Raw genomic sequence first — 126,950 nt, 5'->3', positions numbered from 1 at the left:
TGTGTTCCTTGGAAGTATCTTGTAAGCTCAGAGGCATGTCGTGTGTGTGTGTGTGTATGTGTGTGCATGTGTGTGTGTGTGCTGGTGTAAGAAAAGAAAGGACCTACAAGAAAAACAACATGTACGAGAGACAGTATTGTATAGTGGAGTCAGACCTGGGTTCTAGCTTTCTGTAGGATAACCTTTAAACCACTTAGAGGCTACTGTCTTTTTCTGCATCAGATCTAAGATTGTTGTGTTGCATTCTAGACACCACATTTTAGGAAGATGAACTGGAGAACATTCAGAAGAAGAAGTGGAGGGGAGAAGGGAATAAATATTTAAAAAATACCTACTATGTGGCAGGTGCTATGCTAAATGCTTTCCAAATATTATCTTTTATTTGATCCTCACAACTATCCCAGGAGATGGTGCTGTTATGATCCCCATTTTACAGTTGAGGCAGATAGAAGTTAAGTGACTTGCCCAGTGTCACACATACTATCTTAGGCCAGATTCAAACTCATGGCTTCCTGACTCCAGGCACAGCTACCTAGCTGCCTCCAGAATAGGATGATCAGGATGATGAGACAGAGATCATACCATGTTAGAATCATAGCTGTAGTGTTGGAAGACGCCTCAGAAGGCATCCAATTCAACCCTCTCTTTTCCAGATGAGGAAACAGGCCCAGGATGGTTAATACTTTACCCAGGGTCACATAGGTAGAAGCTGGAATCAAACCTAAGCCTCATAACTCTTTCAGAACCTTCTTCAGAGCTCTTTCCAGTGTACCCTCAGGATGACTTTCAAAGCTCAACTGCAGGAAAGTTGCAAACCTTGAAAGTCTGTGCTTCTCTGTGCCCCAGTTGGCAGTACAAGGTTGAAGTTGTAAAGGAGAAAGTTTAAACTTAGCGTAAAAAAAATTTCCTAACAATGATAAGAATTCTGAAGTGGGATAGGCCACCCCAAAGTGGGAGATAGTGGAGTCCCCCTGGAGGTCTTTAAGCAGAAGCTGGAGGACCATGGGCCAGTGGTGTTGTAGAGGGTAGTTTCTGTTCAGGGCTGGGCTCAGGTAGTAGATAGAGAGCTAGGTTCTCAGTCCGGGAGATCTGGGTTTCAGTTCCCTTTCTGATGTAGACTGCCTTCTTGCTCCTGGGCAAATCTCTAAGACCAAAAATTGTATAAAAGCTGTGGATTTGCACTAGTAGAGAGAGTTTCTGTTCTGGGAGTTTCCTATATCAGTGACCTCCATTCCCACCTCTGAGCCCTAAAAAGGTTTAGGATCAACTGCGTGGCCACTGAGGTCTCTTTCAATTTGTAGCTTCTGTGATAGGATAAATTTATCAGTGAGAACACTCCCTTCGTTGGCTCAGATCACCACCCTTAACTGGTCAGCAGAACCTGTTAGCTCCTTGAAAACAGAGACTAGTCTATTAAAAAAAAAAAAGCAAAAAAGCACAAGCCTTTCTGTCTTTAGTGTCTATCACTGCGATTTGTTATAATCATAACAGCCATATTTCTGTAGTGCTTTAAGATTTGCAAAGTGCTTTGCATATATTATCTCATTGGATCTTCACAACAACTCTGTTGGATAAGTTCTATGTTATCCTCATTTTGCAGGTGAGGAAACTGAGCCTGAGAGATATTAGGTGACTCAGTCAGAGTCACATAACTAGTGAGTATCTGAGGCTACATTTGAACTCAGATCTTCTAGACTGATTTGAGTACTCTACCAGATAACAGTTTCTTGTGTATAGCTGGTGCTTAATAAATGCTTTTTCAATTGAATTGAATGGTGTCTGAAAGTTATGGTGGTCAAAAATACATCAACTTGAGGTCAACCTAGTGATGATCATAGGATCATGGATATAGACACAGGGGTCAGCTAGTTCAACCTACTCATTTTAGAGCTGAAACTGAAGCCGCCTTCTGGTTATCCATCCATCCATCCCTCTGTCCATCTGTCTGTCTGTCCATCCATTCATCCATCCATTCGACCATCTGTCTGTCTGTCTGTCTATCTATCTATCTATCTATCTATCTATCTATCTATCTATCTATCTATCTATCTGTCTGTCTGTCTGTCTGTCTGTCTGTCTGTCTGTCTGTCTGTCTGTCTTCCCATTCATCTATATACCCATCCATCTATGTATCCACATATCCATCTATCCATTCAACAAGCAGATAAGCCACAAGCTTTATGAGAGGTTTGTGGCTCCATTACTCCCACTCCCTCTGCTTTTTCATTCCCAGTTTCCATTTTAAAATCTTCTCTAGTGTTTTCCCCTCAGGGCCTTGCCACACTTCCCTAGGGAGCTGATTGCAGTTGGCAAATACTCTCCCTCCTCCCAAACATTTAGCCTTTTATCCTAGACTCCCTCCTACCTAGTTATCATGGGAAATGTGCAAATTATCTCAAATAACATTCCACCATGCAATGGATGTTTCAGACTGTCATAAATTAACTCCAAATTCAATCTAGACACCATGACCATCCATCAGCATGATATAATCAAGCTCATGAGGAATCAGATTACAGTGACCCAAATGGGAATAACTAATGTCCTTTCCTCATAGCATCTGCCCTCTAGACAATCTCCCTTCTCCATTGTTTGTTTACAATCTGCCCTTCCCCCACTGTCCTTTTTCCAAATTCCAGCTAGGTTAGGGTTAGGGTCTAATGCGGTCTTCTATGGGATTCAAACCCCAGGGTCATTTCTTGGAAGACAGGAGAGCTAAACTGCCCCCCTCCCCCCACCCTGCGGCCCGAAGCTCTCCCCTTGACTATCCTATGTGACCCTGAACAAGTCCCTTCTCTTCCCAGGGTCTAATGAGATGACAGATTTAGATAGGGAAGGCACCCTCTATTCCAGGGAGTTTGAACCAAGGGATCTGTGAATTTGGATAGGAAAAAATTACATCTTTATTTTCACAAAACTTTAACTGAAATCTAGCATTTCCTTCAATTATGAATTTGTTTTTAAAAATATGCTTCTGAGAAGGAGTCCATGGACTTCAGCAGACACTGCCAAAGGGCTCTAAGATACTAATAAAGGTTAAGAATCTTAGATGTAGTCCAACACTCAAAATTTAGATATGGGAAACCAAGACTCAGGATAATCAAAAAAGGGTCTATCTATCTGTACTGAATCATAGTTCTAGAAATAGAAGGGGGCTCAGAGGTCATCTAGCACCCCACTCCCATTTGTCAGCTAAAGAAACTGAGGCTCAGAGAGATAAATTGATTGGCTGCAGGTCACACAAGCTGGGGTTTAAACCCAGATCTTCTGACTGTACCACACTGCCCCTGGGCCTGAAGAACAACCTAATGTGGCAGAATAAAGTCAAATAGTGTGAACACCTCAAGCTGAAACAACATCCCCCCCTTGGATTTGGCTTCTTCCTTTGTAAAAAGAGGAGATTGAACTAGTAAATGGAGTCTGACTTTTGTCTTTTCCAATATGGTGGGAGATTGATTCACATAAATACCCGGAAGGCAAAGTTCATATGCCAGATGGTTGAGGTTGGGGGAGGGAGGCAGTTCTAACTGTATGTAGATTACAGAATGAGGAGAAGAAAAGAAAATGAGGCAGAGAGAAGAGAAAGAGGAGTTAGGAGCCCTTTGGAAACTGTTTCCTGAGAATTATGGTAGTTGACTCAAAAGGGCTCCCAAGCTAAGAATCCTGAGCCCAGTAATTCAGGGACTGAGTGGGTTGAAGAGAGATAAAGGAAGACTTCCCCTTGAAGTCTACAGTCACAAAAGTGACAGTAATCTTCAAGAGGAGCAAATGGCTTAGTTTCTCCATATTTATCTGGTTTAACCAAAAGACTGATCTTTTGAGGATATGTGGTATAATTTTAAGGGATCCCAGAAAAGGTCTACCTAATTCTAAACTATATAAGGGAATGGAAAGAGCTCTAGATTTGGAGTCAGAAGACTTAGATTCGAGTTCCCTTTCATCTCTGAGCCTCAGTTTCCTTCTCTGTAAAATAAAGTGTCTGACTAGGTGATCTCAAAGGTTTCTTCTAGTTCTTGTCCCTATGTAGTCCAGCCCCCTCAGTTTTACAGAGAAAGGAAACCAAGGCTTAAGCAACTTGCTTGGGGTGGGGGTCACAGAGGTAGTAGTCAAGATTTGAATCCAGCTCTTTTAACTTCAGAGACACCACTCATTTCACTATCCTACTCTGAAGTTGCCTTCTCCCCTTAACCCCAGAATCCTTTTCTTCCAGTGGGTCAGTGTAAAAGCAAATACTTTTGGGAGGGGTCACAGTCAGTCAATCAATCTGCACTTACTAAGTGCCAGGCACTAGTGATGTAAAACATGGAATGGAAAAATCCCTACTCCAATGGAGTTATATTCACTGTCACAAATTAAAGTGCTAATGAACTCTGAACTGCTGCCTTCCATAAATGTGAATACCCTTTGGCTAAAGGCTAAAGATAGGTTTCTGGTAAGGATCAGGAAATATTCTAGGTTGGACTCCCTGAATTAGCAATTTGATCTCTAACCTATCTATGTGACCTGCGGAAAATAATCTGATCTCTGTAAAATGAACGGGTTGGTCAAAGATCAATCAATTAATAAGTATTTATTAAGCATCTATTATGTGCCAGACTTGTGTGTGTTAGGAGCTGGGAACACACATATAAAAAAATAAAACAATCCCTATTCACAATGAGTGTACATTAATAGATGTAAAACATTTTGCAAACCTTAAAAAACACTACATGAATGCTAGTTATTATTTTTTTAAAAAGTAAAATTTTATTTATATCTTTTGTTTTTACATCCACCAAATTTCCTCTTGCATCTCTCTAGCTCCCCCTCCCCGAGACCTATCCTTTAAAACAAAGAATTGAGCTTACATTTTAATAAAGGAGACAATGAACACGTACAAAAATATAGACACCATAAATAGGAAGTTAATAAATAAAAATATAACAATAATGATAGCTAACATTTAAGGCGTGCAAAGTTTATTTACATAATTTTCATTTGATCGTCACAACAACCCTGTGAGCTAGGTGCTATCGATAGGCACATTTTACAGATAAGGAAACTGAGGTTAAACGACTCGCCCAGTGACCATCTTAGCACATTCCTAAATATATAAGAGATCGCTAACTAGTAAAGTCGTTTGGGAGGGAAGAAGTTGGGGGAATGAAGAAAGGAAGGCTTCATGCACAAGATAATATTAGTAATAATAACTGGCATTATGTAGCGCTTACTCTCTATATGCCAGGCACAAGTAAACTCTCACCTAATGATCTCTAGGGCTTTGAAAAGTTACGGCTTTAGGTTCCTAGGGGACAGGGCTTCTAAAGCATCCCGACTTAGCGGTTCCTTCCCACCTGTCCAGATGTTGCCTGTATCTTCGCCACTGGGGGCTCCCCGGAGAGCGAAGGGGAGGGGCGGAGAGCGGCGTCGTCGCGGGCCTGCGATAGGGGTGGAGCCGGGAGCCTGGCGGGCGCTAGGACCCGGCGGGAGGCGGTGGGACGTCACCCTGCCGCGCGCCTGGGAGACCTGGGTTCCGCGCTGGGGCCGCGGGGAGAGAAGGAGTCGGAACCGGAACCGTAGCTTTTGGGTTCGGCCGCCCCGCGCTGAGCGCCGGCAACCGGTAACTGGTCCCCTGGGGTGGAGGGGAGGAGAGGGGGCCGGGCAGGTGGGCGTTGTGGAGCGGGGAGGGGTGCAGGGCGCTGCCCAGCTGCTGCTGCTGCCAGCTGTGCCCTGGACCCTGGACCCGCGGCCGGAGCCAGATGTGAACCATCCTGCGCGCGGGAGGGAGGCCTTCCCAGGATTCCTCCCCCCCCCCCCCCCAGGGCAGCTGCATGTTCTGCGGGTCCCCCTTTTCAGGCGATCATTCTAGGGGCTCCCCTTCCTGCCTCCCGCCTCCCCCGACCCCTCCCAATGCTGAACATCCCAGGAAGGGGGACGTGAAGACTGAACTTTCCTGGGTCCTCGCCTGCGAGCAGTCAGGCATGGGAGGGCATTAGGTTCAGATGGCCGGCCCAGGCTTGGCAAACGGGAGCCCCTTGCAGCACCCCGGTTCCCTAGAGGATGGGGGGGTTGCTCATTTTACTGTGGGACCCCCTCTCCCTCCCCCAATACCTGATTCCCCAGCCCGGCTACCCTGCGGTGTGTTTGGTCCAGCGACCCTGGTCAATTTCTCTTAAAATTCCTGGAGGCTGGAGATGGTTTCCTTCCGTTTTTTGTCTTCTCTCCATCCTTCACTTACACAGAAATTGGCTTCTGAGGCCTCAAGAGTGGGCGAACCTGGCGGGTGATATCTGGTCTGTTTACTCATTTATTCAATAAATATTTATTAAATGCTAACTATGTGTACTAGGTACTGGGGATACAAGGAGAAAGGCAAAATGGAGGGGGAAAAACTAACAAACCTGAAATGGCCCCTTCCCTCAAGGATGTTATGAGTCAAATGAAATAGTATAGGTGAAGTTCTTTGTGACCATTGCTATATAAATGTCAGCTACAGTGTCGTGGTTATTGTATAGGAACATCATCCCTGCCCCAGGTTGTCCTAATGGTGACTCCAGCTTTTAGGATTTGGGGAAGAGAGATTGTGCTCAGCGGCCCTCTAGGAGTAGTGTTTGGGATACTTTCCGGTTGGGAAAGGCCCAACAGCATCCGGAACCTGGACCTACCAGTCTGGGTGGCAGATGAAGGCTCCCTTGATGTGTAAGGGCTTCTTGAGTTCTTAATTCAACTTTAATTATGTTTGATAGTTTAATAATAATTTTATTTATATGAATTTAAATCTACTTAATAATAACAATCTAAGGTTACCCATGTGGATCTGAGTGCCCCTTTGGGCTTGGTGGGACAGTGGGTACAATTAGACTGAGTGGTTGCTTAGGAAAGGGACTAGGTCTTCTTTCTTCTCTCCCAGGTGGCCAGAAGAATGACCACTCTCACTCGGCAGGACCTTAACTTTGGACAAGGTAAGAGCCCTCAGTTTTTCAGGTTGGTTCTGGTGTTGGTGTCACTAGGTGTGAAACCTGCCCTGTTCACCCAGCAGCCCCTCAGATTGTGTTTCTCTGTCTCCAGTTGTGGCTGATGTTCTCTGTGAATTCTTGGAAGTGGCTGTGCATCTCATCCTCTATGTGCGAGAGGTGTACCCTATTGGAATCTTCCAGAAGAGAAAGAAATACAATGTGCCTGTCCAGGTAGGGAATGGAACTGTGAGAATATTATGGAGTATTATATTTAGTTCTTGGTCACCATTTTATGATGAATGTTATTCATAAACTCACTTGGGTCCGGGGGGACAAGGGGACAGGAAAGTATTTCATATTTGAATCATTTGAAAAACCCCAGGCTATTTGCCCTGGAAAACAGATTTGATAACTACTTTCATAGATCAAAGGGTGGTCATGTGGAAGCAGGTTTCTGACTTCTTCTCTTGGCCCCAAAAGATAGAACCAGGAGCAGATGGCAGTTGCAGAGAGGCAGATCTTGTTTGGATATAAGGAAAATTTCCTAACATTAGTTAAAAAGTAGGGTGGACTTCCTTACGGGACAGTGGGTGCTTTGTGACTAGGAAATCTCCAAGTAGAATCTGGATGCCCACTTTCTGGGAATCATAGCAGGAGAGTTGGAAGGGACCTCAGAGAGTCTCTGGTTCAACCCTCTTCTCTTAGAGAAGAAACTGAGGCCAACAGAGGTAGCATGGCTCCCCTCTTTTGTATTCCCAGTATTTAATACAGTGCCTGGCATAGGGTAGGTGCACAATAAATGTTTATTGAATTGTCTAAGGTTGGGTAGGTAGTCAATAAGCATTTGTTAAGCACTTAACTCTGTGCTAAGGCACTATACCAAGGGCTGAGGGTACAAATTAGAAAAAGAATTAAAGTCCCTGCCCTGAAGGAGCTCACAAATCACAAGGAGGGAAAGTTCTGAGTCCTCTATAAAGGAAGGCTTTGTGAGGGGTTTTTTGCCCTTCCCTCCAATCTGTAGGGAGGGGCTGCTGAGGTGATGGATATCAAGGGTGGATTGATTTCCAGGATGATGAGATTTCTGGTGATGAGCTTATCCTGAGCAATAACCAGCCAGGCAACTGATGGAAAAGGGAGAGCAGAGTCACTGACTGAATTTCTAAAGTAATTTCTGCTGCTCCCTGATTTGATGTTTCTTGGGGAAAACGATAGAATAAATTCAGGGTAATGTTTCAGGGGAAAGTACCTAGCAGCCAAGGGATTCAGGAAAGGCCTCATGTCAAGCTTTCACACTTGGAGCTGAGCCTTGAAAGTGTTTGTAGAACTAGATCACCTCTGAGGTCCTTCCAAGTCAGTGCTTCAGAAGGACTCTCCAAACTATGGCACTATGCTGTGGGCTAGAAGCAGTTTAAAAAGTACAAATGAGCATTTATGTAGTGCCTACTGTGTTCCAGGCACTGTGCTAAGGGCTTTCCAAATATTATCAAATGTGATCCTCAAAATAATCCCGGAGATGGGGGCTATTATCTTCATTTTACAATTGATGAAACTGAGGCAAATATAGGCTGAGACCCAGGGTCACCCAGCTAGTAAGTATCTGAGGATTTGAACTTGGAGTTCTTGACTCCAGGCCCACTGAGATACCTAGCTGTCTTGATCCTGGCTCCAGAAATCTTCAGTGGATCTTTTGAGGGGGAGGTAGGGCACGGCAGGGTAGACTTGTGTTTTGGGTTTTTTTTTTATTCCTGCTTGGCACAGGTTTGACTAGTTGCCCTCTGGAGTCTCTTCCATCTCTGAGATTCTTCTCATCTGTGGAAGTTTATAGAATGCTGTTCTGAGAAAAGGAAGCTCTCAGGTGGGAAGGGAAGACCAGTGGAAGCTGAGCTATATACCCTTTTATTCCTGAGTGCCTGGTTGGGCTTTAGCCAAGCCTAGATCTCCCTTAATGTCTCCTAACCAGATTTGGGATGGGAAAGAGATGGGAAGCCTCCACCCCCTCCAGTGCTGGAGCCATAACCAATCAATTGCTGTTGTGGAAAGAAAACCTCAATCAGCCTTCGTTGGCTCCGCCACATCTTTCCTAACCAAAATGGCCCTCCCTGGCTACCCCTCCCTCCTATGTGCTCTCTTCCCCATATTTAATAGAAGGAAACACAACAGTTATATTTCTTTGTCCTTCCTCTATCCCCTAACCCCATCCAACTTGGAAAAAAAGTAATCTTGAAAAGGGGATGGTGCGAGATCAATCCACAGTTTTTATCATCATTGTCATCATCATCATCATCATTATTGTTGAGGCATCTACTGTGCTCCAGGTGCTGGGGTTACAGAGGCAAGTAAAACAATCTTGCTCTCAAAGGGTTTATATTCTTTTGGGGGAAACAACATGTATGTATGTACATACAAAATAGATACAGGATAATATTGCAGGACAATCTGGGCAGCTATTGGGAGATAGATAGTGCCTGGCCTGGAGTCAGGAAGATCTGAGTTCAAATCCAGCATCAGACACTACTATGAGCCTGGGCAAGTCACTTCACCCTGTTTGCCTCAGTTTCCTCATCTGTAAAAAAAATGAGCTGGAGAAGGAAATGGCAAACCACTCCAGGATCTTTGCCAAGAAAACCCCAAATGGGATCATGAAGACTCAGACATTACTGAAATGACTGGACAGTATTACAAGAGAATATACTGGGAAGTGAGGTATTCAGGAAAGGCCTCCAGATTCCCAGACATGGCTTTTCAGCCCTATTCTGAATTTTTAGAATCAGAGGAAGCTTGAAGTGTGTAGAGAAACAGTTGGAGTGAATAGAGACCTGACCCTCTGACACCTACTGACTGTGTGACCTTGGATAAGTCAAGATTATAACTGTCAGAGAAGGCAGAGGTGCTGACTTGCTTTGGTAGAGGGAGTTTCCTCACCTGGGAGTTCCTCTAGGCCAAATAAAACCTCAGGTCTAGAACTTTTTCCCTTCTGAAGGATGTAAGTCAAGTTTTAAGAAGAACAAAAGGTCTTCCCATGTTGCACAGTAGGGAGACAGAATGGGATCTCCCCTCCTTGATGGCAATGTGGCAGCTTATTCCCTGACATGTAATAGGTACAGACATCAAGTCTTGAGTTCAGATCTGGCCTCAGATATTTGCTGGCTGTGACCCTGGGCAGGCCACTCACCCTCTTGTCTGCCTCAGTTGCCTCAACTGTAAAATAGAAATAATAATAGCACCTCCCTCCCAAGGTTCTTGTGAGGATAAAAGGAGATCATATTTGTAAAGCACCATGCAAATGCGTACTGTTAATAAAGAAACGCTAGGATAGAGACTGACTGTTTTGTAGTTATATTTTTTTTTTTAGTTAAATTGAATTAAATTGGAGCTCAGATAGTATGAAAAGCTGTGTTAAGGAACGAGGACATAAAGGAATTCAACACTGTGTTAAGGAATGAGGGTATAAATACAAAATCAAAGAAGCTTAGATTCTAACGGGGGAGACAATACGTGGAAGAGTTTTCTTCTTGTTCAGTCGTTTCAGTTGGATCTGCCTCTTTGTGACCCCACTTGGGGTTTTCTTGGCAGAGATACTGGAGTGGTTGGCCATTTCTATCTCCAGCTCATTTTATAGATGAGGAAACTGAAATAGGATTAAGTGATTTACCCAGGGTCACATAGCTTGTAAGTGTCTAAGACTGGATTTGAACTCATGTCTTCCTAACTCCAAGCCTGGTTCTCTATGCACTGTTTCACCTAGCTACCCTTGGAAGGGTTAACATTAAGAGCAAATTGGACTTATTGGGAGGGTGGTAGTATCACCAGTGATGAATGATGACTAGGCCTTCTTCCAAACGATCTCCTATGTCCCCTCATCAAAGACAGAACCTTGAACTGCTGTAGGGTGATGGTCTTCAAATCTTTTTTTTATTTTTGGCTCCTGCCACAGTATTCTTTGCCTTCAGGGCATACTGAAGATTTTTTTTTCTAAAAATATTTTTTAAAAAATTTTATTAAATTTCCTAATTACATGTAAAAATATTGTTAACAATATTTTTCAAAATTTTATGATCCAAATTCCGTCGCCCTCCTGTTCCTCTCCCCTTCTTAAGAAGGCAAGCGATTTGATATCAGTTATGCAAGTGTAGTCATACAAAACATATTTCCATACTAACTGTGTTGTAAAATAAAACACAGACAACAAAATAAAACAAGAAAAATAAAGAGTAAAAAGTATGCCTCAGTCTGCATTCAGGGTTCATCAGTTCTTTCTCTGAAAGTAGATGACATTTTCCTCATGGATCCTTTGGAATTATTTTGGATCATTATCTTGATCAAAATTTCCAAGTCACAGTTGATGATTTACACTGTTGCTTTTACTTTGCACAATGTACTGCTGGTTCTGCTTCACTTTACTCTGCATCAATTCATGCAAGTCTTCCCAAGTTTTTCTGAAGCTATCCCTCTCATCATTTCTTCTAGCACAATAGTATTCAATCATGTTCATATACCAGAACTTGTTCATCTATTCCCCAACTGATGGACATCTCCTCAATTGCCACCAGGAAAAGTACTTTTTTTTTTTTAACAGTAACAATCTATTTTTTATTTTTTCCCACTTAATAGTATTTTATTTTTTCTAATTATATGTAAAGATAGTTTTCAACATTTATTTTTATAAGATTTTGAGTTCTAATTTTTTTTCCCTCCTTTCTCCCCTCTCGAAGATGTCAAGCAGTTGGGTATAGGTTATACATGTACCATCGTGTTAAACGTATTTCTACACTAGTCATGTTGTGAAAAAAGCAAAACAAAAAGGAAAAACCAAAAGAAAAGAAAAGGAGAAAATAGTATGCACTGATCTGCGTTCAGACTCCACAGTTCTTTCTCTGGATGTGGATAGCATTTTCCATCATGTGTCTATTAAAAGAACTTATATAAAACTTTTGTATGAATAGATTCTTTTCCATTTTCTTTGATCTCTTTGGAATAGTAGTGGTATTGCTGGGTCAGAGGGTATGTGGTTTTATAGCCCTTTGGACATAATTCCAAATTGCTCTCCATGCTGAAGATTTAACTTGTCAGTTGGGAGGCATGTGATATATATACATCGCCTCAGTATGAGCCACCATATTTGTTCCTTGTGAGTTCAACATTCTATGTTTTCTGAGGTGTCTTGAGCCTATGGGTAACAGGCAAATTCTTTTTTTTTTTTGGTGAATCCTTGACTCACTATGGTTCATGTACTGGTGAAGTCAAATTTATATAAAAATTATTTACAAATGGTGTTTTATCTACAATTACATGCAAAATTTTGTGGCACACCCAATGATATGGCATGCCCATTGATAACCGCTGACCCAGGGGAAATGAGGGTGGGAATAGCAGTTCTTGGGGAGCCCTCCATCCCACCCATTCCCTCCCTCTTCTTCTTTGTTTAATAAGGCTTTGTTGCAGTTGGACTGCTTGTGGCTTTAGGGCAGGGTATAGTTTTACTCCTTTTTGGTCTCTATATCCTCAGCATCTGCTCTGTGTACATAGTAGGGGCTTAATAAATGTTGATTGATTATCCCAAGGACTTCATTCTTGTCTCCTGTGAACAGATGTCCTGTCATCCGGAGCTGAATCAGTACATTCAAGATACCCTCCACTGTGTTAAACCACTGCTAGAGAAGGTGAGAAGTAATGCTGCTGCCCTTGCCCTCCAAATCCTCCCAATCAGTCCCTTTAGTTCTCTCTAACTGCCTCACTTGTGTTTCTCTGGAGGTTGTGGATTCTGGCTGGGCTTTGAGAGAGGTCATCAGATTAGATCTAAGGCTAGAAGGGTCCTTAAAGCTCATCTAGTCCAGCCTCTTCATTTTACAGATATAGAAACTGAGGCCCAGATGGGAAATGGCTTACCCAAATTCACAGAGGCAGTAAGTAGTTGAATGGGGATTTGAATCTGGGTCCTGTTTCCTCTTCTCTAAAATGAGAGAGTTAATAGTCTGTAATGCCCCTTGGTCTCTAAATCGGTGATCCTCTGAATCCAGATGGCAGCCCAGCTCTTTCTCTCCTCTTGTATTGGTTACATAATATACAGAGATGCAGGATGGCTTAGTGGGTAGAGAGCTGGCCTGACACATACTGGCTGCATGAGCCTTGGGCAAACCAGAATTGGTACCTTTTGGTGCCCCAGGCAACTGTCTTTGGCAAGGTAAAAAAAAGTTGATATCTGCATAGGTGAAGGGAGCTTCCTTATCAGGTGGTATCTAATGAAGTCACATACACAGAGTCAGAATTCAATGCCCAGTTTACTCTACCATGTGCCTATCCCCTTCCATCCTTCTCTTTCTTTTACTATATCCGGACATGGTTGTTTCATGTTGTCTCTCCCGTGAGAAAGCAAAGTCCTGGAGGGCGGGGCTGGTTTTACTTTTCTTTTTATCTTCAGCTCTTAGCATATAGTAGGCACTTAATAAATGCTCATTGACTTGATTGTTGACTGACTTCAGGAGTAGAAGGCAGCAAAAGCAGTGGCCTCTGGGCACCAACTGACTTTCATAGCTCTGACCTATGGAGGGACTTTAGGGGTTTGTGCTCTGGGTCTCCCCATCCTGGGGTGTGGGCGCTAGGATGCTGGTTTCTCCATCGCTGTGGTTGCTAATGATGACATTGACATTGTTTTGGATGGGATGGGGATGACCTGTATTTGCAGAATGATGTGGAGAAGGTCGTGGTGGTGATTTTGGACAAAGAGCACCACCCAGTGGAGAGATTCGTCTTTGAAATCACACAGCCTCCCCTGCTTTCCATCAGGTAAGCCCAGAACTCTGGTCTCCCTTCTTTAAAAAGAGTCACAGAGTGGTAGGATTGCTGGAAGAAATGCTTAGAAGAGAGAGCACCAGAGTTCGCAGGATCTTAGAACATTGTGAGAATATTAGAGCTGGGCAGGACCCTTAGGACTTGGAGAGACCCTAGCTCAGAAAATGTCAGTGCTGCGAGGAACCTTAGAATAGACAATGTCAAAACATGGGATTTCTAGAGCCAGAAAAGACCTTGTCACAGAGAACGTTGGCACTGAGAACACTGGGGTTCTCAACTTGGCCCCATGTGCTTGTTTCCTTAACATTTTGATAAGCATATTTCAATAGAAGTGACTTCCTTTGTAGTCCTGTGCTTTATCTTTAGGCATTTAAAAACATGATTCTGGAAAGGAGTCCATCCACAGAGTTCCCAGACTGCCCAAGGGTCTGGAGGGAGAGGAGACTGAGGGAAGAGGAGGTCAAGGCTACTCCTATTGTTACACCAAAGTCCAGGGACCCAGGGGCCCAGGGCAGGCCTTTAGAGTCAGGACTAAGTAGAGAAAATGAGGATCTTGTACCAGACGATCTCTAATGTCTCATATTCTGTGTTCTAAGTAAGACTGACATTTCTTGTTCTAAAGTCCTTTTCGGCTCTGACCTCCTCTAAGTAAAGTCTACCCTCTCCCTCTTCTGACTTTCTAGGCCAGGGGTGGGGAACCTGCTGCTTTGAGGCCACACGTGGCCCTCTGACTGAATCCCAACTTTACTGAATAAATCCCCTTCATAAAAAGATTTGTTCTGTAAAAGCTGGACTCAGTCAAAAGGCTGTACCCAAGGACCTAGAAGGCCATATGTGGCCTAGAGGCCTCAGGTTCCTCACCTCCAGATTTTAGGAATGAGGAATTAAGACTGAGTAAGACCAAAAAAGGGCAAACCTATGTGTAACTTGGTGTTTCTCACAGGATCATAGGTCTGTAGCTAGAAGGGAGCTCAGACGTATCTCATACTTCCTCCCACCCCTCAGTTTTAAAGGGGAAAAATAAACCCAAAGTGACATGATTTATCCAAGGTCACACAGCAGAGGGAGGATTTGAACCTATATGTTCAGTTTCTCTTCTTGTTCTTTGCCCCATCTAGCAATATCATGTTAAAGCCCCGAGGAGACCCAAAGAATGGGGCAGACTGATGGAGGGGACCCAGAACCCTTTGCTAGACTCCAAGAACACCTCATCTGGGAGTCAGGGACCTTGAGTTCCAGTTTCAGCTTCCTCTCTCTAGGCCCTAGTTTCTCCATCTGTAAAATGAGAATTAATGGAGATGATCTTCCAAGTCTCCAGCCCACTCTTGACAGCCTGACTCTCACTGGGTGGGTGAAGCCCATTTTCTGCAGTACACACAGGGTAGGTCACCAGCTTCTCTCATTTCCAGCTCTGACTCCCTGCTGTCCCATGTGGAGCAACTCCTTCGTGCCTTCATCCTGAAGATCAGCGTCTGTGATGCCGTCCTGGACCACAACCCCCCAGGTAGGGCCTGCTCACCTGTCCTGAATGTCTTCCTGACTCCTGGGCTTTGGGTGTTTGCTTGTTTTTTCCTGTCCAACCCACTGGACATCTGTGCTTGGGGATGGGCTTGCAGGGAAGTCTCCTGTAGGGCATTCCTGGGGCTGAGTGGAATTCCCCTGGGCATTTGTGGGGATGCACAAGCCTTGGTTCAGTGCCACACATGCTTCATGGGGCGTGCTCCAACCTAGACAGCCTATTGCTCTGTCTGTACTCCTCTCACCTCCTGGAAGCCTTCCATGATGGATTTACTCCTTCTGGGTCCAATCACACCATCTGCTTTGCTAAGTGCAGCAGCAGACTCTTTTTATTCCACTATGACCATTTCTATTTATATATGTCCTTGCAGGGCTCTTTCCAAAAAAAGAGGCAATCCTTAAGTCTTTCCACATCTATATTTAATCTTCATTAGACCAGGGAGTTCCCAAAGGACAGAAGCTTTGAGTGGGTGGAAGTGGGAATGGCCTTGAAGGAAATACGTACTGGATGATGGGTTCAGCTGTGTAGACCCCAGGACGTTTTACCCTGAATATTCAGGGGCCAGAGCGCTGTGCTAGAACTAGGGCAGCTAGGGAGGGCAGACAGAAAGGAGCCCGGGGGAAGTGATCAGACTTCTGTTGATGGGTACCATCCTTCCCCTCCCGTTCTGATGTCGCTTCCTTCCTGATCCAGGCTGTACCTTCACTGTCCTGGTCCACACGCGGGAGGCAGCCACACGAAACATGGAGAAGATTCAGGTGATCAAGGTGAGTTCTGGTCCCTGACTGTGTCAAACGATAAAATCATGAAGACCTCTGGTCTCCAGCTTTGCTTCTGACAAGGACTTACTGTCTGACCCTGGAGCGGTCTCTTTCCTTCTCTCCACCTAATTCCTCATCTGTGAACCTCTGAAATCAGTATGAAAGAGGGAATGAAAATGCATTCACAAAAAGCCTGCTGTGTGTCAAGTACAGTGCTGTGTATGCACTGGGGATAAAAATACCAGAGGAAGATAACCTTTAGCCTCTGGGGGAGATAACACATCTGGGGATGGAGGCCTGGAAAGAATGGATATTGTGGTCTGAGAATGATAGAGGTTCAGAATGTCAAGATTGTCATGCCCATTCCACATCCACACCCATGTAGATGTGATTAATGTATTCCAGGCCAGTTAGGGAGGGAAGGCAGGAAAGATGGTGAGACACGTGGGGTGATTGGACAGAATGAGAAACCCAGTTCAGAGCTGCCTGGATATATGGTGGATTAGCTGAGTTTGTCCTGCATTGTGTACTCTGGATAGTCCAGCCTCGTACCAGAAAGTCCAAAGCTGAGTGGATGAACTCTCAGGAAGAAGGGGCAGCTTAGTGGGTGATTCTCTGCCCAAAACAATTCTTCCCTTCTGTGACCAGCTGAGTAATGAACCTCTGACCCTGGGCCCATATGGGAATGCGAGGTGCTGTCAGAACCAGCCATTTCTTATGCCAGGGGGAGACACCCATAAAATGGGGAAGAGAAAAACATCCTGCTGGTGTCACTGGGCTGATGAGAGAAAGGGGATATGGGTGTGCTTGGGAAAAGAAACTTGCGGATCTGGTGGCTGTTATTTGAGCCTAGCCCTTGTCTGAGGTCCAAGCCCCTTCAACCCCCAGCACATGCCAGGCACAGTGCTTAATAAGTGTTTATCAGATTACATTTTTAAAAATTATTAATCACCCACAGTGTGTAAAAGGTGAGTAGTAGTATGTCTAGGGGAGGACACTTTAAAGGATGAAGAGCTTATAGACACTGTTGACATATGGCTGGGGGAAACTGAGGCCCTGCTTAGAGAAACTGTGAGCTCCATGAGGACCAGACCCATGACTTAAAGAGAAGAAACAAACATACAATTAATGCACAAGCTTTTATTAATCACCTACTGTGTATAGATACTGTGATAGACACAAGGAAAACCAAGCAACTTACATTCTATTGGGAAATAACCATGATACAGAAAATCTATGATAAGTGCACTAGAGAGATGCCGCACATCTGTGAAGTTTGGACCTCAGTTCCTCCCTGTGTAAAATTGGGAGGGGGTTAAATGAGATGGTCTGTGAGGTCTTTTCCAGCTCTAAATATGTAATCCACAAGTGAAACAAAAGGAGTGTGTGTGTGTTAGTCAATTAGTCAGTAAGCATTTATTAAGCACCTACTGTATGCCAGGTACTGAGCTAAATACTGGGGATACAAAAAGAAGGCAAAAGATAGGACAAAGGATGGGTGAGAATTTAACAGGGGAAGGGAAGGTGGGAAGGAGAAACATTCTAAATATGTACACCCAGATTACCCATGGCTGGGAGGTAGGGAGGAGCCTCCCAGTGGAATCTGGTTTGGTTGGAACATCAAGAAAAGCAGGGACTAATATGAGAGTTGGTGAAAAGCTAGATTGTAGGGCAGCCCTTGGCTTCCATAGGAATCTCCCTTTAGGTTCTGGGGCTCAATGTGGGAAGGGACTCCCTTTGCAAAGCCAGGAATTCTTTTTTTTTCTTTAATAAATTTTTATTTCATTAAGTACTTCCCAATTACATATAAAATTTTTTAACAGTCTTTTTTTAAAAATTTGAGTTCCAAATTTTCCCCTTCCCTCCTTCCTCTCCTCCCTCTTTGAGAAGGCAAAGCAATTTGATTTGATTATATATATATATATATGTGAATTCATGCAAAACACATTTCCGTATTAGCCACGTTGCAAAAGGAACACAGACAAAAAAATAAAACAAGAAAAGTAAAGTTTTAAAAAATATACTTCAATCTGCATTCAGAGTTTATTAGTTTTGATGGATAGCATTTTACATCAGTGGCTTTTATTCGCATTAGTGACTTTTGGTGGAGTTGTGAACTGATCCCACCATTCTGGAGAGCAGTTTGGAACTGTGCCCAAAGGGCAAACTCTGTATACCCTCTGATACAGCAATACCACTTCTAGTTTTGTATCCCAAAGAGATTTTTAAAAGGGGAGAGAGGAAGGACCTACTTGTACAAAAATATTTATAGCAGCTCTTTTTGTGGTGGCAAAGAATTGAAAATTGAGGGGATGCCCATTAATCATAGCTGAACAAGTTCTGGTATGATTGTGAGGGAATATTATTGTGCTATAAGAAATGACAAGCAGGATGATTTCAGAAAACCCTGGAAAGACACATGAACTGATGCAGAGTGAAGTGTGCAGGACCAGGAGAACACTGTACACAGTAACAGCAACATTGTATCATGCATGATCAGCTGTGAATGACTTAGCTATTCTCAGCAATACACTGATCCAAGACAATTCCAGAGGACTCATGATGAAAAATGCTATTCACATCCAGAGAAAGAACTGATGGAGTCTGAATGCAGATTGAAGCATTTTTTACTCTTTTTTCATGTTGTTATTCTTTTGGTCTCTTTCTCTTACAGCATGACTAATATGGAAATATGCTATACATGATCATACATGATTACATATGAAATTGCTTCCCAACTTAGGAAGAGAGGGAGGGAGAAAATTTGGAACTCAAAGTTAAAAAAGAAAAGAATGTTAAAATTTGCCTTTTTATGTAATTGGAAAAAAACAAAATACTATTAAATGTCCCCATTTTTCCATATTGCCTCTAGCTTTTGTCATTTTCCTTTTCTATCATGTTAACCTGAAGAGTGTGGGTTGGTACCTCAGAGTTGTTTTAATTTGCATTTCTCTAATCAGCAGTAGTTAGAGCATTTTTTCGCGTGACTATTGATAGCACCCATCTGTTCTTTTGCTTCATTTGAAGGATTTTTTTTTTTTTGATTGAGGGTAGGAAGATGCAGGAGCAGAGAGAGAGAGAGAGCAGTCATGTATACACTAAAGTTAACATAAGTGTTTTTCTGGAATGGGGATTTCTTCCAGAATTCTTTAGTTAAGGTCAAATTTGTGAATTTATACAAAGTGAGAACTGTCTGCATATTGACTCAGCTTACCCATGAACGATTGTTATTTCTCTAATTGCTTAGATGTCTTTGTGTGTGAAAAGTGTTATGTAATTGTGTTCATATAATCTCTAGGCTTGTCTTGGCAGGTAGATTACTAAGTATTTTATATTATCTGCAGTTATTTTAAGTGGAATTTCTTTTTCTGTCTCTTGCTGCTGGGTTTTGTTGGTAGCATATAGAAATACTGATGAATTTTGTGAGTTTATTTGATATCTTGAAACTTTGCTAAAGTTCTTTTAGTTGATTCTCTAGGGTTCTCTAAGCATACCATCATGTCATCTGCAGACTGATAGTTTTGTTTTCTCATTGCCTATTTTAATCTCTTCAATTTTTTATCATGATTTATTGCTATTGCTAGCATTTCTAGTACAATAGTGAGTAATGGTGGTGATAATGAACATTTTTGCTTCACTCCTGATCTTACTGGGAAAGCTTCAAGTTTATCCCTTTTCTTGGTATTAGATACTACTTATCATTTTAAGAATGTCACCCAGGGATTCTTAACTGAGGGTTTTCCCTCTTCAACTTATGTCTCATGGAATTCTTCCCTCTTTTGCTCCTAGGACTTCCCCTGGATCTTGGCAGACGAGCAAGATGTGCACATGCATGACCCCCGACTAATCCCACTGAAGACCATGACCTCAGACATTTTAAAGGTGAACCTGGGTGGGAAGGATGTCATGGGACCAAGGCATCCCAGTGACTGCTGGGAGACACTTTTCACAATGCTTAGAGAGGGTTTGTTAGGGACCGAGGGGCTGTTGTCAGTATAGCCCCAGGAGACTTCCTAAGCTGTCTTTGGTTGAAGGCTTTTAGAAAGAACCATCCTATTATTTTAAACTCTCCAGGAAGGAATTGGTCTCTCCCATGCCTTATGGCTATAACCCTGTTAGCCGTACCTGGGGAAACTCCCTCTCACCTAGACTGACTTGGGCAGAAAATGGGCAAGCTACAGACAGCCCATGACTGTGCTTGTCTGTCCCTTTGCTCCTGCAGCTTCCCACCGTGCACACCCTCAATCAAAAAAAAAACACCTCCAAAGGAAGCAAAAGAACAGATGGGTGCTATCAATAGTCACATGAAAAAAATGCTCTAATCACTGCTGATTAGTGAGGCATTTGTCTTGGAGTCAAGAAAGAGTCCCCATTCTGATCTTTTTGCAGAATCATAGAGGCCAGCTGGTCCAACCCTTTCCCTCCAAAGCATCCCTTCTATGACATCTTGGGCAAGTTGTCTTGCCTGAAGTGTGCTTAGGGAAGCTGAAGACTGCTAAGGCAGCCTATGCCACTTTTGGATGGCCCCCATTAGGAGACAGTGGTTAGGATGTTTGTTCCTGATGCCAAGGCCAAATTTGCTTCTCTGTCACTTCTAACCACTGCTCTCTGGAACCAAATAGAACAAGTCTGATCCCTCCTTCTACTTAGTATTTTTGTGTAACCCAAGGCAAGTCGCTTCTCCTCAGTGTTCCCATCTGTGAAATGGGGGTGGGAGGGATAATACCTCTCTGTAAGCCTTACAGGGCTACAGAAATATGACTTTTAACCTTCATCTCCACTGGCATGATTTCCTTCTAATAGATGCAGTTGTATGTGGAAGAGAGGGCTCACAAGAGCAGCTGAAGCAGGCCTCCCCAGCTAATGCAGGACTGGACTTTGGCAGCTATCATGGGCCCCTCCTGGCCTGGAACTGCATCCCGGGCATCAAGTGTGCTTACCCCATTGTCTGACAGACCAGGCAAGTCCAGCATCGTCCTGAGACCAGCTCCCTCTGCCAGCTCTGGTGAAATGCTGACCAGGCTTTGATCATTAGGAAGAAAGTGAGAGGGTGGAGACAACCTAGGACAGTTCTCTGCTGTCCTTGGGGTGCCTCTGAATGCAAGTGGCCATTGTATATCAGACTGTGGCTTTTGTTTCAATAAAAGATCCGAGGGCAGCGTCCTGTGGATTGTTGCTCCAGGTTAGGGAAGCCCCAGTTGACCTGGGGATTGAGGGGGCTTCTGGAAGAGCCTGGACCATTCACCCCTTGACCCCACACTTTCCTCCTTCCTCAAACCAACTCCAGGCTGTCTATATGGAAAGTGTTTATTGAAACTCAAAGCTGTGAAAGTAGGAAGATGCTGTCCTCATCAATTCCATTTGGATCTGGATCTAGTTGCTACTTCTGGCTGCCTCTTCTGTAGCACTGAGTTTCCTGGTGACCTCAGGGCCAATGGTGATGCTGCTGTTGGTGACTCGGGAGCCGTACCACCCAGCCCAGTACTGAGTGTCCTTTCCCCCATGCTGGAAGCGGATATGACGGACTCCTGGGGGGTAGTTGGAGAATGTGTGGGAGACCTGGGGGAGGACACAGAGTTAGTCACCTGGTGGAGGTAGTCCTATGGTTCTTAACCTTGGGTTGGCAGGACTGGAGGGAGAGGGAAAGTAGGGGCTGGAGATAGTGTGGAGTAGAAAGGTCTGGGCTATATAGGGCAGGGGTTCTTAACCTTTTTTGTGTCCTAGACCCCTCTTGTGAAGCCTGTGGACCCCTTCTCAGTGATGTTTTTAAGTGTACAAAATAAAATACATAGGACTACAAAATAAACTATATAGTTATTGACACATTTATAAAATATACATATTTCTATTTATAAGATGTTTTATAAATATAAATAGGTATTTATATATACATGTGTATATATATGTACACACACATGCACACACACATGCACACGCACACACACACACACACACACACACACTCATAAAGTTCATGTACCCCAGATGAAGAACACTTTCTGTGATGTATTCTCTGACCAAGCTCTCTCAGAGAAGAGGTGGAATGGGGACAAAGAATTGAAATGGGAAAGCTGCCTAGGGTTCCCCTGTTGTCCTTTCTCCCAGAACCTCACTGACCTCTCTCCATTCAATATCGCTCCATTGCTCTATCTCTATCGCTGGGGGCTCAAATGTATCCAGGACAAGGTAGTCTGCTGATAGCAACTGCACACAGATCTGGTAGCGGCAGCCACAGTCATATCTGGCAGCAAACCTGAGGGAAGGAAGAAGGGCTGGTCACGCGTGGCCAGAGAATTCTAAAGTCTCAGAATTGGAGGAGATGTCAGAAGTCAATGGAGTCCATTCTGCACCTGAACTGAGAGGCCTCTTTATAATACCCGCAACAACTGGCCATCTGGCTTTCGATCTAGGACATTCAATGGGATGGCAGTGACTACAGAGGAAAGAGCACTGACCTTGGTACTAGTGGACCTGGGTTCAAATTCTGGCACTGACATTTACAACCTGCATGCCTCCGAGGATCAATCATTTCACTTCTCTATAGGCCTCAGTTTCCTCATCTGTAATCTAGACTCCATGTGGGGTCGAGTGTAAAAAGTGCTGAAGGGGTTGTGAGTGGAAAATGTTTAAGAAGCCCTGAACTAGAAGACTTCTGAGGTCCTTTCTGTCTCTAAATCTGTGATTCCATGACCTGATGTTACTTATGGAGAAAAAGTGTTTCTTTATGTTTAACTTTGCTAGCATAGCCTAGTGAGAAGTCCTGTTTGGCTTTTTAGGATCATTGGTTTAGAGGGGGAAGGGACCATGTAGCTCACACAGTCTAACACTCTCATTTATTTAATGAGGAAACTGAGGTTCTCAGGGAGTGACTTGTCCAAGTCATTGCAGCTAGTAAGTATCTGAGGTGGATTTGTACATAGGTCTTCCTGACTCTAAATACAGTTGGGATTGGATTAAGTGCATGTTATGGGCTTTCTGCTGGGATAATAAATGTATCAACAAGCATTTATTAAGCACCTACTAGATACCAGGTATTATTTTAAGTGATGAAGTTACAAAGACAATCACTACCCTCAGAGAACTTACATTCTAACAAAGGAAATGATGTGTTTTTATATGTGTATACAAATAAATATCAGAAGCATTGGCAGCTAAGAGTGTCAAGAACAGCCTCATGGAGAAGGTGGTGCTGGTGGTGAGCTTCGAAGGAAGGAGTCAAGTGTTTCCAGAGGCAGAAGTGAGGGGAGGAGGGAAGGTCCCACATGTGAGATGCCCTACACCAGGTGTGGGGAACCTGCTCCTTGAGCTTTGAGGCTACTCCTTGGTTCTCTAGGTGCTCAAGTGTGGCCCTTTGACTGAATCCAACTTCACAGAACAAATCCCTGTAATAAAAGGATTTGGGCTGTAAAACTTGGACTCAATCAGAAGGCCACACCCAAGGACCTAGAAGGCCTCAAGAATGCAGGTTCCCTACCCTTGCTTACAAAGACAGAGGGATGGGACATGGCATGTTACATATAGAACAGTGAGATAACCCAGTTTGGACCACAGAGCTCTTGGAGGGGAGCAGTGTATAATAAATCTGGAAGGGTGGGTTGGAGCCGGGTTGTGAAAGGCTTCACCAACAGAAGGGTTTATATCTGATTGAGAGTCAATAGGAGTAGCCAGGGCCACCCTGTGCTTTGCCAAGATCAATTTGGAAGCCACAGAGAGGGTCAATTGGAGAGGAAGAAGAGACTGGCAGCAACAAGATGAAGGAGGAGGCTAGGGCAATGGTCTAGGGTGACTCAGCTGGTTGTGATGTGAGCAGAAGGGACAGGACAGACCCCAATGATGTTGGGGAGGAAGAATCTGTCACATTTGGCAACCATTTGGATATGTGGGTGAGGGGAGAAGGAGGAGTCAGGGATGGCAGTGAGTCCATGAACCTGTATGACTGAGGATGGTGGTAGGAAGAAATAACAATAAGTGATGTGAGGCATGAGCTAAGTTGCTGGCCTAGGTCTCAGCTCACCCTGCCCTCCTTTGCCTTGTTCATAGGGTCATGGTGAAGATGACGGAACTCCTGGATGGGAGAATGTCCTGCCCCCTCCCACCAGGTCCCAGCCCCACTCACCAGTCCTTGATCACGATGTCCGGCCTCACTGTGTCCATCAGTTCTTTCCAATACCCCTCAGCTTGCAGGTTCACCATTTGAGACTTAAGGCAGGTTCTGGGGAGACATGAGAAGGTGGTTGGGGCTGGGTCAGCTTGGTAGAGAACTGGGCTTCTTCCTCATCACCCCAGCATCCTCAGATATGAGATGTGCAGATGGGAGTTCTTCCTATACCCAGTCTGCCATACCAGTCAGGGGCAACAGGCTCAGAGCAACCCATAAGATGTGACCTCCCAGGGCCATCTTGTGACACCTCCCTCAGCCCCTGGGGTTCTGTCTCTAACAGGAGGATGGATGGGTGATGCAGGGGTCTTCAAAGTTAACTCTCATTAAATCATCTCTGGAAATTAAGGACTCTCCTTGAATATTAGTAATCAATAATTTAGGGCAGCTAAGTGGTATCATAGTGCAAAGAGGGCCAGATCTGGAGTCTTGAAGGCTCATCTTCCTGACCTCAAACATGGCCTCAGACACTAGCTGGGTGACCCTTGACAAATCAGTACACCTTATTTGCCTCAGTTTCCTCATCTGTAAAATGAGTGGGAGAAGGAAATGGCAAACCACTCCAGGATCTTTGCTAAAAAAAAAACACAACCAAATAGGGTCATAAAGTGTCAGACATGACTGAAAACAACTGAATGAGAGTAATTTGTCATCCAGTAACTTCAGTAACTCATTTTCAACCCCTCAACAATCACCTTTCTTCAGAAGGAGGAAATGTGAAAGGCAAGCAGAAGACTTGGGTTTGATTCCCTACCCCCCTGCTTATGACTTGGGTCACCTTGGACAAGCCATTGCCTCTCCAAGCTTGTTCATCTGCAGAATGAGGACATGGTACTGATTGGATGGTCTCACCGATTTGGCTCCTGATCCTGGGCCCCATGAGCTCTTTGAGGACAGGGAATGACTTTTACTTTTCTTTGCATTCCCATGAGCACAGTGCCTGGCACATTTATGGTTCAATGGTTTGTCATGTCCAATCCCATGCAAAGATACTCAAGTGGTTTACCATTTCCTTCTCCAGCCTATTTTATAGAGGAGGAAACTGAGGCAAACAAGACTAAGTGACTTGCCCAGGATCAAGCAGCTAGTAAGTGTTCTGAACCCAGATTTGAACTCAGGTCTTCCTGACTCTAGACCTGGGGCACTATTTCCCTGCACCACTCACCTGTCCACCTGGCTCATAGTGGGTACTTTAAAAATGCTTGTTAGTTGACTTTAGTATTTAGTCAGTCACTTTATGAGGCATTTACTTGGTGTTATGCACAGTGGTAAAACCTGGGGATGCTTCCACATTCCAACAGGGATAGCATGAGGATGACCAGGTACAGTCAAAACACAGATACAGACTTGATGGAGAGCCATTTCAGAAGGGAATGCCCTAGAAACTGAAGAGACTGGGAAAGGACTCTTGCAGATGGTGGGGCTTGAGCTGAATGTGAAGGACACTAGGAACACTAAGACTGAAGTAAGGATGGAGAGCATTGTATTCCATTTGGGGGTAGAGTCAAGATGGCAGAGTAGAAATACAGCCCTGTAGAAGCTCCCCCACATAGCCCATAAAATACCTGTAAAAAATGATTCTAAACAAATTCTACACAGTAGAAGTCACAAAATGACAGAGTGAAAGAGATATCCAGCCCAAAACAGTCTGGAAGGCCGACAGGAAAGGTCTATCACACCTGATGTAAAGCAGAGCGCAGCCCAGCGTGGGACGTGCGGTGTGCAGGGACAGGACCTAGAACAGGCTTCAGGGAGCCAGTGGCAGCAGCAGTTCCCAGACTGCTCAACCCACAAATGCCAAAGACAACTTCAAAGGTCAGTGAGAAAGCTCCTTCACCCAGGAGAAGGAAATGCAGTCTAGACCACTGGCAGCAGCCACTGCAGTGGCAGCATCCATTTTTAGAGCCCTCCTCCTAAAGCCCCTGGGGAATTGAGCAGCTGATTGGAATCTCAGCCCTGAGCTCAACCCTGGGGTGAGGAGGAGGAGCACTGGTGTGATGGAGCTAAAGGTGGTTGTGGAGAGGGAATTCTACTCACAGATTCTGGGCAGAAAAGTTTTTGGTTGCTCCCAGACCAGTGCGCAGACCAGGAGAGGAGTAAAATCCTCTCCCTTGATTGTGCCACGTTGGAGGAACTGAGAACTTACAGGTTCCCCAGAGTATACCCTCCTCTCAACAAAGGACTCAAAATGCCCAAAAAAGGGGAAAAAATAAGACTATAGAAGATTACTTTCTTGGTGAACAGGTATTTTCTTCCATCCTTTCAGATGAGGAAGAACAATGCATTACCATCAGAGGAAGACCTAAAAGTCAAGGCTTCTACAACCAAAACCTCCAAAATAAATATGCAATGGTCTCAGCTCAGGGAAGATTTCAAAAAGGATTTTGAAAATGAAATAAGAGAGGTGGAGGAAAAATTGGGATGAGAAATGAGAACAATGCAAGAAAATCATGAACAGTGAGTCAACAGCTTGCGAAAGGAGACCCAAAAAAATGCTGAAGAAAATAACACCTTTAAAAATAGGCTAACTCAATTGGCAAAAGAAGTCCAAAAAGCCAATGAAGAGAAGAATGCTTTAAAAAACAGAATTAGCCAAATGGAAAAGGAGGTTCAAAAGCTCACTGAAGAAAATAGTTCTTTAAAAATTAGAATGGAACAGATGGAAGCTAATGACTTTATGAGAAACTAAGAAATCACAAAACAAAACCAAAAGAATGAAAAATTAGAAGATAATGTGAAATATATCTTTGGAAAAACAACTGACCTAGAAAATAGATCCAGGAGAGACAATTTTAAAATTATGGGACTACTTGAAAGCCATGATCAAGAAAAGACATCGTCTTTCATGAAATTATCAAGGAAAACTGCACTGATATTCTAGAACCAGGGGGCAAAAAAAATATTGAAAGAATCCATCAATCACCTCCTGAAAGAGACCCCAAAAAAGAAACTCCTAGGAATATTGTAGCCAAATTCCAGGGTTCCCAGATCAAGGAGAAAATATTGCAAGCAGCTAGAAAGAAACAATTCAAGTATTGTGGAAATACAATCAGGATAACAGAAGATCTAGCAGCTTCTACATTAAGGGATCAAAGGGCTTGGAATATGATATTCCAGAAATCAAAGAAAGTAGGATTAAAACCAAGAATCACCTACCCAGCAAAACTGAGTATAATACTTCAGGGGAAAAAATGATCATTCAATGAAATAAGGGACTTTCAAGCATTCTTGATGAAAAGATCAGAACTGAATAGAAAATTTGACTTTGAAACACACAAGAATGAAGAGAAGCATGAAAAGGTAAACAGGAAAGAAAAATCATAAGGCACTTTCTAAAGTTGAACTGTTTACATTCCTAAATGGAAAGAAAATATTTGTAACTCTTGAGACTTTTCTCAGTATTTGGGTAGTTGGAGGGATTACACATACACACACACACACATACACACACACACACACACACACACACACACATAGACAAAGAGCACAGGTTGAGTTGAATAAGAAGAGATGATATCTAAAAAAATAAAATTAAGGGGTGAGAGAGGAATATATTGGAAGAGAAAGGGAGAAATGGAATGGGGAAAAATTATCTCTCATAAAAGAGGCAAGTAAAAGCTTTTTCAATAGAGAAGAAAAGTGAGGAGGTGAGAGGGAAAAAGTGAAGCTTACTCTCTTCACATTTGGTTTAAGGAGGGAATAACATGCTCACTCAATTTGGTATGAAAATCTATCTTACGCTACAGGAAAGTAGGAGAGAAGGGGACAAGTGGGGTGGAGAGGATGATAGAAGGGAGGGCAAATGGGAGGAGGGGGTAATTAGAAGTAAACACTTTTGGGGAGGGACAAGGTCAAAAGAGAGAAGAGAATCAATAAGGGGCAGGATAGGATGGAGGAAAATATAGTTAGTCTTACACAACATGACTATTATGGAAGTCTTTTGCATAACTACACATGTATAGCCTATATTGAATTGCTTGCCTTCTCAGTGGCGATGGGTGGGGAGGGAGGGAGGAAGAGAAGTTGGAACTCAAAGTTTTAGGAATGAATGTTGAGAATTGTTTTTGTATACAACTGGGAAATAAGAAATACAGGTAATGGGGTATAGAAATCTATCTTGCCCTACAAGAAAAGAGAGAAGATGGGGATAAGCGAAGGGAGGGGTGTGATAGAAGGGAGGGTATATGGAGGGAAAGGGGTAATCAGAATGCAAGGTGTTATGGGGTGGGGGAGGGGAGAGATGGGGAGAAAATTTGGAACTCAAAATTTTTTGGAAATGAATGTTGAAAACTAAAAATAAATAGACAAACATTAAAAAAAAAAAGATGGAGAGCATTCCAGGGACAGCTAGTGCAAAATTCACAGAGACAGGAGGTAACAGCTAGCTGGCCCAGTGCATAGAGTGCTGGACCTGGAGTCAGGAAGACGTGTTCAAATCCAGCCTCAGCTACTTCCTAGGGATTTACTTAACCAGAGTCTACCTCAGTTTCCTCTACTGTAAAATGGGGATAATAGATCTAATTCTTGTAAATTACTTAGCTCAGTGCCTACACATAGCAGGTGCTATATAAACATTAGCTATTATAATTATTATTTCTCAGCTGCCCATTGTACCTCCTGGCCCTACTCTCCCTGATCCCTCCCCTTTCCCCAGAGCCCACTCAAGTCAGGATTCCTCTTACTGATAGGAGGTGACAAAGTATTTCTTGACTCTGGGGTCTGGAAACTCTTTCCCATGGGCTCCAGGTGTGTTTTCCACTTTCCAATTATCTCCTCCATTCTTGTCTATTGTCCAATATTTCAACCCCTCTAGAAAAAAATAAGTATAATCTTGAGTTCCTTGGGGGATGTGGGAGTGGGGCTGGGGCAGGATGTGAATCAGTTGGAGGAAAGTGTTTAGAGAAGAGAATGCTTAGGTGGGGTTTTGATATAGCTGTCCTCAAAGTGGTTCACCACTCAGACATTACTAACTGTGTAACCTTGGGCAAGTCACTTAACCTCTGTTTCCCTTAATCCACTGGAGAAGGAAATGGTAAAGCACTCTATTACCTTTGCCAAGAAAACTCCATAGACAGTATGGTTCATGGGTCACAGAAGAAGCTGACAGGCCTGAATAATAACACAGCACTCTGCTGTGAAGTCAACATCCTTTGAGGTTTCTGTGTGTGTGTAAGAGGCAAGTGCTGTTTATTTTCCAAACCCTATACTTGTCTTATGCCTGCTGAGTGTGTGATTTCTTTGGTATAGGTAACTCTCAAATGAGTAACTCCACTTATGGAAGCAGGCACTTTCTCTGCAATTTTCGGCTTTCATTTGCCAGGAGCGCTGAGAGGGTGGGATTTGTCCAGGATCAAACAGCCAGTGTGCATGCTGCCTCTACAGGAATGTGAGTCAGGAGGGAAGACAATGTCTAGGACCTGGACTCTGGGTCTTGAGTAGAAAGAAGCCACCCAGGATTCAACAGCCCCACCAGGTTGAGCAAGGACACTTTCTTGCTGAGTTGTGGTAGGACAGCACAGGACCCTGTCCCTGCTCCACCCCCACCCCCACTCCAACTACCATCAACCCCCAGTATGAGAGTAGGGAATGTTACACTTTTGTTTTTGTATTCTCACCACCTGGCACACAGTAGGTGCTTAATAAATCCTTGTTGATTGATAGGTTCTTAATAAATTTTTTTAAATTGTATTGGAACTTAGCACATGGGGGCTTGGATCCTTGCTCACCATCAATCACTTAATCTGACCCCTTCATTTTACAGATGAGGAAACTGAGGCCCAGAAAATTCAAGTGACTTAAGATCATAGGATCCTGGATTTAAGATGGAAAGAGAAATTTGAGGTCATCTGATCCAACCCTTTTCATGTTATAGATGAGGTAACTAAAGTCCAGAGAAGACCTCAAACAGCAACTGAGGGGCTATTTACTATTACCTTGACCTGCCTGAGATCCCTCATGTAGTAAGAGAAAGAATTCCAACTTAAGCGCTCTGACTCCAAATTCAGTGTCATTACCACTGTGCCACCCTACCTCCAAGGCAAGTGACTTGCTTAAGATCACATGGGTGGAAACTGTCAGAGCTGGGATTTAAAGTGGCTCTTCTAACTCCAGATGCATTGGGACACCCAGCTCACATGTACATATAGCCTACATGTCTATAGTATGAGACAGCTTTGATGAGGTGACAGTGGGAACCTACCTTGGGCGCAGGGATTTCGGATCAGGTTCCTCTGGAGGCTGCAGAGGAAGTAGAAAACCTTCCAGTCGACTACTGGTTGATCCCAGTTCTCAGATATGAAACCTTCTCTCTGGCACTTGCGTTTCCACAGGGACACCAGGTCGATGAGGTCCCTCCACAGGCTGCAGACTGGCCGGCAGTGCCTCAGCAGCACCCGGGCTGGCACCAGGGAGAACAGCTCCAGGAGAACGTTCTCAGGCAACTCATTAATGGAAGCCATGACCCTGGTGCCAGGGGTGGGGATGGACAATCATTCACAGGTGGCACAAGCCTGGGAGGAGGCAGTGTCTAAACAGGGAAGGGAAAAGGGCAGTTAGGAGGGTGTCTGACAATATGGTGAGGGACAAGGAGAGTGTGGGGTCTTTGAGGCTTTAAAGACACGTGCTAGAGCATTTGATTTTTCTGAACAACTTAACTAAGCTGAGGAAAAGCAGTAAAGTCCCTGGATAGGGAAAGCCTTACATTTCTGCAAGGTCTGAGCACATCACTCCTCTCCTGGATAAACTCCCATAGCTCCCTATTGCCTCCAGGATCATGCCTCTGGCATTCATAGCTTTTCATATGTTTATATGTAAACATATGTAAAAATAAAATACTATTTAAAAGGAAAAAATCCCCCAACAACAAAGCCTTTCATAATGTGGCTCTTTTCCAGTCTTCTTATACTTTATTCCCCTCCAGGATCCCTTACTTGTTGGTCCTCACAAACAACGCTCCATTTCCAGACTTGGTGCCTTTGCACTGGTGGTCCCTCATGCCTAGAATGCCTTTCCTCCTGGTCTCCATTTATCACTTCCCTGGCCTCTTTCAAGATTCAGCTTGAATTTTATCTTCTATAGGAAGTTTCTTGTAGAAATTCTGAAAAATGTTCTAACACACTCTTAACCCTGATCCCCAGTGCCTTCTCTACTGATATTACTTCCAAATCTGCACTGGATACATTGTTAATTGTTTGCCTGTTGTCTCCACTATTGGCAGGGGAACTCCTTGAGAGCAGGAAGTCTACTGGTCTTTCTTTGTATCCCCAGTGTATGTATGTTCTTCCTTTGTTGCCAAAGAAGACCATGCCATCAGAGAAATAATGACATGACTTGCACTTGACTTTGTTTTGAGTGAGGGAGGGCTGTGCAGGTCACTAGCCTCAAGTCTCCTCCAGAGCCATCTGAATCCAGTGACCGGGTATTCATCAGGATGACTGGAGACGACCCAGGATGAGACAATTGGGGTTAAGTGACACCCAAGGTCACACAGTTAGTGAGAGTCAAATGTCTGAGGTGAAATTTGAACTCAGGTCCTCCTGACTCCTGCACTGGTGCTCTATCCACTGCACCACCTAGCTGCCCCATTCCCCAATGCTTACCACATAGTAAGCACTTAGTGACAGGAAGCTAGTTAGTGCAGGGGCGGGGTGGACATTACAGAGCATTGGACTTGGAGTCAGGGAGATCTGAATAGAAATCTAGCCTCAGATATGTGCTAACTGTGTAACCCCCAGGCAAGTCATTTAACATCTTTCTGCCTCAATTTGCTCAACTGGAAAATGGAAGGGAATAAGCATTTATTATGTGCTAAACACTTTTTTTTTTTTTTTACAAATATCTCATTTGATCCTCATAACTCTGGAAGGTAGATGCTATGCAACTATAAGATTGTTGTGAGGATCAAATGAGATAATAGTGTATAATATACTATATGATATTATAAAATAATTATATATTATCAAATGAGATAACATGAATACAGTAGATACTTCATAAATATGTATTCATTTCCATTTTACAGTTGAGGAAACAGGTTAAGTGACTTGGTCTGGATCACACAGCTCGTAAGTATCTGAGGCTGAATCAGAACTCATCTCTTCCTGACTCCAAGAACAGCTAGGTGCTGCTGGACCTGGAGTCAGGAAGCCTCATCTTTTAAATTCAAATCTGGCCTCAGACACTTAGGAGCAGGGTGACCCTGGGCAAGTCACTTAACCCTGTTTGCCTCAGTTTCCTTATCTGTAAAATAAACTGGAGAAGGAAATGGCAAACCTTTCCAGGATCTTTGCCAAGAAAATCCCAAATGGATTCACAAAGAATCTGAAATCCCAAAGTGACTAAACAATAACAACTCCCTGACTCCAGGCACAACACTGTACCATCAAGTGTTTCTAAAAATGGAAACATTAATATTGATTACTTCACAACAGGGTTGTTGTGGAGATTAAATGAGATTGGTTACAAAGCGTTGTGCAAAGCTTTAAGTGCTATAAAAGATCATCATCATCGTCATCACTGACTGGTTAAATCAATGGCTATGTCATTAACTGACAAGCAAGTCCCTTCCCCAATCTGGTCCTCACTTTCCCCAATTGTTCAGTGAGGACAGGTAGAAGTCCCTCCTGGCTCCCAGCGTCGCTCTTCTAAACTACCTCTCAGCTCCGATATTCTGTGCTCTTAAGTCATTTCAGGCCTTGTCATTCTCTGTTCTAAAGTCGGTTCCCGTTCTAACATTTTATTCAGCACTGCAAACAATCAAAAGCAATGCAAGTCAGTTCTCCCTTGCCAGGTGATGGAACGCAAGAGGCTTTTCCAAACGGTTCCCCCTCCCCTTTCTCTGCCCCTTGAGGTCCAGCTCGTACTAAAATCAATCTCCTTTCCCAATGCCCACGAATAAATTGGAGAGCTGTCAATCACACGTCGCACACGAGCTAGGGCAAAGAAAAGGCCATAAGAACCAGCCCTGTTTACTGTTCCACTGGGCCTTGGCCACTAAAGGGAAGGAATTTCTCTTTCACTTTTTAACCGGTCAGTTCCGGCTCTGACTACCACTCCCTATGGACAAAAGATAAGCAAGGCCAAAGAGCTGAGGAACGCAGTGGTCCGGGTGGGGGAGGGGAGATACTAAGTCTTCTACTCCCCCGCCTCCCTCCTAGCCCCCTTTAGCTGTCCCCCTGGACCGGGTGCTGGAGATCGCTAGGTTCGGGCCCTTCTGGATGACGGGTGGCGCCCCAGCTACAATGCCCCTCACCCCTGCTCCCAGCAGCGATAGTGCGCAGAGACTAGGGCTGGCCAAGACTGGCAAAGCTAAACTGGGCCAGGCTGATAAGCTGGCGGTTGCTGCTTGGGTCCCAGCTCTTTGCTACATTTCCCCTTCCCCCGCGGATCCTCACAAAGCAACTGACCCGAACCGCGTGCCAGGGAGACCGCAGGCTTAGGCCAGACGCTGCCCCTCCGTGTCGGAGGGCCCCCCTCGGCTCCCGGCTTACAGGGGGTCCCGGCCCCCCAGCTCCTCCCGCACCCTCTCTTCCCGGGCAGACCCGATCCCACCCTCTTCCCCGACCATGCTACTACTAAGCAGAAACCTGGGGGCTCGGCCCGCTCGGGCGCCGCCGGAGCTGGCCTGGGCTGGCAGAGAGCTCTCCTGGATCCGTCTGCGACTCCCGCGTCAGCCGCTTTCGTAAACACTCCAGCCCCGAGCTTTCCGGCCCTCCCCGCAGCGGCCGTCCGTTACTGGGCCTTCCTGTGCTGGAAATCTGGGAAATGCAGTTTTCCGTCCTCTCTCGACTAAGAGATCTGGATTGGAATTCTGCCTCCGACACTGACTAGCTTGGGTGATTATGAAAAAGTCCCTTTATTTCTGATGGTAATAACCATAGGATCATAGAAACATAGATGGATGGGACCTCAGGGGGTCATTTAGTCCGGTTACATATAACACTGTTACAATAATAAGCTGTTTTTAAGCCTGGGGTGGAGGGGGGGGGGAGTCCCTAAATTCCAGGTGTTTGTCTCCTATTCTGCTTTAGGGAGTTTTAGAATAACAGGGTTCAGGCATAATTGCTCTGAATTCCCAGTTAGGAAAACTCCTAGAATTGAGGCAGAATTTGAGCTGTCTTTCTAACTAAAAAAAATTCTGTTTATAGCGTCTTTGTGACTGAGGTAAAAACTCAATTTACAAGAAATGTTTAAATAATAAAACAGCAGATTAGGTCATAGTGTTTGTGGACAGACAGACAGCCCACTGATTGGAAGGGAAAATAGCTCACGGATTTTTTCTTGGGACTTCCCTCAGTCTCTTCTGCTCCAGAGATGTCTGAAGAGGCAGATGACCTGTCCTTAATGTCTCCTCCTTAGCTGAGTCCTGTACTCCGATGTTTGCTGGAATTTCAGGCTTGCTTCAACCTCTTTTCTATACCCTCAGAATCTAGCTTTAGATCTAATTCCCTCCTTTTATGTGAATGCCTTTTTTACAGAAGCCTTTCTTTTTTACTCATTCCAAGTTTTAACTCATTTAAGTAAGGAAGTGTATAGGCCCTGTTCGAGTTCTGTATTGATTAGATTCAATTACCTAACAAAGGTAATTACATTTAAGTGGATGGGATAATTGGGTGAAGTGGATAGAGAGCTCCAGTAGTCTTCCAGTAGACTTCCAGGAGATGGGAAGCTAGTATCTGCCCTCAAGGGGAAGCTAGGTGGTGCAGTGGATAGAGCACCAGTGCAGGAGTCAGGAGGACCTGAGTTCAAATCTCACCTCAGACACTTGACATTCTCCAGCTGTGTGACCTTGGGCAAATCACTTAACCCCAACTGCTGCCTCATTCTGGGTCATCTCCAGTCATCCTGATGAATATCTGGTCACTTGGCATGGTCTTCTTTGGCAATGAAGGATGAACACATATCTAAGCTCAGATATTCCTTCTCCTCTGCAAAGAAAAGTAAATTTGGATGGCCAAAAGTTTCCCAGTGGAGTTGGATTTTACTGACACTTTTCCTCTTCCCTTCCCTCCTCTCCTCTTTCCTGTCGTGCCCCCTGTCCTCTCCCAAAACCTTAAATTTACTACACTCTGAAACTGGGACTCCAATGGGCCCCTGCCAAGGGCTCTTGGACCTCCCTGGCTTTACAGTCATTATCAATAGTAACTGTTGCTATTTCCCATCCAGCCTGATGTCTTTGTTTTTCTTGACCTCATTAAAGCGGCTATGCCCTGGCTACTTCTTAAACAGACCTATTCAATGAATGGGTGTTGCCTTACAACACCCTGCAAAGTACCTGCAAAGACCTTGGCCCAAAGAGCCCAAGGTCTCCCAGTGCATCCTGGGCCATCTCCAGTCATCTTGAGGAATATCAGGTCACTGGATGCAGATGGCTCTGGAGGAGAAGTGAGACGAGTGACCTGCACAGCCCTCCTTCACTCAAAACAGTCAAGTGCAAGTCACATCATCATTTTTCTGATGGCATGGTATTCTTTGGCAATGAAGGACGAACACTACTAGCTGTGTGATCCTGGGCAATTCACTTAACCTTGTTTGCCTCAGCTTCCCTATCTGCAAAATGAACTGGAGAAGGAAATGGTGAATCACTGCAGTATCTTTGCTAAGAAAACACCAAATGGGGTCATGGAGAGTCTGACACAACCATACAACAACAAATACACAGAGGAGATCTATTGAGAAGGACACACAGAGTTGACAGCATTGAGGGATGGTAGTCTCAAGATATCCAAAAAAGAGAAATTAACAAATGCTGGTGGGAAATAATGCTATTACTATTTTTTTTTTAAACCCAATTTAAAAAATCCATTGGCTCATATTCTTTTTTTCTCATTTCTTCAGAATCTTCTGAGAGTAATCTAGACACTCACTGAAACATCTTTCAAGGTTTGAGAAGAGAATGATCAGACTTTTGCAAATGATACTCTATGACAGACTACATCTTTAAGATCTCCCAATTGAATGAAATGTGCTGGGAAGACCAGATTCCCCTGTGCTTTTTCTGTGTCAGTGTGGCCAAAAGCCAAATTTCAATGTTATTAGAGGAAATTGGGGGGGGGGGGATGCCAAATGAGTCAAATTTAGATATTTTCTGGAAAGTGTTAGACGAAGTCATGAGCCAAAGAGAATGACAACTCCTTCTAATTCAGACCTGAGCAACATAAATTAAGAGCATTAACTAAGCATAAACTAAGAACATTAATATCAAGAGAGGTATAGTGAACTAGGGAGGTAGATGTATTTGGCCCTGTATGGAGGGATACCCAGCACAGAGTCTAAACAGGAGAGGGATCCTCCAGAAGTGATGAAGATTTCTAGATTCTCCTGTTTGTGGGTGATATTGTATTGATTACCCCTAGCATATTACAGAGCCTCCTAAATGAGATCCACAACCACAGGAAAAGTTTGATTTAACTCACACAGGAATAGCCAAGTGGATGAAAAGTGCCTATTGTCAAAATAAAATACAAGTTTTAAGGGTTACTTGCTATTTTGTATCTCCTATGAGATACAAATGAGGTCCTATGAGGTCCCATTTTTGTATTATGGATAATTCAGGTTTTATAGTAATTCTTTTCTTTGCTTGTTTCTTTGTTTCTTCCTTCCTTTCTTTCCTTTCTGTCTTTGTTTCTTTCTTTTTCCTTGTTTCCTTCTTTTATTTATTCTTTGCTGCCCTGCTTCTTCTTTCCTTCTTTTTTAGTCTTCTATTTATCTAGGTAGCACAAGAGTTATATTTCAAGTAAGATGACCTGGATTCAAATGGTTCCTTTGATGTTTACTACCATTGCAACTTTGGGCAAGTCATTTAACCTACTTAACTGTGTGACTCCTTGATACTTGAAGTCTTTCTCTCTGGCCACTTGTTAGTATTTTTTTTCTTTTACCTAGAAGCTCTGGATTTTGGCTATGTTATTCCTGGGAGTTTTCATTTTGGTCTTTCTTTTAGACCATAACCAATAGATTGTTTCTGTTTCCATTTTGCCTTCTGATTCTAAGAGATCTGGGTCATTTTCTTCCATAATTACTTAAAATAGAGTCTAAGGTTTTTTTTTTTTAATTTTTTTGGTCATGGCTTTTAGGTAGCTGAACAATTCTTTAACTATTTCTCCATCTACTTTCTATGTCAGTTATTTTTATTATGAGATATATTATATTTACTTCTATTACTTTCAGTTCTTTAATTTTGCTTTAATTTTTCTTGCTGTCTCATGGCATCATTATTTTCTGTTTGGTCTATTGTTAGGTTTTGTATTCCTTGCATCAAGCTGTTCCCGTTCCAGTTCTTTCTCCCATAGCTTTCATTCTCTCCTTTCCTTCCCTCCCAAACCCCCACATTTTTTCCTCTGACATTCTCATTTCAAATAGATAGAGTGCTGGACCTGGAGTCAGGGAGACCTGAGTTCAACTCTGACCTCAGAAACTAACTTACTAGTGTGACTCTAGGTAAGTCACTTAACCTCTTTGGAGCTGGTTCCTCAACTGTAAGATGAGGATAATAATAGTACCTACCTCTTAAAGTTGTTGTGAGGATCAAATAAGTTAATTCTTGTAAAGTGCTTTGCAAACCTTGTTTTTTTTTCATTGTTGTTCAGTTGTGTCCAACTCTTTATGACCCCATTTGGGGTTTTCTTGGAAAAAATATTGGAGTGGTTTGCCATTTCCTTCTCCAACTCATTTTGCAGGTGAGAAAACTGAGGTAAATAGGGTAAAGTGACTTGCCAAGGTCACCCAGTTAGTATCAGAGGCAGGATGTGAACTTAAGTCTTCATGATTCCTGACCCTACTGTCTATCCACTGTGCCACCTATATAAGCACTTGCTTACTTATTCATTATTTACTTATAAAGCAATTTTAAACTCTTAAAATAAAACCAACTCTTGCTTCAAGTCTTTCAGGAAGTTTTGTCTGGCTATGTTTTTTACCACACCATCTTGGCCACTCCCTAAGCACACACCCTAACTAGGGAGACTCTGTAAATAATTTAAATGTATAAATCAAATTCTGAGGATTGCCTTGAAATATGAATGGTCACAATGTTATAAAACAAAGAAACAAACAAGCCAAGTTTAACAACCTTAGATCAAGAACCTCTGGAGCAGTTGGAGGAGAAGGCACTAGCAGCTTGGGGCAGGTGGGTGGAGAAGACAAGATTGAATGTGAGCTGCCTTGAAGGAAGCCAGGGGAACTGAGAGGTGTTGAGAGAGTGTGTCTGGGGTGAAAAACTGCAAGGAAGCCAGTGTTGTTGATCAGAGAGTATAGGAAAAGAAGTAAAAATCAGAAGCCTAGAGAGATAAAAAGGGAAGAAGTAATGAAAATCTTTAAATGGCAAAGGAATTTGTGTTTAATCCTGGGAGTATTAGGGGACCACTGGCACTCAATGAATTGTGGAGAAATGTGGTCAGACATACTTTAGAAAGCTCGCTTTAGCAATTGACTAGGAAGATTGGAAGATGGAGACACTTGAGTCAGGAAGTCTAATTAGAAGGCTATTGCAATTGTTCAGACAAGAGGTAAGGACGGATGGAACTAGGCTAACTAATGGATATTTAAGTGGGGAGAAGGAGGTGCAAGATTCAGTGATAATAAAAATGCCAGGATTTGGAAATCAATCAATTCTATATGTAGAAAGCAAAGAGTTGAGGAGGACACTGAGGTTTTGAGTCTGTGTAACAGAGAATGTAAGGTCCAGAATTCCCCTGGCTGGGGAACCCTGTACCTTCTCCATAACCATGGGTGAGTCTGATACCAAAGGAAGAGGTCAAAGGGCTCCAGAATGATTATAGGTAGTAGTTTAATCAATTGGATACTTCTAGTGAGGAATCACCATGTATCTCTGCCAAGAGTTTGATAGTCATCAGTCTGGGGCAGCAGACAGACTACAGGTTGAATCTGCAAAAGACCCCCTTCCCAAAATCCCTGCGGTAATCATAGAAATCAGAAAGAGGGAGGAGCAATGGAATACATCACTACTGATTGGAGGCGATTTTGGAGTTTTTTGCTTAGTTAACGTTTTAGCTAATATTTTAGTTTATGTTTAGTTCTCAGACATCTAGGCGTTTACCCAGTGCTGGGTAACAGAGCTGGGCAAATTTGTAGGCACTCAAGGTTGGGCACTGATCATGTGCCAGTCACATTATCTAAGATATGATATAGTATCTGAATTATGATTCACGATTTAAGTTATGATTTTTTTAACAGGTCACCATGTTTAGGCTCTCACTTTTCACAGAGTTTAAGTTAATGGTTTTTCATCTCTTACTGTGTATTATGACTTTTTCCCAATATGGCTCTCACAGGGAAGATGTTGGTGCCCTTTACAGCAATGAGGAAGTTCAGAAGAGGGTAGGGTTGGGGGAAAGAGAGTGATTGGAACTTGATAATTGTTTAATATAATTTTTGGACTTTAATAAGTGCCAGAGTCTGAATTAATCAATTAGAAGAAGAGCCTGTACCTAATGGCCTCTTTGTTCTCTGAAGTAAACTAAGAGAATACCTCTTCCTATGTCAACAAGGCCAGATGGGGTTGACTTAGCATTCTTTATGAGCCACTGTCTTGAATGATGGGAATATTTCCTTATCTTAATATTTTGTGGACATATACTATCTTATGGCATGTTAATGGTAAAGAAAACACAGATATCCTGGGTCATAATTTCAACCGACACTTTGTCAGCTCTCTTATTTTACTGTATTTACAACTTGTTCAGTTATACTTAAACACATCTAGAGATCATAAATCTGAGAGACACAGACAGACTTGGATTGTCCTAAAACAGATTTAAGCCTGGTCATTCTTGTGTCAAACAGTCAGAGGTTTCCTTCTAGCTTCATGATCATGTAACTGCTAGCTTTAAGGGAATAAATAATATGCATTGAACCTGTTTGCCTTTTTTAACCAGGTCAACAGTTATGGTGCCATGACTCAGATGGAGAGAACAGTTCCCCACCTTGCCAATGCCAAAAGACTCAGGTGCCTCAGGATTCATTTTACCTGAAGTCTTAACCTTGACGGGGTAAGGTAAGTTCTATTCTCCACTTCCAAAGGACTCCCACTAGTTGGGTTGAAGTCTGAAATTTCCCTTTAAAGCTAGCTCAGGGGGCAGGGATCAATTCTGTGGTCAAACATTCTGTATAGATCCTCTGAAAGTACAGATTGCTCTTAGGAAAATCAGTACAAGTATTGCTAGCACTAGTGTTAGTCGAATTATGTTGGTCATGATAGGGCTTTTTTGGATCTGTCAAAGTTACTTTTTTTTAAAACCAAATTAAGTTTAAAGGCCAACAAAACATCTAGTCAGCAGTGGAAATGTTTCATCTTGGGCTTTTGGAAATGGCTGAGGAAGAACAAAAGGCAGGAGCCTCTTCCCTTAAGGCTCCCAAAGCAGCTTCAGTATCAACCCTAGTACTGGCTAACTCCTTTTACCCCAAGGGCCCCAGCCTGTCCTTTCCTTTCACTCTCTCAGCCCTATTCCTCACCTCCTTCCTTCTTCCCTCTTCCCTTAAAGGCTTTGATCTGGGGAGGATGACTGTACCTTACGATTACCTCCTCCCTCCTTGCCTTCCCTTACCTGCTCTAGTCTTGAGGAGGATAATTTTGTTCAGTTGCCCTAAGGGCTCTGGTCTTGAGGCGAACAGTTACAATCCATCTATAGACAAGAGGCCTGAACCTATTCCCATGGAGCCTATTCCTTTAGGATAGTTAGAAACTCCAGGGTGCCAAGGCTCTCCCCCCACCTCCAAGGACTTAGAGGTACTCCAAGCAAAGGTTGCAGGATCCACTCTTACTCTGTCACTTCTTAAATCCTTGAAACTCCCTTTCCTTGGAATAATAATAGCCAATACATGATAGAAATTTCTAACAAGCTTCTAATTCGCTCTCTCTGTCGTTAATTGTGAGTTCTGTTTGAATTTGTTGTGTCGTTGTCAGTTTTTCTGTCTATGTATCTCCCTGTACTTATCATGTGTGCTGTGAATGAATCTGTTATCTTGTAAGATTTAAAATGCAGGCAGCCAGAGACTTCTAAGGGCTGCAGCTAGGGAAACAAATGAACAAAACTGTAAGACTTTTCCTTGTTGTCCCAGTCTGGCCAACCTGGAATTGCAATGGAAAGTTAGATATAGCTAAAAACATCTTAGCAGATTTTGTAGGTTGTGAGATTAATCATTAAAATGTTTGGAAACTGATCATTTGAAATTATTGGGAAAGAATCCCTGAGATTGTGGGTGGCTCCAGGAACTCACCTTGCTAAAACACCCCCTCCCAATCCTGATCACTTAGCATTCCCCATTCCCTCCCAGAGTTAAGAGAGTAACTCAGAATGAGGATTTTTAACTGCCACAAGGGTTCATGTTAACCCCTCTCATCCCAGATTAAATTATAGAGAAGAGAATGCAAGAGAAGTGTAAAGAAAACAAATCACTCTTCCCCAGCTGGCAAAAGGAGGGGAGGGGCAGCAATTCACAGACTAGCAGCGATTCTAACAGTCCTGTGCCCCTGGGTATCTTGTAGCTCACCCTTCTAGGTAAATCTTGGAAATGTCACCTACATCCTATACATTCTGCCCACCCTGCCCCAAAAGCTGCAGACTGCCCCAAGCTTAGTAAATTCTGCAGCTGTGGGGGAAGGAAGAGGTGGATGTGCTCTGCCTGTGTCAGGCATTCCCTAAGCCCTCCCTACAAGAATTATCACCACTGGGACACCAGCCTCTCTGCTCTTGCTAAACTCCACACTTCTCTGTTCCAATTGCAAAAAAAAAAAAAAAATGTATTTTTTTCTGTATTTGACCCATTTCCTGATTTGTAAAGGGCAAAATAATAATGGTTGTTGTGATGGGATCAAAATAATATAATGATTGTAAAATGCTTAATATAATGACTAGCATATGTTAGATACAATATTATTATTATCTCTCTCTTATTTAATATAATTGATAACTTTGAAGTGGTTCTAATGGCCAAAAATAATAAGATCAATAATTTCTGGAAATGCAATTTATATCATCTGAGGTTATTGTTGTACATGAATTGGGCTTTTAAAAGGAAGTGATGAAATTAGATAATTTGATATTTACTATGATAGCAGATATTTCCATTTGAAATCTTGGCTATTATGAAAATATGTAATATAGTTTCTACATATGATGCCTGAGCTCCCTGCATACCCTGGACTGGTTACTTCTTTCTTTGGTAGCTTTATACTCCCTACCTTGATTCCCCTTGCTTCTTTTTTTGCAATTACTTGCCAAAAAGACTATTTATGGAGAACTCACTTGGGGCAGGTGATCATATGGTGGCCAGAAGAAATGATACAAGACACTCTTAAGGTCACCTCAGGAAAGGGATCCCAAAATAAAAACTCCAAGCAATATTATAGCCAAATTACAGAACTATCAGGTCAAGGAAAAAATACTGCAAGTGGTCAGAAAGAAACAAGCCAAATGTCGGGAAGCCACAAACAGGATTGCACAGGATTTAGCAGCTGCAACATTAAAGGATTGGAGGCTATGGAACATGATATTCCAGAAGACAAAGGGGCTAGGACTATAATTAAGAATCACTTACCCAACAAAATTAACATTCAAGGGGGAAAATTGTCATTCATTGAAATAAAGGATTTCGTTCTTTTGTAAGGAGAAGACAAGAATTGGAAAAAAAAATTTGATCTCCAACAAGAAAACCCAAGAGAAGCCTAAAAAGGCAAAAAGGGAAAAGAAAAGAAAGAATTCAATGGAGCTGAACTATTTACATCCCTACATGGAAAGATGATACTTGTAATTCTTAAAAATTGTACCACTAATAGCAGAGCTAGAAGGAATATGCATAGAGAGAGGGGATGGTAATAAGGTGAATTTGAGGGAATGCCATATTAAAAAAAATAGAAATGAGAAAGAGGAGTACACTGGGTGCAGATGGAAGCAAGAGGTAAAATGAGGTAAATTATTTCACATGAAGAGGTCAAAAAAGCTATTACAGCAGAGGGGAAGATGGGAGGGTGGGCAGTGGGAATCACTTGAACCTTACTCTTATCAGTATTGGCTCAAAGTAGGAATAATAAACACAATCAATTGAATATAGAAATCTATCCTTACCTAACAGGGAGGTAGAAGGGTAGGAGATTAAATAAAGAGGTGGGGGACTGACAGAAGGAGGAGGAGATCAAGGGAAGTGGTAGACAGAAGCAAAACATTGATGAGGAAGGAAAGGGTGAAAAGAGAGAGAGGACAAACAGTAGGAAAACTAGAAAGGAGGGAACTGCACAGATAGTAATCATAACTGTGAATATGAATGGAATAAACTCTCCCATAAAATGGAAGTGGGTAGCAGAGTGGATCAAAAACCAGAATCCTACAGTGTGTTGTTTACAAGAAACACACTTGTAGCAGAGATACACACACAGAGTAAAGGTAAGGGGCTAGAGAAGAACCTATTATGCTTCAGCTGAAGTAAAAAAAAAAAACAGGGGTAGCCATCCTGATCTCAGGTAAAGCAAAAGAAAAAATAGACCCAATTAAAGAGATAAGGAGGGAAACTACATCTTCCTAAAAGGTACCATAGACAATGAAATAATATCAATACTAAACATATATGCACCAACTGATATAGTATCCAAATTCTTAAAGGAGAAGCTAAGTGAGTTCCGGGTTCATAACCAAACAAGAGATAGAAAGCATTACAAAATGTAAAATAGATAATTTTGATTATATTAAATTAAAAAGCTTTTGCACAAACAAAACCAATGTCACCAAGGTTAAAAGGAAAGCAGAAAGGTATAAAAACAATTTCTGCAACAAGCGTCTCTGATAAAGGCTTCATTTCTCAGATATATAGAGAACTGAACTTGCAAGAATAGAAGCCTCAGCTGATAAGTGGTCAAAGAATAATGAACAAGCAGTTTTCAGATGAAATCAAAGCTATCTATATGCACATGAAGAAGTGCTCTAAATCCCTTTGGATTAGAGAAATACAAATGAAAACAACTCCGAGGTACCACCTCATGCCTATTAGATCAGCTAATATGACAAAAACACAAAATGATAAATGTTGCCCAGAATGTGGAAAATTGAGAATCTACTGCACTGTTGGTGCAGTTGTGAACTGATCCAACCATTCTGGGGAACAATTTGGAATTAGAACCAAAGGGCAACCAAACTGTGACCTTTGATCCATCAGTACTACTACCTGGCTTCTATCCCAAAGAGATCATAAGAAAGGGAAAAGAATCTACATGTGCAAAAATAATTATAGCAGCCATTTTCTTGGTGGAAAAATACTGGAAACTGAGGGGCTGCCCATTAGTTGGGGAATGGCTGAACAAGCTGTGGTATATGAATGTAATGGAATACTATTGTGCAATAAGAAACGATGAACAGGCAGATTTCAAAAAATCCTGGAAAGACTTGTATGAACTGATACAAAGTCAAAAGAACAAAACCAGGAGGAAAACATTGTACACAGTATCAGCAACATTGTATGATGATCAGCTATGAATGACCCAGCTCTTCTCAAAAGGAGACCATGACCTTTTAGACTAAGGCCTTTTCAGGTACTCACTTGAAGTGAGGTAACCTACAGCACGGTGAAGCTCGTACACTGGAGGGCACTGGGCTCATGCCTAAGGGCTGGCTTCTGCACCCTCCTGGCTTAAGAATGATTATCAGTAGTAACTGTTGCTATTTCCTTCCCAGGCTCATGTCATTTTTTCCTATGCCTCACTAAAGGGGTCATTTCCTGGCTACTTCTTAAAGGGATCTATTAACTGAATAATTGTTACCTCAATTTAAGTGAGTCCTGAATAGACCTTGACCTAAAGAGGCCAAAGTCTCCCAATGCATCCTGGGTCATCTCCAGTCATCCTGATGAATATCAGGTCACTGAATCCAGATGGCTCTGGACAAGTGAGGCCGGTGACCTGCACAGCCCTCCCTCACTCAAAGCAAAGTCAAGTGCAAGTCATGTCATCATTTCTCTGATGGCATGGTCTTCTTCGGCAATGAAGGACAAACACAACAACAATGCCCATTCAATGAATAGGCCTCTTTAAAAAGTAGTCAGAGGGATGGCCCCTTTAATAGAAAAGAAAAAAAAATAGATAAAGCATACTGAGAGGGGCAGGAGCCTCAGGGTTGTGGTTTAGAAGAGAAACTGTTACTTTTGACATTTGAGAGGAGATCCTGTTTTAATCACCAAAATGGTTACTGCTAAAAGCTGAGTGCCAATTCTTTTCCCACTGCAGAAAAAATTTTGTTCCAGGGGAATTGTGTGTGTGTGTGTGTGTGTGTGTGTGTGTGTGTGTGTGTGTGTGTGTGTGTGTGTGTGTGTAGGGTCCCTTGGACAGTCTACTGAAGCCTGTGAACCCCTTCTCAGAATAATTTTTTGTTGTCTACATTCATAATTGAAGGAAATGCTAGATTGCTGTTAGAAATTATGGAAAAGTAAAGATGTAATTGTTTTTCTCATGCACATTCATGAACTCCCTGAAATCTATCCCTAACCAGGTCTGTGGACCTCATGTTAAGAAATTCTGATCTGGGATAAAGCTATCACTGCAGTTTCAGTCTAGAATGTACAGGAAGGCCTAGAGACGACTCTCAGAGACAAATAGAAAAAGCTACAGGGGCCAAATGGAATCTGTTTCAGGTGATTGGGTTGTGAGAATTATATGTGTATTCAGTCATTTCAGTCATGTTCCATTTTTCATGACCCCATTTGGAGTTTGCTTGGCAGAGATATTGGGGTGGCTTGCCTTTTTCTTCTCCAGCTCGTTTTACAGATTAGGAAAACTGAGGCAAGCAGGGTTAAGTGATTTGCCTAGGGTCAGACAACTAGCAAGTGTCTGAGGCCAGATTGAAACTCAGGAAGATGGGAGCCTTCCTGACTTCAGGCCTGACACTCTATCCACTACATGGCCACTTAGTAGCCACATGGGAGAGCTACACATTATTTTCACTCCAAGGGGAATCCTCTTTTCATTAATGAATGAGATTATCAAAGAAACTGAGACACTCCAATGGGATAGAGCATCCTCCTAGGTTAAATATTCCTTGAATGACAAGCAGTGGGCTATATGTGATGACCTCAGTCATCAGTGATGGCCTGATTTAGGAATGATTCTCTTGTTACCTATGACCATGGACTTACGTCTGGAGGTTCTCAGGTTGGGAATGAAGTCACCCACAATGCCCCTTCCACACCTACAGCCCTATTAAGAAGGACAAGATCCTGACTCAGGATCCTGGGAAGAATATCAGTGGGATTGAAAAGTCAGTCCTTCATGACATGTGGAAGACGAATCCCCCAGGAGAGCTCCTCAAATGATACCTGATTCAAAGCAGCTCAAAGACACAAAGCTGGGGATGTCTGCAGTGCATTGTGGTCCATCAAGTCATCTTCATGTAACTTTTTAAAAAATCTTTTGAAGGATATAACTGAGAATTAGGAGTCAAATTGATCTTTGGGACTATGGGAAAGCTCTGTATCTGTCTTTCTCTGTCTGTCTCTTATAGAATTGTGGACTTCTGAATTTTTTAACCTGTGATAGAGGCAGGAAGCCCTGATGTGAGTATTGTAAGTGATAGGAGAGGAGATAGTAAGAAGTCAGAGACAGCAAACTCACCAGTTACCTGAATAGAGAAGGCATTTTGGAGACTGTATGACTGCTTGAAAGAAACAGAAAGTTGCCCTGCAATGTCCCTACTCTTGGTGACAATTTCCTATAGTCAAAAGATTTGTAAGCTTAATACCCGATCTATTAAACTATAGATTGTTGCTACGGGAACATCCGAGGTTAAGTCTAAAATTAAGGCTATTGGGCTTAGGACTTTAGACCAATAACAATAAGTTAGGGTCCTTTAATTCTTAGTACTACTGTGGAGACAATTAGGTCAAGGGCTTGTGAAGTTAGCATACATAAATATTATCTCTGTCTCAGTTGGTCAATGTTTAAAAAAAAATTCTTTTGTGATCTATATTGTAAATGCTTTAAAAAGAAGTATCACCTGACCAAAATTTTGAATTGTTTTATCTATTATGAATGGTGTTAAAAATGAAAAATAAAATAAAAAAAAAAGAAACAGAAAGAAGAATGAAGTTGGCCAAGAGAGCTGAATGTAGCAAGCTCTGTGGCTTCCTGCAGGAAGTGGAACCTGCAACACTAGCTGAACCCACCTTGGGCACAGGGGTTTTGGATCAGGTTCCGCTGGAGGCTGCAAAAGAAGTAGAAATCCTTCTAGTGAGCTACTAGTTGGTCCCAGTTCTCAGAGATGAAGCCCTCTCTCCAATACTTATGTTTCCACAGGGTCACCAGGTTGATGAGGTCCCTCCACAATCTGCAGACTGGCTGGCAGTGCAGCAGCAGCTCCCGGGCTGGCACCAGGGAGAACACCTCCAGGAGGACATTCTCAGGCAGCTCATTGATGGAATCTATGACCCTGGCACCAGAAGAGAGGCACATGGTGATGAGGGGACATATCTATACTGGCCCTGTTCCTTCTGGGATATAGACTGAGGAAATGCCTACACACTGGGCATGGCCCATGTCTTGGGCCCCTTTCTCTTCCTTTTTGGTGAGCACATCAGATCCCATTACGATCTCGATGGAAAAGATTCCCAGTCTTTACATCTCACCCCATCCATCTTCAAATTCTAGTCCCCCATCATCAACCACTTGTGGGACCTCTTCACCAAACAACCCACAGGCATCTCAAACCCAACATGTCCATAACAGAACTCATCATCTTCTCCCCAAACTCAGCCCTCTTCTGAATTTCCTTTTGTCCAGGGCATCACTGTCATTCTAAACACCCCAGTCCACAACCTAGGAATCATCCTCAACCCTTCACTCTCCCTCATTCTCTATACTAAAACAAAGCAAAGCAAAAGAATGCCAAATGGTGTCATGAAGAGTAGGACACGTCTGAGTAACACAATGAGAATCTCCACAGTGTGTCTCCAATGCACCCTCTTTTCTGCACTCACAGAGCCACCACCATCTCTCCCTTGCAATCCATCAACCAGAAATCATTTATTAAGAATCTACAGTGTGTCAGGGATACACAAAAGGAAAAGGAAATGGTCCTTGTACTCAAGAAGCTTATATTCTATGGGAAACATATGAAAATATAAAGTCATTTGTTTTGAGAAATATAGGTGATGTGGTTCTTGGGTGCTTGTGCTTGGACACCAATTCAAGATCACATTTCTCCCTAGCCTCAAAACACTATCCCTGACAGGGGATACTATGCCTAGCAATTATTCATGAGTGGATCCCAGTAAGACAAACTAACTTTCCCCAAAATTACTCATGAGTGGACCTCAATGAGGCAAACTAACTCTCCCAGTTACAAGAACAAGCTGACCTCTGTAAAATTTCCTTTGTATGAACAGGACTATCTTATACCAACAGAATTATCTTGTTTTGATTTCCTTAGGTATCATATACAATCCAGAGGTCAAGGTATAGATTTCAACTCCCAAAACTATCTTACTACAGATATAACAGACCAAAAATACAACCCTTAGAAACCGCTTCCTCTGGTTTCTGGTAGTGACTGATGCCTGTGACTAAGGTTGTGTGTTATCACTTAATTAGCTTATCTGCTGGACTATCTACTACTTTTCCTGTATAAGCTTTAGCATCATTTGTGTTAGATTGTAAGTTCTCTAAAGTGCTCTGCCCGCCATATTGGCATTACAAGAAACCTTTGCCAATTCAACTTAAAAAATGCTCAAGTCCATGAATTCATTTCAGATGATGCTCTCCTGTATTCTAGTCCTTAATGAATACCATAAATCACAAAATTTCTTTGGTGGCCCTTATGGGGACCAGTCTGAGGTTTCCAAGTTAAGGTAAGCCTTCCCTCTTCTCACCTTGAAATCCACTTACCCCACAAGCACCTAGAAAGGCTTGCAGGGGTTTTGGGTAGAGTCTGTAACAGGCTATGGCAGAAATCTTTCTTGACAAGAGATACAAAAAATGAAATGGAAATAGTCCTTTTACTCAATAAACTTCTATTCTATGGGGGGGGGAACATATGAAAAAATACAAAATAATTTGTTCTGGGAAATACAGGAAGCTGAAAGGATCAGCAAAAGCTTCATGTGGAAGGTTCATGCTTGAACCTTCATATACATAAGGGATTTTAAGGGGTGGAGGTGAGATGAGAGGGCCTTCCGGGGAGAGGAGCAAAGACTTCAAGGCTAGAGAGTCAGGTGGGAGCAACAAGAAGCATCCTTTGGGTTTGACCCTAGAGTGTTTTGAAGAGGAGTAATGCATAAAAGAAAGTTTGCGCCAGGTTGTAAAAGGCTTTTTTAAAAAAAAACAACACTCTTTTAAAAAGTAATTTTTTAAAAGTTAAAAATTTAAATTAAAAATGAAAAAATGAAAATAAAAAATCCCATAGTACACTTACTTGTTTTCTGTTGGTGTTCCTCTGTGCTCCCCAGAACTTCTTCCTAGGAATGCCCTTCTGTTCAGTGGATTTAAGATGCTCCTCTAACTTGCCTTGTTAGGAATAGAATGGAGCTAGTGCTTTCTGCACTAGGGCTTCCTGGGTAGAACTCTTGTGATCTTGAGTCTGGCAGTTTCAAAAACAGCCGAATGTTCTCTAGACAGCTCTTGGTTGGAAAGAACCGGAAGTGGGCCTCAGGAGGGAGAGAAAGGAGGAGAGAGAAGAAAGCTGTACCAAGCACCAGAGAGACAAATATAAAGATAATGTCTTTGATCTAGGCTTCAAACTCAGGTTACATTTGTCTCTCTAAAAGTACAAAGGGAAATGGGTAGCTAACATTTATTTAGTGCTTGTTATGTGCCAGGACTGTGCTAAACATTTGATCCTGACAACAACCCTGAGAGGCAGGTTCTGTCATGATCCCCATTTTACAGATGAGGTAACTGCGGCAAACAGAGAGTAAATGACTTGTCTAGGATTACACAGCTAGTAAGTGTCTGAGGCCAGATTTGAACTTAGCTCTTCCTGATCCCAGGCCCTGGCACTCTATCCACTTGCCACCTAGTTGCCTTCCTATGCTGTATGTAGATGATCAAGGAGTAGAAGGCCCTGGATGTGCTGAGTAAAGAGATGGATGTTAAATAGAGGCTATTTACTCCCTTACCCTCCCAAACCAACTCCAGGTTGTGAGAAATGATAATTTCACTTTTGTATTTAATCATGAATTATTTTAGTACCCTTTTCTACTTCTTCATCCAGAAACCAACCAGTGTGGGAAATCTTAGGCAGAGATTTCCCCAGGCCAAGAGAAATTCTAAGTCTGAGCTGATAGGTGCATTCCTGCTCGTTGCTCTGATAGGTCTGGGAAGTGTTGATTCTCCCTTTTGCCAAACAGGTGACAGGGAAATTAATAAATGTCTTTGCGTGATCCTAATCATGTATCTCCAAATCCTCATTGTAATATAGCCCAGCCTCTCATTATAACATTCATTTTTCATTAATTGTTCACCAATCAGAGTTGATTTTTACCCCTCAGGAACACCTTCTCTTTGAAGGGCATACAAACTGTGACCCCAACACCATGAGGTGTCTTTGGTCTAAGGGATATGGCCAAATGACCATCCTATTGTTAATAAATGCCCTGGTTTTATTAATAAAATGATTAAGTTACCCAGAAACTAGGTCTCTTGAAACTTTTAAAATGGTCACAAGGCCCCTCTACCCAAGAAAAAAAAGAAAAGTAAACAATTCCAAACAACAAAAAAAAGGAAATACCTCCTGCCTGGACTTAAACATGGCCAGGACAAGGCCATCTCTTATCTGCCATCATTTGTGTGCAGGATCATCTGTGGTGGGAGCATGGATGGTCTCTTCTGATGTAATGCCTGGGAGGAGAGAACAGGGATGCTCAGGGTACAAAGATGAGAGGCATCATAGTGAAGTGTGAAGAGTCTAAGGACTTGTATTCAAATCCTGGTTCTTCTATTTACTCTCTATGTGATCTGGGGCAAGTGCCTTCACCTCTTTGGGTCTCACTTTTCTCATCTATAAAATGAGAGAGTTGTAATGGGGATCCTAGGATTCCATGATGGACTGGCCCCACTCTTGGGCTTCTTGGGTCTGGGGCTCCCAGCCACATGTAAGACTCTTTGTCCAGGCTTCTGGGGGAAGCCATTGTATTTCTCCACCCATGCATAGAGGGGTATATCAGAAGGCAGTATCCAGACACAGTGATGAGTGTAAACAGTGCTACAGACATTTATCACTGCAAGAATAAATAGTCCCTAGTCTGAGAAAGCTCTTATCCTATACAGTTAGCCTTTCCCATCATGGTTTTGTTATATCAGGGGTATAAGAAATTAAATGGAAATTTTGGGGGAGTTGTGTGGAAGCTGCTCATGACACAGGAAGGCCAGCAGAGGACACAGAACCTGTGACCAAATATTTAATCTAAATTTTACAATAAGGTACTGTAAACACCCCATAAAAGAAAAATAAAAAATTCAGACTTTTTCTCTGGTACAAAGGGAAGGCCAAAAATTTTCATGAGGATTTTCCAGATTGCTGGGGCACCATGCCCCTAACCCCTGAGATGTGGAAGGGATAACTGTACCAGTCCCTTAGGGTTCCTTTGCCTCAGTGTCCTCATCTGTAAGATGGGGATGGTAGTACCTGTAGTACCCATCTCAAAAGGTTGTTGGGAGGATCATGGTATAGTACAGGTAACCTGCTTTGAAAGCATTTAATTTCTGTCTCTTTAAATACATGCATATGTTATATGTACATGTAGACAGCCACACTCACACACTCCAAGCGATCTGAGATTTCATGGATGAGAATCTTCCCCTCAATGGGAACCATCCTTGCTGACCCATTCTTTGTGTCTCTTGTCTGTGTCCTGGTAGAAGATAACCAGAGGGTCCACCCAGTGTGTAGGAGACCCTCCTCAAATTCTCATGACTCCTGGAGGATATCAGTGGTCCACACAGTCTGTCTCCTATCTCTTACACTCAGCACAAGCCTAGCTCATCTTTTCCCCCAAACATTTTTTTGATGACATACTTTACTCTAAATCCCTTCATAATGGATAGAATCATAAATCTAGAACTGAAAGAGACTCAGAGGCCACTGAGTCCAACCTCCGTTTACAGAGTATGGAACTGAAATCCAGGCAAGTGAACTGGCTTGACCCATGTCTTATAAGAAGTAGGCATGTGAGATGAGGTTGGAACTCAGATCCTTCTGACTCCAGGTCTGTTGCTATGTCTATTACATCTACATTGCCTCTCCTTCTTTGTCATAGGTCATAGTTTACTCACACCCACCATACATTGTCCTCTGAGGGATGTTGGTTTTGTCACTTAGTTGTTTTCAGTCATGTCTGACTCTATGTGACCTCATTTAGGGTTTTCTTGGCAGAGATACTGGAGTGGTTTGCCATTTCCTTCTCATTTTACAGATGATAAAACTGAGTCAAACAGAGGTTTACGTGACTTGCTCAAGGTCATACAGCTAGTGAGTGTCTGAGGCCAGACTTGAACTCAGAAAGAAGAGTCTTCCTGATTGAAAGCCCAATTGGATCCTCATGACATCCTTGAGGAATAGATGCCATTGTTAGCCTCATTTTACTGATGGTGCAACTGAGGGACAGATAGGTTGAGTGACTTGCCCAGGGTCACATAGGTAGAAAGCATCTGAAGCAGGATCCTAGCTCAGCGCAGTCTTCCTCATATCAGGTCTAGTCCTCAGGGCACTGTACCAACTAGCTATACCCAATAATCATCAATTTGCAGAATCAGAACAAAGAAAAATGCAGTTGTGGGACTTGGAATAATCAGACTGGTTTGATCAGAGTCAGGAACTAGAAGAAAAAGGGATTAAAATAAATTAAAGGAAGTTTAAATTAGCAGAGGACAGTCTTAAATTTAGGTGGCACAAGAGACAGAGTGCAGAGCCTGGGATCAGGAAGGCCTGGGTTCTAATCTGGCTCAGTCACTTAGTAGCTCTGTGACCCTGGACAAGTCACTTAGCCCTGTTTGACTCAGTTGCTTATCTGTAAAATGAGCTGAAGGAAATAGCAAATCACTCCAGTATATTTGCCAAGAAAACCCCAAATAGGATCACGAAGCTTTGAACATTACTGGAAAATGACTTAACAATAACACTGTTGTGGCATCTGTCAGATACATCGTGATAGAAAGACGAAGTGAGCAGCGTGAATAATGAGTTTCTATGTTTTGTTAACATACAGGTTGATTTTATTCAAATGACTACATGCTATACTTAAGAGTATCTAGTAAACATGTTTTCAGGGCAGACTGGAGCTTGCCCTGCTTCTAAAGCAGACTCCAACCCAGTCACAGACACTACAAAATTGTATTTAATATTAATGTGGATTTGATGTTCTTTACTGACTTCTACCAAGACTTTAGATGGTGTCATAAGATAACAAAATAAAAAACACCCTCCCCCCTAAAAAAAGTCAAAGAAACTACAGAAAGACCTTTGTAACTAGATTCTGTTTTAATAACCAAAATGGTTGTTGCTGAAAGCTGAATGCCAATCCTTTATGCCACTACAGAAAAGCTTTGTTCTAGAGGAATTGTGTATGTGTGTGTGTCTATGTGTCTCTATGTATGTGTGCGTGCATGTGCGTATGCATGTGTGTGTGGATATACATGTGTGTATGTATTATGTGTGTCTTTGTGTCTGTGTGTATATGTATGTGTTTATGTGTGTATGTATACATGTGTATATATGTGTGTGTATATGTGGATGTGTGTATGTAGATATATATGCTTGTATGTGTATTTATGTGTGTATGTGCATGTGTGTGTGTGTGTTAGGGGCCCCCTGGACATTCTGCTGAAGCCTGTGAACCCCTTCTCAGGAAAACATTTTGTTGTCTACATTCAAAATTGAAGGAAATGCTAAACTGTAGTTAGAAGTTATGGAAAAATTAAGACATAATTGTTTTCCTCTTCCACATTCACGAACCTCCTGAAATCTGTCTCCAGCCAGGTGTGTGAGTGCCAGGTTAGGAATTCCTGATCTAGGAATAAGCTAACACAGCAGCTTCAATCTGCAATGTACATGAAAGCCTAGAGACTGTTCTCTGAGACAAGTAGAAAAAGCTATTGGAGCCAAATGGGAGCAGTTTCAGGTTGGGAGAACTATGTGTGTATTTAGTCATTTCATTCACGTTCACCTCTCCATGCCTCCATTTGGGATTATCTTGGCAGAGATATTGGAGTGGTTTGCCATTTCCTTCTCCAGCTCATTTTGCAGATGAGAAAACTGAGGCAAACATGGTTAAGTGACTTGCCCAAGGTCACCCAGCTAGTATCAGAGGCAGGATTTGAACTCAAGTCTTCATGATTCCAGGCCCCACTGTCTATCCGCTATCCCAACTTAGCTACCCACTATATAAATGCTAGCTTATTTTTTTTTATTATTACCTATAAAGCAATTTTAAACTCTTTAAAAAAACAAAACAACCTCTTGCTTCAAGTCTTCCATGAATTTTTGTTTGGCTGTACTCCTTACCACACCATCTTGGCCACCCCCAAGCACACACCCTAAGTGGGGAGACTCTGTGTAAATAACTAGGTCCGGACAAGATGAGAACAAAGTAGATCCAGGCTTCTCAACTTTTTGTGTGTGTTAATGTCCCCTTAGACAGTCTGGCAAAGCCTATGGACCCTTTCTCAGAATATTTTTAAATGCATAAATCAAATACTGAGGATTGCCTTGAAATACAATGATCACAATATTACAAAACAAACAAACCAAGTTTAACAACCTTAGATCAAGAAGCTCTGGAGTAGATGGAGGAGAAGGCACTAGAAGCTTGGGGCAGGTGGGTGGAGAAGACAAGATTGAATGTGAGCTGCCTTGAAGGAAGCCAGGGGAACTGATAGGCAGAGATGAGCCTTGGGAGAGAGTCATTGCAAAGGTGTGGAGAGAGGAGATGGTGTGCCTGAGGTGAGGAACTGCAAGGAAGCCAGTAGTGTTGATCAGAGAGTGTTGGAAAGGAAGCAAAAATTAAGAAGCCTAGAGAGATAAAAAAGAGAGGAAACAGTGAAACACTTTAAATACCAAAGCACTTTGTAGTTTTAAAAAGCTATATAAATGCTAACTATTATTGCACATATTCTTATTATAATTCTTTGCTGTAGTCAGTGCCCAGTAAGATTAAAAAAAAAGAAAAGAAAAATACATAGTGGACCAGTCTGGGTTTGTGATTTTCTTTAGTTTCACTAAGTAGCTCATGACGGTAGGTGGTGGGCTTAATCCAGAATGGTGTGATGCACGAAAAACCCAAAGAAAGAGGGTTTCTGGTAATTCATAATCAATTTACTAATTGGACTAGCTAATAATAAATTAGTGGTTTCTTTCACTATACAAAGAGACCCTGAAATTCCCTTGACAAATGGAAATCAACCCTGGCTGGTGGACATTTAATGAGTCTTTACAAGTCTTTAGCTCCTCCCATGGAGAATGTGAGTTGGTCATGAGACTCAGCCCCTTTCAGTAATCTAGACAGGTGAACACATCTCCACCCAGGACTCTCTGATTGGTTTTCTCCTTCATGAGCTCAGTCACCCTAAACCCTAATGGAGGAGTAGAAGGATAGGGCTCCCCTCCCCCAGGGTAGCAACTCGTCAGACTGGATTCCATTTATACCCTAAATAGAAGTAAGGTCTCCTAGGTGGGTGGAGTCTCATCCCAGACTGAAGAGCATGTTCTTTACATGTTAGGACTAATCTCATCAATCAAGCATGTCCTTCAGAGGCTGACTTTAACAGGAATGAGGAAATTGAGGAAAAAGGCCTGGATTCCAATTGAATAAATGATTATTAATGTTTTAATAGTATAATGATAATTTCTCTCTGCTTGGATACAAGTTTTGATTGGAGATAGAACAAAGGATTTGACAGAATAGGACAGTGTAGAATTGAGTTGATTCATCAAGTCATGGAGACAGGAATGGGAGAAGAGAGTAGCCAGTGCTGGAATGATGTCTCAGAAAAAAACTGGAGAGTCTGAGGGAATGGAGATCATTAAAAAAGATTAAGAACAGTGCTAGGGAGAGATGGAGTGATAAAAATGATATGGTCAGACAAAGCAATTTCAGAGCTCTTGAAGAGGGAAGCTGAATACTTGTGGGAGATGACAAGATCAAATCATCTCCCTTTATTGTATGTAGCCAACATAGACCAGAAGAGGAAGCAGGTCAGGGGTATATGGAGTATTACAGGAAAAAAGAAGTTAAGTGGATTTGAGAGAGCATCTATATGTAAGCTGAAATCTCCTACAGGATTTGAGGAAGAGAAAGATTATGAGCCAGACATGAAACTTAATGAGGAAGGACAGGGAATGTCTTGGGGATTGGCAAATAAAAATCACCATTAAGATCTGGACTGGGTGATAAAGTTGGGCACTATGAACTAAAAAAGAGGAGATATTGCTGTGCGGTGGTGGTAGTCTTGAAGGAGTCATGGGGTGCATTGACCTTAGACATTTTAAAGATGAGTGAGACCCTTGGCCCTGCAGCCTGTATTATCCCACCAAACCCACACCCACCCTTTCCTTGGTCTGGTGGTTGGCTTCCAGGAAGGAATCTTGAATTGGGAGGTGACTGGAGGAATCTGGGACCCCATTTTCTCTAGCCCTGGACTCTTTGGAATGAGAGTGGCTTTACAGGCAAATGGGATTGTGTCCCGGCCTAATTGCCGTGGGCTGCCCGAGTCATCTTACCTTTCCCAGGTCTTCGGTGGCCAGCTGGATAAACGTATCGAGAGAAGAGACTTTCCAGAGTCAAACAAGGGTTAGGCTTTATTCAGGATCTTAGTTATGTGTCCATATGCAGATGAGTTCTTCCTCAGGAGAAAGGAACCCCCCTCCTCTTTAAGGAGCAAGGATCACACAGTGAGAGGACTGCGGCAGGAGAGGAGAGGGACCCCCAGGAGGGACCACCCTCAGGCTTTCCTGTCCCCACTTAAGCTCTCCCAGCCGCATAGTCCACACATGGATACCGTGCATGCTCTCAGCCCCTAGCTAATCAACAAAAAGGTGTGCTCAGACCACGGACCAATCTCAAGGGTGGGATGCTCTCCCCAGCAAGTTTCCACTGAGAAGAGGTGGAGAAACAAGAAAGCTCGAGTCTCACTCCTCAATTCCCAGCTGTTCCCTGGGGGGCCTCATGAGAGCTTGCGATCAAGAAGCCCTCATTTTTACCTGCCTGAAACCGTTCACGTGAGAACTGAGCTTACACCCCAACAGGGTTGTGTTTTTAGTTCAAGAAAATGTCTATGTTTTATATATCAATGACCAAGGAAGGGAATTCGTCTACAGGCTGGAACTAGAGACACAGATGTGCTGGAAGGCTAGGAATCATCCATGCCCTCCACCTCCTCCAAACCAACTAAAATGGTTTTCTAAAATGTGATTATTGAAAATCAAAGTTGGGAAGTTGAGAGATGAGTATGTCTCCAGCCTGGGGATAGGCTTCTGTTCCTTCTGGTTCCAGGATCAGGAACTTCCTCTCTGAAGCAGCCTAACTCCCAAAGCTGTTCCAGTGTTTGGCAGTTCCATCTCTATGATCTTTTGCAAAGGACAGTGGTCTTCCCCAGTCTTTCTTCTTGTTGTTTTTAAAAAAAAGTTTTTTCTTTTAATTTCTCTTTTTCAAATAAAATTTAAAAAATTTAATTCTAATTTAATTTCTCTTTAGAAAATTATTTTTGTATTCCAAATTCTCTCTCTCCCTCCACCCTCTCACCCATTGAGAAGGCAAGAAATAAGATGCCTATTATACATGTGAAACATGTTTCCACATTAGTAATGTTGTGGAGGCTGGGGGAAGCAAGGAAAATAAAGAGAAAAAATTCTCCAATCAGCACTGAGTCAGTTCTGTCTCTGAAGGAGGATAGCATTTTTCATCATGAGTCATTTGGCACTCTGGTGGATCAGTGTATTGATTAGAGTTGCTCAGTCTTTCACAGTTGATTTTCATGACTATATTTCTATTATTGTGTACAATGTTCTCCTGGTTCTGCTCACTTCACTTTGCATGATTTCATATAAACCTTCCCAAGTTTTTCTGAAACTATTTCCATCATTTCTTACAGCACAAAAACATTCTATCACATTTATATATAACTTGTTCAACCATTCCCTAATAACCTCAGTTTTCAATTCTTTGACACTACAAAAAGAGCTGTTCTAAATAATTTTACACATATGTGTCCTTTTCCTTTTTCTTTGATCTCTTTGGGATATAGGACTAGTAATGGTATTTCTGGGTCAAAGGGTATGCACAATTTTATAGCCCTTTGGGCATAGTTCCAAATTGTTTTCTAGCATGGTTGGGCTGATTCATAGCTCCACCAACAATGCATTAATGGACCTGTTTTTTCTACTTGCCATCCAGCATTAGTCATTTTTTTTTTTTTATCATTTCGGCCAATTTGATAGGTATGAAAGGGTATTTATTTTAATTTATTATTTATTATTTTATTTATTTTAATAAATTTTATTTTAATTATTTTATTTTAATTCGCAATTCTCTAATAATGTCTTAGATGATTTTTATGTGACTACTGATAGTTTGATTTCTTCTTTTGAAATGCGCCTATTCATTGGAGAACTAACGCATTGTTGGTGAACTTCTGAATTGATCCAACTATTCTGGAGAGCAATTTGAAAGTATGCCCAAAGGGCTATAAAACTGTGCAACCCTTTGACTCAGCAATACCATTTCTAGGTCTGTATGTAAAAAAAATGGAAAAAATGACCCACATGTACAAAAATATTTGTAACAGTTCTTTTTTGTGGTGACCAAAAATTTGAAGTTCAGGGAATACCTATCAATTAGGGAATGGCTGAACAAGTTGTGGTATACGAATGTGATGGAATATTATTGTTCCATAAGAAATGAAGTGTGGGGACTTCAAAAAAGCCTGGAAAGACTTACATGAACTGCTGCTAAGTGAAGTTAGCAGAACCAAGAAAACATTGTACACAATAGCAGCAACTTTGTGCAATGATTAACTTTGATAGACTCTTCTCTGCAATGCAAGGATCTAAGCAAGCTCCAAAAGACTCATGATGGAAAATTCTCTCTACATCTAGAGAAAGAACTATGGAGTCTGAACGCAGACAGAAGCATACTATTTGCTCTTTTTTTGTTGTATTTATTTCTTCTTTCTTGTGGTTTCTCCCATTGGTTCTAACTCTTCTTTACAACATGACTAATGTGACAATATGTTCACTATGAGTGTATATGTAGAGCCTATATCAGACTTCATGACATCTTGGGGAAGGGAGAGAAAATGTAGAACTCAAAATCTAGTGGAATTAAATGTTGAAAACTAAAAATAAATAAATAAATGATTAAAAAAAAAAGAAAACTGCCTGTTCATATCCTTTGATCATTAATCAATTGGGGAATTATTCTTGTTTTTATAGATTTGGTTCAGTTCCCTATGTATTTGAGAAATGAAACCTATTTTTAAAAATGCTATGAAATTTCCCTTCCAGTTTCCTGCTTTTCTACTTATTTTGACTGTATTGGTTTTGTTTGTGCAAAACCTTTTTAATTTAATATAATAAAAATTGTCCATCTTACCTCCCATGATCCTTTCTTTCTCTTGCTTGATCATAAACTATATTCTTATCCACAGTCAGAGGTTAAATAACTTCCCCAGAGTCAATGTCACTCTGAATCAGTTCATATAAGCTCCTGAATTCTTCATATTCATCCCTACCAGCACTGTTCCATTACATTCGTGTACCACAGTTTGTTTCCCCATTCCCCAGTTGATGTCCTCAGTTTTTGGTGTAAAGGTCTCTGGCTATCTTCTGAAAGGGTCCTCTTCTGCAGGACTGGGTTTCTTAGTGACTTCAGGGCTGATGGTAATGCTACTATTGGTGACACTCGGGCCATACCAGCCAGCCCAGAACTGAGTGTCTTTGCCCCCATGTTGAAAGTGGATGTAACGGACTCCTGGGGGGTAATTGGAGAATGTGTAGAAGACCTGAGAGAAACCAGAGGGACTAGTTAGTAAACAGCATCCTCTCTCCCCTCCCTTCCCCACCCACCATGTGGCCCCCTCCCAGGGATCCTTGACCTCTTTCCATTCAGCACCACTCCATTGCTCGATGTATGCAGGAGCTGGCCTAAACTCAGCCAAGACTTTGTAGTTATCTGACAACAGTTTCACATGGATACGGTAGGTGCAGCCACAGTCATTTCTGGCAGCAAACCTGAGGATAGGACAGTGATGGGGAGAAGGAAATGATGGTGAAGGCCAGGAATTTTCTAGCATGAAGAGAGTGGCTAGAGACAATGAGCTCTCTGAGCTCATTAGCTGTGTGCTCCCTGGGGCTCACAAACATACTCTAAAGCCCACTGGTCATGTGCCCAGCTAGACCTCTCCTGCTTCTTTATCCATGACTGCAACAAATTCTAGTACTGAGGACATAGTCACCAAGTGTAAATGAAGTTGAACTGAACACTCCACTGCAGCAGGGAATGGTCACTTGCCCCAGTAGAGCACACCTATGCTCATCATCAAACTCATAGAAACAGGGAAAGAAACTCTAATTCACTGCTTAAAAAGATGAGCTCTCCAAGACCCACAGATCTGACATAGGCCCAGTGTTGGAGCTTCCCTGGGAAGGACCTGTCATATCCTGGTCTGGGAATAGAGCTGGTCCCTTGGAAAAGGGCATGAATTCCATCTTTTGGAGAAAAGATGAACAATGAAACAGAGCAAGTTGAAAATCTAGGACCCATAAGTTGCCAGCAGAGCAGACTGAGACCAGGAAGTCCTGCTTGGCTTTCATATGATCATAGCTAGGGCTGGAAGGACACTTAAGGGTCATCTAGTCCAATTCCCTCATTTTCACATGAAGAAATTGAAGACCAGACTGGTGTAGTGAGTTGCTCAAGATCTAAAAGGTAGCAAAGTGGCAAAGCATCATTGAAACTGAGGACCCTGAGCCTAGGTCCAGCTTTTTTTATTGTATCTCTAAACCTTGTCACTGCTCTCCTCTATCAGCTTAGATAAGGCACTGAATAGGCTTTCAGTTCATCTATCTTAAAAAATGAGAAACACTATTTCTTCACAAGATTATGGGGAGGATGAAGTTGTTCTCAGATGTGAAAATGTCCTCCCTTCCCCCAGGCTCCAGCCTGACTCACCAATCCTTGATCACAATGTCTGGTCTCACTGTGTCCATCAATTCCTTCCAATACCCCTTGGATTTCAGGTCCACCAGCTGAGACTTGAGGCAGGTACTGGGGAGATATGAAAAGGTTTTCAGTCCCAGGACTTCTCAGTAGTGGGCTGCTCCCTTCCCCATTGGGGAAGACATTATTTCTGGATAATTAATCATTTTATTAATCATGCCAGCAGATAACTAATAAAAGTAGTCAGTAGCACTCTTGAATGCCAAAGATCCTTAGTGAAATCTACTCAAGGCTTTTATGCCCTTGGAAGAGTGAGTATTCCTGAGGGTGGCAATAAACTCTGATTGGTTAACAATTAATGAGAAGAATATTATAATGAGAGGTGGGCCTATTCTAGTGAGGGGCTGGGGGACTTTACTCTGATCACTCAGTCTTAGACAGAGAGACTTATCTTTTATCCAGACTACCCCATCTAGGACAATCTAGACAAAAGGAGGTCTACCTCTGCTCAAACTTGGCTGAATGGAGCACGATGGGCCAGAATTAACTTTAGATTAAATTCTTTGTAAGGTTCTCAAGCTGAGTGGGGCAATAGCTCCACTTAGGTAAGATGGTCAGGTGTGGTAAAGTTTGGGAATCTCCCAAATAATTTGTTATTTAATAATCATTTCTCTTATCATGTGATTGACAAATCCTCAGTCAGACTTAAAGCTGTAATCATTCCTCCCATCCCCATTCCAGAAATGGGTATGATACATTAGTCTCTCTCTCTCTGTCTCTCTGTCTCTCTGTCTCTCTGTCTCTCTCTCTCTCTCTCTCTCTCTCTCTCTCTCTCTCTCTCTCTCTCTCTCTCTCCCTACCATCCTCCCTCCTTCTCCCTGTCTCTTTCTCCTTCTCTCTCTATTTCTCCCCTCTCCCTCCTTTTCTTTTTCACTCTCTCTCTCACTTCCCCCTCCTCTGCTATCTATGCCTGTCTCTCTCTCCTCACAAGTCTTCAGTAAGGAGTCGACTCAAAGAAGCTGATCCTGAATCCACTTCTTCTTCCCCTCTGCCTTTTTACAGGTTCCTAAGAACTGTTTAGTAAGAATAGTTGATCAATATACAGCAGTGACAGTGTAGTGTAGTAGAGAAGGAGCTTGCTTTGAAGCCAGGAAGACCTTTGTTCCAGTTCCTCTTATGACACACACTATGTGACCCTGGACAAGTCCCTTCACCTCTCAGTGCTCTTGACAATTTTTGAAGACTGAGTTACAGAGAAGATGCTGATATACATTAGAAGATGGAGTTCTTTATGTTGATACAAGTATAGGTCTGATTCTTATCTCTTTTTATATACCAATTTACACTGTACCAAGTAAACTGTATTACCTGCCTCATCTGAGTCCTAAAAAAACCCTTTGAGGTTGGTAGTATGAGTGTTACTATTTTTCTATTTTACAGATGGAGAAACTGAGGCTCAGATAATTGAGGTCAGTGAATTGTCCAAGATCCCACATTTACTAGGTGGAAGAGGTCAGATTCAAAGTCAGGTCCTTTATCTTCAAATCCAGTGATCTTTCTACTTCTCATCCAGTGAGGATTCCTAACAGGTCACCTGAACCTTTCTCTTAAATAAGGGCTGTTGATTTCTGCAGCAGCAAAGGAAAGGGTGTCTGGGAATATCCATCAGGATGTCAGAGCTGGGAGGGCCCTTAGAACACAAGAACTGCCATGGGCTTCAGCACAGCTCCAGACAAACAAGCAGACTCCAGGGCCTTGTGATTCAGTGTAGTCTTGGAAAAACAAGAAAACCCCCCACCTATCTCAGCACATAGCAGACACTAGCATTAGGACTCTGGCTCAGCACCATGTATGCTGCCAGACCCCTAGGGCTTCAGCAGCACCAGCCACCCTCACCTCACTCCTTCAGTAAAGCACCAGACAGGAGGGTCCCTTGTGGGCCTCAGGATAGCATCAGTACAGCACCAAGTAGACAGCCAGGGTCTACAACCCCTGGCACAAAAAACCTGAAGCAGTTCCCCTTCCACCCTAGGAGCAGAGCTCAAATTTAAAAGAAGGGGAAAAGGGTAAAAAAAGATGAGAAAACAACAACAATAACAAAAGAATCTGACCATATAATGTTATTAGGGTGACAGTGAGGATTGAGACACAAATTCAGAAGAGGACAACAATGTCAAAATTTATGGGCAACTCTCTCCCATCCCCCCAGAAGAAAAACAAGAAGTGTTGTCTCAAGCCCAGAAAGAACTCAGGGAAGAGCTCAAAAAGGAGCTTAAAAATCGTATGAGAGAAGTAGAAGAAAAAATTGGAAATGAAATGAGAATAATGCAAGAGAATTATCAAAAAAGAGTCAACAGCCTCAAAAAAGAAAACAACTCCTTAAAAAGTAAAATTAGCCAAGTGGAAAAGAAGATACAAAAGCTAACTGAGGAAAATAACTCCTTAAAAGTTAGAATTAGGAAAATGGAAGCTAATGACTCTAGAAGACATCAAGAATCAAGCAGAATTCATATAGATGAAAAATGTAAGAAAATGTAAAATATCTCATTGAAAAAAAAAGCTAACCTGGAAGATAGATTCAGGAGAGACAATGTTAGAATCACTGGGCTACCTGAAAGCCATAATCAAAGAAGTACTTGGACAGTAAGAAATTATAAAGGAAACTGCCCTGATATCCTGGAACCAGAGAGCAAAATAGACATTGAAAGAATCCACCTCAGGAAAGAGATCCCCAAAGAAAAACTTCAAGGAATATTATAGCCAAATTACAAACACTGCAAGTGATCAGAAAGAAGCAATTCTAATATTGAGGAGCCATAATCAGGATAACACAAGACTTAGCAGCTGCAACATTAAAGGATTGGTGGTCATGGAACACAATATTCTGGAAGGCAAAGGATCTGGGACTATGATCAAAAATCACCTATCCATCAAAATTAACATTCAAGGGGACAAAATGGTCATTCAGTGAAACAGAAGGATTTCAAGATTTTATAAGGATTGAAGAAAAAAATTCGATCTCCAATAATGAGACCCAAGAGAAGCCTAAAAAAGGAAAAAGGGAAAAGAAAACATAAAGGATTCAATGGAGTTGAACTGCTTACATCCCTACATGGGAAGATGATATTTGTATTTCTTTTTCTTTTTATTAATTAATTTTTAGTTTTAACATTCGTTTCCACAAGATTTTGAGTTCCAAATTTTTTCCTCATCTCTCCCCTCCCCCGCCCCAAGACAACATGCGTTCTGACTACCCCTTCTCCCAATCTGCCCTCCCTTCTTTCACCCCACCCGTATCTTATCCTTTTCCTTTCTATTTTCCCGTAGGGCAAGATAGGTTTCTATATCCCATTGCCTGTATATCTTATTCCCCAGTTGCATGGAGAAACAAATTTTAACATTTGTTTTTAAAAACTTTGAGTTCCAAATTCTCTCCCCTCGTCCCTCCCCACTCACCCTCATTGAGAAGGCAAGCAATTCTATCTAGGTTATACATGTGTAGTCATGCAAAACACTTCCATAAGAGTCATGTTGTGAAAGACTAACTATATTTATCTCCATCTTATCCCACTCCCATTTATTGTATTCTCTCTTTTGATACCTGTAATTTTTAAAAATTGTACCACTAATAGTACAGCTAGAAGGAATATACATAGACAGAGGGTAGGGAGTATAAGGTGAATTTGAGGGAATGGCATAAAAAAAATAACTAAGGGATAAGAAAGAAGAATACACTGGGCACAGAAGGAAGTGAGAATTAGAATGATGTAAATTATTTCACATGTAAGGGTGCAGGAAAAACCTATTACAGTAGAGGGGAAGATGGGAGGGTGGGAAGTGGGCATTGCTTGAACCCTACTCTCATCATATTGGCTCAAAGTAGGAATAATAAACACATTCAGTTGAATATAGAAATCTTTCCTTACCTAACAGGGAAGTAAGAAGGCAAGAAATTAAGTAAAGGGGTGAGGGATTGAAAAAAGGGAGAACAGATCCAGGGAAGTGGTAGACAGAAGAAAAACACTGGTGAGAAAGAAAAGGGTGAAAGGAAACAGAGGACAAACAAGAGGAAAAAGAGGAGGGAGGGAACTAGTAATCATAACTGTGAAAGTAAATAGGATGAACTCTCTCATAAAATGGAAGAGGATAGCAGAGTGGATGAACAACCAGAATCCTACAATATGTTGTTTACAAGAAACAACTTGTAGCAGAGAGACACACACAGAGTAAAGGTAAGGGGCTAGAGCACAACCTATTATATTTTAGCTGAAGTAAAAAAAAAAAAAAGGCAGGGGTAGCCATCCTGATCTCAGACAAAGCAAATGAAAAAATAGACCTAATTAAAAGAGATAAGGCAGAAAACTACATCTTGCTAATAGATACCATAGACAATGAAGTAATATCAATATGAAACGTATATGGACCAACTATTATAGCATCCAAATTCTTTTTTTTAATTAATTAATTAATCAATTTATTTTTAGATTACAATATTCATTTCCACAAAATTTAGAGTTCCAATTTTTCTCCCCATCTCTCCCCTCCTCCCACCCCATAACACCTTGCATTCTGATTACCCCTTCCCTCAATGTGCCCTCCCTTCTATCACATCCCTCCCTTCCCTTATCCCCATTTTCTCACTTTTCTTGTAGGTCAAGATAGATTTCTATACCCCATTACCTGTATTTCTTATTTCCCAGTTATATGCAATAACAACTCTCAACATTCGTTTCTAATACTTTGAATTCCAACTTCTCTCCCTTCCTCCCTCCCCACCCATCCCCACTAAGAAGGCAAGCAATTCAATATAGGCTATATATGTGTCATTTTGCAAAAGACTTCCGTAATAGTCATGTTGTGTAAGACTAACTATATTGCCCTCCATCCCACCCTGTCCCCCTTTATTCTATTCTCTCATTTGACCTTGTTCTTTCCCCAAAGTGTTTACCTCCAGTTACTCCCTTCCTCCATTTGCCCTCCCTTCTATCATCCCTAGCATTCAAATTCTTAAAGGAGAAGTTAAGTGAGTCATAGCTTCGTAACCGAACAAGAGATGGAAAGCATTACAAATGTAAAATAGATAATTTTGATTATATTAAATTAGAAAGCTTTTGCATAAACAAAGCCAAGGTTAAAAGGAAATCAGAAAGGTATAAAAAATCTCTACAAGTGTCTCTGACAAAGGTTTCATTTCTCAAATATATAGAGAACTGAATTTGCAAGAATAGAAGTCATTCCCCAGTTGATAAATGGTCAAAGAACAACGAACAAGCAGTTTTTAAATGAAATCAAAGCTATCTGTAAGCATATGAAAAAGTGCTCTGAATCACTTTGGATTAGAGAAATGCAAATTAAAACAACTCTGAGGTACCACCTCACACCTATCAGATTAGCTAATATGACAAAAAAGCAAAATGATAAATGTTGGCAAGAATGTGGGAAAGTTGAGGCACTATGTGAGGCCAAGCAAAGTAGGATCTTCTGCTGTTTTTGTTTTTGTTTATACAACAAGTATAAAGCTTCTATTTGAATGTGATTAAAAAGATCTTTCCCACTCATTGATGGGCCTGCCCATTGAAGAAAGCTTGATTAGGGGAGTTGTTTTGTTGGAGGGTCCCAGGTAACTTTTGTTTTTTCTATTGAGGCATTGGGTCAGAAGGTTTTGTCCTCTGGCTCTGAAAAGTGTGTAAATACTCTTTTATATATAAATATATACATATATAAAAATATATATAAAAGTGTATAAAAACTCTGAGGTTTTACTTTGGGACTTAGTTTTGGAATAAGGTTTGTGTGCCAGATGAGAGACTCTGGGAAGCCACTAAGCAGCACCCCCTGCCCACTCTGCCTTGAAAACCCAAATGTCAGTGCTTCCCTCTCTGGTAAAGATGTATGTATGTTTATGGTCAGGCAGTTTGAAAGCACTGTCTATTGATTTTTGATTTCTCTGAAATTTTCATTTTGATTTTCTCTGATATCTGTGCTTGATTAAAGTTCATTGTTAACCCCTCAAAAGTAGCCTTTCCTTTTAGAGAAGCAGATCAAAGAACTTGTGGTAACAGGCACGCCTGTGCATGTTGGGATGCTTACTGATACACTCTAATGCATTGTTGGGGGAGTTGTGAACTAATTCAACAATTCTGAAGAGCAATTTGCAATTAAATTATTCCCAAAGGGCAACCAAACTGTGCATCCAGCAATACCAGTACTACATCTATATCCCAAAGAGATAATAAGGAAAAAGGATTGAAATGTGCAAAAATATTTATAGCAGCCCTTTCTGTGGTAGCAAAATAATGGAAATTTAGGAGGTGTCCATCAATAGGGGATTGGTTGAACAAGTTATCATATATGAATGTAATGGAGTACTATTGTGCAATAAGAAATGATGAACAGGCAGATTTCAGAAAAACCTGGAAAGACTTAAATGAACTGATGCAAAATGACATGAACAGATCCAGGAAAACATTGTACGCAGTATCAACAACATTGTGTAGTGATCAACTATGAACGATTCAGCTCTTCTCAACAATACATTGATCCAAGACAAGTACAAAGAACTCACTAAAGAAAATACTATCCACGTCCAAATAAATAACTGATGGACTGAATGCAGATTGAAGCATATTTTTTCACTTTATTCTTTTTCATGTTTTCCTCCCTTTTCATCTGTTTCTTCTTTCACTACTGTAACTAATATGGCAATATGTTCTACATGATAGCACATGTATAACGTTTATCTTGTAAAGTCTTGTAAAAAATGAATGCTAAAAATTGTCTCGACATAATTGGGGAAAAAATAAAATATTATTTTTAAAAAAGAGAGAAGCTCCTTCCTGTCTATTGTCCTCACTTTGCTAATAGATAATATAAAGACAATAGATCAAGTGTTCTCTAAGGTGTCTTTCAGCATTAAATCCTATGATGCTGAGATTCATATTTCAGCCTTTGCAAGTCTCTTCTCCAATGTATAAGGCAGAAAGGCATTTGGCTCAGTCTCCAAATACTCTTCTCAAGCATTAGGGGAATAGGCCATTTCCTTTTAGTCTCTGGGATTTGAAGAGCAGGTCAATTTCAAATGAATTGACATGTATTTATGAATCCCCCTATGCACCAGGCAATGTCTTGTGTTCTCATCTCCATCCTTTGAAAAAGGGGAAAAAATGAACCTCCAACTTGCAGAGGTTATCCCTGGAAGGAGTTAAGTAATGTTCCTCAGCTACTCAGAGTACCCTCCCCTAACCCCAGTGCACCGTGCTCTGGTCAGCCAGGTCCCACTCCCAGCCCCACCATAGACCATTCAACCCAAAATATCTCTTACTCATAGGAGGTGACGAAGCATTTCTTGATCTGGGGGTCTGGAAATTCTCTCCCTTGTTCTCTAGGTATGTCTTCCACATTCCATTTATCTCCTCTGTTCTTGTCAATTCTCCAAAACTTGAATCCTTCTGGAAAAAGAACAGATCTTTCAGAGGTCTTCAAGCAAAGCCTGATGTATCCTACCTCCACAACACGTCTTGCAGTAATCCTTTTCTCTATCCAGCTGTAATGTAAAGTAAATTTGAAGATCTTCCCTGCCCCTTAATAGGCCCACGACACCTTCTTTGAGCTCTGGCCCAGCCCACAGCTTGAGTTACATGGAGCCTATGGTGGGAGGAGCCTTGCCAAACAGGTGAAATAGGAAGGGTGCTGCTGAGAGAGAGTGAGGCAAACCTGAGAGAGAAGGAGACAGAGCTAAGCAGAGCTGCTAGTATGAGTGAGAAAGGGAGTGATTTTGCCTAAAAGAGCTTGTTTGTGGGAAAGCCTAATGGAGGGAAGGCTTTGGGATGGTCGTGCTCCCTTTATTGGTAATATGTGCAAACTTCATTGTTAACCATGGTGGAATTGGCTTTCTGGTATCTGAATAAATATTTTGGTTTCTTTTTTGAGGAAGAGAGTTTATCTTTTGCAAATGTACCCTGGAAATATGCATGCATATCCATAGTAGCTGTTGTGGATATCGCCTTGGTGTTACACCAGCCACCCCTTAGCTCAGACCTCATCACCTTGGAAAATGTTTTATGGCAAAAGAAAAAACTGTGCAAGTAAACCTGGAAAGTTTTTTAAACCTGGAAATGAATCAGAAAGAAAATGTCCATTGTTACTACTAAGTAGAATTTAGAAGGACATGGATTGTTCCCCTGAGCTTGAGAAAAGTGCTTGGAGACAAAAAAATGTTTTGTTGTCTACATTTGTAAAGGAAGAAAACACTAAACCGTAGTTAGAAATTACGGAAAAATAGATGTAACTGTTTCTCTCATCCACATTCATGAATTCCCTGAAATCTATCCCTAGTCAGGTCCATGGACCCTAGCTTAAGGACTCCTGATCTAGCATAAAATTAACACTGTAGCTTTTGTTTAGAATATCCATGAAGGCCTACTCTCTGAGACAAGTAGAAAAAGCTATAGGAGCCAATGGAATCTGCTTCAGGTGATTGGGTTAGGAGAACTGTGTATTTAGTCATTTCAATCATGTTTCACTCTTCATGATCTCATTTTGGGTTTTCTTGGAAGAGATACTGGTATGGTTTGCTATGGTTTGGCATTTCCTTCTCCAGGTCATTTTACAGATGAGGAAACTGAAGCAAACAAGGTTAAGTGACTTGCCTAGGGTCATAGAGCTGGGAAGTGTCTGAGACCTGATTGAAACAGGAAGATGAATCTTCCTGACTTCAGGTCTGATAGGCCTGTGCCACCTAATAGCCACATGGGAGAACAACACATTTTTTTTCACTCCAAGGAGAATGCTCTTCTCATTAATGAATGAGATTATCAAACAAGATGGGACACTCCAGTGGGATAGAGCATCCTCCTAGGTTAAGTATTCCTTTAATGAAAAGTAGGGGGCTATATATGGTGACCTCAGTCATCAATGATGGCCTGACTTGGTAACGAATCCCTTCTTACCTATGGCCATGAACTTATGTTTGCAGATACTCAGGGTGAGTATCTCCCACAATGCACCTTTCATGACTGCATCCCTATTAAGAAGGACAGGACCCTGACTCAGGATCCTGGGAAGAATATCAGTGGGATTGAAAACTCTGTCATTCAAGATATGTGGGAGACCAACCCTCCAGGAGAGGCTAGTTGATTCATGAGAACTCCATCAATGATGTGAGAAATGTGACTCAGAGTGGGAAACCAGTGGACTTTCTACCTTTACAGATGGAAAGTATTGCCCTTTTAAAATACAGTCATTTCAGTTACTGAAAGGGGCATGATTTTCTTTCACATTTGTGAAAGGAAAGTCACCAGAGACAATTATGAAGACTTGAACGAAAACTATCACTTCAAATAAATGTATTTGGAGGAGCTGATTCAATGCAGCTCAGAGACACAATGGTGGGGATGGCTGCAGTGCATTGTGGTCCATCAAGTCTTCTGCAAAAGTGTTTTGAAGGATATAGCTGAAGATTAGAAATCAAAGAACTCTTTGGAGATTATAAGAAAGCTCTGTATCTGTCTTTCTCTGTCTGTCTCTTATAGAATTGTGAACTTTGAATTTTTTAACCTGTGATAGAGGCAGAAAGCCCTGATAGGAGGCATTCTAAGCCATAGGAGAGGAGACAGTAAGAAGCCAGAGACAGCAAACTCACCAGCTACCTGAATAGAGAAGGCAGTTTGGAGACTGTATGACTGCTTGAAAGAAACAGAAAGAATGAAGCTGGCCAAGAGAGCTGAATGTAGTAGAGCAGGCTCTGTGAATCCCTGCAGGAAGCTGAACCCACCTTGGGCACAGGGATTTTGGATCAGGTTCCTCTGGAGGCTGCAGAGGAAATAGAAAATCTTCCAGTCAGCTACTGGTTGGTCTCCGTTCTCAGAGATGAAGCCTTCCCTCTGACACTTTTGCTTCCACAGGGTCACTAGGTTGATGAGGTCCCTCCACAATCTGCAGACTGGCTGGCAGTGCAGCAGCAGCTCCCGGGCTGGCACCAGGGAGAACACCTCCAGGAGGACATTCTCAGGCAGCTCATTGATGGAATCCATGACCCTGGCACCAGAAGAGAGGCACATGGTGATGAGGGGACATATCTATACTGGCCCTGTTCCTTCTGGGATATAGACCGAGGAAATGCCTACACACTGGGCATGGCCCATGTCTTGGGCCCCTTTCTCTTCCTTTTTGGTGAGCACATCAGATCCCATTACGATCTCGATGGAAAAGATTCCTACTCTTTACATCTCACCCCATCCATCTTCAAATTCTAGTCCCCCATCATCAACCACTTGTGGGACCTCTTCACCAAACAACCCACAGGTATCTCAAACCCAACATGTCCATAACAGAACTCATCATCTTCTCCCCAAACTCAGCCCTCTTCTGAATTTCCTTTTGTCCAGGGCATCACTGTCATTCTAAACACCCCAGTCCACAACCTAGGAATCATCCTCAACCCTTCACTCTCCCTCATTCTCTATACTAAAACAAAGCAAAGCAAAAGAATGCCAAATGGTGTCATGAAGAGTAGAACATGTCTGAATAACACAATGAAAACCTCTACAGTGTGTCTCCAATGCACCCTCTTTTCTGCACTCACAGAGCCACCACCATCTCTCCCTTGCAATCCATCAACCAGAAATCATTTATTAAGAACCTACAGTGTGTCAGGGATACACAAAAAGAAAAGGAAATGGTCCTTGTACTCAAGAAGCTTACATTTGATAGGGGGCATGTGGAAAAATACAAAGTCATTTGTTTTAGGAAATATAGGAAGTTGGGGGGATCAGCAAAGGCTTCATGTGGAAGGTTCATGCTTGAACCTTCATAGACATGATGGATTTTAAGGAGTGGAGGTGAGATGAGAGGGAATTCTGGGGATAGGAGCAAAGGCTCCAAGGCTGGAGAGTCATGTGGGAGCAACAAGCACCCTCCTTTGGGCTTGACCCTAGAGTGTTTGAAGGGGAGTAGTGCATAAAATAAAGGCTGGACTAGATTGTAAAAGGTTTTTTAAAAAACTATTTTAAAAAGTAATTTTTTAAAAATTAAAAATTTAAATGAAAAATTGAAAATTAGAAAGAAAAAACCCATAGCAGACTTACTTGTTTCTGTTGGTGTTCCTCTGTGCTCCCCAGAAGTTCTTCCTAGGAATGCCCTTCTGTTCAGTGGATTTAAGATGCTCCTCTAACTTGCCTTGTTAGGAGTAGGGTGGAGCTAGTGCTTTCTGCACTAGGGATTTCTGGGTAGAGCTCTTCTGGTCCTGAGTCTGGCAGCTTCTAGAATAGCTGAATGTTCTCTAGACAGTACTTAGTTGGAGAGGTCCCATGGGTCCTCAGAAGGGAGAGAAAGAAGGAAAGAGAGGAATGCTGTGCCAAGCCCGGGAGACACAAACATAAAGGTAAAGTCTCTGCTCTAGGCTTCATAACCAGATTACATTTATCTTGCTATAGGTTCAAAGGGAAATGTGTAGCTAACACTTATTTAGTGCTTACTATGTCTCATTTGATCCTGATAGCAACCCTGGGAGGTAGGTGCTGTCATGATTCCCATTTTACAAATGAGGTAGCTAAGGCAAACAAAGGTTAATTGACTTGTCTAGAGTTACACAGCTAGTAAGTGTCTGAGACCAGATTTGAACCCAGGTCTTTTTGGTCCCAGGCCCTGGCACTCTATCCACTGTGCCACCTAGTTGCCTTCCTATGCTGTATGTAGATGACCAAGGAGTAGAAGGCCCTGGATGTGCTGAGTAGAGAGATGGATGTTAAATAGAGGTTATTTGCTTCCTGACCCTCCCAAAGCAACTCCAGGTTGTGAGAAATGATAATTTCACTTTTGTATTTAATCATGAATTATTGAATTAGTACCCTTTTCTACTTCTTCATCCAGAAACCAACCAGTGTGGGAAATCTTAGGCAGAGATTTCCCCAGGCCAAGAGAAATTCTAAGTCTGAGCTGATAGGTACATTCCTGCTCATTGCTCTGATAGGTCTAGGAAGTGTTGATTCTGCCCTTTGCCAAACAGGTGACAGGGAAATTGATAAATGTCTGGAACCAAGATTTGTGTGATCCAAGTCACATATCTCAAAACCCTCATTGTACTATTCATTTTTCATTCATTGTTCACCAATCAGTGTTGATTGCTACCCCTCAGGAACACCTTCTCTTTGAAGGGCATAGAAACTGTGACTCCACCACCATGAGGGATCTTTGGTCTGAGAAAGGTAGCAAAATGACCATGCTTTTATTAATAAATGTGCTGGCTTTATTAATAAAATGACGAAATTACCCAAAATGTATGTCTCTCAGAACTTTTAAAATCGTCTCAAGGCCCGTAACCCCAAAGAAAAGGAAAAAAAGTAAACAATTCCAAACAACAAAAAAAGGGAAATACTTCCTGCCTGGACTTAAACATGGCCAGGACAAGGCCATCTCTTATCTGCCATCATTTGTGTACAGGATCATCTGTGGTGGAAGCATGGATGGTCTCTTCTGATGTAATGCCTGGGAGGAGAGAGCAGGGATGCTCAGGGTACAAAGATGAGAGGCATCATAATGAAGTATGAAGAGTCTAAGGACTTGTATTCAAATCCTGGTTCTTCTATTTACTCTGTATGTGATTTGGGGCAAGTGCCTTCACCTCTCTGGGCCTCACTTTTCTCATCTATAAAATGAGAGAGTTGTTAGTGGGGATCCTAGGATTCCATGATGGACTGGCCCCACTCTTGGGCTTCTTGGGTCTGGGACTCCCAGCCACATGTAAAACTCTTTGGCCAGGTTTCTAGGGAAATCCATTGTATTTCTCCACCCATGCATAGAGGGGTATATCAGAAGGCAGTATCCAGACACAGTGATGAGTGTAAACAGTGCTACAGACATTTATCACTGCAAGAATAAATAGTCCCTAGTCCGAGAAGCTCTTATGCTATACAGTTAGCCTTTCCCATCATGGTTTTGTTATATCAGGGGTATAAGAAACTAAATGGAAATTTGGGGGGAGTTGTATGGAAGCTGCTCATGACACAGGAAGGGCAGCAGAGGACATAGAGCCTATGACCCATACTTAACCCAAATTTTGCAATGAGGTACTATAAACATCTTATAATAAAGGTATATATACATATTATATATACAATATAAAATTATATATTTATAGAATATATTTATAAATATATTTATGAAATATTTATATAATATATAATATATTATATAAAAAATATATAATAAAAGAAAAACAAAAAAATTCAGACTTCTTCTCTGATACAAAGGGAAAGGCAAAAATTTTCGTGAGGATTTTCCAGATTGTTGGGGCACCATGCCTCTAACACCTGAGATGTGGAAGTGATAACTGTACCAGTCCCTTAGGATTCTTTTGCCTCAGTGTCCTCATCTGAAAGATGGGAATGATATCACCTATTGTACACATCTCAAGAGTTTGTTGGGAGGATCATGATATAGTACAAGTAACCTACTTTGCAAGCATTTAATTCATTTCTGTCTCTGTCTCTGTCTCTATTTAAATACATACATATATATGTTATGTGTACATGTACACAAACACACTCACATACTCCAAGAGATCTGAGATTTCATGGATGGGAGTCTTCCCCTCAATGGGAACCATACTTGTTGGCCCATTCTTTGTGACTCTTGTCTGTGTTCTGCTAGAAGATAACCAGAGGGTCCACCCAGTGTGTGGGAGATCCTCCTCAAACTCTCAAGACTCCTGGAGGATACCAGTGGTCCACACAGCCTGTCTGTCTCCTATCTCTTATACTCAGCACAAGGCTAGCTCTTCTTTTCCCCCAACATTTCTTTGACGACATACTTTACTCTAGATCCCTTCATAATGGATACAATCACAAAGGGACTCAGAGGCCATTGAGTCCAACCTCCTCCTTTTTACAGAGCATGGAACTGAAACCCAGGCAAGTGAACTGGCTTGCCCCATGTCATACAAGTAGTAGGCATGTGAAATGAGACTGAAACTCAGATCCTTCTGACTCCAGGTCTGGCACTCTATTACATCTCCATTGCCTCCCCTTCGTTGTCATAGGTCATAGCGTCCTCACACCCACCATACATCTCTGCATTGTCCTCTGAGCGTTGTTGGTTTTGTTGTTTGTTTGTTTTAATCACGTCTGACTCTTTGTGACTTGATTTGGGGTTTTCTTGGCAGAGATACTGAAGTGGTTTGCCATTTCCTTCTCCAGCTCATTTTACAGATGAGAAAACTGAGGCAAACAAAGGTTAAGTGACTTGCCCAAGGACACACAGCTAGTAAATCTGGGACAGGCCTTGAACTCAGACTCTTCCTCATTTCTGTCCTAGTGCTGTATCCACTCAGCCACTTATATGCCCCTTCTGGGTGGTATTCATCTTTAATTCAATAGAAAACCATAATACTCTGTGTCTCATAGTTGTGTAACACCAAGAGATACTGTTATTAAAAGGCTCTATTATCACGATTAATTAGACTCATTATTAATATTCAATTTGCTGATATATTAATATTTAATTCATCAGTTACAGCATTGTTAATATAATTAGTTATGTTAGTACAGATGCTAGTGTTGTATTGTCATTAACTGTATTCAGTTTATTATTAAGAATTATGATGCATAGAATTTATATGGCACTTTAATGTTTACAATATACTCTCCATGTCCTATCTAATTTGACAGTATTTGATATCATTATTATGCATTTGTCTCTTGCTTTGATAGGTAGCATCTCTCAAGCCAGAACAAATGTTTCCTCATCTTGCTTGACATTCATGGTCTGACTAGTTGACCACTACACGAAGAGCATGGGAAACTGTGGGACCTTTCTTGTCCATCTTTCTGGGTTTCAATTTTCCTATCTGAAAGATAAGAATACCACCTGCCTTACTTCTTCATGAGATTACGATGCTGGAAAAATGAAGCATTTATTGAGTTCCTACTATGTACCAGGTACTACTCTGGGGATACAAGAACTAAATGAGACAGTCCTTTCTCTCAAGTAAATTCTATTTTTTTTTTTTTTGCAGGCTGGATAATTTTTTTATTATTATTTTTTTCTTATTTAGGTTAACATACACATTTTGAAAACAAACATGATCGGTGCTTATATCTTTCTTCCTAATTATTTTTAGGTTGCTTTTTTTCTTGGATGTTTATTTGGTTAATGAGGACCAAAGTTAGAAGAAAAACAAGAAATGAGCAGAACAGAAAGACAAGAGAAGGCTCTTACTTTGTTGTTTTGCTCAGGGCCCTGGTAGCAGCCATGCGCCACTGAAAGCCCTTCTCTGTTTAAACAGACAAAACCACACTGTGGAGAGTGTGATGATGATGACTGGTAATAGCAACAATTATAAGGCACATTAATATAGCTTTATGGTTTCCAGTGAGAGTGAATGTACAAGGATGATTTTCCCATTCTAGAAAGAAGCTCAGAGACTTTCAGTAACCTGCCTAGGATCACACAGCTTGACTCAACTTCGGATCTGTGGCATAGAAGCAGGGCTACCTTGAAGGGCCAAGGGCCTTGGGCTGCCTGGGCTGGGGGCAAAGAGGTGGGAGAGGGGAAGGGCATCAAGGCAGGTGCTTCCCTCTCAAAGTCAAGAAGGTTACATCCTAATGGGGAAAGCAAACACAGAAATGGGAACTGAAAAGGGAGGGAAAGGCTGCTACAAAAAAGGAAGAGAAAGTCTAGGGTGTATTCAAGGTGAGCACGGCTAGGATCCCTCATGGAATGAGGAGCCAGGCTAATGACTTGCCAGTGACAAGAGCAGGCCTGAAGTTGGAGGAATCTCAAGGAGGTACTATGAAGCTCCTATGAAAGGACCAGGTCCCTACTCGGGCCCCACCTCCCGTCAACAGTCCTTGACCACAACAGTGTAAGGAAGCTCCTTTCAGTAATTTTTTACTTTTGGTCTACCAGCTGAAAGTCAAGAGAGGTTCTGGGAGACTTTGGGTTCTAGACAAGCTCACTGTAGAATTTTCTTCTTCCCTTCTGATCCTTGTATACCTGGGAAACTTGGTCTGGGGTGAAGTTGAGGTCAGATTTCCTATTCTCCCCAACCACATCCAAATCCCAGTAAAGGTTATGAGGTCTAGAACAATTTAGGGCCTGGCTGTCTCAGGCTCCTGAAGTCTCTCTGACCTCCTGTGTTAGTTCAGAATTTTCAGAGTTGAAAGGTTCTTCATTGGCCATCTAGCTCAAGTTACACCTGAAAAACTCTTTGCCTCCCATCCCTCTTTCCCAACTCAAAATAATTTTATGACATTTTTTGAATCCTTGGAAAGATGTTGAGATCTACCATCTAGGTAACCCAAAGAGAAGTGGAAAGATGAATGGTGAGAAGTGGGCTGCAAAGTATCTTAGGTGCAACAGAGAAGGATACCAGCATTATAACATTGGAATTCATGATGACCCTAGACAACGTTACTCTTTGAATTCCCCCCCCCGCCTCTTTTTTGAAGGAAATGCAGAAACACAAAATGACTTTTTTACTCAAGGATATAGAACTAACCTTACTTTATGTTAAATCTCCAAATGACCTTAGTTCCCCTTCCAATTTTACTATGTTTCCTCTACAGGGATGATGGCCTCTTGGCTGTTTCTCAAACAAGGTACAGTTATCCCTTCCACATTGTGGGGGTTAGGGACACAGCACCCCACCCCCACCCTGTGATCTGGAAAATCCACATAAAATTTTTTGCCCCATCCTTCATACCAGAGAAATCTTCTGGCTTCATGGATCTCCTTTTCTTTTTTCTTGATGTTAAATGATACCATATATGCATTTTATGCATTTTTGAGTTTCTAAATTTCTTTTGTGTTGTCTGCTGGCCTTCACAAAATCCCCCCAAAATTCTAGTTTCATTTCTTATGCTGATCCGCAATATATCAAAACCCTCAATGAAGAAAGTCACAATGTGGAAGGGATAACAGTACTTCATCTCCCGACTCTGGGCATTTTCTCTGGTTATGCCCTATGCCTGAAATTCCCTTCCTCCTCATCTCAACCTCTTGGTTTTCCTGACTTCCTTTGATCTTCCATCTTTCCTTTGATCCACAGGAAGTTTTTTTTTCCCTTCCCCCTTAATTTTAGTGCCTCCCCTCTGTTGATTCTCTATATAGCCTGTTTGTACCTACTTATTTGCCATCCCTGTTAGATTGAGAAGTCCTTGAGGACAGGGACTGGTTTTGCTGTATCCACAAGGTCTGGCATGTTGTTGCATTGTGGTTGTTCTGTCATTCAGTTGTGTCTGACTCTTCATGACCTGGTGGACCAGAGCGCACCAAAACTGTCCTTGGGGTTTCCTTGGCAAAGGTACTGGAGTGGTTTGCCATTTCCTTCTCCAGCTCATTTTACAGATGATGAAACTGAGGCAAACAAGGTCAAGTGGCTTGTCTAAGGTCACATAGCTAGTGTCTGAGGTCAGACTTGAACTGAAGTCTTCCTGACATCAGGGCTGGCCACTCTATCCACTGCACCACCTAGTCTCCCTACTCTGCATACAGTAGGAGTTTAATAAATGCTTATTGAATCAGATTAAATTGAATTACAAGCCTAATGGGGAATATTCCCATAATTTGGGGGAAAGAGTGCTGGCCTTGGAATCAGAACATAAGAATTCAAAGCCCAATAGCTCCGAACCCACAACCCATAGAACATCTACAAAAAAGTAACTCAGGGCGAATTCTGCACCCAGAGGCCACGGAACATTAGAGCGAGGGAGATTTTTGTTCCAGAGAGACCTGCAAACCTCTCGCAAAAGGTCCTTCGCGCCATGGACTGGGCACCGGGACTGGGAGCTGAGTACAACCCTGCCGCGGCCACGGCACCGAGAGGAAAAGATCCGAGCAGGCTTCAGGGACAGAATCTCCAGTGGCCACGCGGGTCCCTCCACCCACAGGTGACAGGGGTTGGTGAGAGGGTCTCTTTGGCGGGTCGAGAGGGGAGTGGGGTGCCCCCATAACTCAGGCCCCCTCGGGAGGCAACAGCAGAGACGAGAGCAGACTGGGGCTCCCCAAGGGGGCAGGAGCCTGGATCCATTGTTGAAGGTCTTTGCATAAACCCCCTGAGGGAACTGAGCCTGAGAGGCTGCCCTGCCCCTACCTGACCACCTGAACTTAATCACACACTGAATAGCAGCCCTGCCCCCGCCAAAAGCCCTGAGGCTGGAAGCAGCATTTAAATCTCAAACCCCAAGCGCTGGCTGGGAGAATCCGGAGGCAAAGTGGGTGTGAAGAGAATATTCAGAAGTCAAATCACTGGCTGGGAAAATGCCCAGAAAAGGGAAAAGAAATAAGACTATAGAAGGCTACTTTCTTGGCATTTCCTCCCTTCCTTTCTGATGAGGAAGAACAATGCTTACCATCAGGCAAAGACACAGAAATCAAGGCTTCTGTGTCCCAGCCCACCCAATGGGCTCAGACCATGGAAGAGCTCAAAAAGAATTTTGAAAATCAAGTTAGAGAGGTAGAGGAAAAGCTGGGAAGAGAAATGAGAGACATGAAGCCAAAGCATGATCAGCAGATCAGCTCCCTGCTAAAGGAGACCCAAAAAAATGTTGAAGAAATTAACACCTTGAAAACTAGCCTAACTCAATTGGCAAAAGAGTTTCAAAAAGCCAATGAGGAGAAGAATGCTTTCAAAAGCAGAATTAGCCAAATGGAAAAGGAGATTCAAAAGCTCACTGAAGAAAATAGTTCTTTCAAAATTGGAATGGCACAGATGGAGGCTAATGACTTTATGCAAAACCAAGAAATCACAGAACAAAGAGAGAAGAATGGAAAAATGGAAGATAATGTGAAATATCTCATTGGAAAAACAACAGACCTGGAAAATAGATCCAGGAGAGACAATTTAAAAATTATGGGACTACCTGAAAGCCATGATCAAAAAAAGAGCCTAGACATCATCTTCCATGAAATTATCAAGGAAAACCGCCCTGAGATTCTAGAATCAGAGGGCAAAATAAATATTCAAGGAAATCCACAGAACACCGCCTGGAAGAGATCCAAAAAGAGAAACTCCTAGGAACATTGTGGCCAAATTCCAGAGTTCCCAGGTCAAGGAGAAAATATTGCAAGTAGCTAGAAAGAAACAATTCAAGTATTGTGGAAATACCATCAGGATAACACAAGATCTAGCAGCCTCTACATTAAGGGATCGAAGGGCATGGAATAGGATATTCCAGAAGTCAAAGGAACTAGGACTAAAACCAAGAATCACCTACCCAGCAAAACTGAGTATAATACTTCAGGGGAAAAATTAGTCTTTCAATGAAATAGAGGATTTTCAAGTATTCTTGATGAAAAGACCAGAGCTGAAAAGAAAATTTGACTTTCAAACACAAGAATGAAGAGAACCATGAAAAGGTGAACAGCAAAGAGAAGTCATAAGGGACTTACTAAAGCTGAACTGTTTACACTCCTACATGGAAAGACAATATTTGTAACTCTTGAAACATTTCAGTATCTGGGTACTGGGTGGGATTACACACACACACATGCACACACGCACACATACATAGAGACAGAGTGCACAGAGTGAATTGAAGAGGATGGGATCATATCTTAAAAAAAAATGAAATCAAGCAGTGAGAGAGAAATATATTGGGAGGAGAAAGGGAGAAATTGAATGGGGCAAATTATCTCTCATAAAAGAGGCAAGCAAAAGACTCATTAGTGGAGGGATAAAGAGGGGAGGTGAGAGAAAAACATGAAGTCTACTCTCATCACATTCCACTAAAGGAAAGAATAAAATGCACACTCATTTTGGTAGGAAAACCTATCTCACAATACAGGAAAGTGGGGGACAAGGGGACAAGCAGGGTGAGGGGATGATAGAAGGGAGGGCATGGGGAGGAGAGTGCAAATCGAGGTCAACACCCATGGGGAGGGATAGGATCAAAAGAGAATAGAAGTAATGGGGGACAGGATAGGATGGAGGGTAATATAGTTAGTCCTATACAGCACAACTATTATGGAAGTCATTTGCAAAACTACACAGATTTGGCCTATATTGAATTTCTTGCCTTCCAAAGGGAAGGGGTGGAGAGGGAGGGAGGCAAAGAAGTTGGAACTCAAAGTGTTAGGATCAACTGTCGAGTAATGTTCTTTCCACTAGGAAATAAGAAATACAGGTAAAGGGGTATAGAAAGCTATCTGGCCCTACAGGACAAAAGAGAAGACGGAGACAAGGGCAGAGAGGGATGATAGAAGAGAGAGCAGATTGGTCATAGGGGCAATTAGAATGCTTGATGTTTGGAGGGGGAGGGGATAAAAGGGGAGAAAATTTGTAACCCAAAATTTTGTGAAAATGATTGTTAAAAGTTAAATAAATAAATTTAATTAATTTAAAAAAAAAAGACTCTATGGGACTATTAACTGACTGTTGTTCTGAGTCTAACTCCAGGTATGGATAGCAAGAAAGGTGGTCTGAGCCTCCAATCCATGATGCCAGTAAGCCTGTGAGATGCTGGTATGAACTGCAAAAGGTGATCTCATGGGAAGGGTGGGAGAGCAGCTGTTTAGCCTGGGCTAAGGTAGGATTTTCCTGACTCAATTTCCCCACTGACACCTGGCAGACTTTAAGTCTGACAATACAAGTTGACAATCTACTCCTGCCTGGAACTGACATGAAGTTGGGGAGATATTGTTTCCCTGCAATGTCCCTACTCTTAGTGGCAATTTCCTATAATCAAAAGGTTTGTAAGTTTAATATTGATCTATTAAATTATAGGTTGTTGGTAGGGGAACATCCAAGGTTAAGTCTAAAATTAAGCTATTAGGCTTAGGACTTTAGACCAACCACAATAAGTCAGGGTCCTTTAATTCTTAGTAATGGTGTGGAGACAATGAGGTCAAGGGCTTGTGAAGTTAGCATACTTAGTTATTATTTGTGTCTCAGCTGGTTAATGTTAAAAAAAAATTCGTTTGTGGTCTATATTGTAAATGCCTTAAAAGGAGTACCACCTGACCAAAAGTTGGAATTGTTTTATGTGATATGAACTGTGTTTAAAATGAAAAATAAAAAAATGGAATGATGGGTTTGGGGCTCATTTAAAAGTACAAGATGAGGGAAAACATAAGACCCATGAGCTCCATGAGGGCAAGGGCTGTCTTTTGTCTTTCTTGGCATCCCCCAGAACTTAGTACGGTGCCTAGTACAGGCCTACTGCCTTATCACTCTGCTTGTCACATAATTGCTTAATAAATAATTGTTGGCTGACTGACTATGGGAGGATATTCATTTTTAATTAAAGAGTGAGCCCAGTGCAGTGGATACAGGGTAGGCTTTGGAGTCAGGAAGACTTGAATTCAAATCCTGATCTATGACACATACTGGCTGTGTGTCCCTGGGCAAGTCACTTCTCAGCATTCCATACCACCCTTTGGGGCAGTTAGGTGGTGCAGTGGATAGAGCACCAGTGCAGGAGTCAGGAGGACCTGAGTTCAAATCTCACTTCAGACACTTGACACTCACTAGCTGTGTGACATTGGGAAAGTCACTTAACACCAATTGCCTTATCCTGGGTCATCTCCAGTCATCCTGGTGAATATCTGGTCACTGGATTCAGATGCCTCTGGAGGAAAAATGAGGCTGGTGACCTGCACAGCCCTCCCTCACTCAAAACAAAGTCAAGTGCAAATCATGTCATCATTTCTCTGATGGCATGGTCTTCTTCGGCAACAAAGGACGAACACACACCACCCTTTAAAGAGTGTAGTTGTTTGTCCTTCATTTTTGGAGAGGACCAATGACATCATGGGCCATGTGGCACTCGAGCTGAATCTTGAAGAGATCATGTCAATATTTTAAGAGATGACTTGATGAGGTAATGTGTTCTAGGTTCACTCAATTCTAGGTCCAGTGGCCTAGAGATAATGAAATTATCTAGAGGCACTGGAGGTTTTGAAATTCTGACTTTGGGGTCAGTTTGGTTGGAATAGAGAGTGAGTGCAGGGGTTGATAGTGAGGCAGACTAGGCTCAGACTATGCCAGATGGGGATGTTCTTATTGCATTCTGGAGGCAATAGTGAGCAGCTGAAGGTATTCAGAAGGGGAGAATGGCATGGTCAGCCCTGATTACTTTGGCAGCTGAACTGAGGGCAGATCTCACAGAAGAAAGTCTGCAGTCTGGCTAAGCTGAAAGGTGATGGGAACCTGCGTTCAGCCCTTTCTAGCCTCTGACTCACCATTGTCACTGGCCAGGTACTGGGATCACACTTACTGGGTGTAAGGGTGCGGTTGTAGCGGGTTAATGGTGGGAGGCTTGCAGCCTACGTGCAGACAGACACCCCATTCTCTGCTCCGCTTTGGCAAACCATCTAACCCTAGCTTGCATCCCCTCCCCCACCCCCTTCATTCTGCTCAGAGCCATCACTCTTGCAGAGGCTGCTGCCTCTGAGTGCACTTAACCACAGCTACTGTGAGCTAGATACAAAGCACGTCAGTAGGAGGGATGTGCACTCTAATGCTCGAGGACACGTCTCTCCTTTAACCCTTAATTAGACGTAGCTTTTTTTGAGGCCTTGGAATTGCAGTTCTTCCTTTCACTCTAGCTTCTATCCTGCCAGAACCAGAAGAGGCAGGGTTGGCGCCAGCAAGGTCTCACCCCAGGAACAGGCTCTGTTTTCATCTTTGCAAAACCCCAGATGATAGGCAGCAAGTTCTACTCCCTGGGCCCTGGGATCACACTGACCCCCTTAGCTCAGGTTAAGAGGATCATAGACCTAGAGATGCTAGTGAGTCTAACATCCTCATTTTATCAATGAGGAAACAGAGAACAAAGATGTGACTTGTTCAAAGTGACCCAGGTGGCAGAGCCAGAATCTAAACCCTGAGCCTTTGCTTCCCAAGTCTCATATTTTCTTATTTCATTTTCAGAGCTAGAAGGGACATCTCTTAGCTCATGCAGGAGTGCTATCTACAACCTCTAGTCTCTGACTTAATTCTTCCATTGACAGGCAGATCACTACCGCACTAGGGCAGCTTTTGCTCCTCCTAGGGAACTAGATTCATTTTCAGAGAGGAAGTTCTTAGGCTGAGCTTCCATCAATCTCTTTCTGGCTCTCTAGTCCCCAAAAGTCTTCACCTTTTCTCCTGTTGGCCTACCTCCCACATCTACTACTGCTCTGTCCTCTCTAAGGTAGCATGTGAGATTTGGGGCACAGTCTCTGGCTCTGACATAGATTTAATTTCCAATTTGGGACTCCAATCCATAGATCTGAACACTAGTCCCTAGGGGAGCTGCTTCTCAGGTAATATCATTAGCCTGATGAGACTCTAGGGTGTGGGTTGTAGCCTAGGGGAGAGATGACCCTTCCTCTATCATCCTCTTCTGGACTCTGGCCAAGTTCCCTTGGTCCTAGGATCACAGGATTTAGAGCTGGGAGGGACCTGAGACATCATCTTGTGCCTCTCTCTTCCAACCTCCCCATTTTTCAGAGAACAATGGGGCCACCCCCCAGGAACCACAGCTCACAAGTTTGACCTCAAAAACTTTTATTTGGCTACTTGCTCCAAAGAGAAGAATCTGAGGAGGAAAATTGATGGCACTTGTACAGGAAGGTGTGGGATTCAAAGAAGCAGGAGGGAGGGAGGGGGGCATCCTGAGAATGGCAGCTCCTTCCAGGAGCTTCTGAATACTCATTAGTGTAGGCAAGGCTTGGCCCATGGGAGCCACTGGGAGTGAGGGTGGGTCAGGGAGGATACCCAAGCCCCAGGAGGAGGGAATGTTGTTCACCTGAAGGGGAGTGTGGAGTGGAGGGGCTGGTGTTATCTGGCTGTTGGAGAGAGGACATTTCTTCCCTTGATCCCCACCTAACCAATTGGAATCCTGGGTTCCAATTAGACCCCAGGTACTTGGGTCCACCTTGGAGCAGACCTTAGATGCCACCTAGCCCTCTAGTGGACAATTCAGGATCTGCGGGCCCTTGCCTGCCCCAGATTGGTTTAATTCATTCCACTCCCCACCCAGGGGAGATAGGTCTTTCTTGGACCGCTGTTCTCTCTGGCGCTAGAACACCATCTGCCTGGGGGATGTTTGCCTGGGGGACAAGGTGTCAAGGAGGCACAGGGAACTGGCCTCACCTCAGAGACTGGTCTAGCAATCTATTTCCCCCCTCTCTCTCCCTGATGCTCCTAATGGCTCCCAGGACCATAGCGGATAAGCTCAGTCAGGGGGCCTTTTCAGGACTTAGAAAGGAGAGACTGTGGTGACTAGAAACAGGACAGTGAGAAGAACTGGAAAAGCGGGGGAGAAAAGAGTTCAAAGCGGCTGGTGAGTTAGCTAGTCAACTCGCCACTATCCGTGCTAGGCCAGGAGGATCCCAGATTCCAGCTTAGACCTCAACCCCACTGTGGTCCAAGGCCCCCTTCCCCTGCACTGCTCTCCAATTGCCCCGAAGAGATCCAGGGGACCTCTAACTCCTTACCCCTTCTCTGCTCAGAGGCACTAATGAAGAGAGGTCCCTGAAAGCAGGCCACAGAAAGGGACCTGGGCTTTGGTCCCAGCAGCTACCTCTCTGTGTGACCTTGACCAAGTCTCTTTCCCTCTCTGAGTCTCAGTTTCCTCCTCTGATAGAAGGAGATGCTGGTGTCTGCCTTGCCTTCCTAATGGGAGTGAAATATTCTCAAGAGTGCTCTCCAGAGCACAGGCTTCTCTGTGCAATAATCATAATAATTCACATTTCTATATTGTCCTTAAGGCTTACAAAATGCTTTCCTCAGAACCATCCTGGACTCATCCCCATTTTACAGAGCAAGAAACTGAGCCTCAGAGGGATTGACTTGGCTCCAGGTCACCCAGGAAGCATTAGAGCTGAGAATTCGAACCCACATCTCCAAACTTCAAGTCCAGTGCTTTCTTTCCATCATATCACGCTGCTCCAATTGTAACCAGGAATCATCATGTAATGAAGAGGGGCCTGGATAATGTACCTTCAGGCTCACAGTCCCTGGATAATTGGGAGTTGACTGTAACAGCAGTGCAAAGAAGGAGGACCTAGGATGATGGAGCTGTTAGAGAAGAGGAACAGAATGGAGAATGTCAGAGTTGGGAATGTCCTTAGAAGATGGAATGTCAGAGCTGGGAGGGGCCTTAGAACACGGAATGTCAGAGCTGGGAGGGGCCTTAGAACATGGAATGTCAGAGCTGGGAGGGGCCTTAGAACATGGAATGTCAGAGTTGAGAGAGGCCTTCAAAACACAATGTCACAGCCTATAGAAACTTTAGGACATAAAAAGTTCAAATTAGAGACCTTAGAGCTGGAAGAGACCTTAGAACATAGACAGTCAGAGCTGAACAAGACCTTAGCAATCAGCCAGTCTAATTCACTTTATAGATGTGGAAATTGAGGCCTAGAAAATAGAAATGTCCTGCCCAGGGTCAATGAGGTGGGAAGTCATTAAGCTGGATGGAATATCCTTGTACCTCTTCCCCCTCTCAGTCCCAAACTGAGGGATACCCTCATGAAATTGACTCACCAGTAGGTCAGGGTACAGCAGTGGAAGGCTGTGGGTTGACTCAGGTCAGCTCAGGACCAATGGTAATGCTACTGTTAGTGACACGGGGCCCGTACCAGCCAGCCCAGTAGTGCGTGTCCACTCCTCCATGCTGAAACCAGATATAGCGAACACCAGGTGGGTAGTTGGAGAATGTGTGGGAGACCTGGAAGAAAGGAAGAAGAGGAGAGCTAGGAAAGAGGGTTTATCCAACCCCTGCCCAAGGAAACTAACCCAGGGACGCGGGGAACCAGAGGATAGAGGCATTCACTTGGTGTCTTATGAGTCCCTTGTGAATCTATTCTGTGATCAGCATGATTTATTAGGATCGAGAGTTGGGAAGGTGCTTAGAGGTCATCTTGTCCAATGATTCCCAGTCTGTGGGCCCTGAGGCCTTGAGTCTCAAGTTATTTTGTGAGACATGAATATTCTGCCAATTAATGGGTATCGAATATACAAATGCCATCAAAGGAAGTAGGTGCAAAATATTTTGATGATAGGGAGAGGCCCTTATGCTCACAAACAGGGCTGGGAACCATTACTGTAGTTCAGAAATCTCAAAACGTGCTTAGAATTATACTGAATTTATACTTGGAACAGTAGGAAAGCTAGGGGTGCAATGGATAATGTTGAGCCTGGAGTCAGGTAGATCTGAGTTCAAATCCAGCCTCAGACACTTACTAGCTATGTGACCTTGGGCAAGTCATCTACTTCTACCTGCCTCAGTTTCCTCATTTGTAAAAATTGGAATAACAATAATAATGATCACACCTACCTCCCAGGATTTCTGTGACAACGAAATGAGATGATATTTATAAAGCTCTTTCCAAATCTTCAAGTGCTATAGAAATGCTGGCTACTGTTATTATTTGTACATGAGAGTCTCCTGACTTTTTTGTGCTGTTGTCAACTGCTCAGTGTGCCTCAGTTTTCCATACCAAACTGTGCCATGAGTGGAAAGAAAAATTGAAAACCAATTGTCTTATTTAACTCTCTAACTTTACAGATGAGGAAACTGAGGCACAGAAACAGGAGATTTGAACTTGTTCCCAGTTACATAGGTAATAAAGACCTCACCTTTCCCCCTTAAAAGCCACTCAGCCCATTCAAAGTCCTTCTAAAGTACTTAGTATGTACTATTGTGTAACAATTGTGTTTAGCCCTTTAGTAGACTGAAAAGTCAAAGAGGATAGGGAATATATGTCTTTTCCATAACTCCCTAGGCAGCAGCTAGCCCAGGAGGCATTCTTATTAATTGTATTGTAGGCAGAAGAACTGAGCCTTGCCATCAGCTGACTCCATATCAAGCATTCCACCAATCCCTCTTGCCTCTAGTCTCATAGCTAGTCTTATGCTCCTTTGGTCAGGCAATGGAAGAAGGGATCTGGGCTGCATAGTTCCCAGGGGCACTGTGGTCTTAGACACTGGGAAAATCTCTCCAATTGAGAGGCCATTCAGTATCCCAGTCTCCCCCTCCTCACCTCTCTCCACTTGGCATCACTCCACTGCTGGATGGCAACAGGATCTGGCTGGAAGGTACCCAGAGGCACATGCCCTGAAGAAAGGAGCTGTACACAGACCTGATACTTGCAGCCACAGTCTTGTCTGGCAGCAAACCTAGGGAGGTTTGAGGAAGAAAAGGGAGTGGGGTTGGAAATCAAGAAGTGACTACAAGGAAGATGACACTGAAGGGGACAACTTGCAAATGCAAGGTGATGAGAAGGGGAATATTGAAATCAGAGAATGGTAGTGCCCTCGGCAGAAGCAAGAAGGATGGTTTAGGGGAAAGGCTGATGAGTTCTGCTTTGGACATGAGTTTGAGAGGCTGATGACATCTAGGTAGAGATGTACAATCACTTGTGCACTTTGTTGGGGGAGTTTGGTCACTGGGGGATTCTAAAAACATTTTATGTAGAGCCTTTCTTTGTACCTTCCACCCACTGCTCCAAGTTCTTCCCCCTGAGGCCAAGCAGAGTGAATGTCATTCCCCTTCCAGTTACAGGCAAAGAGACTGTGACATATACATTTGCATACTGCCTTTGATCTGCTACCCAACCCCATGCTGATGTTAGTTGAATGAATTAGTGTATGAGAAGAACAGAATCCAAAGGAGGCCCCCGGCTCTCTCTCTCTTCCATATACACGCTGATTCCCTCCTATTCTTTGACCCACTCCTAGTAAGATTAGGGCAAGATAAACATGCAACTCCTAGAAGAATTTGAAGCGGGTGGGATACCTTCCTACTACCACCACTCACCAATCCTTGACGACGATGTCTGGCCTGGTCCGATCCATTAGCTCTTCCCAATATCCTTCAGCTTTCAGGTCCACCAACTGAGACTTGAGGCAGGTGCTGGGGGCAATGTATAGGGGGAGGGACCCCAAGGGAGATGCTCACTTCATGGTCACCCTGGGGGGGTATCTCAGGTCTTCCCTACATCCTCACCTTGTCCCTAGTCCCCGGCCCTTGGACAGCCTGGTCACCATGAGGGATCCTGGGTTCAAATTAGTCATTCCATTGCCCCCAGCCTGTGGACTTCTCTTAGGTCAGTCATCTTGATAAGGAGAGCAGGAGGATGGGGAGAACCACCCCCCCATTCAGCTCCCCCAGTTCCCTTTCCACCATCCACCAGTGGCCACTTTCCCTGAGGCCAGTACTCTCCCTTTAGTCCCACCAATCCCAGTTCTTACTAATAAGACGTGACAAAGTATTTCTTGACGTGGGAGTTGGGAAACACCCTCCCGTGGTCCCCTGGCAAGTCTTCCACCTTCCACTCATCTCCTCCGTTCACATCCAGGGTCCAAAACTCAAAGCCTTCTATCAGGGAGCAAAGCACAGATTAGAGATGATAGCCTTCCTTAGGGCTGTGCTGAGACTGTCACCTCCATCACCACCAGTCCCTTCACTGAGGACCAGGGGTGGGGGTGGATGCTTATTGAGGACACAGGATGACAAACCTAAAGCTGGAGGGTCATCTAATCCAACCCCTTTGATTTACACAGGAGGAAGCACAGGCTGGGAGAAGGCAAAGATCATGCAATAGAACCAAGATTCCCACTTAGCTCCTCTGGCTTCATGCTCTTTCCCACTGAACCCCTGATTTGGGCTTGTACGTTTCTGTCCTCCCACTCAGGAGCTCCAAGGAACTCACTCCTTTACAGCCAGGGTTCTTTCTTCCTCCCCTGCCTTCTCACAGTGACAGCAACACTGGAGGTGGAGGGTGGGAACTAGAAATGATACCTTGGAATGTCTGATCAGCTTAACTGTGCTTGTGAATCATTCTTAATTTTGAAAGGAGGGGGCTGCTGAGGAACTGTCGGGGACTTCTCTCTGAGCCTTCCCTTGCCTAGGGGGCAATGCTTGATGACTTCTGCAAGGGATCCCATGTGGTGTGCCCCATGCTTGGAGTGGAATTGGTGGAGACAAACTATCTAGGCTGCCATGTGTCTAGGGAATGTAGATCACGGAAAAGTGCCTGGCAACAGTGTTTATGATATAAGACAAACAGTCTCAGTCTACATGTCCACAGTGTGTGGTAGATGGTATGGAGTCACAGTGTGCCATGAATGTATTGCAGTGTATACTATGGAGGGCTGGTGTCATTTATGACAACTGTAGGTGTCTACATTGTACCTCCAGTGTGCTGTACAGTATTGATGTCTATACTGGCCTGTTGGTTCCCTGCACTTCATGAATACGTGTGAATATGGACTGTGGATCTAGGAACACTCTGTACTGAGGGGCTCCGCCTTTGTCTCCTTACTCCCAATTGGGACTGGAACCTGGACAGTGTCACCGGTTTGAGGGGAGGGGGAAGTGGGAAGGGAGAGAAAGGGAGTACTGAACTGAGACTGGGAGTTCTCTCCAGGGAAAGATAGAAATAAAACACTGCTTGAAAAATATAGGTATATTATATAAATATATATATAAATGTACACATGCATATATATATACACAAATACATATATACATACATACATACACACACAAACACACACACGACAGTGTCATGTACTCTGTAAGCACCTATGCTATAAAGGGCAGCTAGGTGGCGCAGCTGGGCCTGGAGTCAGGAAGACTTCTCTTTCTGAGCTCAAATCTGGTCTAAGATACTTTCTAAGTGGGCAAGTCTCTTAACTTTTTTGCCTCAGTTTCCTCATCTGTAAAATGAGCTGGAGAAGAAAATGGAAAACCACTGCAAGTATCTTTGTCAAGGAAACCCCAAATGGGGTCACAAAGAGTCAGACACAAATGAAAGGACTCAACAGTAACAAAAGAATTTACATAGCACTTTAAGATTTACAAAATTCTTTTTTACAAATATTATCTTATTTGAACCTCACAATAGCTGTGGGGTGGGTGGTGGGGGTGATTATTATCCCTGATTTGTAGGTGAGGAAACGGAAGCAGATAGAGGCTCAGTTGACTTGCCCAGGGTAACACAGCTAGTAAGTATTTGAGATCAAATTTGAACTCCTGTCCCACTCTTATTTTATATACTACTGGCATAGACTATATTCAGCATATCCCATGTATATCATAGATGCCTGTGCTATACAACCAATGTCATGTACCCTATGAATACTATAAGTATCTAGGCTACCTAGTTGGTGTCTTGAATAATGCAACTGAGAACAATATGCAACCTATGCCACAGATAGCATGGTTGTTTGCCTTATACACTTGGTGTCATCCATACTGTTAGTATCTGTGTTGGGCAGTTGTTGTCTTGTGTGCTATAGAGGTATAGGCACTGTGCAGCCCATAGCATGCATTTCATAGGTATCTACCCTGCATACTTGGGGCTATGAATATGCTAAGTGTCTACACTGGCCAGTTGGTATCATGTTCACTTAATGTGTCTACACCATGTAAACAGAGACACAGCTTGGTGCACCTGAAATGCACATAGGACTTGGAGTCAGGAGAGGTTAGGTAAGGTTGTAGTCTTGCACTTCCTAGTTTTCACTTTGCCTCAGTTTTTTTATCTGTAAAATATGGTATAATATGAGCACTTACCTTGAGAAGTTGTTTTGAGGAAAATTTATATATTTATATATGTAAACATATATAAAGGAAATATAAGCCAACCTTAAAGTGAGATACATAGATAAATGTACATAGTGTTGCTCAGTTGTTTTCAGTCATATCTAACTCTTTATGACCCTTTCAGTCATATCATGACTCTTCATGGGATATTCTCTGCAAAGATGCTGGAGTGGTTTGCCATTTCCTTCTCCAGCTCATTGTACAGATGAAGAAACTGAGGCAAACAGTGACTTGCCCAGGGTCACACAGCAAGGAAGTGTCTGAAGCCAGATTTAAACTTAAAGTCTTCCTGAACCTAGGCCTGGCAGTTTATTCATTTCACCTCTTAGCTGCCCCTGTGTACATATATTTGTATATAAATGTCAGCTAGTATTATATATACCATGCCATGTACACTATAGCTACTCATACTGTGCAGTCAGGGTCATGTACACTATGACATTTACAATGGATTGCTATAATCATGTGTACTATAAGTGTCTACACCAGATCTCTACATGGTATAGTGACTATAATGTACATTGTGGGGTTGTACAGTATATCGATTTTTTATACAGCATACTACATGTATCAATGCTGTGTACATTATGCTGTGAGCCTAATGTATATTCTAGCTATCTTGTGCAGTTGAGGTATATGGTTAAGGTGTCTACACTATATGGCTCATGTGATGCATATTACTGATGTCTATACTGTACCTTCTCCATGTACAGGGAGATGGAGTGTCTTGCGTTAACTACAGCAAGGAGGCCAAAGGAAGTCAATAGAGTTTGTTGATAATGGAGTGAAGTAAATTACAAGATTGGAAAGGGAGAAAGAGACCACTTTGTGAAGGGCTTTAAAAGTCAAACAGAAGATTCTTTGAGAATTGCTTCACATGAAGACATAATCACATTGAGACCAAATTCATTTGCAACAAGTCCTTTTGATCATAAGACTACCACAGTACCGAGGGCAAGTGGACCCACCTTCAGCACAGGGGTTGCGGATCAGGTTTCTGCGGAGGCTGCAGAGGAAGTAGAAAATCTTCCAGTCGGATACAGGCTGGCCCCATTTCTTGGGGATGAAGCCCTCACGCTGGCACTTCAGCTTCCACAGGGACACCAGGTCTATGAGGTCTCTCCATAGGCTACAAACTGGCCGGCAGTGCAGCAGCAGCTCCCGGGCTGGGACCAGGGAAAACAGCTCCAGGAGGATATTACTGGGCAATTCATTGATGGAAGCCATGGTGCCAACACTCAGGGCAGGCTGGGTATCTGCAAACAATGGAGGGCCAGTGTCTATAACGGCCACACAAAATAGTGGAAATGGGCCTGTAAAAGGTAGTATCTACACTGACCATGGCCCCGCTGAGCAAATGTATACAGCACAAATACCTTCATAGAGGGCTGGATTCTGCATTGTCCTGGGCTCAGGTGCTGGGACACGTACACACACACACACATACACACACACACACGCACACATACACACACACACAGGCATATACACACGAGCACACAAACCAGGAACTTGCCTATGAGGGGTATTGTCTTCAGGTGCCATAGCCACAGTGCTAGGGATGGGTTAGGGACAAAAGCAAAGGACAGCTGATTATCCCCTCAGGACTTTAATTTCCCATGGGCTCAATTATTATATCTATGATTCCCCAATCTCTCTCTATATCTATCTATCTATCTATCTATCTATCTATCTATCTGTCTGTGTCTGTCCGTCCGTCTGTCCATCCATCTATTTCTACCTATCATATCTCTCTCCCTCTCTGTCTCTTTTCTGTTTCTTTTCTCTCTCTCTCTCTCTCCCTCTCTCTTCTATCTCTCTCTGTCTCTCTGTGTCTCTGTCTTTCTGTCTCATCTCTTTTCTGAGCTATAATCCCATATCACCAACTGCCTATTGTGTATTCCAAACTGAATGATATTCTGCCATTTCAAACTCAACATGTTGAAAACAGAACTCATCATCTTTCCTTCCAAACCCACTCTTCTTTTAAAATCTATCCTTTAAGTCCCCTCAGTTCACAGCCTTCAAGGCGGCATTGCTGTTCTTCTCACAAAAACTCCATACCCCATCTCTGCCTTTGCCTGGAATGCCTTCCTTCTTTTCCTCCTAGAATCCTTTACCTTCAGCTCAAACAACTCCTAGGGGTTCTTTACCTTTCTTTTTATGTCATGGATCTCTTCGGCAGTCTAGTCAGATAATCAGTCAGTCAATAAGCATTTATTAAGTGCCTACTATGTGCCAGACAGGGTGCTAAACCTTGACGATATAAAAAGAAAAAGATAATTCCATCTCTCCCCCCGCCCCCCAATCTCCATCTCTAACATTCTATATTCTAAACTCTTCCCAAGCTGCAACATTCTGTTCTGAGGGCCCTGAAGCTTTGACATCCTCTGTTCTAAGATTCTTCCCAGGCTCTAACACTACTCAGATTCTGGGATCCTGGGAATGGGCGGGCTCGGCAATCCTGGGTTGGGGGAAAGTGGGGAAGAGTCAGGACTCCCTCAAGGAACTCACAATCTAATGGAGAAGACAAGCAAATATGTATAAAGCCTATGGTTGTTAATAATATTGTGAAATTTATAAAAGAAAATAAGAACTTGCAAAGGAAACCAATTATATAGTACAATTATCAACACTTTTTTTTTAAAGGGCCAGGTTTACAGATTCCAGAATTCTTTCTTTACATAAAGCCTTTCCTGATCTCATCCCCTGCTAGTGGCCTCTCCCTCAAATTATCTAGCATTTTATTTTAGCATATACTTATATATGTATGTGTTGTCTCCCTTGGCTAGATTGTAAAACTTCAGAAGGCAGGGACTGTTTCATTTTTGTCTTTTATCACCATGCTTGGCACATAGTAGGCACTTCATAAATGGTCGTTGTTTAATTGGCCCTTCAGGGTAGCCTCTCCTCATGGACAGCGAGTATGGGCTGGAAGCGAGCTTTGAGATCTAATCCAACTCCCTCATTTTACTGATAAGGAAACTGAGATCCGGGGAGGGGCAGTGACTTTCCCACAATCTGTCGGATTACAGTAAATGGCAGAGCTGGGGCCCAGGCTCATGCCCCAATTCCATTTCATTTAAATATCATTAAAATGTATAGCATCGCTGAGCAAAATCAGATTAGGAATGAAATTATGCATTTGACAGCCAAATGTATACATTTTGTATTGTGGATCATTTGTGTCTCGGGTTCCATTTCATATCAGGGATAATCTACAGTTAAAAGTAATTGTGTGTGTGTGTGTGTGTGCGTGTGTGTGCGTGCCTGTGCGTGCGCGCATGTTCTTGTGTGGGCATCTGTTGCTCGAGTACTTTCGTGAATGGCAGCCAGTCAATCGCAGTGAGATCTTGGGTAAGCTCTTGCCCCTCTGTGGACCTCAGTTTCCTCGGCTGTCAAACCAGCGGACTGCACTGGGCTGGCTCCCTGTCCTCTCCGCTTCTGCCCTCCCTACCCTCTGCAGTTCCATCTCCCGCTCCCTGCGGGCCCAGCTCCCTTGGCTTCTGCCAGTTCAGTCTGGAAAATTACTATCGCCTCCGCGGGCGCGCGCCCCCACCCGGCCTGCAGTGCGGCACTGCCCTTGAGGGACAAGGACCCTGGCGCACTAGCTTCCAGCTCCTGCCTCGGCCCCTCCGCACCGCCCGGGGGCCACAGAGAGCCGGCACCCCCTCCCTCTTTGGCTGACTCTCTCCCGGGTCCCCAATCGTACCGCCCCCTCCCCCCTCCCCGCAGTGACCTCGACAACGCCGTTTGGAGACCCCCAGCATCCTGCGCGGCGGGGACCCCCTCCCAGCTCCAGGCGCGGCGGGCCGCTCAGCCGGCGGAGTGAGCGTTGGTCTGGATTGAGGCCCCGCCTCTCAGTCCTGCAGAGTCCCGCCTCCTCCCCCCTCCCCCCAATCCAGGGCTGCCGAGCCCGCCCATTCCCAGGATCCCAGAATCCGAGTAGTGTTAGAGCCTGGGAAGAATCTTAGAACAGAGGATGTCAAAGCGTCAGGGCCCTCAGAACAGAATACTAGAGCCTGGAAAGAGTTTAGAATATAGAATGTTAGAGCTGGAGACTGGGTGGGGGAAGGCGCGGAAAGGGTGGCAACTTAGAACATAGACTGAGTTCAAGGGCCCTTAGAAAATTTATCAGAAATAGACGTGTTTCTTAGAACGTAGAATGTCAGAGCTAAAGGGAACTTTTAGAACAGAGAATGTCAGAACTGGCAGAACTCTTAAAACAGAGAATATAATTGGAAATACTCTCACAACCAAATATTACAGCTGGTAAAGCTTTTAGAAGAGAACTGTGTAATTTTACAACTCAGATGCAGGAATTAAGAGAGACCTTAGATTAGATTGTCTAATACAAGTCTCTTATTTGAAAGAGGAAGAGGGCTTGGCATCTACAAGCGACTTGCCTCCGATCTCATCCACAGTTACTGGTAGAGTTAGGACTGGTATCTAGGCCTCCTCCTTCCCCTCAGGCCTCTCTCCTCATCCACTTGATCCCATCCACTTGGGCTTCCCTTGAGCTCACTGAGAAATCCAAATCTGGGAAATCCAATTATCTGGTGTCTAGGGGAGCTAGATACTATCATCACTTCCTGGGGGAAGAATCATCACCTGCTTTTCAAGTTGCTGCTTTCCTATCCAGCTTCTGCTCCAAATACCAACCCAAGCGGAGACACATTTGGAGGTGAAAGTCACCTTACAACCTGGAATGTCAGACTTGGAGAGACCTTAGAACAGAAAAGTCAGAGTCAGGAAGGATCTTAGAATGTCAGAGATGGGAGGAACCTTAGAACAGAGAATGTCAGAGATGGGAAGGATCTTAGAATGTGTGTGTGTGTGTGTGTGTGTGTGTGCACGCGTGTGTCCTTTGAAACAGAGAATATCAGAACTGGGTGGGGAGGGGGGAAGGTGGTTATAGTCCTTTAGACAGTGTTCAGTACAAGGTTCTCATTTTCCAGAGGAAATAAATGAGGCCCTAAAAGGTTTGAAATGACTTGGTTCAGGTGACACAGCAGTGGATGGCTAGACCCTTATGTCTCCCACTTTCAGGCCAATGCTCGATGCTTTGGGCTGCAACACTGATTCTCTGCCCCCACCCACCCCCTTCCATTTCTAGCCTTCCTCCCACAACCTAGTTTGATCCAGAAGCAGCCCCCTCCCCCTTCTCCCCCTTCCCTCTATTCCTTCTTCTGCTGCCCCGTCTTCCATGATAGGATAGTTGGCTAAGTTCAGCAGATGAGGACTTCCATCCTAGACCTCTTTTTGAAAGGGCACCCCCCCACACCTATTCACCCCCCAGTAAAACGATCTCCTGCCTCCCCCCCCACTCCTGACTTCCTGGGTGCCCTTCTAAGTGCTTCAGGGCCAAAGAGCTGACTGTGGAGCAGGGAAATGGGCCTCAGCAGGGACTGGTATTGACCCTTCATTCCCAGTGGGGGCCGAGTTGGGCCCGAAGCCAAGGGCAGGGGAGGAGTTCAGCAGGCTAGGGCGGGGAAGCGGTTCCCTTTAAGAAGCCCTGGCCAGCTTAGCCTTCCCGCACCGGCGCTGGAGAACAGAGAGCCAAGCCGAGCTGTGTCAGCCTGTGCAGGGCAGAGGAAGGCGGAGCATCTGGTTGTCTGGGACCTGCAGGAGAGGAACATCTGGGCGGCACTCCTCAGCTCCTAGTCCACTGATAGCTGCATCCCCTGACCCAGGAAGACATGGAGGGAGACGGTGACGCAGGTAGAGAGAGTGAGAAAAGACCTGGCTGGAGCCCGGGGCCCGATTAACTCTTGGCTGGGGCGAGGCTTTGCAGGGCAGGGAAGTCGCTAGACCTTGGGGGACTAAAGTCACCTCCTCTTCTCAACAGGGTGGGTGGTGAGGAAGGGGAGGCGGGCATAGGAGAGGGCAGTAAAGTGATTTCCCATGTCCAGGAAAAGTCGTTGAAGGTGGCTGCCTTGGGGGGGGGGGGCGGGGGAAGAGCGGGGGCGCGGGTTAACACTATTGGGTTTTTGTACGAGATCCATCGGATTTACCTGTCCCTGGCCTTAGTTTCCCCATCAGCATGGGCCACAGAATGAATTTTCCTCTTAGGCTCTTCCATCAATTGCTTCTGGACCTCTCTAGGGGAGCCCATGTCAATGGGGTCTGACGTAGTACTCTAGGCTTGTGCGCCTGTCTATGCGGAGGAGGGGTGGATTTGTGGGAGAAGCTGAGTCAGGTGTGTGAGGGAGAAGCACATTATTTAATTTTCAGGCTGGTTCAGTATCTCCTTGTTTCAATCTTTAACCCATAATCTCTTTCTCTATAGCATCTCAAGGAGTGATACCTCTTCTCTCCCTTCTTCCCCTCCCCTCCAAGTCTTTCCTCCCTTCCCTTTCCTGCCCCTCCTCTCCCTTCCCCTCTCACTATCTGATACCTGTTTTGTTCCCCTCTACCTCACAGGCACTATCAGCTCTCAGTGGTGCCAGGCTAGCAAGCAGGACAGCAAGGGCCAAGTTGCATTCAGGTCACTGGGAAAAGGGTAACTCACCAAGTACTATCTATGGTAGGGGGTTGGCCAAGAGTGTGTACAGTGAGGCACAACTCTGATTCTGAGTCATAAAGCTGTGCTCCTCCTTAGATGGGCGAGAGACTGTTTGCTGAGTCGGTGTGTACATTTGGGGAGGTCTCCAGCTGGACCTTTGGACTTGATGAAGAAATCTAAGCCTGGAACTGGATACCAGGGGAGAATAGCTCAAGATTAATTTTTATCCCCTCCTCATTTCCCACCCATCCCTAAACTCCTTGAGGGCAGGGGCTGTTTCATTCATTTTTTTATCTTCAGCACAATGCCTGGCACACAGTAAGTCCTTAATAAGTCCTTATTGATTGATTAATGTCCTCTGAGGGAATCTTGCTCAGGTGTATTTGAACCTGTGTGCCTGAGACCCTTAAATTCCCATCCTACTTAAATCAGGTCTAATAATTTAAATCCCCCCCACTCTTGAGTAGCTTGATCTATAGTTCATACTTGGTTCATAGAATTAACCTTGTCTAGTCCAACATCCTCATTTTACAGATGAGGAAACTGAGTCCCAGAGACGACTTGCCCAGGGCTACATAGGTAGTGAATAGCAGAAATGGGGGTGGAAGCCAGGTTTCCTGATGCCAAATCCAGCATTCTTTCCATGGTGCCATACTGTCTCTCCACTGTACCCTCTGCATGGCCCCAGAATGAAGGACCTGTTGTTCTTGGGGTCCACTAATTCCCTGGTCTCAGGGGCCAAATCTAGGTGAGTGAGTCAGCTCCTGTGGCAGCTTCCAAGAGCCAGATAACTTTCCAACCAGCAACAATATAGGTAGTTGTGTGTGGAAGAGATAGGGGAGTAAGGAGGTAATCAGATCCTGGGTTCAAAGCACAGGGCCAGGGGCCAGGAGAGATGACTGAAGCAGGGTGTGCCTTCCTGAGAGCATCAAGTGTCCATCCAGGGCCTGAGCTGGACCCTGAAGACAAAGGAGTGGTTTAGGACACCTGGTCCTGGTCCCAAGAGAATGTCCTTATTTACAAGGTAGAGAGCCTCAGTGGTCCAGGTGTTTAATTTCAGTGACCTAGGGGAAGTCGTAAAAATAAAAAAGGGGAGAAAAGTAAGTTAGCAAAACTAACTGACATCGATCAACCACATCTGACAGCACATACTGTGTTTCACATCCACAGTCTCCCACCTCTGTGGGAAGCCAGGAAGGTATACTCTTCAGGGCCAAGCTTGGCTATCATGATCATACATAGCATTCAATGCCTTTTGTTTGTATCAAAGTTTGTTTGTTTTGTATCAAAGTAATTTTTGGATTCTCTCCCCACCCCCACCTTTGAGACAAAGAAAAACAATGATGCGGTGACCAAATCTGATAGTGTTTGCAACACTGTACCCCATCAGGAATGAAGAAGATACATTTCCTTTCCTCTCATGCAGGGCTCAAGATTGGTGGCTACAATTACCCTTCCTTCACTTTCTTCTTTTCCTCTATGCTACTTATTGTCCATTTCTCTTCTCTGGATTGCTTCTTTGCATCATTTCATCCAAATCTTCTCATGGTTCTCTCAGATTCCCTTTCTGTAAAATGGGAGGAATAATTCTTATCTCCATCCCACAGGACTGTGGCAAAGGTCTAGAGAATGCTGAGCCTACATGCACTTAATGCTCAAGAGGCACACAATTCCATTTCAAATCAGTACTTATCTAGCACCAGTTATGTGTAAGACCTTTGGCAAAACACTCCTGAAGATGAATCAGACCAGACTTTTGTCCTTGAAGAGTTTATAGGCCAGTCAGGGAAATAGGTAGAATGTAAATCCTTCAAGGGCAGTGATTGTATCATTCTTTGTATCTGTAGCCTCAGTGCCTAGCACAGAGCCTGACACATAGTAGGGGCTTAATAAATGCTTATTGATTGGCTGATCTATAATTCTAACATAAAGCACTATATGGGAAGGATAACAGTGTTTTATGTATTCAGAAAAAGGAACTAAGTCAGTGTAGGGAAGGAAAATCAAGAAATTTTTTCTGGAGGAGATGGCATTTGAGTTGGACCTTGAAATGGATACAATTGTACTGAATTTGGAGTAAGGGTACTCAAGTTCAAAGCCTGACTTTGAGGTCTACTACCTATATGACCTTGGACTTCACTCTGGTCATCAGTTTACTGGCCATAAAAGGAGAAAACTGGAATAGATGATCTCCAAAGTCCATTTTGGCTCTGGATTGAATGTTCTATGATGCAGCCAGAGGAAGCCTGGTGCAGATTCAAAGGATGTCAGTTGACCTGGATTCAAACCCCACCTCTTATGTTTACTACCTGTATGTGACTTGGAGAACATTAATAATCCTTCTTAGATCTCCTGTAGAGAATATTAGATAGATGAGATACCTCTGAGGTCCCTTCTAATTCTAGAGATCCAAGGATCATTGGATCCTAGGGATCTGACACAATCCCCTGAAGTCCCTAGAGCCTCAGTTTACTCATCTGTAAAATGAGATTAACAGCATTCTTACTACCCTCTTCTCAGGGACATTCTGAGGAAAGCACTTTGCCAAACACCCCAAACACTAGAGAGATATGAGCCCAAGAGCCCTGTGTTTGTATTAACTAACATACTATATTTTCTGTCACTGACCTCGGAATATTCTATTCAATTCCAACAAACATCATCTAAGCTCCTGGTATTTCTAGAGCATCATTGCTGAATTGAGTATACTCGGATCCTTCACGTAGAGCTGGAGGGGACCTCAGAAGCCAACTAGCCCAAATCAATCCCCTCATATGACAGAAGAGGAAGCTAGCCAAAGGAAGTGAAGTAACTTGTTCAAGGTCACACCTCAGAGGTGGAATTTGAATTCAAGTCCTTTGATTTCAGACCAGTGCTCTTTCTGCTATACTATGTTGCCTTTCAAAGATCAGTGAGAGCAGATGTTTTTAGCTGTTGTTTTCAGATAAGAACCTTGAGTAAGAGAAGCCTTGGTCCCAAGGCAGAGAACTGACCGATGAGAATTCTGATCCCTTTTCTACCCAATCTGTTCCTAGAGAGTCTGGATCAGCCGTGGTACGTGGATGACCTGCCTGATTCTGTCCTGGTCCAAATTCTGGCCTCAGTGCCAGCCACTGAGCTGGTGCATGTGTGCCGCCTGGTGTGCCAGCAATGGAAAGCCCTGGTGGATGGTCCTTCGGTCTGGCTCTTCAAGTGCCAGCAGGAAGGACTGGCCAGGGAGGAGCAGGTTGAGGAGGATCGAGACAACTGGCAGCTCTACTACTTCCTTAGCAAAAGGAAGAGGAATCTGCTCAAGAATGTTTATGGAGAAGGTAAAGAAAAATAACCAGGGATGGGAAGAGGGAAAGGAGAGAGGGGAGACAAGTCATGGTAGGGGGAGGGGAAGGCAAGGAGACAGAAGAGAAAAGTGAAGGAGGGAGGGAAAGGAGAGGAAAGAAAGGGAAGAAAAAGAATATGGGAGAGAGGGAAAGGAAGGGGGAAGGGAAGGGAGGGAAAGTGAAGGGAGAGGGGAAGGAAAGGGGAGAGAGGAGAGTATAGTGGGGGGGAGGGAAAGAGAAGGGGAGAGGGCAGTAATAGGGAAGAGGAGAAGGGAAAGGGAAAAGAGAGATGAAAGGGAAGGGGAAGAAGATGGAAGGGAGAGAGAAGGGGAAGTGAAAGGGGGAGGGAAAAGACAGGAGAGGGAGGGGTGGGAAGTCAGAAATGTAGATTTGAACTCATAACCACCAACACCACTCTTTCTCCACCTGGATGCTGAGGCAAGTAAAAGGACGTCTGAATGATTAGCAATAAAAGCCTCTGTGTCACTGGCAATGGAGGTGATGGGTTTGGGGACAGGCCATTGACTACAGAGACTTGCAAATCACCTCATCTGCCCCCTCCAGGTAGGGTCACCCCTAAATAACTTTAGTTGAATTGGTCTCTCATTTTAGTGTAAGTGTCCAGACACCAGTGTTTAGTGTCTTATTTAGATCCATAGGACTTTAGAGCTGAAAGTAACCTCAGAGGACACCCAGGCCAATCTGTATCCACGTAGGACCTCTTCAGTATCCCCTGATCAGAGGCCAGTCAATATCAGGTTGGGCAGCCTGGAATTCATGGTTCTAATTCCACCTTTCTCCCCTATCCCTACCACACTGAGAACTATGTGATTCCTGGACAAGTTCTTCCACCTCTGTGTACCTCAGTTTCCTCATCTGCAAAATGAAGTTGTTAGACTAGATTTCTAAGAACCCATTCAGTTCTAGATCTTGTGACAGCCGGCGATAGGGAACTCACTACCTCCTGAGTCTGTCCATCATTCTTGGATGCTTCTAAGTATCCAAAAGTATGGAAGCTTCTTACATCAAACCAAAACTTGCCTTTCCACATCTGCTACATAGTGCCCTTGCTTCTATCCTCCAGAGTTAGGGAGAACAAGACTAAACCCCCTTTCCTGAGCCAGCCCTACAAATACCTGAAGATAGAGGTCATGCCACCCACCCCATGCCACACATACCCCTGGCCCTAATCTCCATGGCAAATTCTATGCCATGGAATTGAGGCACTCTACCATCTTAACTGCCTTCCTCTGGAAACTCCTCAGCTTATCAGTGTCCTGTCTAAAATGTGAGATCCAGAACTGAATTCAGGACCCTGGATAGGGACTGACCAGGGCTATTACTTCTGTTAATGTAGCCCAACATACCATCCCCTTTTTTCGCATATTGATTCGTACCTAACTGAGACTCACTCAGAGTCCCATATCTTTTTTCCACAGGTCTATTGTCTAGCCCAGAGGTGTTAGATAACTGCCTCCCACCCCTGCTCCCAGGACTACAATAAACCAGATTAAAATGTTTTTAACTGAATTAATTAAAAATACAATAGAACATAGATAATGTTAATACATGATTTTCTAAGTCAATATGTGACCCATAGGGATTCTTATGTATGGTTGTGTGGCCTCTACTTCTATTTTAGTTGGACACCACTGGTCTAGCCCTATATTCTACTAATAGTTTTTTTTTTAAATCCTAGAGCAGGAGTTTACATCTATCTCCACTAAATTTTATCTTAATATAGTCAGCCCAACATAAAGATAGAGGCTCTAGGATGTCAAGGACCTGCATTTGTATCCAGACACTACCACTTAGTGTCTGTATGACTTTGGATCAATCATTTCACCACTCTGACCTCTGTGTCCTCAATTGCAAAATGAGGGGGTTGGGCTGGATAACCTCTGAAGTCCTTTCTACCTCTAATTCTGGACTCCTAAGTGTTTCTATACTCTTGGGGATCTCAGTTTAGCCACTCAATTTGTTCACTATCCCTCCCATATTTGACCCATCTCTTCCTTTCTGGGAATGAAAGTCTAAGCAGTTATTGGAGAAAGGTGTCCCAAAAGAGTGGACTCAAATCTCTTGTATCAAAGAAGAAGGGAACTAGGAGTCCATTTCTGTTCTTTAAATGTAAAGACAAACTTCTGAACAATTGGAACTGTCCAGAAGTGGGATGGGCTGCCCCTGGAGGGAGTGGGGGCTCTTCCTCCTTAGAAGGAAGATGCACCATTTCAAGCAAAGACTGAATGCTCATTTAGTTTAGATATGATTTAGAAGAATTTCCTTTCCTTTCCTTTCCTTTCCTTTCCTTTCCTTTCCTTTCCTTTCCTTTCCTTTCCTTTCCTTTCCTTTCCTTTCCTTTCCTTTCCTTTCCTTTCCTTTCCTTTCCTTTCCTTTCCTTTCCTTTCCTTTCCTTTCCTTCCCTTCCCTTCCCTTCCCTTCCCTTCCCTTCCCTTCCCTTCCCTTCCCTTCCCTTCCCTTCCCTTCCCTTCCCTTCTTTTAGGGACGGGTCCCTGCAACTCTGAAATTCTGTGAGGGAGTTGGGGAAGATCTCAGTGTTCAGGACAAAGACCCCTCCCCACTTTTGATGGTAGGATAAGGGCTAGGCTGTTTGAAGGCAAGGGTTGTTTCACTTCTGTCTTTGTATCCCTAATGCCTACTACAGTGCCTTGGCACATAATACTTAATACATACTTGTTTGATTGATTAATGGGGGCTAGGAAAGAATGGAGGATGGTATTTTGTGGCTTAACAAAGTATTTTGTAGCTCATTTATCTCCCTCCTTAAGTCACTGGGCCCAGGAGAAGAAGGAGGCATGAGATGATGGTGCTCAGATGCTCAGAGGCCCTACTCCTTGTTCCAACCAGTAGACTAGGCCTAGGTCAAGCCTGGATTCTCCAGTAGCCAGTCGCAGTTCACACTTCTTGGTTTTTAAAGATCTTTCTCAATCCCAAGCCAAAACCACACCTGCTTTTCTCTCCACATTTAGACTCAATCTAGGACCCAGTTGATTTAAAGAAGGAAATTAAATATACTATGGTTACAATGGATGGGCAGGCCTTGTTTTTGGCTCCCCACAGATGAGTTCGAGGCTTGGGAAGAGGTCGAGAAAGGTGGAGACGGCTGGAAGGTGGAGGAAATTCCAGGAGACTGTGGCAGTGAATTTCCAGGGGATGAGAATGTCAAGAAATATTTTGTCACGTCTTACGAGTAAGGACAGGGTGGGCCCTGGGTGGGGGAAAGGAGAGGGGGCTCAGGGGTGGGTTTTGCTTCCATTAACCCCTTTTCTCTCAGGTGGTGCCGCAAAGCTCAAATTGTTGACCTACAGGCCGAGGGGTATTGGGAAGAACTGCTAGACACCAATCAACCCTCTATCGTGGTGAAGGACTGGTAAGGGCCACACCATTGGGTTGGAGATGTGGGAACCTTTGAGGTGGAGTGGAGAACTTTTGACTGCCATCTGGGAAACAACTGGAGTCTACTAGGAGGGATAAGGCTTAGGTATGGGTCAGGGCATAGAATGCCTCACTCCTCTTTCTGAGAACTGCAGTAACTTCCTGGCATCCTTTCTGTAGAGGGAGTGGGAGAGAGGATGGGAAGGTACTAGGCTGGGTGGAAGGGGGTGGAGCGAGGGTTATGGTTGAGGTGAGCTGGTGGACAGGGATCTTCAGGGACTTGTTGATTTCTCTGAGTGGAGGGGGGTAGGTGGGAGTGAGTGAGGATGGGAGGGCAGAAAGGGGTGGGGTTGAGGAGAAGGCTTTCTGCAGGTACTCAAGTAGGAGCGATGCTGGCTGCCTGTACGAACTGTGTGTGAAACTGCTGTCAGAGCATGAGGATGTCCTGGCCGAATATAAGAGCGAAACAGTGGCACTGCCCCATGGCCTCTCGGGCTGGAATGAGGTGACAAGAGTCACGTGATGATCTGGGGCAAGCATGGGCTTAGTTAGACAAGAGGGTAGAGCAGAGGGGCCTACAAGTGGACTGGGGGCTTCTCCCTTATTGGGGAGGTTGGGGAAAGGCCTGTCTGGCAGGACCTTGGGCAGAGCCCTAGAACAGGGGCTGGGAAACCAGGGAGAGGCAGCAGGCAGCTGATCCAAAGTTTAAAACTCTCATGGACCTAAACATTTACAGTCTATGGCTGGTGATGGTGGATAAAACAAAAATCATTAGCAGAAAAACATAGGGTGAGTAGGAAAGAAATGAAGTAACTTGGTTCCGAGGAGGTCTGCATACCATACGTCCACCCCCTTGGAAGGAACTGCTATACGTAACCTGGATCATAAGGGAAGGCTTAGCTTGGAGCAGGACTGTTACCCCAAAGGATTTAAGGGGCCATTGCCTGGAAGAGGAACAGATTTGTTCTCACTCCTGGGGCCAAGCAGAATGTAGAACAATGAGGAGAAATTGCAGAGGTTTAATGTAAAGGGAAAATTTTCCCACAACTAGAGTTGTCTGAGAGGGTGAGAGTGGACTCTCATCTCTAAGTAGAAGTTAGAGGTTTCCTTAGCAAGAATGTTGTAGAGGGGATTTCTGGTCATGCAAAGCTTAGACTAGCTGGTCTCTGAGGTTCTTCACCATTTGACATTAGGGCTTGAGCCCTGGGTAGCAAATGAATGGAGATGGGGACAGGGCCAAAGCAGTAGAGAGGAGGGTAGAGCCCCAAGGGCAGGGACTCAGGAACCAGTTCTGCTCTTTCCCTGAAATCTTAGAAAGAGATTTATATCTGTCTCTTAGGACAGATAGAGGAAGGACTGGGCCAACTCAGAATAGGGGAATAGGTCAATGCTAGGAGTACGGGCTGGCGGAGGGGAAAGAGAAGGATAAAAGATTCATGGACTGAGAGCTGTCTCCTACCCTCAGGGATAGAAAAGACAAAAAGGTTGAAGCAGGCTGATCTGGGAACATGCGGGCTTAAGACAGGTAGTTCTTTACTTGGACTAGAAAGGTTCCAACCCAGATCCGTGGTGCCCTAGTTCTGTAACTGGTATCTGTTGCTAACCAGGTGCCAGGTATATAAAGCCCTGACTAAGGGAGCGTAGAACTCAGCCTGGATTTGGGAAGCATTGGTAGATAAAGGCAATCTCTATGCTTAGGGAATTCATTCTTTAACTCAATATAGAATCATAGGATCATAGACAGAGTTGGAAAGGAGCTCAGAGGTCATCTACTTCAGGCTCCTGAGTTTGCTGTTAAGTAAAGTGGTGTCCTGAGAGGTTATTACCCCAGGTTCCATGGGTAATAAGTCAATGGAGCTAGGCTGTGGTGTGAGTTCCTCTGATTTTGCATCCATTGTAGGGGAAGAAAATTTAGGAACTCTTTCCCTTCTCCTGCAAATTGTCAGAAGGCTATTCAAACTGAGGCTATGAGAAATAAGGGAGGTGTCTATGTGTATGGTGTGTTAGGGGGAAGATGGTCAAAGAAGGGTCTTAATAAAGATTCTAAAGGATGGAATTAATAGAGAGACATTAGAGTAAATGTGGCAGAAGTGAGCCACCAGGGGAGTGGGAGCCACCAAGCAGGTTTGCTGGGATGAACACACAAACAAATGTTTATTAAAGTAGTTATGAGTTCAGAGCACTGTTCTAGGTGTGGGGGGAGGGGTAAGAGGTGATCCAAAGAAGGGAAGATATGGCTCTTATCTTTATGGAGGTTATGGTTTACTGGTGGGGAGTAAGCTGAAAACTTGGATAACTGTAATATAGAAGTCCCTGTTGAGAAGGAAAAGGAAGGGAGGGGGTTTTGAAAGTTTTGTTTTTATTGTCTCCTTTGCTGCAGCAAAGAGAGAGCCAGAAAGGATGTGTGTGTGTGTGTGTGTGTGTGTGTGTGTGTGTGTGTGTGTGTATGACTCTGCTTTCCATCTCCCCAGATCTCTCACACCTTCACAAACTATGGGCCAGGAGTTCGATTTGTCCGCTTTGAGCATGGAGGCCAGGACACAGTCTACTGGAAGGGTTGGTTTGGTGTCCGGGTGACCAACAGCAGCGTGATGGTGGAACTCTAACTTGACCCAGGCCCTCTTCCCCATGGGCTAGGGGTTGTCTCAGCTGGGGGTGTTGCTCTCTAGACTGGAGAAGGGTTCACTTCTACAGTTCTTTTCCTTCCCAGGGCCCTTGACTCTTGGGGAAATCTGGGTTGGGGTGGGGCTGGAAGCTAGGCTTTGTGTCTCTACACTATGCACTCTCTGATTTCTGTCTTTCTTCCTTGGGTGTCCTTCTCATTCTCCTTATATCCGGCTCCCAAGGGAACTCCTTAAAGGGTGGGGAAGAGTGCTCATTAGCATATATCTACATATTATTTGCATGTCTGCCAACCATCTTTTTTTTCTGATCAAAGTTTCTCAGAATGAATTAGATCAGAATGCCTGAATAAAAAGGGGGAGGGGGGTGCTTCATTGGGCCCCAACCCTTCCATTTTGTAGAACTGGGATCAGTCCAGCTTCTATTGTGTCTTGGGCCTCATGTGAGGGCCTGGGAGCAGGGGCAAGGCTCAGCAGCCACTGCCTGGTCTGTCCAGAGAACAAGGGCTGGGATTGTGAAGGCTGAAGGAGATAAGGAGAAAGAGAATCAGAGATCTAGGAGCCTGGAGCCTGGTTGATACTTGAGCATTCCGGTGGCAGGAATCAGAGAAACCAAGAGAAGTCTTTGTCTGACCTAACCCATTCCTTCAGCCCTCTTGGTATGCCCTGGGGGAGGAGGCAATTGGTCTGGCACCTACATGTTTGTATAAAGCAGGGCTGAAACACCAGCCCACCTCTCCCCTGGCACTATCTATATATATTCTAAGCTCCTATTCACTCTGCAGTTGCACCTTTGACCATGGTGGCCAGTGGGGAGATGGGGCTACTCCCTGCCTAGAAATATGGTCGCTAATGTCCCTGACTCCATTGGTCAAGTCTCTTTTCCTCCAAAGAATGGTCTCAACCCTTTAATAGTCAATGCTAGTTTCCTTCTTCTGTGGAGTCAGGGCAGATTCTTAGTCCATAAGCTATCTGGCTTTTCTGCCACCCACCTTGGTTGAGGCTGAGGGGACCTGAAATGTGCTGAGCTGGTGCCTCTGGAGGAGGAAAACTAATAAAACCACTGTGTCTGCTGCCACTGGGTCCCGGCTCTCTCTGGGGACCTTTGGTGGCTGGGTCAAGTCACTGGCACCACCTGCTGTGACACGTTGGATAAAGTCTCTCACTGAAGTGCCCCTGTGCCCAGATGCCTTTCAGCGAGAGGCAGTTTTCAAGAGTGTCCCATATTGAGAGTGACAAACTATTGAGGACCATTGGATTTTGAGTGGGAAAGGACCTTGTGAGCCATCTTGTCCAACTACCTCATTTTACAGAGGCAGAAAGTGAAGTTGAGAGGAGTGAAGTGATTTGCTCATGGTACAGTGATAAAGGCACTGGATTGGAGTCAATCTCTTCATTTCTATTGACCTCACTTTCCTCCTCTGCCAAATGATGGGGTTGGATTTGCTGAGTTCCAAGGACCCTTCCAACTCTCTTACGATCTCCATAGAGGATGTGACCAGCAGACAAGAAGGATTGATATTGAAGTTGGAATGAATGGATGAATGAAAAAGCATACATTAAGTGCTTACTATGTACAAAGCACTGTGATTTGGAGGTGGTGACCAGAGTTCTCTCCCTTGGTGAAAAAATTGCAAAGTTGTATAATTTGGAATGGACAATGATGAGAGCAAGAAGGCACCATAGTGGTCATGTACTACAAGTCTGAATTTGTACTGGATTCTTGTCCTAAAAGAATTCCCATTGCAACACACCCACTGAGTGGTCATCTAGACTGTATTTGAAGGTATCCAGTGAGGTGCAAACCACTCCTACCCAAGGCTATATGTTCACTCTTGCATAGCCCTAGAAAGTTTTCCCTGTTACCAAGCCTGTTTGTCTCTGCAGTATTAACTCCTAATTTTGCCCTTTGAGATCAAATCTAATCCCTTTTGCACTTGAAAAGGCTTCAGACACTTGAAGACAGCTCTCAGGTCCCTCATGAATATTCCCCATGTGAAACATTCCCAATTCCTTTAATGGTTCTCATAGAGAATAGATCATATGACAGCTCCTCACCTCTCTGGTTGCCCTACTGAGGATGCTCTCTGGCTTTCTAATATCTTTCCTACACTATGGTGCCCAGGAGTGAGTGCAGGACTCCACAGGTGGTTGGACCAAAGCTTGCGTTTGTGTGGTGCCCATCCATAATCAAATATGATCTTGACAACAGTAACCCTGTGAGGCAGGCAGGAAGGGACAAGCATTATTATTCTCCTTTTATAGAAATGGAAACTGAGCTCCAGGAAGTGAAGTGACTTGCCCACAGGCACACATCTAGTAAGAGTCAGAGCAGGGAATAGATGCAAGGCCTTTTGCCAGCTAGTCCTAGGCTACCTTTACAGCAACATGTTTTGGTTCTCACCCTTCTGGAATTTGTGACCTAGCACTGAGGGTTGCCAGGGATGACCCCAGAATAAGGGGCTAACACTGGCAGTCTTGTTCTTCTCCAGTCAGGGAGATGGAAACAGGAACACTTTGTGACATAAACACCTGGTTGCACTTCGATTTCATCGATTGGTATTGGTTTCACCAGAACCAAAGTGGTTTGCATTCTTAATCCCAAGTCACCAATACTGAGATGCCTGTGGTTCTGTTGATGGAGCCTGGAAACAGGAAAACCTGAATTCAAATCCCACTTGTGACTTTTATTTAGCTTTGTGACAAGCTACCTAAAAATCTCTGAGCCACAGTTTCCTCATCTCTGAAATGGGGGAGAATAACGCCACACTTCCAACTCCACAGGGTTGATGTGAGGCAAAAAAGAGATAAGGACAGGGAGGGGGATTGCTTTACAAGTCTTAAAGAACTTTATATATGGAAGCTCTGCTTATTGAAATTTAAACAGCACCACTCAGCATAGGCTGATCTACCCTTTCCTTCCCAGGGCTCCCTTGTCAGTTAGTTTCTGTTAGATCTAGGTCTCCTGACATTGATCCTGAGACAACAGAACTTGAATTCAGCCTTAAATGATGCAGTGAATAGGGTGCTGGGCCTGAGGTCATGAAGAGTCATCTTTCTGAGTTCAAATTTGGCCTCAGACACTTACTAGCTGTGTGATAAGTCACTTAACCTTATTTGCCTCAGTTTCCTCATCTGTAAAATGAGCTGGAGAAGGAAGTGGCAAACCACTCCAGTATCTTTGCCAAGAAAACATCAAAAGGGGTCACAAAGAGTCAGACATGACTGAAAACCAGTAAAGTATTTGGAAAGGTATTATGATGGCTAGAAACCACAGCAGTTTAAGGTTTACAAAATATTATTATTTTCATTTTATAGAAAAAGATTTCAGGAGGTGAAGTAACTTACTCATAGTTAGTAAGCAGCAGGATTGGAGTGAAAGTCTAGATAGGTCTTTGGACTCCAAGTCCAGGAAGGAGGGAGGAGATGCATTTCTGAAAAGTTATAGGCAATATTTATTTTTCAAATGGATTCTCCATGTCCTGGGGGAACCATATCATTTGATGATACATTTAAAAAATGAAGTTCTCCTAATTCCTGATTTGGTAACTTTTACAAAAGTACTGAAGTTTAATCTCCTCCAGACTCAGTTTCCCCAGAAGTAAAATGATACTCAGATCATACACCTCTGAGGGTTGTTGTGAAGACTTTGTGGACCTTCAAATGCTGCAGAAATATGATATCTAGGCACAGTGAGGTGGTCTTTGCAGTTAGAGGACCTAAGCTTGATTCTTGGTTTTACCAGCTACTCTGGCCTTGAATATGTGTGTGTGTGTGTATGTGTGTTCATTCTTCATTGCCGTAGAAGACCATGCCATCAGAGAAATAATGACATGACTTGCACTTGACTTTGTTTTGAGTGAGGAAAGACTGTGCAAGGTCACCACCCTCACTTCTCCAGAGCCATCTGAATCCAGTGACCAGATATTCATCAGGATAACTGGAGATGACCCAGGATGAGACAATTGGGGTTAAGTAACTTGCCTAAGGTCACACAACTAGTGAATGTCAAGTGTCTGAGGTGAAATTTGAACTCAGGTCCTCCTGACTCCTGTGCTGGTGCTCTATCCAGTGCAGGACCTAACTGCCCCTGATGGCCTTGAATAAGTCACAATCTACATGACAAGTCTGTGTTTCAGCTTCTTTATCTGTAGGAGAAGGCTAGTGCCTGTGCCACATACTTCACAGGGCTATGGTGGGGCTGAAAAGAAATATTTTATGTGAAATTAATAGCTATCGGTCAGCTATTATCTCTTACTGGGTTTACTCAAAATTGAAGCTTCATGAGAAGTTCTCCAAGTGGACACAAGGTGTCGGCATTGACAAGGGAGTTCCAGAGATTAGGTCCATGTAGGTCAGGCTTTCACTGGCCCAGCAAGATCTTGGAACTGGTACTTAGAAGAGACTTTAGAGACCATCCAGTACAACCCCTTTATTTAAATAAGAGTAAGCTGAGGTCCAGAGAGGTTAAATGAAGGAAAGTCCTGTGATTTCACTGTTTAAGCTGGAAGGTACCTTAGAAATCCTTCCATTTTGCAGATAAGAAAACTGAGTCCTGAGGGTCAAATTTTTGGGTTCCTTGGTGGGAGAGGGTGATGTTGGTGTGCTAGAAAAGGGGCCAGGATTTGGATTTTTTTCCCCTTCTCCACCCAAGGTACTGCTATTCCTGTATTGTTGTCTCCCTGCACATTAAGGCTGTGGGAGTAAGCTATATAACTTTACCAGAGAATACCCTCATTTTCTCCACCCAGAAAGCAAGATCCCTTTCCCAGAATCATCTTGCCCCTGGATATAAGGGACCTAGTGAAAGCTGGAAAAGACTGGTTTTGGGGTGACTGTCTCGGCCTGAAAACTTCCTGGAGTGGAGGAAGCATCTCTTTCTCTGTTCTTTTGGGGTTAGGATCCAGAAGGCTGCTTTTGGAGGGTAGGCTTTGGGAACATGATCGTCAAGTAGTGCAGGGATGGAGGCTCAGGTTGGGGGACACTGCGAGGGGGGGAACATGAACTACAAACCACAATCAAACCACAAGCAAATTCAACCCTTGAGCATCCGAGGGACTGGAGAAGGACACACAGAGAGAGATAATGTGATGGAATGTTTCTGTTTAATTCAATTTAATTTAAAAAGCATTTAGACACAGTTCCTACTGTGTGCCAGGCTCTGTACTGGAGGCTGGGGTTACTAAGCCAAAATGAAACAATTCTTGCCCTCAAGAAGTTTACCATCTACAAGGACAAGGGAAAAATAAAAATGCATCAATAAGCATATGGAAAATAGATACCAGATCAAGAGTTTATTAAGTACTTACTATGTTGCAGGCACTTGCTAAGGGCTGGATGTACAAATAAAAGTCATTCCTTTGGACATTCACATGGGGGTGCTGGAGAAGAAACCATAAAGGGGAAGAAAAAGGAGTCTGATGGTATCTGTGTGGTGGAAGTGGAGTAGAGGTTTGAGCCCCGGGGAGATAAGGCAAATGCTAGCCCCTCAGAGCCATATGGAACAAATATAGAGGAAACATTTTTGAGGGGTTGGGGATAGGAGAATTTTAACAATCCCAAGCTGAGATTGTTATGAGGAGCCCAAGAAAGGATGGATCAGGCAAAGCCCTTCTGTTTCTAGACCTTGGATCCAATGATTCCTGAAAAACAACCAGCTGAGAGCCTGTGATTCAGGCCACTTAGACTCTCCCCTCCCAGTGGTCCAGACCCAGTCCATAATCTCTGGATGTTTGAGCCCCTGCTTCGCCCTCAGGCTGGGACAGGGACCTTCAAACTTGGAAGACCAATTGGGGAGGCATGGCATAATGGTGGGAGTCTTGGATCTTGGGTTCAGATTACGGCTCTGCCTCAGTCAGTGGCTGGATGACTTCGGACAAAGCTACATGACCTCTAAAAGTCTTGCTAGCTATAGATCCCGTAACCCTTTCAGAACTCATAGGAATCACTTACCCTCTGTCAATTTCTTTATCTAGAAACATGAGAGAGGAGAGTAGCTAGGTGGTGCAAAAGATAGATGATTGGACCTGGATTCAGGAAGACACATCTTCCTCAGTTCAAATCTGACCTCAGACACTTATTAGCTGTGTGACCCTAGGCAAGTCACTTTACCCTGTTTGCCTCACTTTCCTCCTCTATAAAATGAACTAGAGAAGGAAATGGCAAAGACCCCAGCGTCTCTAATGTCCAAGAAATGGGGTCATAAAAGAGTTGGACAATAGCTGAAAAAAAATGATTCAAAACCCACAAAAATGAGGGGATGGAGTTAGACTAGATGACCTAGTCTTTGCCAGCTAAAAGTTCTATGGCAGATGGACCTGGAGTCAGGAAGACTTGAGTTCAAATCTGGTCTCAGACAGTGTCTGTGTGATCCTGGGCAAGTCACCTAACCACCATCTGCTTCAGTTTCCTCACCTAAAAAGGAAGATAATAATAGCACCTTCCTCTGCGGGTTTAGAGGATAAAATGAAATAATGTTTATAAATTGCTCTGCAAATCTTCAGGTGCTGTATAAATGCTAATTGTTATTTTTGGAGAGGAGCCATATCCTTTTCTTCTCTGGGCTTCAGTTTCATCCTCTGTAAAAATAAAGACATTGCCTCAGATTGTTTACTTAATCAATTAATCAAAAGTATTTCTCATGCGTTTACTATGTGCCACGTACTAGAGCTACAATAAAGAAGCAGTCCCTACCCTCAGGGAGTTTACATCCTATCAGGGAGATAATATATATCTATCTATACACATACATAATACATCACATATGCTAAATTAATACACAAATATAAGATATTTTGAAAGAGGTACTAGCAACTGGAGTAAATCAGATAAGTTTTCATGTAGAAGATGATCCTTGAGCTGAGCCTTGAAAGAGAAAGGGATTCTAAGAGGAAGAGATGAGGAGGCAATACATTCTTGGCACTGGAGACAGGCCAGTACCAAGGTTCATAGACTAGAGATGGAGGATCACGGGGAGGCACAAACCAAAATGGCAAAGCCTGGGTTCAGATTCTGGCTCTTTAATTTGTCAGTTGGCTGACTTCAGGCAAGTCATTTCCCCTGTCGGGGCCTCAGTTTCCTAGCCTGTAAAAAAAGAGATTAGGTTACATACACACACACGATATATATATGTAACCCAACACATGCATATACACATACATACACACATATATATGCATATACATACACACATTCATACGTAGATATGGCTTCTAGGAGTTTGGTTTCATCTTTCAATTCTTTTCAATTCAAGCAATGATGCTCTCCCTGCCTTAGAGAGGACAGTGCAATCCCAGCCCCTGCTGGCTGAAGTGAATATTGCCAAGCAAAGACGATCCAATTTGTATCAACCATTGAACGATGATTTAGTATTTTTTTCTTCTCCCGTAAATTAAGTCTAATCTTGTGTTGACTCTGCTGTACAGGGAGAGTAATGAATACAATTAAGATGTGATCTTGTTCATTCTCTTTGAACAAAAGACAGTTAATTGTCAGAAGGGTTATTGTAGCAAGGGAGTTATCTACAGCAAACCCTGGGGTCTCAGATAGGTTCCTGTGTGTGTGTGTGTTTGTGTGTGTGTGTGTGTGTGTGTGTGTGTGATAATCTATCTTCTGCCAGATTCTCTAGGGTCCTATAAAAAGTCGTCAATAAGCATTTATGAAACACCTACTACATGCCAGGGAGTATGCTAAGCGCTATGAAAAAAAAGAAAGTAACCCTCTACCTCGATAAATTGTGCCTACTTTCAAGGAGTTCACAGTCTAAGGGACCCCTTTCTGCACCATTGTTGGCTGCAATCTGACTGGACTGATGATTAATGAAGGGGTTGGACAAATCTTGGGGGTCACTTCCCTTCACATGGGATGATATCCTCCCAAATTCTGGAGATGTTTGTTTGCAGGGTTTGGTTTTATTTTTTCTGGTTAACTTTCATTTTAAAAAATTGTTTTGTTAATATTCTTTAAAAAACATCTCTATCATTTCTCAATGACTCTCCTCCCCCATAATTTTACAATTTTACTGTACTTTAATACATACAATTAAGCAAAACAAACCAACACTTTGACCTTGTCTAGCAATGCAGGCCACATTTTACACCTATAGTCAATCCACCACCATTCTGTTAAGAGGCAAGAGACATGAGAGAGAAAAGGGAAAAGTTTTTAGATTCTGAACCCTTTGAAAAAGGAGGAAGTGGCTCAGTAGTAGATTGGAGCCAACTCACTCTAGTTTGGGAGAGAGAGTGTCAAATTTCCAGTGTGACCATTTATACCTCAGAAATTGGCACCCAACAAATCAGGATTTGATGTATTGTTTTGTTGATTGTCAGGACTTAAGAAAATGAAGGAGAAAGTGTTGTAATTCAGATTGAATTTTTTTTTTAATTTTTTAATTTTTTTAAAAATTTATTTATTTAACTTTTAACATTCATTTTCACAAAATTTTGGGTTACAAATTTTCTCCCCATTTGTCCCCTCCTTCCACCCCAAAACACCGAGCATTCTAATTGCCCCTATCACTAATCTGCTCTCTCTTCTATCATCCCTCTCTGCCCTTGTCTCCGTCTTCTCTTTTGTCCTGTAGGGCCAGATAGCTTTCTATACCCCTTTACCTGTATTTATTATTTCCTAGTAGCAAGAACAGAACTTGACAGTTGTTCCTAAAACTTTGAGTTCCAGCTTCTCTTCATCCCTCCCTCCCCACCCATTCCCTTTGGAAGGCAAGCAATTCAATATAGGCCATATCTGTGTAGTTTTGCAAATGACTTCCATAATAGTCATGTTGTGCAAGATTAACTATATTTCCCTCCATCCTATCCTGCCCCCCATTGCTTCTATTCTCTCTTTTGATGCTGTCCTTCCCCAGGAGTGCTGACTTCAAATTGCTCCTTCCTCCCATTGCCCTCCCTTCCATCATCTCCCCCACCCTGCTTATCCCCTTCTCCCCAACTTTCCTGTATTGTAAGATAGGTTTTCATACCAAAATGAGTGTGCATTTTATTCCTTCCTTTAGTTGAATGTGATGAGAGCAAACTTCATGTTTTTCTCTCACCTCCCCTCTTTTTCCCTCCACTAAAAAGTCTTTTGCTTGCCTCTTTTATGAGAGATAATTTGCCCCATTCCATTTCTCCCTTTCTCTTCCCAATATATTTCTCTCTCACTGCTTAATTTCATTTTTTAAAGATATGATCCTATCCTATTCAATTCACTTTGCACTCTCTGTCTCTCTCTCTGTCTCTCTCTCTGTCTCTGTCTCTGTCTGTGTGTGTGTGTGTGTGTGTGTGTGTGTGTGTGTGTAATCCTACCCAGATACTGAAAAGTTTCAAGAGTTACAAATATTGTCTTTCCACGTAGGAATGTAAACAGTTCAGCTTTAGTAAGTCCCTTGACTTCTCTTTGCTGTTTACCTTTTCATGCTTCTCTTCATTCTTGTGTTTGAAAGTCAAATTATCTTTTCAGCTCTGGTCTTTTCATCAAGAATGCTTGAAAGTCCTCTATTTCATTGAAAGACCATTTTTTCCCCTGAAGTATTATACTCAGTTTTGCTGGGTAGGTGATTCTTGGTTTTAGTCCTAGTTCCTTTGGCTTCTGAAATATAATATTCCATGCCCTTCAATCCCTTAATGTAGAGGCTGCTAGATCTTGTGTTATCCTGATTGTATTTCCACAATACTTGAATTGTTTCTTTCTAGCTGCTTGCAATATTTTCTCCTTGACCAGGGAACTCTGGAATTTGGCCACAATATTCCTAGGAGTTTCTCTTTTTGTATCTCTTTCAGGTGGTGATTGGTGGATTCCTTGAATACTTTTGCCCTCTGGTTCTAGAATATCAGGGCAGTTTTCCTTGATAATTTCATGAAAGATGATGTCTAGGCTCTTTTTTTGATCATGGCTTTCAGCTAGTCCCATAATTTTAAAATTGTCTCTCCTGGCTCTATTTTCCAGGTCAGTTGTTTTCCCAATGAGATATTTCACATTATCTTCCATTTTTTCATTCTTTTGATTTTGTTTTGTGATTTCTTGGTTTCTCATAAAGTCCTTAGCCTTCATCTGTTCCATTTTAATTTTGAAAGAACTATTTTCTTCAGTGAGCTTTTGAACCTCCTTTTCCATTTGGCTAATTCTGCTTTTGAAAGCATTCTTCTCCTCATTGGCTTTTTGAACCTCTTTTGCCAATTGAGTTAGCCTATTTTTCAAGGTGTTATTTTCTTCAGCATTTTTTTAGGTCTCCTTTAGCAAGATGTTGACCTGCTTTTCATGCTTTTCTTGCATCTCTCTCATTTCTCTTCCTAGTTTTTCCTCCACCTCTCTAACTTGATTTTCAAAATCCTTTTTGAGCTCTTCCATGGTCTGAGCCCATTGGATATTTATTTTGGATATTTGGGATACATAAGCCTTGACTTCTGTGTCTTTCCCTGATGGTAAGCATTGTTCTTCCTCATCAGAAAGGAAGGGAGGAGATATCTGTTCACCAAGAAAGTAACCTTCTATGGTCTTATTTTTTTTCCCCCTTTTCTGGGCATTTTCCCTGACTTCTGAGTATCCTCTCCACACCCACTTCGCCTCCAGATCCACCCAGCCAGCAATTGGGGTCTGAGATTCAAATGTTGCTTCTGAACCTCAGGGCTTTGGGCAGGGGCGGGGCTGCTGTTCAGTGTGAGATTAAGTTCAGGTGGGGGCAGGGCAGCCACACGGGAGTCAGTTCCCTCAGGGGGTTTATGCAGAGACCTTCAACAATGGATCCGGGCTCCTGCCTGCTTTGGGAGCCCTTGTCTGCTGCTGCCTCCACTGCTGTCTCCCGAGGGGGCCTGAGTTGTGGGGACACCCCGCTCCCCTCTCGGCGAGCCAAGAAGACCCTCTCAGCGAGCCAAGAAGACCCTCTCACTGACCTTTGGCACCTGTGGGTGGAGGGACCTGTGAGTCTGCTGGAGATTCTGTCCCTGAAGCCTGCTCAGATCTGCTCCTCTTGGTGCCACGCAGCCAAGAAGGGCTGGGCTCTGCTGTGGGTCCGGGGTGCAATGGACTTTTCGTGTCAGTCTTTCAAGTCTCTCTGGAACAGAAATCTCCTTCACTCCTTTGTTCTGTGGCTTCTGCTGCTCCCAAATTTGTTGAGAGTTCTTCTTTACAGGTATTTTATGGGCTATGGGTTAGGAGATAGCATATGTGTATCTTTCTACTCTGCCATCTTGGCTCCTCTCAGATTGAATTTAAAAGTAAGTCTTGGGGGCTGCTAGATGGCGCAGTGGATAGAGTAGGAGAGGACCTGAGTTCAAATTTGACGTCAGACCCTTAATGAGCTGCGTGATCCTGGGCAAGTCACTTCACCCCAACTGCCTCCAAAAAAAAAAAGTTTTTTCATTAGTACTTAAACCTTTATCAATATATCTCTGTAGTGATGTCTCCCAGGGAGAATCATAACCATGAAAAAACAATGTTGGAGCTGGAAGGGACTTCTCCAAACCCTCATTTTTATAGGTGGGGAAACTGTGGCTCACAGTGATGAAGTAGTATGGCCTCAGGCTCCAGGCTAAAACTTGATAGGCTCAAGATTTGGCCCCAGATTTACTGGCTTTAAAGTTCACCATTATTTCCACCACAGGAAGCTGCTTCTCTTAGATGAACTTCAAGATCCCTTCCAATTTTTAAAATGCTTCTTCTGGCTATCAACTCCTCCAATGTCCTCCTGGATATGTAATTTAGTCTTCAAATTGATTTTTTTATCCATGTGGGTAACTCCCTCTATCTGGGTACATCAGCAACTCAGCTGCATCTTATCATCTTAGAGAGTTATCTGAGAACACTGAAAGGTATAGAGACTTAACTAGGGTCATGTGGCTTGAACTCACACTTTTCTGTTTCAGAGGACTTCCCTTTATTCATCATGTACTCTGACCAGGAATAGTCATAGGAATTGAACCTGTAAGAAGCTCTTCAGATCACTGAGTTCAACCTTTTCATTTTCTTTTGTTCTTTTTTTAACACTTAATTTTAGTTTTTCTTGATAATATGTAAACAAACTTTTTAACATTCTTTAAAGAAATTTCCATATTTTTTCCCTCCCTTCCTCCTCTTCCCCCTCCTCAAGAAGACAAACAATTTGAGGTAGATTATAAATGTGTAGTCATGCAAAACATATTTTCATATTAGCCACATTGCAAAAGAAAATACAGGTGAAAAAACCCCAACAACCCCAAGAATAATAAAGTTTAAAAATTTTAGCTTCAATTTGTATTCAGACTTCATCAGTTTTTCCATAGGAGGTGGATAGCATTTTTTTCACCATGAGTCCTTTGGAATTGTTTTGGATCACTGTATTGCTGAGAGTAGCTCAGTCATTCACAGTTGATCATTATACAGTGTTGTTGTTTTCTCCTGGCTCTACCCACTTCACTTGGCATCAGTTCATGTAAGTCTTCCCAGGTTTTTCTGAAAGCACCCTGTTCATTATTTCCTATATCACCATAGTACTCCATCAAAAACATATGCCACAACTTTTTCAGCCATTCCCAAATTGATGGGCATCTCCTATGTTTCCAGTTCTTTGCCACCACAAAAAGAGCTGCTATAAATATTTTTGTACATTTAGGTCCTTTTCATTTTTCTTTGATCTCTTTAGGTTACAGACCTAGTAGTAGTATTACTAGATCAAAGGGTATTTACAGTTTTATAGCCCCTTGGTCATAGTTCCAAATTGCTCTTCAGAATGGTTGGACAATTGAATACCAGCAGTGCATTAGTGTCCCTATTTTTCCACATCCCTTTCAACATTTGTCATTTTCCTTGTCTGTCATATAGCCAATCTGATATGTGTGAGATAGTACCTCAGAGTTGTTTTAATTTGCATTTCTCCAATTTCCTATTCTTTGACCATTTATCAATTGGGGAATGACCCATATTCTTAAAAAATTGACTCAGTTCACTGGCACATATTTGAGAAATGTGACCTTTATCAGAGAAACTTGCTATAAAAAATTTCTCCCAGTTTCCTACTACCCTTCTAATCTTGGCTGCATTGCTTTGGTTTGTGCAAAATCTTTTAAATTTAATGCAATAAAAATGGTCCATTTCATGTTCTATAATGCTCTATATCTTTTTCTGGTCATAAATTCTTTCCTTATCCATACATCTGACAAGTAAACTACTCCATACTCCCTTAGTTCACTCATGCTATTACCTATTATGTCTAAGTCATGTACCTGTTTTGACCTTATCTTGGTATATAGGGTGAGATGTGGGTTTATACCTATTTTATGCCAAACTGCTTTCTCCCAAATAGTGATTTCTTGTCCTAAAATCTTGGATCTTTGGGTTTGTCAAAAACTAGGTTACTATGGTCATTTACTGCTGTGTATTGTGCATCTAATCTATTCCACTGATCCACCACTCTATTTCTTAGCCAGTACCAGATTGTTTTGATGATTACTGCTTTATAATGTAGTCTGAGATCTGGTATGGGGAGGCCACTTCCTTCACATTTTTAAAAAATTAATTGCTTTGATATTCTTGACCAAAAATTTGTTCAATGAACAAGTATTGATTAAGGACCTAACGTGTTCCAAGCCCTGTATTAGTGTTAAGTGTTAAGAGTATAAAAACAGTTATGATCCTCAAGAACCTTACATTTTACTAAAGGGAGACAAAACACATAGGGGAGTGGTGTCCAATAAAGGAGGCAGTCAGAGGAATTGCTATTGAAGCCACTGTCATGCCATTTCCAATATCAATAGTAGCATGGATTTTTAGTTATTACTTCTAGAACAATATGAAGCAGAGATTGGGAATATAGAGAGAATGGTATGTATATGGGGGTAGAACAGATGGCAAGATAGCTATGCTTGGGAGACCCTGGTATCTTGCTGGATGGGGATGGAATTGAAGCTCAGAGAATTTAAAGGACTAGATTTTCGTCAGATATAAAGATCAATCAGCCAACAAGTGTGTTTTAAGCACATACTATGTTCCATAGCTAGATGTTGATGAAACAAGTACAAAGGATAACTACCACCATGTTAGTCTTTGACTAGTAATTGCTTTACTCATTATAATGGTGCCTGACACATAGTCAGTGATAAATAAATACTTGCCAATGAATTAATTGATTAATTGGACTCTGGAAGAAGAGATCTTGAGAAGGGGAGGGAATCAGATCTAAGATCTGTGTCTCATAATTATCTGAGAATTAGCTGACAGAGGAAACACACTCCCTGGGTGGAACAGTGCTGGTCTTACCTGGAGACTGGAGGTTGGGGGATGGAGAACTCTGTGGAGGGCCATTGCCTTCTTGGAATTGGATAATGGGCTGATGGCAGAGATGCACCTAAGCAGATAGACAGAGGTCTTGGTGGCAGCTGATAAGGGTGCAAACCTTGGGCAAAATGCATTCTTCAAGGTTTTTTTTAAAAAAGAAATGTGTCTAGGTCTGAGAGAGGGCAGGACTTTCTCCTAAAATCCTCAGGTTTTCCTCTCTTCAGTGCTTTTTCCTAGTGCCAGAATAATCTTGCTCATAGACCTGGTTATATAATAACAATGACCCACTTTTACACGATTCTTTCTAAAGGCTTATGACATACTTTGTTGACAGCTGCCTTATGAGGCAAGAGGTACGTGTTATTATTTCCAAATGATATATAAGGAAAGAGGCATCCAGAAGCTGAGTGGCTTGTTGAAGATCCCATAATTATCAGAACAGGAATTGAACACAGGTCCTATCACGTTTGGTCAAAAACTCCAGTAGCTCCCCAAGTCCCATTCAATAAAATTCATACACCTGTGGTATCCAAGATCCTTCCCAATGGGGCATTGGCCCACTTCCAGGTACTTTTAATATTACTCCTCCCTATGACCTATGCACTCCAGCCAAATTTATGTGTTGTCTCCTCCATTAGAGTGAGAGGTGCCTGAGAGCAAGAACTGTCTTCCTTTTCTATTTGAATCCTAGGGCTTAGCACAGTGCTTGGCACATAGTAAATGCTTAATGATTTTTACTTATTTGTTCATTCATTCATTCATCCATTCCTCTCTCTCACATTTCTTCTCTCTGTCCACAGAGTCTAGAGTGAGAATAGTAGGAGATGAGAGGTCAACTAATCTCCCCAAATAGAGGGAGGTCAGAGGGGACCAAAAATGGTCTATTTGGAAAGAATGTTTTCTCCTTCCTTCTCTAGGAGGGTAGATTCCCAATGCCTGTCCTTTCCCTAAAAGACAAAGATGACTTTAACAACAACTAGGGGGGAGAAAAAGGAGGTAGGAAGATGAGAAAGTGATTTTCTCCCCTGACATTTCTAGGGAATTAAATCTTGTTTTTCGTCACCAGTGAGTGGAATAATCCAATATATTAAAGCTAATGTGGCCCATGTATTTACTGTGGTGCATTTGACCTAACAGAGTTTTATTCCTGCATTAAGAGTAAAACTGTTGAGGGAGGGATGCAAAGCTCCCCTTCCTTCTTTTTCTCCCCCCCACCCCCCGATCAATTACTCCCCTCACTAACACTGGAAAAATGAATTATTCTCTGAAAAGCAGGTTCCACACCCGATGAATTCTGCACTGCAGATCTGGCGAGCTACATCAAATTGGATTTGGTTTCCAAGCAACATTTAAAACCAGGAGGAAAGGGTGTTTGTGGGGGGGGGGGGTACTGAATAGTCCAGTGAAGATTAATGGGTCTTCTCTCATCCTCACTGCCCTTTGCCTTGGGGCTCAGGCTGTCTGTGAGGGGCTCAAGCACCAGGTGCACTTTACCAAATTGTATGTTGGAGATGTCAAGGAGGAGACTGAAAACCCCCTAAATCTGTCCCCCTCACTCCTTGGTAACAGTCCTCCTTTTGATAAGATGGGTGACATTATTATGGAAAGAACACTGGCCTAGGAGGGATCTTGAGATGGGGGCTTCCCAAGAATTTCAAAAAGAGGTAGAAAGAAGGATTGTCTAGTTTGAGGTGGGGTGGTGGTTTACTGAGGGAGAGACAGAGAGGCAGGGCTACTTCTAATCATCAGTGTGATCTCTGGAAAATTATTCCATACTTCTAGTTTTCCATTTCTTCATCTGTAAATTGAAAAAGCTGGAGCAAGTGGTCTCTAACATTAGTTCAGACATTCTGTGTTCTAAGGGTCCTCCCAGCTCTGACAGTCTGTTCTAAGGGCCTTCCTTTCTCTAATGTCATATATTCTAAGATCTTTCTCAGCTCCAACATTCTGTATTCCAAGGGCCCTCTCGGATCACACAGTTTGCGATTATCATTGTTGGAAACCAGGCTAGAATTCAGGTCTCGTGATTCCCTGTAGATCTTTCCCCTCTGGCTAGCACTGTATGTATTATGAGAACCTCTTTCTCCATCTTGTAAATGGATGGGGATGTGTCCAGGGACACAGAGCTCTAACTCTTCAAAGGAGAGCTTCTTTTTATCATTTGTCTTGTCTCTCTTAGCACCCAGGTGAATGGAAGCTGACCAAATGGCTCGAGTCATGCTTCCATCTTTCCTCAGCTGGATCACTCACCTGGGGATGAGCTCTGCTCCTCACCATTTTGAGGATATTTTCACCCCCCGCCCCAGCTCCTGAACTCCAGAATCTTCCTACCTTTTTTAAGGATCTAGTTTTCCTAACATCCACTTCCTTCTCCCATTCCCTGGACTTTTTCCAGGGCTAAGCCCAAGGCAAATGGTCCTAGTCTCCCCTTTCCCCCATGAATAATTCTCAGACCAGCAACTTTATTCTCACTGATCTGTGGAACAGTTGTATCTTTGGACTTGAGTCCCTGGAGACTAGATCCAGATCTTTGCCCTGTAAAAATCTTGGAGCCCTGATTACTGTTCATTTCCAAATGATGCCAGGAAGGAAAGAAAATCAACCAGGGATGTCCAGATTTTAGCTGAAAAACTTTCCCTTTCACTTGAGGAGATCTTTCTTTCATCTATTTCATTTTTGTTTTTTAGTTCTAATGAGCTGGGGCACAATGATGTGGAGCTACAGTTAGGATTTTTGCTGGTTCATGGTCAAGCACCACTTTTGGTAGTGTTTTCAAGGGACTGGGACCAGTAAGAGCTGAGACTCAGGCTGTCAGAAAGAATTAAGTAGGGTGGTGAGCACTTGTCAAATTCTTTAAGGTATATGCAGATCCTATGACTAGAAATGATCCTCATTAAATCATATCTCTTATCTCTGGTAGAATTTCACTGTGGATAGTAATGATGATGATGATAACTAGCAAATTATTTTACAAATATTTGGTTTTGATCTTTACAACCATTCTGGGAGATAGGAGCTATTATTATTATCCCCATTCTACAGATGAGGAAACTGAGGCAGGCTGAACTTAAATGACTTGCCCAGGGTCCCACAGCTATTAAGTATCTGAGGTAGAATTTGAACTTGGATCTTCCAGACTCTAGGTCCAGTGCTCTATTCAACCAGCTGTCCGTAGAAAGTGCAATGAACTTATGATAAATCTGGAAGGGATTCAGCCCTTCCACTTTGTGGCAGTGTGTAAACTCTCCTGGCTCAGGTTCATCCTGTGTTAAATCATCAGTTGGAGCTTGATGAGCTTGAAGGTCTTGGTCTGTCGCCTCCCTGGTCCCCACTTTTCCTATCCTTTTGGTCTTAGAAGTTCAGCCCAAAGTCTAACCCAGACCATCTCCTGCTGAAATGGTGGCTTGATGTCATCTCTCCAGGGGTAGAAAGAGATCTGGGACAGGACAACGAAGATTTCAAGCCTGCTTTAATGATTTACTATCTCATAATTTTGGCATTTACCTTTTTTCTGACCTCAGTTTCCTCATCTATAAAATGGTACTGGATGACTTCTAGGTCCCTTCCAGTTATAAATCTCCTGTGCAAAGAGGTAGTTCTCTTGACAGACCAGAAGACTCTGAATGAAGGGAGAATATGTCCCACAAGGAATGTTCTTTTCTTCAGGCGTCCCATTAACTTTAATTTCATGGATCTCCGGCCAGTCACAGTAGAGGTACTCAGAACTGGACATCACATTGAAAGTGAGGGAGACCTTCAGTGCACTTGGAATTGGTTGGGTTGGCCCCTTGATACTGATGAGACCTGTGCCCAGGGGTGGGAGGGCTCTATTTGGCTCAGTCTTTCCTGGGAGGAAGGAGTAGGTGGGAACAGAAAGGAAGCAGTTGGGAACCAAACACTGCTTGTATCTGGCTCCCTCATCAGTCAATCAGTTAACAAATCAATAAGCATTTATGAAATTCTTACTAGGTGCCAGATGCTGGGGATTCCAATGTAAAAGTGAAAGTACTTTTATTCTATTAATGTGCTTAGGTAGAAGCTCTATTTTATCTCTTGGGAACCTCTTGGGCTGTGTTTCTGTGGGCAAAGTCTTTCAAGAGATTCTTTTCCTATTGGAGTTCAGACACCCATTGGTTCAATGGGACCTGCCCCTTGAGGATCAATAGTTTCCTCTGCTGGACCCTGATACAATGTGGTGTTTCTTTTTTTTTTTTTTTTTTTTGAGTATTCTTTTTTTTTTATTCTATTAAATTTCACTTTATTAGATTCTATCTAATATTTTATTTTATTTATTTATTTTTTTTATAATTTATTTATTTATTTTTATTTAGCTTTTAACATTCATTTTCACAAAATTTTGGGTTACAAATTTTTCCCCTTTTCTCCCCTCCCCCCCCCAAACGCCAAGCATTCTAATTGCCCCTATGACCAATCTGCTCTCTCTTCTATCATCCCTCTCTGCCCTTGTCTCTGTCTTCTCTTTTGTCCTGTAGGGCCAGATGGCTTTCTATACCCCTTTACCTGTATTTCTTATTTCTTAGTGGTAAGAACATTACAGTTGATCCTAACACTTTGAGTTCCAACTTCTTTAGCTCCCTCCCTCTCCACCCCTTCCCTTTGGAAGGCAAGAAATTCAATATAGGCCAAATCTGTGTAGTTTTGCAAATGACTTCCATAATAGTTGTGTTGTATAGGACTAACTATATTACCCTCCATCCTATCCTGTCCCCCATTACTTCTATTCTCTTTTGATCCTATCCCTCCCCATGAGTGTTGACCTCAAATTGCACTCTCCTCCCCATGCCCTCCCTTCTATCATCCCCCCCCACTCTGCTTATCCCCTTATCCTCCACTTTCCTGTATTGTAAGATAGGTTTTCATACCAAAATGAGTAGGCATTTTATTCTTTCCTTTAGTGGAATGTGATGAGAGTAGACTTCATGTTTTTCTCTCACCTCCCCTCTTTATCCCTCCACTAATGAGTCTTTTGCTTGCCTCTTTTATGAGAGATAATTTGCCCCATTCAATTCTC

At 43.1% G+C, this 126,950-nt stretch overlaps 5 protein-coding genes and 1 long non-coding RNA gene across 14 annotated transcripts; 3 read left to right on the top strand and 3 right to left on the bottom strand.

Moving 5' to 3' along the window:
- The first annotated feature begins 5,453 nt into the window (after positions 1–5,453).
- On the top strand, positions 5,454–21,810 carry MAD2L2 (mitotic arrest deficient 2 like 2). Of its 6 annotated transcripts, XM_072608871.1 has the most exons (10): positions 5,472–5,599; positions 6,222–6,272; positions 6,890–6,941; positions 7,048–7,166; positions 12,524–12,595; positions 13,618–13,718; positions 15,134–15,228; positions 15,937–16,010; positions 19,794–19,886; positions 20,808–21,810. In XM_072608871.1, the coding sequence occupies exons 3-10, from the start codon at positions 6,902–6,904 to the stop codon at positions 20,847–20,849; spliced, it is 636 nt and encodes a 211-aa protein (XP_072464972.1). In that variant the 5' UTR covers positions 5,472–5,599; positions 6,222–6,272; positions 6,890–6,901; the 3' UTR covers positions 20,850–21,810. The 6 variants fall into 6 exon arrangements, with proteins under 6 accessions (XP_072464969.1, XP_072464972.1, XP_072464967.1 ...); XM_072608868.1 differs by lacking the exon at positions 6,222–6,272 and having other exon boundaries at positions 5,454–5,599; XM_072608866.1 differs by having other exon boundaries at positions 5,479–5,599; positions 19,794–21,810.
- On the bottom strand, positions 17,125–34,939 carry LOC140504203 (F-box only protein 6-like). 3 transcript variants are annotated; one of them, XM_072608862.1, is made up of 6 exons: positions 34,916–34,939; positions 30,362–30,688; positions 28,845–28,971; positions 24,121–24,216; positions 22,122–22,257; positions 17,125–21,563 (listed from the first exon to the last, which is right to left on the bottom strand). In XM_072608862.1, the coding sequence occupies exons 2-6, from the start codon at positions 30,618–30,620 to the stop codon at positions 21,378–21,380; spliced, it is 804 nt and encodes a 267-aa protein (XP_072464963.1). In that variant the 5' UTR covers positions 30,621–30,688; positions 34,916–34,939; the 3' UTR covers positions 17,125–21,377. The 3 variants fall into 3 exon arrangements, with proteins under 3 accessions (XP_072464963.1, XP_072464962.1, XP_072464964.1); XM_072608861.1 differs by lacking the exon at positions 34,916–34,939 and adding an exon at positions 33,747–33,878; XM_072608863.1 differs by lacking the exons at positions 22,122–22,257; positions 34,916–34,939 and adding an exon at positions 33,747–33,878.
- LOC140504208 (uncharacterized) lies at positions 33,941–48,039 on the top strand. Its single transcript, XR_011967003.1, has 3 exons — positions 33,941–34,027; positions 40,056–40,174; positions 47,450–48,039. It is a non-coding gene; the product is annotated as an uncharacterized lncRNA (long non-coding RNA).
- On the bottom strand, positions 47,495–73,057 carry LOC140504204 (F-box only protein 44-like). The gene is made up of 8 exons (XM_072608864.1): positions 72,381–73,057; positions 71,069–71,331; positions 68,618–68,744; positions 61,309–61,404; positions 60,233–60,368; positions 59,731–60,139; positions 49,563–50,986; positions 47,495–47,582 (listed from the first exon to the last, which is right to left on the bottom strand). Exons 2-6 carry the CDS (start codon positions 71,325–71,327, stop codon positions 59,957–59,959), a joined length of 801 nt encoding a protein of 266 aa, XP_072464965.1. The 5' UTR covers positions 71,328–71,331; positions 72,381–73,057; the 3' UTR covers positions 47,495–47,582; positions 49,563–50,986; positions 59,731–59,956.
- Positions 73,058–73,690: 633 nt separating this feature from the next.
- FBXO44 (F-box protein 44) lies at positions 73,691–95,682 on the bottom strand. Of its 2 annotated transcripts, none has more exons than XM_072608860.1 (7): positions 95,572–95,682; positions 92,801–93,088; positions 89,474–89,600; positions 89,040–89,135; positions 88,264–88,399; positions 86,765–86,948; positions 73,691–73,779 (listed from the first exon to the last, which is right to left on the bottom strand). In XM_072608860.1, exons 1-6 carry the CDS (start codon positions 95,600–95,602, stop codon positions 86,805–86,807), a joined length of 822 nt encoding a protein of 273 aa, XP_072464961.1. In that variant the 5' UTR covers positions 95,603–95,682; the 3' UTR covers positions 73,691–73,779; positions 86,765–86,804. The 2 variants fall into 2 exon arrangements, with proteins under 2 accessions (XP_072464961.1, XP_072464960.1); XM_072608859.1 differs by lacking the exon at positions 73,691–73,779 and adding an exon at positions 84,765–86,296.
- A 1,682-nt stretch (positions 95,683–97,364) lies between these two features.
- Positions 97,365–108,069, top strand: FBXO2 (F-box protein 2). Its single transcript, XM_072608858.1, has 6 exons — positions 97,365–97,553; positions 101,373–101,648; positions 104,736–104,865; positions 104,950–105,045; positions 105,423–105,555; positions 107,522–108,069. Exons 1-6 carry the CDS (start codon positions 97,532–97,534, stop codon positions 107,654–107,656), a joined length of 792 nt encoding a protein of 263 aa, XP_072464959.1. The 5' UTR covers positions 97,365–97,531; the 3' UTR covers positions 107,657–108,069.
- The last annotated feature ends 18,881 nt before the right edge of the window (positions 108,070–126,950 follow it).

Source organism: Notamacropus eugenii, chromosome 5 (assembly GCF_028372415.1).
Source record: "Notamacropus eugenii isolate mMacEug1 chromosome 5, mMacEug1.pri_v2, whole genome shotgun sequence".
In the NCBI taxonomy this organism is placed as follows: Eukaryota; Metazoa; Chordata; class Mammalia; order Diprotodontia; family Macropodidae; genus Notamacropus; species Notamacropus eugenii.
This window is presented reverse-complemented; position numbering and strand designations above follow the sequence as displayed.

Excerpts from the sequence above, each read along its gene's own strand:
- FBXO44 (XM_072608860.1), bottom strand. The coding sequence starts at position 95,602 with ATGCTGGGGGTCTCCAAACGGCGTTGTCGAG. Across the intron at positions 89,601-92,800 it reads CCGCAACCCCTGTGCTGAAG|AAGGCTTTGAGTTTTGGACC; the intron begins GTGGGTCCACTT and ends GCTCCCTGATAG. Across the intron at positions 86,949-88,263 it reads GTGATGCCAAGTGGAGAGAG|GTCTCCCACACATTCTCCAA; the intron begins GTGAGGAGGGGG and ends CCTTTCTTCCAG.
- LOC140504203 (XM_072608862.1), bottom strand. The coding sequence starts at position 30,620 with ATGGCTTCCATTAATGAGTTGCCTGAGAACGTTCTCCTGGAGCTGTTC. Across the intron at positions 28,972-30,361 it reads CCGAAATCCCTGCGCCCAAG|AGGGGTTGAAATATTGGACA; the intron begins GTAGGTTCCCAC and ends ATTTTTTTCTAG. Across the intron at positions 24,217-28,844 it reads TACTTTGTCACCTCCTATCA|AACCTGCCTTAAGTCTCAAA; the intron begins GTAAGAGGAATC and ends ATGTCTCCCCAG.
- LOC140504204 (XM_072608864.1), bottom strand. The coding sequence starts at position 71,327 with ATGGATTCCATCAATGAGCTGCCTGAGAATGTCCTCCTGGAGGTGTTC. Across the intron at positions 68,745-71,068 it reads CCAAAATCCCTGTGCCCAAG|AAGGATTCAAGTTTTGGAGA; the intron begins GTGGGTTCAGCT and ends TTCTTTTTCCAG. Across the intron at positions 60,369-61,308 it reads GACATTGTGATCAAGGATTG|GTTTGCTGCCAGAAATGACT; the intron begins GTGAGTCAGGCT and ends TCCTATCCTCAG.
- FBXO2 (XM_072608858.1), top strand. The coding sequence starts at position 97,532 with ATGGAGGGAGACGGTGACGCAG. Across the intron at positions 101,649-104,735 it reads CAAGAATGTTTATGGAGAAG|ATGAGTTCGAGGCTTGGGAA; the intron begins GTAAAGAAAAAT and ends GGCTCCCCACAG. Across the intron at positions 105,046-105,422 it reads TCTATCGTGGTGAAGGACTG|GTACTCAAGTAGGAGCGATG; the intron begins GTAAGGGCCACA and ends GGCTTTCTGCAG.
- MAD2L2 (XM_072608866.1), top strand. The coding sequence starts at position 6,902 with ATGACCACTCTCACTCGGCAGGACCTTAACTTTGGACAAG. Across the intron at positions 7,167-12,523 it reads AATACAATGTGCCTGTCCAG|ATGTCCTGTCATCCGGAGCT; the intron begins GTAGGGAATGGA and ends TCCTGTGAACAG. Across the intron at positions 15,229-15,936 it reads CCTGGACCACAACCCCCCAG|GCTGTACCTTCACTGTCCTG; the intron begins GTAGGGCCTGCT and ends TTCCTGATCCAG.